Here is a 137,950-nt window from a genome sequence, read left to right as displayed (position 1 = left end):
TCCGGGAGTGTGCTAAATGCCGAAAGTTGTTACAACAAAGCATACATCTACTGGTATGAATTTGTTGCCCTGTTCCTGTGCTACAAGTCGATATCAATTTTTTATATGTGGCCCACATATTATGCCCGCAACGTCTGTCAACCTAAGGTGAGCGTGTTTACGATAACGTTAACAAAATGACACCTCCGCTAACGCTATTGGGTCTAATCGTTTTCTCCGTTTTTTCAAAAATACCGGCGAGTTTATCGGCTGGGCACAACTTTAGCGTTATTAGTTAGTTGCCCTGGCAGTTTGCTAACTTTCTGCCGCTATTTATAGGGGGTCGCATGTATAGTTTGTCCACAATTCATTAAACGGAAGTGACTTTCCAGACTGTCATAGATTTCCGGGAGTGTGCTAAATGCCGAAAGTTGTTACAACAAAGCATACATCTACTGGTATGAATTTGTTGCCCTGTTCCTGTGCTACAAGTCGATATCAATTTTTTATATGTGGCCCACATATTATGCCCGCAACGTCTGTCAACCTAAGGTGTGCGTGTTTACGATAACGTTAACAAAATGACACCTCCGCTAACGCTATTGGGTCTAATCGTTTTCTCCGTTTTTTCAAAAATACCGGCGAGTTTATCGGCTGGGCACAACTTTAGCGTTATTAGTTAGTTGCCCTGGCAGTTTGCTAACTTTCTGCCGCTATTTATAGGGGGTCGCATGTATAGTTTGTCCACAATTCATTAAACGGAAGTGACTTTCCAGACTGTCATAGATTTCCGGGAGTGTGCTAAATGCCGAAAGTTGTTACAACAAAGCATACATCTACTGGTATGAATTTGTTGCCCTGTTCCTGTGCTACAAGTCGATATCAATTTTTTATATGTGGCCCACATATTATGCCCGCAACGTCTGTCAACCTAAGGTGTGCGTGTTTACGATAACGTTAACAAAATGACACCTCCGCTAACGCTATTGGGTCTAATCGTTTTCTCCGTTTTTTCAAAAATACCGGCGAGTTTATCGGCTGGGCACAACTTTAGCGTTATTAGTTAGTTGCCCTGGCAGTTTGCTAACTTTCTGCCGCTATTTATAGGGGGTCGCATGTATAGTTTGTCCACAATTCATTAAACGGAAGTGACTTTCCAGACTGTCATAGATTTCCGGGAGTGTGCTAAATGCCGAAAGTTGTTACAACAAAGCATACATCTACTGGTATGAATTTGTTGCCCTGTTCCTGTGCTACAAGTCGATATCAATTTTTTATATGTGGCCCACATATTATGCCCGCAACGTCTGTCAACCTAAGGTGTGCGTGTTTACGATAACGTTAACAAAATGACACCTCCGCTAACGCTATTGGGTCTAATCGTTTTCTCCGTTTTTTCAAAAATACCGGCGAGTTTATCGGCTGGGCACAACTTATGCGTTATTAGTTAGTTGCCCTGGCAGTTTGCTAACTTTCTGCCGCTATTTATAGGGGGTCGCATGTATAGTTTGTCCACAATTCATTAAACGGAAGTGACTTTCCAGACTGTCATAGATTTCCGGGAGTGTGCTAAATGCCGAAAGTTGTTACAACAAAGCATACATCTACTGGTATGAATTTGTTGCCCTGTTCCTGTGCTACAAGTCGATATCAATTTTTTATATGTGGCCCACATATTATGCCCGCAACGTCTGTCAACCTAAGGTGTGCGTGTTTACGATAACGTTAACAAAATGACACCTCCGCTAACGCTATTGGGTCTAATCGTTTTCTCCGTTTTTTCAAAAATACCGGCGAGTTTATCGGCTGGGCACAACTTTAGCGTTATTAGTTAGTTGCCCTGGCAGTTTGCTAACTTTCTGCCGCTATTTATAGGGGGTCGCATGTATAGTTTGTCCACAATTCATTAAACGGAAGTGACTTTCCAGACTGTCATAGATTTCCGGGAGTGTGCTAAATGCCGAAAGTTGTTACAACAAAGCATACATCTACTGGTATGAATTTGTTGCCCTGTTCCTGTGCTACAAGTCGATATCAATTTTTTATATGTGGCCCACATATTATGCCCGCAACGTCTGTCAACCTAAGGTGTGCGTGTTTACGATAACGTTAACAAAATGACACCTCCGCTAACGCTATTGGGTCTAATCGTTTTCTCCGTTTTTTCAAAAATACCGGCGAGTTTATCGGCTGGGCACAACTTTAGCGTTATTAGTTAGTTGCCCTGGCAGTTTGCTAACTTTCTGCCGCTATTTATAGGGGGTCGCATGTATAGTTTGTCCACAATTCATTAAACGGAAGTGACTTTCCAGACTGTCATAGATTTCCGGGAGTGTGCTAAATGCCGAAAGTTGTTACAACAAAGCATACATCTACTGGTATGAATTTGTTGCCCTGTTCCTGTGCTACAAGTCGATATCAATTTTTTATATGTGGCCCAAATATTATGCCCGCAACGTCTGTCAACCTAAGGTGTGCGTGTTTACGATAACGTTAACAAAATGACACCTCCGCTAACGCTATTGGGTCTAATCGTTTTCTCCGTTTTTTCAAAAATACCGGCGAGTTTATCGGCTGGGCACAACTTTAGCGTTATTAGTTAGTTGCCCTGGCAGTTTGCTAACTTTCTGCCGCTATTTATAGGGGGTCGCATGTATAGTTTGTCCACAATTCATTAAACGGAAGTGACTTTCCAGACTGTCATAGATTTCCGGGAGTGTGCTAAATGCCGAAAGTTGTTACAACAAAGCATACATCTACTGGTATGAATTTGTTGCCCTGTTCCTGTGCTACAAGTCGATATCAATTTTTTATATGTGGCCCAAATATTATGCCCGCAACGTCTGTCAACCTAAGGTGTGCGTGTTTACGATAACGTTAACAAAATGACACCTCCGCTAACGCTATTGGGTCTAATCGTTTTCTCCGTTTTTTCAAAAATACCGGCGAGTTTATCGGCTGGGCACAACTTTAGCGTTATTAGTTAATTAGTTGCCCTGGCAGTTTGCTAACTTTCTGCCGCTATTTATAGGGGGTCGCATGTATAGTTTGTCCACAATTCATTAAACGGAAGTGACTTTCCAGACTGTCATAGATTTCCGGGAGGGTGCTAAATGCCGAAAGTTGTTACAACAAAGCATACATCTACTGGTATGAATTTGTTGCCCTGTTCCTGTGCTACAAGTCGATATCAATTTTTTATATGTGGCCCAAATATTATGCCCGCAACGTCTGTCAACCTAAGGTGTGCGTGTTTACGATAACGTTAACAAAATGACACCTCCGCTAACGCTATTGGGTCTAATCGTTTTCTCCGTTTTTTCAAAAATACCGGCGAGTTTATCGGCTGGGCACAACTTTAGCGTTATTAGTTAGTTGCCCTGGCAGTTTGCTAACTTTCTGCCGCTATTTATAGGGGGTCGCATGTATAGTTTGTCCACAATTCATTAAACGGAAGTGACTTTCCAGACTGTCATAGATTTCCGGGAGTGTGCTAAATGCCGAAAGTTGTTACAACAAAGCATACATCTACTGGTATGAATTTGTTGCCCTGTTCCTGTGCTACAAGTCGATATCAATTTTTTATATGTGGCCCAAATATTATGCCCGCAACGTCTGTCAACCTAAGGTGTGCGTGTTTACGATAACGTTAACAAAATGACACCTCCGCTAACGCTATTGGGTCTAATCGTTTTCTCCGTTTTTTCAAAAATACCGGCGAGTTTATCGGCTGGGCACAACTTTAGCGTTATTAGTTAGTTGCCCTGGCAGTTTGTTAACTTTCTGCCGCTATTTATAGGGGGTCGCATGTATAGTTTGTCCACAATTCATTAAACGGAAGTGACTTTCCAGACTGTCATAGATTTCCGGGAGTGTGCTAAATGCCGAAAGTTGTTACAACAAAGCATACATCTACTGGTATGAATTTGTTGCCCTGTTCCTGTGCTACAAGTCGATATCAATTTTTTATATGTGGCCCAAATATTATGCCCGCAACGTCTGTCAACCTAAGGTGTGCGTGTTTACGATAACGTTAACAAAATGACACCTCCGCTAACGCTATTGGGTCTAATCGTTTTCTCCGTTTTTTCAAAAATACCGGCGAGTTTATCGGCTGGGCACAACTTTAGCGTTATTAGTTAGTTGCCCTGGCAGTTTGCTAACTTTCTGCCGCTATTCATAGGGGGTCGCATGTATAGTTTGTCCACAATTCATTAAACGGAAGTGACTTTCCAGACTGCCATAGATTTCCGGGAGTGTGCTAAATGCCGAAAGTTGTTACAACAAAGCATACATCTACTGGTATGAATTTGTTGCCCTGTTCCTGTGCTACAAGTCGATATCAATTTTTTATATGTGGCCCAAATATTATGCCCGCAACGTCTGTCAACCTAAGGTGTGCGTGTTTACGATAACGTTAACAAAATGACACCTCCGCTAACGCTATTGGGTCTAATCGTTTTCTCCGTTTTTTCAAAAATACCGGCGAGTTTATCGGCTGGGCACAACTTTAGCGTTATTAGTTAGTTGCCCTGGCAGTTTGCTAACTTTCTGCCGCTATTTATAGGGGGTCGCATGTATAGTTTGTCCACAATTCATTAAACGGAAGTGACTTTCCAGACTGTCATAGATTTCCGGGAGTGTGCTAAATGCCGAAAGTTGTTACAACAAAGCATACATCTACTGGTATGAATTTGTTGCCCTGTTCCTGTGCTACAAGTCGATATCAATTTTTTATATGTGGCCCAAATATTATGCCCGCAACGTCTGTCAACCTAAGGTGTGCGTGTTTACGATAACGTTAACAAAATGACACCTCCGCTAACGCTATTGGGTCTAATCGTTTTCTCCGTTTTTTCAAAAATACCGGCGAGTTTATCGGCTGGGCACAACTTTAGCGTTATTAGTTAGTTGCCCTGGCAGTTTGCTAACTTTCTGCCGCTATTTATAGGGGGTCGCATGTATAGTTTGTCCACAATTCATTAAACGGAAGTGACTTTCCAGACTGTCATAGATTTCCGGGAGTGTGCTAAATGCCGAAAGTTGTTACAACAAAGCATACATCTACTGGTATGAATTTGTTGCCCTGTTCCTGTGCTACAAGTCGATATCAATTTTTTATATGTGGCCCAAATATTATGCCCGCAACGTCTGTCAACCTAAGGTGTGCGTGTTTACGATAACGTTAACAAAATGACACCTCCGCTAACGCTATTGGGTCTAATCGTTTTCTCCGTTTTTTCAAAAATACCGGCGAGTTTATCGGCTGGGCACAACTTTAGCGTTATTAGTTAGTTGCCCTGGCAGTTTGCTAACTTTCTGCCGCTATTTATAGGGGGTCGCATGTATAGTTTGTCCACAATTCATTAAACGGAAGTGACTTTCCAGACTGCCATAGATTTCCGGGAGTGTGCTAAATGCCGAAAGTTGTTACAACAAAGCATACATCTACTGGTATGAATTTGTTGCCCTGTTCCTGTGCTACAAGTCGATATCAATTTTTTATATGTGGCCCAAATATTATGCCCGCAACGTCTGTCAACCTAAGGTGTGCGTGTTTACGATAACGTTAACAAAATGACACCTCCGCTAACGCTATTGGGTCTAATCGTTTTCTCCGTTTTTTCAAAAATACCGGCGAGTTTATCGGCTGGGCACAACTTTAGCGTTATTAGTTAGTTGCCCTGGCAGTTTGCTAACTTTCTGCCGCTATTTATAGGGGGTCGCATGTATAGTTTGTCCACAATTCATTAAACGGAAGTGACTTTCCAGACTGTCATAGATTTCCGGGAGTGTGCTAAATGCCGAAAGTTGTTACAACAAAGCATACATCTACTGGTATGAATTTGTTGCCCTGTTCCTGTGCTACAAGTCGATATCAATTTTTTATATGTGGCCCAAATATTATGCCCGCAACGTCTGTCAACCTAAGGTGTGCGTGTTTACGATAACGTTAACAAAATGACACCTCCGCTAACGCTATTGGGTCTAATCGTTTTCTCCGTTTTTTCAAAAATACCGGCGAGTTTATCGGCTGGGCACAACTTTAGCGTTATTAGTTAGTTGCCCTGGCAGTTTGCTAACTTTCTGCCGCTATTTATAGGGGGTCGCATGTATAGTTTGTCCACAATTCATTAAACGGAAGTGACTTTCCAGACTGTCATAGATTTCCGGGAGTGTGCTAAATGCCGAAAGTTGTTACAACAAAGCATACATCTACTGGTATGAATTTGTTGCCCTGTTCCTGTGCTACAAGTCGATATCAATTTTTTATATGTGGCCCAAATATTATGCCCGCAACGTCTGTCAACCTAAGGTGTGCGTGTTTACGATAACGTTAACAAAATGACACCTCCGCTAACGCTATTGGGTCTAATCGTTTTCTCCGTTTTTTCAAAAATACCGGCGAGTTTATCGGCTGGGCACAACTTTAGCGTTATTAGTTAGTTGCCCTGGCAGTTTGCTAACTTTCTGCCGCTATTTATAGGGGGTCGCATGTATAGTTTGTCCACAATTCATTAAACGGAAGTGACTTTCCAGACTGTCATAGATTTCCGGGAGTGTGCTAAATGCCGAAAGTTGTTACAACAAAGCATACATCTACTGGTATGAATTTGTTGCCCTGTTCCTGTGCTACAAGTCGATATCAATTTTTTATATGTGGCCCAAATATTATGCCCGCAACGTCTGTCAACCTAAGGTGTGCGTGTTTACGATAACGTTAACAAAATGACACCTCCGCTAACGCTATTGGGTCTAATCGTTTTCTCCGTTTTTTCAAAAATACCGGCGAGTTTATCGGCTGGGCACAACTTTAGCGTTATTAGTTAGTTGCCCTGGCAGTTTGCTAACTTTCTGCCGCTATTTATAGGGGGTCGCATGTATAGTTTGTCCACAATTCATTAAACGGAAGTGACTTTCCAGACTGCCATAGATTTCCGGGAGTGTGCTAAATGCCGAAAGTTGTTACAACAAAGCATACATCTACTGGTATGAATTTGTTGCCCTGTTCCTGTGCTACAAGTCGATATCAATTTTTTATATGTGGCCCAAATATTATGCCCGCAACGTCTGTCAACCTAAGGTGTGCGTGTTTACGATAACGTTAACAAAATGACACCTCCGCTAACGCTATTGGGTCTAATCGTTTTCTCCGTTTTTTCAAAAATACCGGCGAGTTTATCGGCTGGGCACAACTTTAGCGTTATTAGTTAGTTGCCCTGGCAGTTTGCTAACTTTCTGCCGCTATTTATAGGGGGTCGCATGTATAGTTTGTCCACAATTCATTAAACGGAAGTGACTTTCCAGACTGCCATAGATTTCCGGGAGTGTGCTAAATGCCGAAAGTTGTTACAACAAAGCATACATCTACTGGTATGAATTTGTTGCCCTGTTCCTGTGCTACAAGTCGATATCAATTTTTTATATGTGGCCCAAATATTATGCCCGCAACGTCTGTCAACCTAAGGTGTGCGTGTTTACGATAACGTTAACAAAATGACACCTCCGCTAACGCTATTGGGTCTAATCGTTTTCTCCGTTTTTTCAAAAATACCGGCGAGTTTATCGGCTGGGCACAACTTTAGCGTTATTAGTTAGTTGCCCTGGCAGTTTGCTAACTTTCTGCCGCTATTTATAGGGGGTCGCATGTATAGTTTGTCCACAATTCATTAAACGGAAGTGACTTTCCAGACTGCCATAGATTTCCGGGAGTGTGCTAAATGCCGAAAGTTGTTACAACAAAGCATACATCTACTGGTATGAATTTGTTGCCCTGTTCCTGTGCTACAAGTCGATATCAATTTTTTATATGTGGCCCAAATATTATGCCCGCAACGTCTGTCAACCTAAGGTGTGCGTGTTTACGATAACGTTAACAAAATGACACCTCCGCTAACGCTATTGGGTCTAATCGTTTTCTCCGTTTTTTCAAAAATACCGGCGAGTTTATCGGCTGGGCACAACTTTAGCGTTATTAGTTAGTTGCCCTGGCAGTTTGCTAACTTTCTGCCGCTATTTATAGGGGGTCGCATGTATAGTTTGTCCACAATTCATTAAACGGAAGTGACTTTCCAGACTGCCATAGATTTCCGGGAGTGTGCTAAATGCCGAAAGTTGTTACAACAAAGCATACATCTACTGGTATGAATTTGTTGCCCTGTTCCTGTGCTACAAGTCGATATCAATTTTTTATATGTGGCCCAAATATTATGCCCGCAACGTCTGTCAACCTAAGGTGTGCGTGTTTACGATAACGTTAACAAAATGACACCTCCGCTAACGCTATTGGGTCTAATCGTTTTCTCCGTTTTTTCAAAAATACCGGCGAGTTTATCGGCTGGGCACAACTTTAGCGTTATTAGTTAGTTGCCCTGGCAGTTTGCTAACTTTCTGCCGCTATTTATAGGGGGTCGCATGTATAGTTTGTCCACAATTCATTAAACGGAAGTGACTTTCCAGACTGTCATAGATTTCCGGGAGTGTGCTAAATGCCGAAAGTTGTTACAACAAAGCATACATCTACTGGTATGAATTTGTTGCCCTGTTCCTGTGCTACAAGTCGATATCAATTTTTTATATGTGGCCCAAATATTATGCCCGCAACGTCTGTCAACCTAAGGTGTGCGTGTTTACGATAACGTTAACAAAATGACACCTCCGCTAACGCTATTGGGTCTAATCGTTTTCTCCGTTTTTTCAAAAATACCGGCGAGTTTATCGGCTGGGCACAACTTTAGCGTTATTAGTTAGTTGCCCTGGCAGTTTGCTAACTTTCTGCCGCTATTTATAGGGGGTCGCATGTATAGTTTGTCCACAATTCATTAAACGGAAGTGACTTTCCAGACTGTCATAGATTTCCGGGAGTGTGCTAAATGCCGAAAGTTGTTACAACAAAGCATACATCTACTGGTATGAATTTGTTGCCCTGTTCCTGTGCTACAAGTCGATATCAATTTTTTATATGTGGCCCAAATATTATGCCCGCAACGTCTGTCAACCTAAGGTGTGCGTGTTTACGATAACGTTAACAAAATGACACCTCCGCTAACGCCATTGGGTCTAATCGTTTTCTCCGTTTTTTCAAAAATACCGGCGAGTTTATCGGCTGGGCACAACTTTAGCGTTATTAGTTAGTTGCCCTGGCAGTTTGCTAACTTTCTGCCGCTATTTATAGGGGGTCGCATGTATAGTTTGTCCACAATTCATTAAACGGAAGTGACTTTCCAGACTGTCATAGATTTCCGGGAGTGTGCTAAATGCCGAAAGTTGTTACAACAAAGCATACATCTACTGGTATGAATTTGTTGCCCTGTTCCTGTGCTACAAGTCGATATCAATTTTTTATATGTGGCCCAAATATTATGCCCGCAACGTCTGTCAACCTAAGGTGTGCGTGTTTACGATAACGTTAACAAAATGACACCTCCGCTAACGCCATTGGGTCTAATCGTTTTCTCCGTTTTTTCAAAAATACCGGCGAGTTTATCGGCTGGGCACAACTTTAGCGTTATTAGTTAGTTGCCCTGGCAGTTTGCTAACTTTCTGCCGCTATTTATAGGGGGTCGCATGTATAGTTTGTCCACAATTCATTAAACGGAAGTGACTTTCCAGACTGCCATAGATTTCCGGGAGTGTGCTAAATGCCGAAAGTTGTTACAACAAAGCATACATCTACTGGTATGAATTTGTTGCCCTGTTCCTGTGCTACAAGTCGATATCAATTTTTTATATGTGGCCCAAATATTATGCCCGCAACGTCTGTCAACCTAAGGTGTGCGTGTTTACGATAACGTTAACAAAATGACACCTCCGCTAACGCTATTGGGTCTAATCGTTTTCTCCGTTTTTTCAAAAATACCGGCGAGTTTATCGGCTGGGCACAACTTTAGCGTTATTAGTTAGTTGCCCTGGCAGTTTGCTAACTTTCTGCCGCTATTTATAGGGGGTCGCATGTATAGTTTGTCCACAATTCATTAAACGGAAGTGACTTTCCAGACTGCCATAGATTTCCGGGAGTGTGCTAAATGCCGAAAGTTGTTACAACAAAGCATACATCTACTGGTATGAATTTGTTGCCCTGTTCCTGTGCTACAAGTCGATATCAATTTTTTATATGTGGCCCAAATATTATGCCCGCAACGTCTGTCAACCTAAGGTGTGCGTGTTTACGATAACGTTAACAAAATGACACCTCCGCTAACGCTATTGGGTCTAATCGTTTTCTGCGTTTTTTCAAAAATACCGGCGAGTTTATCGGCTGGGCACAACTTTAGCGTTATTAGTTAGTTGCCCTGGCAGTTTGCTAACTTTCTGCCGCTATTTATAGGGGGTCGCATGTATAGTTTGTCCACAATTCATTAAACGGAAGTGACTTTCCAGACTGTCATAGATTTCCGGGAGTGTGCTAAATGCCGAAAGTTGTTACAACAAAGCATACATCTACTGGTATGAATTTGTTGCCCTGTTCCTGTGCTACAAGTCGATATCAATTTTTTATATGTGGCCCAAATATTATGCCCGCAACGTCTGTCAACCTAAGGTGTGCGTGTTTACGATAACGTTAACAAAATGACACCTCCGCTAACGCTATTGGGTCTAATCGTTTTCTCCGTTTTTTCAAAAATACCGGCGAGTTTATCGGCTGGGCACAACTTTAGCGTTATTAGTTAGTTGCCCTGGCAGTTTGCTAACTTTCTGCCGCTATTTATAGGGGGTCGCATGTATAGTTTGTCCACAATTCATTAAACGGAAGTGACTTTCCAGACTGTCATAGATTTCCGGGAGTGTGCTAAATGCCGAAAGTTGTTACAACAAAGCATACATCTACTGGTATGAATTTGTTGCCCTGTTCCTGTGCTACAAGTCGATATCAATTTTTTATATGTGGCCCAAATATTATGCCCGCAACGTCTGTCAACCTAAGGTGTGCGTGTTTACGATAACGTTAACAAAATGACACCTCCGCTAACGCTATTGGGTCTAATCGTTTTCTCCGTTTTTTCAAAAATACCGGCGAGTTTATCGGCTGGGCACAACTTTAGCGTTATTAGTTAGTTGCCCTGGCAGTTTGCTAACTTTCTGCCGCTATTTATAGGGGGTCGCATGTATAGTTTGTCCACAATTCATTAAACGGAAGTGACTTTCCAGACTGTCATAGATTTCCGGGAGTGTGCTAAATGCCGAAAGTTGTTACAACAAAGCATACATCTACTGGTATGAATTTGTTGCCCTGTTCCTGTGCTACAAGTCGATATCAATTTTTTATATGTGGCCCAAATATTATGCCCGCAACGTCTGTCAACCTAAGGTGTGCGTGTTTACGATAACGTTAACAAAATGACACCTCCGCTAACGCTATTGGGTCTAATCGTTTTCTCCGTTTTTTCAAAAATACCGGCGAGTTTATCGGCTGGGCACAACTTTAGCGTTATTAGTTAGTTGCCCTGGCAGTTTGCTAACTTTCTGCCGCTATTTATAGGGGGTCGCATGTATAGTTTGTCCACAATTCATTAAACGGAAGTGACTTTCCAGACTGCCATAGATTTCCGGGAGTGTGCTAAATGCCGAAAGTTGTTACAACAAAGCATACATCTACTGGTATGAATTTGTTGCCCTGTTCCTGTGCTACAAGTCGATATCAATTTTTTATATGTGGCCCAAATATTATGCCCGCAACGTCTGTCAACCTAAGGTGTGCGTGTTTACGATAACGTTAACAAAATGACACCTCCGCTAACGCTATTGGGTCTAATCGTTTTCTCCGTTTTTTCAAAAATACCGGCGAGTTTATCGGCTGGGCACAACTTTAGCGTTATTAGTTAGTTGCCCTGGCAGTTTGCTAACTTTCTGCCGCTATTTATAGGGGGTCGCATGTATAGTTTGTCCACAATTCATTAAACGGAAGTGACTTTCCAGACTGTCATAGATTTCCGGGAGTGTGCTAAATGCCGAAAGTTGTTACAACAAAGCATACATCTACTGGTATGAATTTGTTGCCCTGTTCCTGTGCTACAAGTCGATATCAATTTTTTATATGTGGCCCAAATATTATGCCCGCAACGTCTGTCAACCTAAGGTGTGCGTGTTTACGATAACGTTAACAAAATGACACCTCCGCTAACGCTATTGGGTCTAATCGTTTTCTCCGTTTTTTCAAAAATACCGGCGAGTTTATCGGCTGGGCACAACTTTAGCGTTATTAGTTAGTTGCCCTGGCAGTTTGCTAACTTTCTGCCGCTATTTATAGGGGGTCGCATGTATAGTTTCTCCACAATTCATTAAACGGAAGTGACTTTCCAGACTGTCATAGATTTCCGGGAGTGTGCTAAATGCCGAAAGTTGTTACAACAAAGCATACATCTACTGGTATGAATTTGTTGCCCTGTTCCTGTGCTACAAGTCGATATCAATTTTTTATATGTGGCCCAAATATTATGCCCGCAACGTCTGTCAACCTAAGGTGTGCGTGTTTACGATAACGTTAACAAAATGACACCTCCGCTAACGCTATTGGGTCTAATCGTTTTCTCCGTTTTTTCAAAAATACCGGCGAGTTTATCGGCTGGGCACAACTTTAGCGTTATTAGTTAGTTGCCCTGGCAGTTTGCTAACTTTCTGCCGCTATTTATAGGGGTCGCATGTATAGTTTGTCCACAATTCATTAAACGGAAGTGACTTTCCAGACTGTCATAGATTTCCGGGAGTGTGCTAAATGCCGAAAGTTGTTACAACAAAGCATACATCTACTGGTATGAATTTGTTGCCCTGTTCCTGTGCTACAAGTCGATATCAATTTTTTATATGTGGCCCAAATATTATGCCCGCAACGTCTGTCAACCTAAGGTGTGCGTGTTTACGATAACGTTAACAAAATGACACCTCCGCTAACGCTATTGGGTCTAATCGTTTTCTCCGTTTTTTCAAAAATACCGGCGAGTTTATCGGCTGGGCACAACTTTAGCGTTATTAGTTAGTTGCCCTGGCAGTTTGCTAACTTTCTGCCGCTATTTATAGGGGGTCGCATGTATAGTTTGTCCACAATTCATTAAACGGAAGTGACTTTCCAGACTGTCATAGATTTCCGGGAGTGTGCTAAATGCCGAAAGTTGTTACAACAAAGCATACATCTACTGGTATGAATTTGTTGCCCTGTTCCTGTGCTACAAGTCGATATCAATTTTTTATATGTGGCCCAAATATTATGCCCGCAACGTCTGTCAACCTAAGGTGTGCGTGTTTACGATAACGTTAACAAAATGACACCTCCGCTAACGCTATTGGGTCTAATCGTTTTCTCCGTTTTTTCAAAAATACCGGCGAGTTTATCGGCTGGGCACAACTTTAGCGTTATTAGTTAGTTGCCCTGGCAGTTTGCTAACTTTCTGCCGCTATTTATAGGGGGTCGCATGTATAGTTTGTCCACAATTCATTAAACGGAAGTGACTTTCCAGACTGTCATAGATTTCCGGGAGTGTGCTAAATGCCGAAAGTTGTTACAACAAAGCATACATCTACTGGTATGAATTTGTTGCCCTGTTCCTGTGCTACAAGTCGATATCAATTTTTTATATGTGGCCCAAATATTATGCCCGCAACGTCTGTCAACCTAAGGTGTGCGTGTTTACGATAACGTTAACAAAATGACACCTCCGCTAACGCTATTGGGTCTAATCGTTTTCTCCGTTTTTTCAAAAATACCGGCGAGTTTATCGGCTGGGCACAGCTTTAGCGTTATTAGTTAGTTGCCCTGGCAGTTTGCTAACTTTCTGCCGCTATTTATAGGGGGTCGCATGTATAGTTTGTCCACAATTCATTAAACGGAAGTGACTTTCCAGACTGTCATAGATTTCCGGGAGTGTGCTAAATGCCGAAAGTTGTTACAACAAAGCATACATCTACTGGTATGAATTTGTTGCCCTGTTCCTGTGCTACAAGTCGATATCAATTTTTTATATGTGGCCCAAATATTATGCCCGCAACGTCTGTCAACCTAAGGTGTGCGTGTTTACGATAACGTTAACAAAATGACACCTCCGCTAACGCTATTGGGTCTAATCGTTTTCTCCGTTTTTTCAAAAATACCGGCGAGTTTATCGGCTGGGCACAACTTTAGCGTTATTAGTTAGTTGCCCTGGCAGTTTGCTAACTTTCTGCCGCTATTTATAGGGGGTCGCATGTATAGTTTGTCCACAATTCATTAAACGGAAGTGACTTTCCAGACTGTCATAGATTTCCGGGAGTGTGCTAAATGCCGAAAGTTGTTACAACAAAGCATACATCTACTGGTATGAATTTGTTGCCCTGTTCCTGTGCTACAAGTCGATATCAATTTTTTATATGTGGCCCAAATATTATGCCCGCAACGTCTGTCAACCTAAGGTGTGCGTGTTTACGATAACGTTAACAAAATGACACCTCCGCTAACGCTATTGGGTCTAATCGTTTTCTCCGTTTTTTCAAAAATACCGGCGAGTTTATCGGCTGGGCACAACTTTAGCGTTATTAGTTAGTTGCCCTGGCAGTTTGCTAACTTTCTGCCGCTATTTATAGGGGGTCGCATGTATAGTTTGTCCACAATTCATTAAACGGAAGTGACTTTCCAGACTGTCATAGATTTCCGGGAGTGTGCTAAATGCCGAAAGTTGTTACAACAAAGCATACATCTACTGGTATGAATTTGTTGCCCTGTTCCTGTGCTACAAGTCGATATCAATTTTTTATATGTGGCCCAAATATTATGCCCGCAACGTCTGTCAACCTAAGGTGTGCGTGTTTACGATAACGTTAACAAAATGACACCTCCGCTAACGCTATTGGGTCTAATCGTTTTCTCCGTTTTTTCAAAAATACCGGCGAGTTTATCGGCTGGGCACAACTTTAGCGTTATTAGTTAGTTGCCCTGGCAGTTTGCTAACTTTCTGCCGCTATTTATAGGGGGTCGCATGTATAGTTTGTCCACAATTCATTAAACGGAAGTGACTTTCCAGACTGTCATAGATTTCCGGGAGTGTGCTAAATGCCGAAAGTTGTTACAACAAAGCATACATCTACTGGTATGAATTTGTTGCCCTGTTCCTGTGCTACAAGTCGATATCAATTTTTTATATGTGGCCCAAATATTATGCCCGCAACGTCTGTCAACCTAAGGTGTGCGTGTTTACGATAACGTTAACAAAATGACACCTCCGCTAACGCCATTGGGTCTAATCGTTTTCTCCGTTTTTTCAAAAATACCGGCGAGTTTATCGGCTGGGCACAACTTTAGCGTTATTAGTTAGTTGCCCTGGCAGTTTGCTAACTTTCTGCCGCTATTTATAGGGGGTCGCATGTATAGTTTGTCCACAATTCATTAAACGGAAGTGACTTTCCAGACTGTCATAGATTTCCGGGAGTGTGCTAAATGCCGAAAGTTGTTACAACAAAGCATACATCTACTGGTATGAATTTGTTGCCCTGTTCCTGTGCTACAAGTCGATATCAATTTTTTATATGTGGCCCAAATATTATGCCCGCAACGTCTGTCAACCTAAGGTGTGCGTGTTTACGATAACGTTAACAAAATGACACCTCCGCTAACGCTATTGGGTCTAATCGTTTTCTCCGTTTTTTCAAAAATACCGGCGAGTTTATCGGCTGGGCACAACTTTAGCGTTATTAGTTAGTTGCCCTGGCAGTTTGCTAACTTTCTGCCGCTATTTATAGGGGGTCGCATGTATAGTTTGTCCACAATTCATTAAACGGAAGTGACTTTCCAGACTGCCATAGATTTCCGGGAGTGTGCTAAATGCCGAAAGTTGTTACAACAAAGCATACATCTACTGGTATGAATTTGTTGCCCTGTTCCTGTGCTACAAGTCGATATCAATTTTTTATATGTGGCCCAAATATTATGCCCGCAACGTCTGTCAACCTAAGGTGTGCGTGTTTACGATAACGTTAACAAAATGACACCTCCGCTAACGCCATTGGGTCTAATCGTTTTCTGCGTTTTTTCAAAAATACCGGCGAGTTTATCGGCTGGGCACAACTTTAGCGTTATTAGTTAGTTGCCCTGGCAGTTTGCTAACTTTCTGCCGCTATTTATAGGGGGTCGCATGTATAGTTTGTCCACAATTCATTAAACGGAAGTGACTTTCCAGACTGTCATAGATTTCCGGGAGTGTGCTAAATGCCGAAAGTTGTTACAACAAAGCATACATCTACTGGTATGAATTTGTTGCCCTGTTCCTGTGCTACAAGTCGATATCAATTTTTTATATGTGGCCCAAATATTATGCCCGCAACGTCTGTCAACCTAAGGTGTGCGTGTTTACGATAACGTTAACAAAATGACACCTCCGCTAACGCTATTGGGTCTAATCGTTTTCTGCGTTTTTTCAAAAATACCGGCGAGTTTATCGGCTGGGCACAACTTTAGCGTTATTAGTTAGTTGCCCTGGCAGTTTGCTAACTTTCTGCCGCTATTTATAGGGGGTCGCATGTATAGTTTGTCCACAATTCATTAAACGGAAGTGACTTTCCAGACTGTCATAGATTTCCGGGAGTGTGCTAAATGCCGAAAGTTGTTACAACAAAGCATACATCTACTGGTATGAATTTGTTGCCCTGTTCCTGTGCTACAAGTCGATATCAATTTTTTATATGTGGCCCAAATATTATGCCCGCAACGTCTGTCAACCTAAGGTGTGCGTGTTTACGATAACGTTAACAAAATGACACCTCCGCTAACGCTATTGGGTCTAATCGTTTTCTCCGTTTTTTCAAAAATACCGGCGAGTTTATCGGCTGGGCACAACTTTAGCGTTATTAGTTAGTTGCCCTGGCAGTTTGCTAACTTTCTGCCGCTATTTATAGGGGGTCGCATGTATAGTTTGTCCACAATTCATTAAACGGAAGTGACTTTCCAGACTGCCATAGATTTCCGGGAGTGTGCTAAATGCCGAAAGTTGTTACAACAAAGCATACATCTACTGGTATGAATTTGTTGCCCTGTTCCTGTGCTACAAGTCGATATCAATTTTTTATATGTGGCCCAAATATTATGCCCGCAACGTCTGTCAACCTAAGGTGTGCGTGTTTACGATAACGTTAACAAAATGACACCTCCGCTAACGCTATTGGGTCTAATCGTTTTCTCCGTTTTTTCAAAAATACCGGCGAGTTTATCGGCTGGGCACAACTTTAGCGTTATTAGTTAGTTGCCCTGGCAGTTTGCTAACTTTCTGCCGCTATTTATAGGGGGTCGCATGTATAGTTTGTCCACAATTCATTAAACGGAAGTGACTTTCCAGACTGCCATAGATTTCCGGGAGTGTGCTAAATGCCGAAAGTTGTTACAACAAAGCATACATCTACTGGTATGAATTTGTTGCCCTGTTCCTGTGCTACAAGTCGATATCAATTTTTTATATGTGGCCCAAATATTATGCCCGCAACGTCTGTCAACCTAAGGTGTGCGTGTTTACGATAACGTTAACAAAATGACACCTCCGCTAACGCTATTGGGTCTAATCGTTTTCTCCGTTTTTTCAAAAATACCGGCGAGTTTATCGGCTGGGCACAACTTTAGCGTTATTAGTTAGTTGCCCTGGCAGTTTGCTAACTTTCTGCCGCTATTTATAGGGGGTCGCATGTATAGTTTGTCCACAATTCATTAAACGGAAGTGACTTTCCAGACTGTCATAGATTTCCGAGAGGGTGCTAAATGCCGAAAGTTGTTACAACAAAGCATACATCTACTGGTATGAATTTGTTGCCCTGTTCCTGTGCTACAAGTCGATATCAATTTTTTATATGTGGCCCAAATATTATGCCCGCAACGTCTGTCAACCTAAGGTGTGCGTGTTTACGATAACGTTAACAAAATGACACCTCCGCTAACGCTATTGGGTCTAATCGTTTTCTCCGTTTTTTCAAAAATACCGGCGAGTTTATCGGCTGGGCACAACTTTAGCGTTATTAGTTAGTTGCCCTGGCAGTTTGCTAACTTTCTGCCGCTATTTATAGGGGGTCGCATGTATAGTTTGTCCACAATTCATTAAACGGAAGTGACTTTCCAGACTGTCATAGATTTCCGAGAGGGTGCTAAATGCCGAAAGTTGTTACAACAAAGCATACATCTACTGGTATGAATTTGTTGCCCTGTTCCTGTGCTACAAGTCGATATCAATTTTTTATATGTGGCCCAAATATTATGCCCGCAACGTCTGTCAACCTAAGGTGTGCGTGTTTACGATAACGTTAACAAAATGACACCTCCGCTAACGCTATTGGGTCTAATCGTTTTCTCCGTTTTTTCAAAAATACCGGCGAGTTTATCGGCTGGGCACAACTTTAGCGTTATTAGTTAGTTGCCCTGGCAGTTTGCTAACTTTCTGCCGCTATTTATAGGGGGTCGCATGTATAGTTTGTCCACAATTCATTAAACGGAAGTGACTTTCCAGACTGTCATAGATTTCCGGGAGTGTGCTAAATGCCGAAAGTTGTTACAACAAAGCATACATCTACTGGTATGAATTTGTTGCCCTGTTCCTGTGCTACAAGTCGATATCAATTTTTTATATGTGGCCCAAATATTATGCCCGCAACGTCTGTCAACCTAAGGTGTGCGTGTTTACGATAACGTTAACAAAATGACACCTCCGCTAACGCTATTGGGTCTAATCGTTTTCTCCGTTTTTTCAAAAATACCGGCGAGTTTATCGGCTGGGCACAACTTTAGCGTTATTAGTTAGTTGCCCTGGCAGTTTGCTAACTTTCTGCCGCTATTTATAGGGGGTCGCATGTATAGTTTGTCCACAATTCATTAAACGGAAGTGACTTTCCAGACTGTCATAGATTTCCGGGAGGGTGCTAAATGCCGAAAGTTGTTACAACAAAGCATACATCTACTGGTATGAATTTGTTGCCCTGTTCCTGTGCTACAAGTCGATATCAATTTTTTATATGTGGCCCAAATATTATGCCCGCAACGTCTGTCAACCTAAGGTGTGCGTGTTTACGATAACGTTAACAAAATGACACCTCCGCTAACGCTATTGGGTCTAATCGTTTTCTCCGTTTTTTCAAAAATACCGGCGAGTTTATCGGCTGGGCACAACTTTAGCGTTATTAGTTAGTTGCCCTGGCAGTTTGCTAACTTTCTGCCGCTATTTATAGGGGGTCGCATGTATAGTTTGTCCACAATTCATTAAACGGAAGTGACTTTCCAGACTGTCATAGATTTCCGGGAGGGTGCTAAATGCCGAAAGTTGTTACAACAAAGCATACATCTACTGGTATGAATTTGTTGCCCTGTTCCTGTGCTACAAGTCGATATCAATTTTTTATATGTGGCCCAAATATTATGCCCGCAACGTCTGTCAACCTAAGGTGTGCGTGTTTACGATAACGTTAACAAAATGACACCTCCGCTAACGCTATTGGGTCTAATCGTTTTCTCCGTTTTTTCAAAAAAAATACCGGCGAGTTTATCGGCTGGGCACAACTTTAGCGTTATTAGTTAGTTGCCCTGGCAGTTTGCTAACTTTCTGCCGCTATTTATAGGGGGTCGCATGTATAGTTTGTCCACAATTCATTAAACGGAAGTGACTTTCCAGACTGTCATAGATTTCCGGGAGGGTGCTAAATGCCGAAAGTTGTTACAACAAAGCATACATCTACTGGTATGAATTTGTTGCCCTGTTCCTGTGCTACAAGTCGATATCAATTTTTTATATGTGGCCCAAATATTATGCCCGCAACGTCTGTCAACCTAAGGTGTGCGTGTTTACGATAACGTTAACAAAATGACACCTCCGCTAACGCTATTGGGTCTAATCGTTTTCTCCGTTTTTTCAAAAAAAATACCGGCGAGTTTATCGGCTGGGCACAACTTTAGCGTTATTAGTTAGTTGCCCTGGCAGTTTGCTAACTTTCTGCCGCTATTTATAGGGGGTCGCATGTATAGTTTGTCCACAAGTCATTAAACGGAAGTGACTTTCCAGACTGTCATAGATTTCCGGGAGTGTGCTAAATGCCGAAAGTTGTTACAACAAAGCATACATCTACTGGTATGAATTTGTTGCCCTGTTCCTGTGCTACAAGTCGATATCAATTTTTTATATGTGGCCCAAATATTATGCCCGCAACGTCTGTCAACCTAAGGTGTGCGTGTTTACGATAACGTTAACAAAATGACACCTCCGCTAACGCTATTGGGTCTAATCGTTTTCTCCGTTTTTTCAAAAATACCGGCGAGTTTATCGGCTGGGCACAACTTTAGCGTTATTAGTTAGTTGCCCTGGCAGTTTGCTAACTTTCTGCCGCTATTTATAGGGGGTCGCATGTATAGTTTGTCCACAAGTCATTAAACGGAAGTGACTTTCCAGACTGTCATAGATTTCCGGGAGTGTGCTAAATGCCGAAAGTTGTTACAACAAAGCATACATCTACTGGTATGAATTTGTTGCCCTGTTCCTGTGCTACAAGTCGATATCAATTTTTGATATGTGGCCCAAATATTATGCCCGCAACGTCTGTCAACCTAAGGTGTGCGTGTTTACGATAACGTTAACAAAATGACACCTCCGCTAACGCTATTGGGTCTAATCGTTTTCTCCGTTTTTTCAAAAATACCGGCGAGTTTATCGGCTGGGCACAACTTTAGCGTTATTAGTTAGTTGCCCTGGCAGTTTGCTAACTTTCTGCCGCTATTTATAGGGGGTCGCATGTATAGTTTGTCCACAATTCATTAAACGGAAGTGACTTTCCAGACTGTCATAGATTTCCGGGAGTGTGCTAAATGCCGAAAGTTGTTACAACAAAGCATACATCTACTGGTATGAATTTGTTGCCCTGTTCCTGTGCTACAAGTCGATATCAATTTTTTATATGTGGCCCAAATATTATGCCCGCAACGTCTGTCAACCTAAGGTGTGCGTGTTTACGATAACGTTAACAAAATGACACCTCCGCTAACGCTATTGGGTCTAATCGTTTTCTCCGTTTTTTCAAAAATACCGGCGAGTTTCTCGGCTGAGCACAACTTTAGCGTTATTAGTTAGTTGCCCTGGCAGTTTGCTAACTTTCTGCCGCTATTTATAGGGGGTCGCATGTATAGTTTGTCCACAATTCATTAAACGGAAGTGACTTTCCAGACTGTCATAGATTTCCGGAAGTTGTCACAACAAAGCATACATCTACTGGTATGTATTTGTTGCCCTGTTCCTGTGCTACAAGTCGATATCAATTTTTTATATGTGGCCCAAATATTATGCCCGCAACGTCTGTCAACCTAAGGTGTGCGTGTTTACGATTACGTTAAGAAAATGACACCTCCGCTAACGCTATTGGGTCTAATCGTTTTCTCCGTTTTTTCAAAAATACCGGCGAGTTTCTCGGCTGAGCACAACTTTAGCGTTATTAGTTAGTTGCCCTGGCAGTTTGCTAACTTTCTGCCGCTATTTATAGGGGGTCGCATGTATAGTTTGTCCACAATTCATTAAACGGAAGTGACTTTCCAGACTGTCATAGATTTCCGGGAGTGTGCTAAATGCCGAAAGTTGTCACAACAAAGCATACATCTACTGGTATGTATTTGTTGCCCTGTTCCTGTGCTACAAGTCGATATCAATTTTTTATATGTGGCCCAAATATTATGCCCGCAACGTCTGTCAACCTAAGGTGTGCGTGTTTACGATTACGTTAAGAAAATGACACCTCCGCTAACGCTATTGGGTCTAATCGTTTTCTCCGTTTGTTCAAAAATACCGGCGAGTTTCTCGGCTGGGCACAACTTTAGCGTTATTAGTTAGTTGCCCTGGCAGTTTGCTAACTTTCTGCCGCTATTTATAGGGGGTCGCATGTATAGTTTGTCCACAATTCATTAAACGGAAGTGACTTTCCAGACTGTCATAGATTTCCGGGAGTGTGCTAAATGCCGAAAGTTGTCACAACAAAGCATACATCTACTGGTATGAATTTGTTGCCCTGTTCCTGTGCTACAAGTCGATATCAATTTTTTATATGTGGCCCAAATATTATGCCCGCAACGTCTGTCAACCTAAGGTGTGCGTGTTTACGATTACGTTAAGAAAATGACACCTCCGCTAACGCTATTGGGTCTAATCGTTTTCTCCGTTTGTTCAAAAATACCGGCGAGTTTCTCGGCTGAGCACAACTTTAGCGTTATTAGTTAGTTGCCCTGGCAGTTTGCTAACTTTCTGCCGCTATTTATAGGGGGTCGCATGTATAGTTTGTCCACAATTCATTAAACGGAAGTGACTTTCCAGACTGTCATAGATTTCCGGGAGTGTGCTAAATGCCGAAAGTTGTCACAACAAAGCATACATCTACTGGTATGTATTTGTTGCCCTGTTCCTGTGCTACAAGTCGATATCAATTTTTTATATGTGGCCCAAATATTATGCCCGCAACGTCTGTCAACCTAAGGTGTGCGTGTTTACGATTACGTTAAGAAAATGACACCTCCGCTAACGCTATTGGGTCTAATCGTTTTCTCCGTTTGTTCAAAAATACCGGCGAGTTTCTCGGCTGAGCACAACTTTAGCGTTATTAGTTAGTTGCCCTGGCAGTTTGCTAACTTTCTGCCGCTATTTATAGGGGGTCGCATGTATAGTTTGTCCACAATTCATTAAACGGAAGTGACTTTCCAGACTGTCATAGATTTCCGGGAGTGTGCTAAATGCCGAAAGTTGTCACAACAAAGCATACATCTACTGGTATGTATTTGTTGCCCTGTTCCTGTGCTACAAGTCGATATCAATTTTTTATATGTGGCCCAAATATTATGCCCGCAACGTCTGTCAACCTAAGGTGTGCGTGTTTACGATTACGTTAAGAAAATGACACCTCCGCTAACGCTATTGGGTCTAATCGTTTTCTCCGTTTGTTCAAAAATACCGGCGAGTTTCTCGGCTGAGCACAACTTTAGCGTTATTAGTTAGTTGCCCTGGCAGTTTGCTAACTTTCTGCCGCTATTTATAGGGGGTCGCATGTATAGTTTGTCCACAATTCATTAAACGGAAGTGACTTTCCAGACTGTCATAGATTTCCGGGAGTGTGCTAAATGCCGAAAGTTGTCACAACAAAGCATACATCTACTGGTATGAATTTGTTGCCCTGTTCCTGTGCTACAAGTCGATATCAATTTTTTATATGTGGCCCAAATATTATGCCCGCAACGTCTGTCAACCTAAGGTGTGCTTGTTTACGATTACGTTAAGAAAATGACACCTCCGCTAACGCTATTGGGTCTAATCGTTTTCTCCGTTTGTTCAAAAATACCGGCGAGTTTCTCGGCTGAGCACAACTTTAGCGTTATTAGTTAGTTGCCCTGGCAGTTTGCTAACTTTCTGCCGCTATTTATAGGGGGTCGCATGTATAGTTTGTCCACAATTCATTAAACGGAAGTGACTTTCCAGACTGTCATAGATTTCCGGGAGTGTGCTAAATGCCGAAAGTTGTCACAACAAAGCATACATCTACTGGTATGTATTTGTTGCCCTGTTCCTGTGCTACAAGTCGATATCAATTTTTTATATGTGGCCCAAATATTATGCCCGCAACGTCTGTCAACCTAAGGTGTGCGTGTTTACGATTACGTTAAGAAAATGACACCTCCGCTAACGCTATTGGGTCTAATCGTTTTCTCCGTTTGTTCAAAAATACCGGCGAGTTTCTCGGCTGAGCACAACTTTAGCGTTATTAGTTAGTTGCCCTGGCAGTTTGCTAACTTTCTGCCGCTATTTATAGGGGGTCGCATGTATAGTTTGTCCACAATTCATTAAACGGAAGTGACTTTCCAGACTGTCATAGATTTCCGGGAGTGTGCTAAATGCCGAAAGTTGTCACAACAAAGCATACATCTACTGGTATGTATTTGTTGCCCTGTTCCTGTGCTACAAGTCGATATCAATTTTTTATATGTGGCCCAAATATTATGCCCGCAACGTCTGTCAACCTAAGGTGTGCGTGTTTACGATTACGTTAAGAAAATGACACCTCCGCTAACGCTATTGGGTCTAATCGTTTTCTCCGTTTGTTCAAAAATACCGGCGAGTTTCTCGGCTGAGCACAACTTTAGCGTTATTAGTTAGTTGCCCTGGCAGTTTGCTAACTTTCTGCCACTATTTATAGGGGGTCGCATGTATAGTTTGTCCACAATTCATTAAACGGAAGTGACTTTCCAGACTGTCATAGATTTCCGGGAGTGTGCTAAATGCCGAAAGTTGTCACAACAAAGCATACATCTACTGGTATGTATTTGTTGCCCTGTTCCTGTGCTACAAGTCGATATCAATTTTTTATATGTGGCCCAAATATTATGCCCGCAACGTCTGTCAACCTAAGGTGTGAGTGTTTACGATTACGTTAAGAAAATGACACCTCCGCTAACGCTATTGGGTCTAATCGTTTTCTCCGTTTGTTCAAAAATACCGGCGAGTTTCTCGGCTGAGCACAACTTTAGCGTTATTAGTTAGTTGCCCTGGCAGTTTGCTAACTTTCTGCCGCTATTTATAGGGGGTCGCATGTATAGTTTGTCCACAATTCATTAAACGGAAGTGACTTTCCAGACTGTCATAGATTTCCGGGAGTGTGCTAAATGCCGAAAGTTGTCACAACAAAGCATACATCTACTGGTATGTATTTGTTGCCCTGTTCCTGTGCTACAAGTCGATATCAATTTTTTATATGTGGCCCAAATATTATGCCCGCAACGTCTGTCAACCTAAGGTGTGCGTGTTTACGATTACGTTAAGAAAATGACACCTCCGCTAACGCTATTGGGTCTAATCGTTTTCTCCGTTTGTTCAAAAATACCGGCGAGTTTCTCGGCTGAGCACAACTTTAGCGTTATTAGTTAGTTGCCCTGGCAGTTTGCTAACTTTCTGCCGCTATTTATAGGGGGTCGCATGTATAGTTTGTCCACAATTCATTAAACGGAAGTGACTTTCCAGACTGTCATAGATTTCCGGGAGTGTGCTAAATGCCGAAAGTTGTCACAACAAAGCATACATCTACTGGTATGTATTTGTTGCCCTGTTCCTGTGCTACAAGTCGATATCAATTTTTTATATGTGGCCCAAATATGATGCCCGCAACGTCTGTCAACCTAAGGTGTGCGTGTTTACGATTACGTTAAGAAAATGACACCTCCGCTAACGCTATTGGGTCTAATCGTTTTCTCCGTTTGTTCAAAAATACCGGCGAGTTTCTCGGCTGAGCACAACTTTAGCGTTATTAGTTAGTTGCCCTGGCAGTTTGCTAACTTTCTGCCGCTATTTATAGGGGGTCGCATGTATAGTTTGTCCACAATTCATTAAACGGAAGTGACTTTCCAGACTGTCATAGATTTCCGGGAGTGTGCTAAATGCCGAAAGTTGTCACAACAAAGCATACATCTACTGGTATGTATTTGTTGCCCTGTTCCTGTGCTACAAGTCGATATCAATTTTTTATATGTGGCCCAAATATGATGCCCGCAACGTCTGTCAACCTAAGGTGTGCGTGTTTACGATTACGTTAAGAAAATGACACCTCCGCTAACGCTATTGGGTCTAATCGTTTTCTCCGTTTGTTCAAAAATACCGGCGAGTTTCTCGGCTGAGCACAACTTTAGTGTTATTAGTTAGTTGCCCTGGCAGTTTGCTAACTTTCTGCCGCTATTTATAGGGGGTCGCATGTATAGTTTGTCCACAATTCATTAAACGGAAGTGACTTTCCAGACTGTCATAGATTTCCGGGAGTGTGCTAAATGCCGAAAGTTGTCACAACAAAGCATACATCTACTGGTATGTATTTGTTGCCCTGTTCCTGTGCTACAAGTCGATATCAATTTTTTATATGTGGCCCAAATATGATGCCCGCAACGTCTGTCAACCTAAGGTGTGCGTGTTTACGATTACGTTAAGAAAATGACACCTCCGCTAACGCTATTGGGTCTAATCGTTTTCTCCGTTTGTTCAAAAATACCGGCGAGTTTCTCGGCTGAGCACAACTTTAGTGTTATTAGTTAGTTGCCCTGGCAGTTTGCTAACTTTCTGCCGCTATTTATAGGGGGTCGCATGTATAGTTTGTCCACAATTCATTAAACGGAAGTGACTTTCCAGACTGTCATAGATTTCCGGGAGTGTGCTAAATGCCGAAAGTTGTCACAACAAAGCATACATCTACTGGTATGTATTTGTTGCCCTGTTCCTGTGCTACAAGTCGATATCAATTTTTTATATGTGGCCCAAATATGATGCCCGCAACGTCTGTCAACCTAAGGTGTGCGTGTTTACGATTACGTTAAGAAAATGACACCTCCGCTAACGCTATTGGGTCTAATCGTTTTCTCCGTTTGTTCAAAAATACCGGCGAGTTTCTCGGCTGAGCACAACTTTAGTGTTATTAGTTAGTTGCCCTGGCAGTTTGCTAACTTTCTGCCGCTATTTATAGGGGGTCGCATGTATAGTTTGTCCACAATTCATTAAACGGAAGTGACTTTCCAGACTGTCATAGATTTCCGGGAGTGTGCTAAATGCCGAAAGTTGTCACAACAAAGCATACATCTACTGGTATGTATTTGTTGCCCTGTTCCTGTGCTACAAGTCGATATCAATTTTTTATATGTGGCCCAAATATGATGCCCGCAACGTCTGTCAACCTAAGGTGTGCGTGTTTACGATTACGTTAAGAAAATGACACCTCCGCTAACGCTATTGGGTCTAATCGTTTTCTCCGTTTGTTCAAAAATACCGGCGAGTTTCTCGGCTGAGCACAACTTTAGTGTTATTAGTTAGTTGCCCTGGCAGTTTGCTAACTTTCTGCCGCTATTTATAGGGGGTCGCATGTATAGTTTGTCCACAATTCATTAAACGGAAGTGACTTTCCAGACTGTCATAGATTTCCGGGAGTGTGCTAAATGCCGAAAGTTGTCACAACAAAGCATACATCTACTGGTATGTATTTGTTGCCCTGTTCCTGTGCTACAAGTCGATATCAATTTTTTATATGTGGCCCAAATATGATGCCCGCAACGTCTGTCAACCTAAGGTGTGCGTGTTTACGATTACGTTAAGAAAATGACACCTCCGCTAACGCTATTGGGTCTAATCGTTTTCTCCGTTTGTTCAAAAATACCGGCGAGTTTCTCGGCTGAGCACAACTTTAGTGTTATTAGTTAGTTGCCCTGGCAGTTTGCTAACTTTCTGCCGCTATTTATAGGGGGTCGCATGTATAGTTTGTCCACAATTCATTAAACGGAAGTGACTTTCCTGACTGTCATAGATTTCCGGGAGTGTGCTAAATGCCGAAAGTTGTCACAACAAAGCATACATCTACTGGTATGTATTTGTTGCCCTGTTCCTGTGCTACAAGTCGATATCAATTTTTTATATGTGGCCCAAATATTATGCCCGCAACGTCTGTCAACCTAAGGTGTGCGTGTTTACGATTACGTTAAGAAAATGACACCTCCGCTAACGCTATTGGGTCTAATCGTTTTCTCCGTTTGTTCAAAAATACCGGCGAGTTTCTCGGCTGAGCACAACTTTAGTGTTATTAGTTAGTTGCCCTGGCAGTTTGCTAACTTTCTGCCGCTATTTATAGGGGGTCGCATGTATAGTTTGTCCACAATTCATTAAACGGAAGTGACTTTCCAGACTGTCATAGATTTCCGGGAGTGTGCTAAATGCCGAAAGTTGTCACAACAAAGCATACATCTACTGGTATGTATTTGTTGCCCTGTTCCTGTGCTACAAGTCGATATCAATTTTTTATATGTGGCCCAAATATTATGCCCGCAACGTCTGTCAACCTAAGGTGTGCGTGTTTACGATTACGTTAAGAAAATGACACCTCCGCTAACGCTATTGGGTCTAATCGTTTTCTCCGTTTGTTCAAAAATACCGGCGAGTTTCTCGGCTGAGCACAACTTTAGTGTTATTAGTTAGTTGCCCTGGCAGTTTGCTAACTTTCTGCCGCTATTTATAGGGGGTCGCATGTATAGTTTGTCCACAATTCATTAAACGGAAGTGACTTTCCAGACTGTCATAGATTTCCGGGAGTGTGCTAAATGCCGAAAGTTGTCACAACAAAGCATACATCTACTGGTATGTATTTGTTGCCCTGTTCCTGTGCTACAAGTCGATATCAATTTTTTATATGTGGCCCAAATATTATGCCCGCAACGTCTGTCAACCTAAGGTGTGCGTGTTTACGATTACGTTAAGAAAATGACACCTCCGCTAACGCTATTGGGTCTAATCGTTTTCTCCGTTTGTTCAAAAATACCGGCGAGTTTCTCGGCTGAGCACAACTTTAGTGTTATTAGTTAGTTGCCCTGGCAGTTTGCTAACTTTCTGCCGCTATTTATAGGGGGTCGCATGTATAGTTTGTCCACAATTCATTAAACGGAAGTGACTTTCCAGACTGTCATAGATTTCCGGGAGTGTGCTAAATGCCGAAAGTTGTCACAACAAAGCATACATCTACTGGTATGTATTTGTTGCCCTGTTCCTGTGCTACAAGTCGATATCAATTTTTTATATGTGGCCCAACACCTCTTATATTTTAAGTTCAAATAAAGTGGCAATCATTGCATTTCAAAGCAACACTTTATGGTGTCTTCTACTGAAAAAATCAACATACCTTGGCATATAAGAAAGAACTGGTTCCCGGAACTTCGGATGTACCAAAACAGGTACTTCAGATCTGACAAACAGACTAAATGTACCCTCTTTTTAAAATTTGGTTCAGTTTTTTTAATATTTAATTAAAAGTCCAAAAGTGTTCTACAATGATCACCAGTCCTTTAGCTTTCATTTGATGCCAAAAATACCTAAATATCCTACATATTTTGAAAGTTACACTCATGCGTAGGAACTATTTTGCGTTAAATATGTACTACTTTCTGGTATGTGCTTTCTGGCCGGGCCCGAATTAGTGGTGTTACACCATAAGCATTGACATATTTCATTTCTATTGAGATTGTTCAGCCATGCACCATCAGTCATGGTTCATTGACTGAATATTTACATAACTTACATGTTAAAGTATTCCACATTTTGCATGAAAAATGCCATACACCAGAACTCAGAATGGTAAAATCTAAAATTTATAAACTTAAAAGTGAGGTTATGACCATAGAAATTACAATGTATTGATGACAGACAACGGTACACCATAATGTATCCCTCTTTTATGGGCATATTAAAACCTTAGATTTGGAATAATTGATTAAATTATGGGTGTCTTCACAATCTCCAGCAGCAAATATTGGAGACAAGTGCACCTGTCTTTTGCAGGAACTCACAACCTCAGTGTTGACAGGCAAGTGATATAGTAATTCAACTACTATGACCACTCGGCCATGGGGCCCCTGATTTGTGTTTTTTTAACGTACTAGTTCACTTAGTAACAGTCCAAACATTTCACCTACTCAAGGAACATTATTTAGAATCTGATATGTCTTAATCTTTTAATACTCCTCAATGTCTGGTGTTTGGCAGATAAGCAGCTGAGAACAATTTAACAGTACTGGTTTGAACCAGCCAGGGGTTTGATAGGCAACATTCATTACCAAAATGACAAAAGAATAACCAAATTATAATCATTAACCAAAATAAACATTTTGAATGTCTGTCCTTATAACTTTCTGTAGTTTCTTGTGGATTTAATGTTCTCTTTTGCCATTGTTTTCATGTAGCTTTGTGTTTCTAGAAAGTTTGAAGACTTTCTACTCTTCAAAAACTCTGTAAGAGGAATTCAATAAATGTACCATCTATTTAGATTACTGCCAAAACTGGACTAAATTACCTCATGTCAAAAATCTGCAAAACTTATCCAAATGTTCATTGATAAAGGACATCGGTTGGCCTATAGTTGTTAATTTCTGTGTCATTTGGTCTCTTGTGGAGAGTTGTCTCATCGGCAATCATACTACATCTTTCTTTTTATACTATAAACTATGAGTGAATATCTTCAATATCTATACAAACTTTAAAAGCTTGAAGTAGAAATATGCTGAGGGTTGAAAATGGAATGGATTACACAGAATAGGCCCTTTTTTCCCCAAGTTCCTTGCCACTAGACGTTATTAAGCAAACAATGATTAATCAATCCTACCTTCATGTTACTAACAACACTTTTTATTAGGAATGATATGGTCTTTGTGCATTATCTGACCAAAAATAATTCATAAGCAAAAATGTTTGTTGAGCATTTAATTTATAAATAGGAAAGCTAATCGTATGTACAACTTATTGTGTAATAAAACATAAACTGCTTCATAGCACAATTATAAAACATACGCATATTGAAAACTTTCTTCCACCTCTCAGATAAAATCAAATATGCATCAAATGTAACACATAAAAGTAGATTAAGATTCTTCCATGAAAATATTGACTACAATATTACAATGTCTGGAAGACAGAAGAAAATAACACACTTAAATAATCTGCAAGATTAATATGTTACTACTCTTTTCTAATCTCTATGTTTCCAATCATAAATAGTTAAAAAAAAAATATATAGAAAACAAATTCAACTACTTGGTACTGATAATTCTTTTTCTTAAAAATTAAAAATCTGAATAATCGCATAGTCTTTGCAGAAATCATAATTATTTGTAGTGATGGCAAGTCAAGAAACTCAATTGACATGTCTTCTATTACATACATGTACCCTTTTATCAAAATATTTATAAACTAAATCATAAATAATTCTTCTACAGATAAACAATTAGGCAAGACAAAAACATAGAACACATGTGAATTTTGTTAACATTAATACATGAATGTTGATGGAAGTATTTTTATTTCTAATAATATCAAAGGCCAACTCTCAACATGATATGGGCCTGTACAAAATAAGCAGATTTTATCAAGTATTTTCCACAACTCTTGCCCATTTTCTAAGATATGGGCTGTATTTTTCAAAGTAGTGAAAAGAAACCTAGAATCACTCTTTCAGCAATACAATTGGATAATAAAAATAAGGTGTGTTATGAGTGCCAATGAGACAACTCTCCATCCAACAAAGAGCCTTGGCTCACCAAACAGCAATCTGTAAACATATTTTAGCTAAAAGTGTGCAATTAAAATTAACCTCACCAGTTATTCTCTAACACTTATGAAAATGCTTTATAAATTATAAACATTTCATAGACATACAAACAAATAATATTAGTTACAAAATCAGTGTAAATAAAACATGGGCATAATTTCTCTATAAACTAGTCAATCATAGCTTTTACTCAATAATAATTTCTTATATTCATGGTATGTACAATGAGAATTCTATCAGTTTCTATAAATATTTATATTACTGTACAACATGATATAGCTGCTCTACTTGTTTTATACTGTATAAAAATAATATATATATATATCTATTTCATTTGTATTTATATATTTAGATGAGTTACATTTAAGCAATATTAAATCAATATCCAATTCCTTGATTAAAACAGATTAAATAGGGATGAGTGCCCAGTAACGTGTTTAACCCCACCATATTCTTTATGTGTGTGTCCAAAGTCAAGCCTACAAATCAGTGAATGTTTTTGGTTCATGTCAGTTATATTTGATTTTTTTTTATAATTGCTAATTGCACTGTTACAAATAAAGCCATAATTGTTCTTGCTTATTTTGTTTTACATGTTTATAGCTGACTAAATAGTATGAGTTTTATCATTGTTGAAGGTTGTACAGTGACCTACAATTGCTTTTATTCACGATGTGGTATGATTGCAAATGGGACAACTCTCCACAAGAGACCAAATAACACAGAAATTTTACAACTATCACAATGAGCAAAACCCTTACTGCATAGTTAGCTTTAAAGGCCCCAAAGTTACAAAGGTAAAACATTATTATTATGAGCGTTATAAATTATTTGTTCTTTTTATTAGTGAGTGACAGAGTCAAATTCAATTCAACAGACTGGTGTCTATAAATTGGTCTATTATTGTACATTTCGACACTGATTTCTGAATATCAGCAGAAGGATCATTTTAAGCATCAGATTGACCCTGTTATATCTGTGACTTAATGTTTTCACTATCAAACACTATGAAATATAAGGAAAAGATGTATAATTTTGACTGATAGATCAGAAAAGCCCTCATAATTGTATGTAGTTTTCAAAGATCCTATCATTGGTATAAGATAGTTTTAAATTATCATTGTTCAATTGCATAGATATTTTTTATTGAAATCAAAACTAAAAATCTTCATTTGATCCTTCTGAGTCCCATTCACAAGTTTCTACTATTTGGTTATCAAAATCAACTTGTAGATCATATTCAAAGTCTGCATCACCAGGTTTCTTCTGGTTCTTTTCAAAGGTATCCTCCATTACAGATTTCTTCCGTGCCAGAAGTTCTGGGTCAACCTTGTTTAAGTCTTCATCAGAATCAATCTTTTGCATTTCTTCATTTCTAGCTAAACTAGCCTCTAAGCTCATTCCACAAAGTTTGTCACGAATGATACAAATAAGTCTTTCTAACTGACTTTTAGGAAGACCCTTAACAAATTGACCATGTCGTGGATGTGTTCTTAAATCACTGGCTGCTTTTGAAACATCAGAGTTTTTGGTAAAATTACGAAGAGGCATAGTTCTTCTGTGTAATTTACTAGTTTCAACCAGCAGGTAAGTGACAACAATAGCTGGAGGCTTGAATTTAACACCACATTTCTTCACTTCAATTTCTTCACCCATTGTTTACACTGAAAAAGTATAAGACATTTGATTAATATTTACATACTGGGTACATGTACTTTTAACTTCTGCTAATGAAAGCTCATAATTGTGAACCAGATGCTCCGCATGGCACAGCTTGATACGACCCCAGATGTTGAACCCTGAACAGTTGGGGCAAGTATGGACACAACATTCATGACATTCAAGCTTGGTATAGCTCTGAATTTAAAGTGTGATTAAATTGATAAAGGGGCCCAAATATCAAAAATCTAAATACATGTTTAGATTCAGCATATCAAAGAACCACGAATATTTAATTTTAGTTGAAATCAAACAAAGTTTAATTTTGTGACCCCAATTTGGACCAACTTGAAAACTGGGCCCATAATAAAAAATCTAAGTACATGTTTGGATTCAGCATATCAAAGAACCCTAAGAATTCAATTTTTGTTAAAACAAGAGTGCACACGCTGAAATGTCTCGCCTTCTATACTAATCATTGATATTATGTAAATAGTCCTAAGTATAAAGCTTTATTACAACTGTCTCATAAACTTAACATTAACCAAGATAGCTAAACAAAGACCAATGAACCATGAAAATGAGGTCAAGGTCAGATGAACCATGCCAGGCAGACATGTACTGCTAACAATGCTTCTATACAACATATATAGTTGACCTATTACTTATAGTTTAAGAAAAATAGACCAAAACACAAAAACTTAACACTGTGCAATGAACCGTGAAAATGAGGTCAGGGTCAAAAGAAACCTGCACTACTGACATAAAGATCATAAAATATTTCCATACACCAAATATAGTTGACCTATGGCATATAGTATTAGATAAAAAGACCAAAACTCAAAAACTTAACTTTGACCACTGAACCATGAAAATGAGGTCAAGGTCACATGACATCTGCCCGCTAGACATGTACACCTTACAATCAATCCATACAACAAATATAGTAGACCTATTGCATATAGTATGAAAAAAACAGACCAAAACACAAAAATTTAACTATAACCACTGAACCATGAAAATGAGGTCAAGGTCAGATGACACCTGCCAGTTGGACATGTACACCTTACAGTCCTTCCATACACCGAATATACTAGCCTTATTGCTTATAGTATCTGAGATATGGACTTGACCACCAAAACTTAACCTTGTTCACTGATCCATGAAATGAGGTCGAGGTCAAGTGAAAACTGTCTGACAGACATGAGGACCTTGCAAGGTACGCACATATCAAATATAGTTATCCTATTACTTATAATAAGAGAGAATTCAACATTACAAAAAATTTGAACTTTTTTTTCAAGTGGTCACTGAACCATGAAAATGAGGTCAAGGACATTGGACATGTGACTGACGGAAACTTCGTAACATGAGGCATCTATATACAAAGTATGAAGCATCCAGGTCTTCCACCTTCTAAAATATAAAGCTTTTAAGAAGTTAGCTAACACCGCCGCCGCCGCCGGATCACTATCCCTATGTCGAGCTTTCTGCAACAAAAGTTGCAGGCTCGACAATAAAACTATGTTTAATTTTGGAGCCTTTGTACCTTAATGTAGACCAATTTGAAAACGGGACCAAAATATAAGAATCTAAATGCACAGTTAGATTCGGCATATCAAAGAACCCCAATAATTCAATTTTTGATGAACTCAAACAAAGTTTATTTGTGCCCCTTTTTCCAAAACCCCAAAAATCAATCCCAACCTTCCTTTAGTGGTTTTAAACCTTGTGTTAAAATTTTATTGATTTCTATTCATTTATACTAAAGTTGTTATCCAGAAATCATCCGTCTTCGGACAACGCTGATGACGACATGATACCAATATACAACCAATTTTTTTTTTTTATATTTATGGTCTTATAATCAAAACTGATGTTGAGTATATGCATGTATACAGATCATCTAATGTATAAAACAGATTTCTTGCCAAAGTTTTTCTCTAATCTAATATTTCCTAAGGTCTGGTCTAAAAATTACCAGTTAATGAGTTCTTCACTGAACCGAAGACTATTTTTACCAGTCATATTGTTATTTATTACATTAAAATTCTGAATATTTACTCAACATTTGATCCAGTTGCAACAACTACATGTATACAAATCCAAATTCTACTATCATTTGCCAATGTCTGATGGATCTTTCTGAATGACTATTCTATAACAATTTCAATATCAGCACCAAAACAAGGATTCAGGAACAATTATATTCGCCACACACAACTTAATTTTAAAAATCAATGACTGAAATTGTATCTGGGATTTAGGTCATGTAAAAGTTTTACACAGATGTTTCAATGCTTTGAAACAGGAAAATCCCCAAAACACTCAGATCAAAAATTAAATTGACAAATGTGCATGCACATCTTTTGAGTCCTGTAAAAATGTGTGTTTTACAAATTTTGTCATGCCATTATTATCAACAATGATCAACCAGATTCTCCGCAGGGCACAGCTTTATACGACCACAGAGGTTGAACCCTGAACGGTTGGGGCAAGTATGGACACAACATTCAAGCTGGATTCAGCTCTAAATTTGGATTGTGATTAAATAGTAGACACAGCATAGATTTCTGACACAGAATGAATGTGGTCTAATAAACTTTAATTTGTTTTTTGCCTTTGAGAAATTCACTATGCTGTTGAATATTAATACTCTCAAAAAAATTTTCTTCTTATTTATGAAATCTGAAATGAGAAAAATTTGCTTATTTGGGCCCTTTTTGGCCCCTAATTCCTAAACTGTTGGGAATAAAACTTCCAAAATCAATCCCAACCTTCCTTTTGTGGTCATAAACCTTGTGTTTAAATTTCATAGATTTCTATTTACTTAAACTAAAGTTATAGTGCGAAAACCAAAAGTCTTCGGACAACGACGACGACGCCAACGTGATACCAATATATATACGACCAAAAATTTTCAATTTTTGCGGTCGTATAAAAAGTTGCAATAAGCATGATAATTTAAAAACTGTTGTAAGCAGAAATGGCTCTCCATGTTTTGTTATTGGAAAGCCCAAAATTCACTCAGATGAACATTTAAAATAACAGGTGCCCACTTTGTGTTCGATTGAACAGTCAAAATTATCTCTTCATTACGTCAGTTCATTTTCACAATCATAGAAATGGAAGCCATTGTAGGGATGATGCACTGCCAATTTTGCTCTTGAAAACCGATAGATATATCCACATAGCATCATTATAATCCTTATATATCAGTTGTATTTTAAAAGATAAATGTATCTTCTAGCTAATGAGCATCAGTTAATGATCTTATAAAAAAGAAGATGTGGTATAATTGCCAATGAGACAACTGTCCACAAGAGACCAAAATGATACAGACATTAACAACTATAGGCCACCGTATGACCTTCAACAATGAGCAAAGCCCATACCGCATAGTCAGCTATAAAAGGTCCAGATAAGACAATGTAAAACAATTCAAACAAGAAAACTAACAGCCTTATTTATATAAAAAAATGAACAAATAAACAAATATGTAACACATAAACAAACGACAACCACTGAATTACAGACTCCTGACTTGGGACTGGCACATACATAAATAATGTGGCGGGGTTAAACATGTTAGCAGGATCCCAACCCTCCCCCTAACCTGGGACAGTGGTATAACAGTACAACATAAGAACGAACTATAAAAATCAGTTGAAAAAGGCTTAACTCATCAGATGGACAAAAATTCAAGTGGACGTGGCCGGGTACTTATACATCCTGACAAAAAAAGACACAATGAACAGATCTGAGAGTACTCACAGTTATCTGACAGCTAGTTCAAAGCCACTAACATCTAATAAAAAAATCATGCATCTAAGACTTGTCTGCATTGATTCAACTTAAAACTATTGCCTCATCGGTTGTCAGGTGGAATTTTCGAAAATTCTTAAACATTTAAAAAAATTTAATTAAATATTTCGTGGAAGGGCAGACTAAAAATGTTCAGTGGTTGAAGATTATAAACCCTAGTTATCACACACAATTTTTTCGAAGATATGCATTTTCATCATCCAACTTAAAAGACTGTCGTCAAGTACCTTTAAGTAAAAAATAGCTATTCGAACACACCTACTCTGTTTTGTGATTCATTAGATAGGTATTTCACTTGACCCATATATTTCATCTTTTCATACGGTGATTTTTTTATGTTATAAAGGAAACCTGAAGCTTTGATAAATAAAAATGATAGAATCTGAAGCGAGATGATATATCAAATACTCTTGCTTTGTACGTTTTAAAGACAAAATATACACCTCAAACACGCCCTAACATAAAAAGGTGCACTTGATTTTCTCTTTTCCATACAATTGTTACCCATTTTTGGGAATTTTTTCTTGAGTCACATAATGGAAGGGCAGACACGAAAATTACTGAACTAATAAATTGATATGTTCTCCGTCTGTGGTAAAAAATTAAATCGGAGGTTATGCATTTTCTGCATCCAACTTGATATCTAATTGTTCTGCATTACTATGTAATACTATGTAATAGATAAATTGAAAACTTATGCAAATGGTGTTTTAAAAAAGGAGAGTGTTTGAAAGTGTATATTTATGACTTAGTATGTAATACAGTTCTTTAAATTCATGTTAAAATGGTTTTCTTGTTTAAATTTAATTCATAATTTATGTTTCTTCTAGTTTTAAACAAGACTTCATGTACATGTTTATTCATCTAAATGTGACATAACAATTAAACGACCCTCTGATATACATGATATAGTTTTTAGAATAAGAGCAGATAGATGCAGCAATTTGTTTTTCTCAGCTTAAACAAGTCTTTGAGGTAAAATCTATAGAATAACTTGTACAAAATTATATTTGAGTCTGGATACAGGCCTCAGGATAGAAAGGTACTAAGAGTTGCTTCCATCAATAGGCAATTTGACGGTCATAAATGCAGTTTTACTGGCGACGCAAAGCTTTAGCTCAGTCGATTTACCCGCTGCCTTTTAACACATCTTAAAGTCCTGTGGAGAACAGCAATTTTGTAATAAAATTCATGCTCTCCGGTTAGTGTAACACAACTGTAACCGAAGAGCATGTATCTACTCTACAAATTTATATTGTCACCACCTGGATTCGAAACCCCGATTGCCTGCTTGACAGTCAGTATTAACCCACTGAGCCAAAGAATCCATTCCCTAGCTCAGTTGATTAAGACTGGCTTTATATGTGCTACCTGTACTAAGGATGGGAAGCAACCCCGCTACACTATTCCCCCACCACAAGAGTCATCATATCTTTATATATGACTCTTACAACACAAACCCTGGCTATACTCCAGATAACCATCGTGGATTTTTTATAGTTAGGTGCCAAATGTAACCCGAGAGAATGTATCTACTCTACAAATTGATATTGTCACCAACAGGATTCGAACCCCAGTCGCCTGTGTGACAGTCAGTGCGTTAACCCACTGAGCCAAAGAATCCATTCCCTAGCTCAGTTGATTAAGACTGGCTTTATATGTTCTACCTGTACTAAGGAGGGCAAGCAACCCTGCTACACAACATTAGCTATTTCAATCTCAAATAAAGTTATGACTACAACTACTTTGATACCATGGCCGAATTGATAAATGGCTGAAACGATCATGGCCGAACTGGCCTTATCATTGTTGGCCGAAACGTCTTGTTTCCGTGCCGAACTGACTATAGCTGCGGAACCGTAGCTCTTAGGTCCTTATGCTATTTTTTTGACTATTTGCGGACCATATGTCCTTATGCTATTTTTTGATACCTAAGAGCTACGGTTCCGCAGCTAAACTGACTATAACTTGAGTCTTAGTATAAGAAAATGTCCTATCAGTTTCATGAATGATGCCAGTGTTTAATTATCATTGCATTTAAATATTCACCCAAATTGATACATAACCTAAAACATCTTTGTTTCTTAAAAATTGAAATAATTGTTGTATATTCTATATTGTTTATGACATTTTTTTCTTTACATTTTTCTGCTAGGTGTCCTCCATATTGTAAACAACGCAGGCGCAATAAAAATTATTTTTGCAAGTAAAACATAAATGATAACTAACCTGAAAACTCCTTTAGTCCCAAGCTTTTATAAAAAAAATCAATACTGTACTTAATTAATTCAAATTTGAATAAAAGATATTATTATTTTCAATATTTTTGTCTTTCCCATCGGTTATAAAAACATTTTTCCTTTGCTTTTTACTTTTCAGCGCATGCGCTCTAGTCACCCGCCGTTCCAAGATGGAAGAAAAGGGAGCGATGTGATCTAGTTGCATTTAGTTTTTCTTTTATTTCTGCTTGCTGTTGATTGCAAATCCTGATTAAGACGTATAACTTATCTTTGAAGTACGTATTTTATTACACAAGGTATTTTTAGTGGGATTTGAACAAAGGAAAGTTAAAAAATGTTGAATTTTAGATCATTTTATTGCTTTTATTTCTTTTATAAGAAAGCTATTTTACACCCAAACACAATTCAGGTCTCAGAATGGTCAATAATACTATTTTCTGTTCATGCAAAACTTTGGCTCAATGTGTCAATACAATGAAATAGTACACACAGTGACGCTTCTGAAAAGTTGATCTCAACTGTTAATCTTGCATGTAAATACTAAATAGCCAAGAGAGAGAATTTTCTGTACATTGCTTCCGACACTGCATAAGGTTTTTTGCATGAACCAATCGCATTTGGTTTTGAATGAGATTCCTTACCTGAAGAAAAAGAGCTGCTCAGCTCGCACAGCTGTCCTTATTTGTCTTAAATTAATATAAATGAAGGACATGATTAAACTTTTAAAGCCAATAAAGCATTTCATGGACCGACCTTATCAGCTGGATGAATTTATTTATTTACTTTAGCACCATCTGGTACACCTAGGACTCTTTAAAACTAGTAGATAAAACAATAATAATAGATTTAAATTCTAATACTTTTTCAATTGCTGAATTATAGTTGATCAGTGCCACACAGTGGATGAATCTATTTACTATATCTGATATAACTACTGAACTAGGTCACTCTGTTAAACTAGTAGAGAAAACATAGACTAAAATTCAAAAATACTTTTTCAATCAGTGAATTAGAGTAGTGGATCAGTGGAAATAACCAACATATTTTAACAGTGACAGCAAAGACTTTGAACAATTTTAAGTGCCTTAAGGTAGATCATCGGTATATGTTTCCCCGAGATAGAATTTTCTTGTACTTTGCCAAAATGAAGATTTGACTATGATCTTTTCAAAAATATAATAAAAAGGATGGGTTACCGTGCTATTTTTCAAGCTATGAGTTGTTGAAATTTGCCTAAATTTGCTTAGAATGGTCATGAAAAAACACATTTTTGTGCATAAAAAGAAATCTATGAGATAGAATTTTGAAATAAATTGTGAGAAGATAGGTTTTATAATATGTTTTAAGAAAATAAAAATTAAAAATGGTGTCACCAAACTAGTTTTCTTGCTACAAGTATAAATTTAAAATTTCCCAATCAGACCAGTATAAATTATTTACTAAAAGAGTTATTTCCCCTTACATGTAAATGGCTTAGTTGAAAAAAATGATTCCAAAAATGCAAATGTTTGGTATTTGTTTAAATATTTTGGATAATACAATTTTAAAATCAGCAGGTTTTCTTCATATGAAGATTGGAGCAAATAACCAGACTGATTGTGTACTGCATTGCATAGTACAAACCAAGATGGCGGTATACCATGAATCTTCCTTTAATGGTGATAACTGGAACCTGTATGAATTTATAAGTTTGTGTTAATTTGAAAAGATGCACACATCTTCATTAGATTTTAATTTTATACGAACGCAAAAAATATTTGCGTTGGTTAATGGTATGATGTCGTCTGCGTTGTCGTCTTCCGAAGACACATTTGGTGTCCGGACAATAATTTTAGTTAAAGTGAATGGATCTCTTTAATTTTTTTTAAAAAGGTTCAATACCCCAAAAGGAAGGTTGGGATTGATTTTGGGGATGATGGTTCCTACCGTTTTGGAATTAGGGGCCCAAAACAAGCATTTTTATACTTTCAGGATATCACTTGTGTATAAGCATTTCAATTGCTCTGAAATTATACCACAATGTTTAAAACCACATGTTAAAGGTTTGGATTGATGGTTCAAATCATCAAGCAATTAGGGACAAAAAAGGGGGAAAACAAGGGTTTTTCTGGTTAAAGGACAATTTAGAAAATTTTAAAGCAGTGAAGGGGAGGTAATCCAATTAAAATGTAAAGAACACTGTTATATATATGTTTGATTACTTGATTACCTCCCGTACACTGCTTAAAAATTATGTGTAAAGAAATGATGAATGTCTTGAGATGTGTAGCTGTAAATTTATTTTTAGAAGTTACTGTTTATTAATATTAATTTTAACCATGACTATGTCATTTTATATTTTAATATTTTATGATGTATTTAAATGAGTAGTTATTGTTGCCAACTCCATTAGAAATTTGGAATGAAATTATTTTTTTAATAAGGAAAGGGCGAGGTGAAAAAAAATGTGGAAGGGGTGGGTGTAAAATTTTTCTTATTTGAGATTTCAGAAATTAAAAAGAATTTTTCTACAAATATTTTTGTTTGAAGGGATTAATATTCAACAGCATAGCACTTTAACTTTAGTGGAATATTAAATGTTAACCATGCAGTGGTTATTTTCAAATTAAATTATGAAATGTTTGTTACTTAGTCATTGTTAGTCAAGATTATTGCTGCTGAGAAGTTAATCAAACTTACAACAAATTCCTGTATTAAAATGCATAATTAAAAAACGTTTAAAAAACATGTAAAAAAGATTGAAGTTTTTCTTTTCCTTGAATTTTTTTCAGGGTTAGAAGAATAGTTTTCCATTAATGATCTTGTACATACATGTTATTACATTAAATAAAAATGATATATATCTATATAGCATCATCATTCTTTGTAGGTAAAAATGTGGCCATTACTGCTTGATATGACTCGTGACGACTCAAAAAGAATACTACGGAGATTGGAATTAGAAGCATACTCTTCTTTAATATCAGCATTCAGAGCTCAAGGAGATTTGACCAAAGAAAAGAAGAAGATTTTACAAGACTTACAATACTACTTGAGGTAATAGGGTACAACAAATTTATACCGCTGTTAGGCACTATGAAAAAATTTTTGTAAGTAAATGATTGTAATTAACTATAATACATTTTATAGGTAAATGAATGGTTAACTATTGTATGTGAGTGGTTTGAAGGATATTAATATTCAATGGTTAACTATTGTATGTGAGTGGTTTGAAGGATATTAATATTCCATCATTTCAATCCCATCACATTGTATGCAATAGTATTAAAGTAGTTTTTAAGTGTCATTCTGTTTGCTTGGTACATGTATATACTTGAAACTCTTTGTACTATTCAACAACAAAAATATATATATTTTCAGTATTTCAACAGAACGACACAGAGCTGAAGTACGAAGGGCCATTAATGATGAAAAGCTTTGCACAGTAGCAGATTAGTATGTAGCTATATTATTATTAAGCTGTAATGGATATACCTATTAACACAAGGGTATAGGCATAGTGGAAAAATGATAAAACAGATTAAAGATGGAAATGTAATCTTAAAGTGATCCAGAATTTCCTTTCTGATTTAGGGTTCACGAGACTGGTTTACTAGGACAGAGAAATCTTTTTCCTGTCTGACGTTTAGCCAAAAGAGATATCTAGTGATCTTAGTGTTTTTATAAGGAAAGAAATTCAAAGGCCTAGACAATTAATTTCTTAAGAGATACTTCCATTAGGGTGTCACATGGTTTGTAAATGAGATGAGATGTGAAGTGAAAGTATTGATTTCTATAGACCTATGATATGTTATTTTAATTTTTAACTTCTTTGTGCAAACAAATTCTTTTACTTCTGGTCTATTGTTACACTAGGGAACATCATAAGATTATGATGGAACCAAAAGAAATTTTCCAATTCATTTCAAGGTGATTAAAATTGCCTTCAGTAAGTTAATGTTTGATTCATTTCCAAATTGTTTGTCAAAGATTGGGTTTTATTTGTTCTTTTTTCTCTCATCCCATACTGAAATTAATGATATCCATGTATCAGTGGCAGACCAACATAAACTAGTTCTTAAATATGATGTGAACTTTTAAGAATAAATTCAATTACAAACGAAAGTGAACCAACGCCTGGTGAGTCTGTAGTACGTTAGAGTCCATAAAGTGGATACCCGAGGGTATGCAGGGTCGTTATGATAAAAAAACATATAATGTAGAGAGTCTTATAACAACAACACTTTAGGGACTGCTGCAGAAATTTATTGATCGACATGTTTCGGTGCCTAGGGCACCGTCATCAGGATAAAAACAATACATAAAATCATGCTAAAGTACAAAATCGGGTTGTTAAAATTTAAACGTCACAATGTGACAATGGTAAGTAACGTTATTAATAGCAACTGAAAGTGAAAGTGAAAGTTCATTGTAAGTATGTAAATAAACTATAAAAAGAAATTAAAATAAAATGTTTTTGTTGTGAAAATGTTTGTTAAAATTATTCTGCCAACATGTGTTTGTCCTCTTGCATCGTGGAAAGAATAATACAATAAGTTGTCAGGTTGTGTATAGACTGTATAGATTGTGCGGTCTGAATGTTCTATTAACTTTCTTCCCCAAAATAGATGACATTTTATCAGCAATTCCATACCATTTCGACTGGCTTCCTTTGGCCAGAGGTACTGCTTCCAATCGCGTCAGGAATGCTGTAAAATGTTTCAGTCGCCGAGAGTAAAGGACAAAGTATAAATATCACTAGTCGATGTTGAATTTTAACTTATGTGTTCGTTCATCAAACTATCGGGAATGGCCAGTAATCTGTAAAAGTGGTTGTATCTCGAGGATTGTATGTTTGAATAACATATTTTCGGGAGCATCAGATTGAATTTGAAGAATACGAAATCAGGTGCATTTACATGTAATTTCAAATGAATTCTGTAAGAGAGAAATAATTTCCTATCACTGTTCTTTTCCTCCTTAAGGCTCGTTTTGGGTTAAGATGGTCCGTTATTATCTATTTCTTTTCTTGTGGTTGATGGCAGCATTCTCAGAAGATTCCTGTGGGTGCCTCAACAAAACATAACTTTGTTTTCTCTGTGCGAATGGCTAGTATGATTAGCGCTGGTTGCAACGGCGGTTACTTAAGGAATGCAGGGGTTCACGATAAAAAATAATTTTTTAACATTTTATTCTAATTTCTTTTTATAGTTTATTTACATACTTATAAGACTCTACATTTTAAGAATACATGTCAAATTGGTGGTTTGGCCTAGATTTTGCTGTACATTGAACCTGTATATGTGATAGTGTAAGAGGTCATGATCATTGTGTCATTTGAACATATATTTTTAGATGCTATTGTATCAAAGATAAATGTACTATTTATAGAATGTCTGTGTAGTGTTTCAGGGCCAAATACGATGTCAGAATGGCTGATAGAAGGCAGAAGATTGATCCCATTAATGCCCAGACTGGTTCCACAGACTGCTTTTACTGCTAAAGCTAATGAGGCTGCTAACTTACAGGCAGAAAAGAATGCTAGTATGCCTGTTCCATCATTGACAGGAAATAAAGATTGTAAGTGTTCATTATTCAAATAAATGTAGTATACATATATAGATGGAGTATGAGTGCCAATGAGACAACTCTCCATCCAAGTCATAAAAGTAAACCATTATAGGTCAAGGTACTGTCTTCAACATGGAGCCTTGGCTCACACCGTACAACAAGCTATAAAGGGCTAAAAAAAAAAAACGTATAAAACCATTCAAACGGGAAAATATACATATGCAGTGATCTGGAAGGATTTTTTCTCTATGGGCCCAGGGCACCTCAAAATTGAATTCAAGGAGCCATTTTAAAAAATAATGGGCCATGTTGTCAAATGAATGGGCCATTTGAATTGACTACAGTGGGGGAAAAGTGTATATCTCGGCAAAGAGATGGTGGTACTTACCTTTATGATTCTAAATAATATCATGGATATTGTGCCTGTGATTTTGTTATTTCAATTTCAAAGAATGTAAAATAACTTCTTCCAAACCAGACAATATTTAAGATAACCTTTATTTACAATGTTTACTGTTGTCTTGTTCATGTTCATGTTTTTTTTACATTAAATTTGGGTCTTCGTCGATACCATACTTATTCCTGAAGTTCCGTATTAGAGGACGTTTCTGGCATTTCCTCTGCACTTCTTGTATTATTATTACTTCATCACGATGACAACAATAACAGTAGAGAGTATCATTAATTGATAAAACAAAACAATAATTCGCTGAAGGCATGTTTACAAAATGTCAAAACAAGCCAAAGACCAAAAAGTGACAAGGACAGTGAGTCGCCTTTTATGGAGACAAATCTATATTCATAAAAAGGCTTTGGGGTTTTTCAATCGAAATAATAGGAAGCTGAACTAATTTAAAAGATAATAATTAGAGACAAATCTTTCTGTACTAGCCAAATTTCACAAACTTAAAGTTGTAAAAAATCATATCATGAATGATGGTTAATTACGTTTTTTGGGTAATCAGTTACACCCTATGGTTCTATTATTTCCATAAGAAAACACCCGAGACGTCCCAAAAATATATAGGTGCTCCTATCAAGGAGGAACATTACACAATTGTGTACACACACATGGCGGCACGGAACGAGTTTGGAAATCTATTTGACGATATCTAAACGTATCGAAACGAAGTGAAAAATATTGTGCGCCACGTGGACGCTTACATTAGTCACTCTATGCGCCATTTCTGGTCGATATGCGCTATAGGCGCAGGGCGCACATCCTTCCCGATCACTGATATGTTTACATATATATAAATATGTTTAACTTCAGCAATAAAAGAAAATTTAATCACTATAGATTGGCACATTTATTATTTTTTTAGTACTTATGATTTTGCTTTAATTATTTCACCAAATGTATGGATTATTTCCACCACCCACAAAGTTTTGTGGCAGCTTTATTATTTTGAGAGAATATTTATATCTGGAGGTTAATATAGTAAAGTATATCTTGTAGTCAATATACTATTGTATAGAATTGATCAAAACAAAAATTGTTTACTTTTTAAAGTGACAGTCAGCTCTTCGCCTCCATTACCAGTGAACAATAATGTTGTGACAAAAACAAACAGACCAACCAGTCCAAATTCTAATGTTGTAGTCCTGCCTAGTGGAATGTCAATTCATATCAAAGGTAACTATTAGTATTGTTACGGCCAGAAATCGCCTTTAAATTGTAGCCAACAAAAGACACAAATCAGTTATAAAAATTAACAAGATTTATTATACAAAAGTTTACAAAAGGTATTACACAAATATTACTGTTAACTTAACTGTCAAAATATGAGTCCAATCTGTTATCTTTATCTGTATCCGGAATTCTTTCGGAATCCAATTTGAATATTACGTTCACTACTAATGTCACAATCCAGTATGATGTTGTTTGTAGAATAAAAGTGTCAATCCAAATGCTGTGAATACTAATGTCTATCAATGTCTATGTCCAAGTTTAATTATGAGAGTTTAACTTTAGTGTCTGTATATATAGTGTTGTCATGGAAAATTCTGGAACACTCTATAATGGAACATTGTGGAAAATCCTGGAAAGTTACAACGGAAGTTTCTGGAATAACGTAGAAGTTTAAATTACGCATCTTTTATAAGGATCATTCTAGAAAGTTCCAATCATTCTGTGATTGTTCCAGTGATTCCTAAACTGCACAGTTATAAGATTATTTGGTAAACAACTATCAGGCCATACAACACAAATTAGGCCAACATAATTAAACATATTAATTACAATATCATAACACCTCCCCCCTTAAAAGAAGTTTTAGTGTAACAAAAACTTATCATGAATAATATGAACAAAAATACATAATATATACAAAGTGATTTAATAAGCTCTAGATAAAGCATCAGCTATTACATTATCTTTACCCTTAATATGTTTTACAATTACATCATATTCCTGTAACAATAAACTCCACCTAGTCAACCTCTGATTCTTGTTTCTCATTTTATGCATGAAGGTGAGAGGATTATGATCAGTATAAACAAGAATAGGATATACAGTGGGATTCAAATATACATCAAAATGTTGAAGTGCTGACAACATTGCAAAACACTCTTTTTCAATAGTTGAATAATTTTTCTGATGTTTATCTAATTTCTTAGAAAAATATGATATAGGTTTTTCAACATTATCATCTGTCTCTTGATATAAAACAGCTCCTATTCCTACATCGCTTGCATCAACGGCAAGTTTAAATTGTTTTTCAAAGTCTGGAGTAATCAGAACTGGACTATTAATTAAAAGTGATTTGCTATTTTCAAAAGCTTTTTGACAATTTTCACTCCAGATAAATTTAGAATCTTTTCGTAAAAGATGAGTCAATGGTTGAACAACAGTAGCAAAATTTGAACAAAATTTTCTGTAAAATCCAATCATGCCTAAATATCTCATAAGTTGTTTTCTATTTGTAGGAGGAGGAAATTTGGAAATAGCTTCCACTTTAGCCATAATAGGTTTCACTTGACCTTGGCCAACTGTATGCCCTAAATAATCAACAGTGGCCTGACAAAATTCACTTTTACCCAGATTAACAGTCAAATTTGATTGTGACAATCTATCAAAAGTATCATACAAATGTGTTAAATGCTGTTCCCAGCTATCACTACATACAATTAGATCATCAATATAAGCATAACAACAGTTTAAATCTTTTATAACATTATTGATCATTCTTTGAAATGTAGCTGGTGCACTTTTCATGCCAAACGGCATTACAGTATATTGAAATAAGCCATCTGGTGTAACAAAAGCTGATATTTCACGAGCTCTCTGTGTCAATGGAACTTGCCAATAACCTTTCAACAAATCAAATTTGCTCACAAATTTTGCTTGACCAATGTTGTCAATACAATCGTCTATCCTTGGAATAGGATAGGAATCAGATTTTGAGACTGAATTTATTTTTCTGAAATCAGTCACGAAACGAAAGGTTTTATCTGGTTTTGGCACAAGGAGACAAGGAGAGCTCCATTCACTGTTACTCGGCTCAATAATATCATTGTCAAGCATATATTTAATTTCTTTTCTCATAGCTTCAAGTTTGAGTGGATTAAGCCGGTAAGGATGTTGCTTAATTGGAGAAGCATCTCCTACATCAACATCATGACAAACAGCAGTGGTTTTGTTTGGCACATCTGGAAAAAGATTTGTAAAAGAAAATACCAAAGTTTTTATTTCTTCTCTACGATCAAAAGACAGATGTGCAAGTTTTGAGTCTAAATTTGACAAAATTTCTGAATTTTTCAATCTAACTGTCTCTTCCATAGTTTTAGAACTAAAAGGTGGTTCAATTACATCTGGTTTGCCATGATTGTTCTCAAATTTAACCATGCCTAAAGTGGCAACTGGTTTACTCTCACATTCATTACGCTCAAAATATGGTTTTAACATATTAATATGACACACTCTGTTTTGTTTACGCCGACCTGGAGTTTTTACAATATAATTCAAATCATTGATTTTACTCTCTATTGTATAAGGACCACAATATTTAGCCTGTAAAGGATGTCCAGGGACTGGCAAAAATACAAGTACCCTATCACCAGGCTCAAAAACTCTGTCCCTGGCATCTTTATCATACCATATTTTCATCTTGTTCTGTACATTTTTTAAGTTTTTCTGAGCAATTTGACAAGCAGTATACAATTTTTCTTTAAATCTAGATACATAGTCTAAAAGATTCAAGTCAGTATGTTCAGTTAGCCATTTTTCCTTAATCAATTTTAACGGTCCCCTTACAGTATGGCCAAATACCAATTCAAAGGGACTAAATCCAAGGGATTCTTGAACAGCCTCTCGAACTGCAAAAAGTAGAAAGTGAACTCCATCATCCCAGTCTCTGTCAAATTGAAGACAAAAAGTTCTAATCATGTTCTTCAATGTTTGATGAAAACGTTCTAAGGCACCTTGAGATTCTGGATGGTACGCACTTGATCTATACTGAGCAATCCCTAACTGGTACACGACTTGCTGAAATAGACCTGACATGAAATTTGATCCCTGGTCGGACTGTATAGACTTAGGAAGTCCTACTAACGTGAAAAATTTGATAAGAGCTTTGACAATAGTAGGTGTCTTGATATTTCTTAGCGGAATAGCCTCAGGAAAGCGTGTGGATGTACACATGATTGTCAATAAATACGCATTTCCAATTTTGGTCTTTGGTAAAGGTCCAACGCAGTCAATTAGAACTCTGCTGAAGGGTTCGTCAAAGGCTGGAATAGGCAGAAGTGGTGCTGGTGGTATTTTCTGGTTAGGTTTACCAACAACCTGGCATATATGACATGATTTGCAGTATTCTGCAACATCATTTCTAAGTTTAGGCCAGTAAAAATGCTGCAAGATCTTAAGACAAGTCTTCCTTATACCTAAGTGTCCAGCCAAGGGGGTGTCATGGGCAAGACCAATAATTTCTTGTCTATAAACTTTAGGCACCACCACTTGGTATAGCACTCTCCATTCCTCCTCTGGGGTAGCATCAGGAGGCCTCCACTTCCTCATTAAAATACTGTCCTGATGGTAATAGCATTCGGCCACTTTGTCTGCTTCCTCCTGTGGTTGAGCCCTCTGGCTGAGCTGAAGAACCTCAGGGTCTTTATGTTGTTCTTCGAGTAAATTATTTCGGTCTAATGAATGGCTGTTTACATCTGGCCATGGCATAATAACATTTTTGTTAACACTAGGTGGTTTTATAATAGCCTTTTCTGAGTTACCAGGATCTTCAATATCAGCTATAAAAGTATCAGAAAGGTCCATGTAATCAAACTTGTCTTCTTGCAAATTCTCATTTTGTTGTTTTCTAGCCATCGCCCTAGTAACAACACAAGCTGGATACAATTCAGCATCATCTTCAGGTGATTTAACATCCACTACCGGTTCACTGGTAACAATTGGTTCAGCAACCACTTTATTCCTAGCTAGATCATTTCCTAGCAATAAGGTAACACCCTCAACAGGGAGATTAGGACGAACACCTACAACAACTGGTCCAGTTATCAAATCTGACTTCAGATAAATACGATGGAGAGGAACATCTATACAACCTAACTCTACACCTTGTAACAAAACGGAGGCACCAACAGAAGTATTCTCGGACAAAGGCAACACACCTTCTAACAATAAAGTCTGAGAAGCTCCAGTGTCCCGTAAAATCTTAATAGGCTGAAGAGTGGTATCATCAACAATAGAAACAAACCCATCAGACATAAAGGGTTTGTATTCCTCCATGTAATCACAAAAACTGGACTTAAAAGCCTGACGCGCAGGGCATTCCAATGTACTGGTAATATAAGGTGTCGTACAAGCACTGGTCTTCGGCTTATTATCTCGTTCATTCTTCTTCTGGAGTCTAAAACAATCAGCCATCAGGTGACCAACCTTCTTACAATAAGCACAAGTCAGTGACTTCTTCTCAAAAGTATCAAATTTTGGACTAGACATATTATAACTGGACTGACTCTTATTCTGTGGAACAGGCTTACTATCAGTACGCTCAGTGCTTTGATTTTTGTAATTTCCACTGGAAGTATTAACATTTTGACTCTTGAAACTTCTTTTATGTGAAAGAGTATAATTATCTGAAATAACAGCCGCATCATGTATTGACTCAACAGTTTTGTCATCTAAATGTGTTTTTAAGTCTAAATGAACACATTGTTTGAACTCTTCTAATAACATCAATTGTCTTAGGTTATCAAAATTGTTATCTGTTTTCTTTGAAGTAAGCCATTTATCAAATAGATCTTCTTTTTCCCGAGCAAATTCCACATAGGTTTGCGAATCAAACTTTTTATAAGATCTAAATTTCTGTCTATATGCTTCTGGTACTAGCTCATAAGCTTTCAAAACTTCCTGTTTCACCGTGTCATAATCAGAACTTTTTTCTGATGGAAGTGCGGAGTATATTTCAGCGGCCTTGCCCTCCAAAACACTTTGTAGCATTGTAGTCCAATATGGCTTTGGCCAATTCAAATTATGAGCAATTTTCTCAAACTGTGGAAAATATTTATCGACTGTTTTTTTCACAAAATCTGGGAACCAAACGTATATTTTTTGCTGCATCAAAATATTCTGATTTTGACTGGACTTTAGTGTTGCTTTCTTCTTTGACCATTTCAAGTTTTAGTTTCTCCATCTCTAGTCTTTCCCTCATTTCAAGTTCTGCCTGTTTTAACTTTAATTCATCTTGTTTTAATTTAAGTTCATCTTCTTTTAATTTAAATTCATCTTCTTTTCTTATCTCAAGTTCTTTTAATTTGAGTTCATGTTCTAATTCAAGCTGTTTAAATTTAAAGGCGTCAATATTTTCGACCTTAAGTTCAAGAGCCTCTTCACCTAAAATTTCTGCGTCAACTAATTTGTCTATAACCAAATTTTTTATAATTTGTTTTCTCATAGATACTTTAAAATCTAATTTCAGATGTTTAGCAAGCAACACTAATTCCTCTTTCTTTAAATTATCAAACCCCTCCAGGTCAGGCGTTTTCAAAAATTTACCGGCATCAAATGCCATTTTGTAGAATTTTGTTGGCTCGTTATAATAAAAATTACTAAACAAATTTTGAATAATATAATTCAGTCTCCCGGACGAGCCCCCAATTTCTGTTACGGCCAGAAATCGCCTTTAAATTGTAGCCAACAAAAGACACAAATCAGTTATAAAAATTAACAAGATTTATTATACAAAAGTTTACAAAAGGTATTACACAAATATTACTGTTAACTTAACTGTCAAAATATGAGTCCAATCTGTTATCTTTATCTGTATCCGGAAATCTTTCGGAATCCAATTTGAATATTACGTTCACTACTAATGTCACAATCCAGTATGATGTTGTTTGTAGAATAAAAGTGTCAATCCAAATGCTGTGAATACTAATGTCTATCAATGTCTATGTCCAAGTTTAATTATGAGAGTTTAACTTTAGTGTCTGTATATATAGTGTTGTCATGGAAAATTCTGGAACACTCTATAATGGAACATTGTGGAAAATCCTGGAAAGTTACAACGGAAGTTTCTGGAATAACGTAGAAGTTTAAATTACGCATCTTTTATAAGGATCATTCTAGAAAGTTCCAATCATTCTGTGATTGTTCCAGTGATTCCTAAACTGCACAGTTATAAGATTATTTGGTAAACAACTATCAGGCCATACAACACAAATTAGGCCAACATAAATAAACATAATAATTACAATATCATAACAGTATGCTAGTAATGTATTAAATTGGACAAGGTCTCATGTTGTTGAGTGAATCAAAAGACAAAGGTTGAAAAATGTACACTTATACCCACACTTGTGTACAGATTCTCACACTTATACCCACACTTGTGTACAGAATCTCACACTTATACCCACACTTGTGTACAGTATCTGACACTTATACCCACACTTGTGTACAGAATCTCACACTTATACCCACAATTGTGTACAGAATCTGACATTTTCATTTTAAGGTTCCTTTGTTGTAGCTACAATGATTCACAATAAAATGCCTGAAATGTTAATTGTGTGTCAACAATGGAATGAAAGACAAATACCTGTGACATGTTGATAACTATTGAGTTTTATTCAATCCAATGTTCACCTTTTCTTATATTTTATCTTAATAAAACTCCCTAATTTATTTCTGAAATTTCAGAAAATACTAAGTTCTTTAAAATATATGACTTGTTATTCTTGTTTGTCTGACAAAAACATTGAAAGTAATCAGACACATCTCTGGTTGAGAGCAGAGTTCAATAAACATGATGTGAAGAAGTTAATCAGAAGGGTTGTTGAATTTGCAACACATTTATTGAAAAGTGAAACTAGGAAGTTTCTTTTTCCTAGGTCCTGGTAAATATTTTGTGATTGCAAATCATCTGTTATCTGTTTGAATGTACTTATTAATGATTTGACATTTATAGGGGGACTGAACACAGAAGATGAAGATGAAGGACCTGAAAGGAAAAGACGTAGAAGTCATTCCAGTGAGAGCTTGGTGTCTCCATCAGCATCCACACAGACACCAAGAGTAACATATACTACAACAACACCCAGTCCTGTTACTGGTATATCACCAATGAAAATTACTATTAGTAAAAGTCCTAGAAGTCAAATGACAACTACTGCTACTCAGTCACAAAAGGTATTCACTATTTTTACTAGCCTTTGAAATCTACAGTATCATCTCAATACTTCTCCACAAGAGTGTTTATTTTAAATTTTTTAATATATAGATATAGGAAGATGTGGTATGAGTGCCAATGAGACAATTCTCCATCCAAGTAACAATTTATAAAAGAAAACCATTATAGGTCAATATGTATGTTTTATTTAATTTTCAAAATGAATGCATTCTTTACTGGGATGTAATTTAAAATTATCAAACAAAATAGGGTAATTGATTTGATTCCTAGTAAAACAGTATGAAACTAATATGGGATTTAATTTCATTAATCCTTGTCTTTTTTTGATAGGTTATTTTAGTATCCTCTGGTCAAACATCTCCAAATGTTCTACAGAAATCTATCACAGTTCCAGTTGTAAAAACATCAACCAACTTGACAGGAAGCAATAAAGCCTCCATTATACTACCTAATTCAACAGGGACATCTACTGTTATCACCACACCAACTATGGTATCTGCTGGTTCAGGTATATATAAAAAGATGTCATCTTTGCTTTAGAAATATTATAATTACAAGAAAGTAAAAAGTGTTGCTTATTTATTTGCTAGTAATAATTATGATAATGATAGTGTGCTTATTTCATAATATTTTTTTTAAAGCAAGGTCGAATTGTGTGTAGGTTGAAATGATGGGGCATAAAATTCAACATAGTAGTATGATGCTATTTTATTGACAGGTACTTCAGTGACAAGTTCTACAATGACCTTTTTAACACCTACCGTAAGCATACCAAGACCTAGGGTGAAGACTTTCCCCAGACAGAGGTTTCCCAATGTAAGTACAATCATAAAAACAAACCTAGGGTGAAGACTTTCCCCAGACAGAGGTTTCCCAATGTAAGTACAATCATAAAAACAAACCTAGGGTGAAGACTTTCCCTAGACAGAGGTTTCCCAATGTAAGTACAATCATAAAAACAAACCTAGGGTGAAGACTTTCCCCAGACAGAGGTTTCCCAATGTAAGTACAATCATAAAAACAAACCTAGGGTGAAGACTTTCCCTAGACAGAGGTTCCCAATGTAAGTACAATCATAAAAACAGATGTGATAGGATACAAATGTAATCAACTTTAAAGTTCTTTCATTGAAATGAGAAAACCTTTCTGTATCCAATGATCTCTCAATTATTTTTGTTTCCAATTTCTTCACTAACAACAAATAGGTGTGAGCTTTGTTTGTTGATGCTTGCATTGTATAGATAGCCTTCTCTGACAGTGTCAAGCTGGAGTATTAAAAATTAAAGGGTTTACCTATATTGTCTTGTTTGTTTTCATCCACATCAACAGTTTGTTAATTTAAACTTTTTTTAAGCATTTTCTCAGTTTTCTACATAACTTGCTTATATTTATGTTTAGGACATGAAGTGCAATATTTGCTTAGGAATATGCAGTGTTCTCCCCAGGATTTTTGGATAGCGCTGTGGTAAGCGCGTGATTTTCGACAATTCTCAGTAACTTTGTCGCGGCGCGCGGTTGGTTTGTAATTGATTTGTTATGTGTTTTTCTTATATAATGCTATTGATGTTTTCTCTTGTAATGATGTCCTCATCATGCTCATGGAAGTTACCCCTTTGTTTGCTAATGTTATTGTCTGGATATAGACATGATAGAAGAAAAGTCTTTTTGTCTCCATTGTAAATACATATAATCCTCATATTATCTGTCTATAAAACCCAAGGAGAAGTCTTTCCATGGTGGGTCTATACCAGACTGCCTAGATGTGAAGATTTCTTATCACTAACAGGTGATGTTGCAGAACATGTAGGACCAACAATAAAGTCATTGTCAGCTTCTGTGAGAAAGTTTTCAATGACAAGATTGGTATTTTTTACATTTACTTTTATTAACATTTCTAGCAAAGTACAACTTTTCAATAAAAATGAGTATAGTATTTCAAAGGAAGAAATGAAATTGCCCTTTTAATAATATTCAAATCTTATCAAAGACTTGCTTAAAAAAAAGGCTAAAATATTCCAATTATGAATATGAAAGAAATCCTTTAAAAATATTTTAAAGAGATTTTTTTATTTCAAAGGTGAATTACCAATCAAATACATTATGTATGCCAACTGAAACAACTACCACCTTTAAAGGTTTTGTTTGATAATTTTATAAACATTTGAATACATGCCACCAGATAAGTTTGTCAAGATTTGACAATACTTCTTTTAGGTCTTTCCCTCCCAAATTATCTCCCTTACTGGCTGACATAACTTCCTGTTTACACCTGTGGCCACAGACCACAATTAATTCCTCTATCAGTTCTTTATAACCTTTTGCATCATTAAAAAAATTGCACCATGCACTTTTGTCCAATTTTTTGTGTGTGTAATGTATTGTCCTAGTCCAAATATATATCCAAAATTCAGAAAGATTGAAGCAATCACTTTTACAAATTTAGCCAATACACATCCATACCCCTATTGACAAGTCAAGAGATGTTCCGAAAACTGTAAATATCACCTTTTTGCACTTGACCTAATCACTCATTCCATATCAAAATCAGTTAAAATACAACCTCCAAAAATTTATTTGACCTCTCTTCTTTCATTTCCACCCAAAAAGATTTAAGGAATGAGTGAGGAAAGGAAAGAAAAAAAATTAAGGAAAAATACACTCTAATTAAAAGGAACTATATTCGTGGACAACGAAAAGCGGGGTCATTAATTGTGGTCTTGGGCCTATTAGGGGCCTAAAACTTGACCAATTCTAATAAAACTTGGCATGATTCAAGCTTAGTATATTATAAAACAGGTTACAAAGTTTCAAAGCCATATGATACCAAATAAAAAAAATGTGGCATTTTTTATATCTGAATTTTGGGTGCTGAATTGTGGCGTTGAATTAGAACAATTAAAACTATCAAATTTGAGCTTCTAAAAACCAAAAGATACCAAAACTAACACTTTTTAATGTCTCTATGTATAATTTAACATCTATTTAAAGCAACAGAAAGCATATTTCATGTATCAGACTTATGCAAAATGGCCAGAAGTTAATTTTATATGAGCCTGTGCCAAAAAATAGAGGTTTTCAATTAGGGTGAGGCCTTATATCAAATGTAATATTTTTCACTTACCACAATTTTCTGAAGTTGTTAAGTTATCAAACAAACTTTAACAGGTTATAAATGTACTTTTGATGGAAATATAAGTTTCAAATAGCATAACGCATGTGGATAAAATGGTCTTTAGCAATGTTATGCTTAAAAAAACAGATTGCCAGTTTAGGCCGTTCCCCACATTTGCATATTTAAAAGCATATAAATGATATGGGAGATGGAGATATACTTCTTTTTGCTAAAATCTGTGCTCAGATATGATAAAACATGGAGCCTGGATGTAACAAGACTGTCACTTTCAACTATATATGCAGACAGTATGGTCTGATGCAAAGTTTATTAACTTTATTGTTTAAAAACTGAATGAAATGTCAGCCTCAAAAGGCCAATATTTAAACCACTAGCTATCCAACAGAAGAAAGTAAAGGTAGTCTGTGAAACAGAAATGGTTAAGCAACCAGTAATAAGTGTTTTTGATGTAGGTTCAGTGCAATCTGTTTTGGAATACAACTTTTAAGTGCATAGAACTTCACATTTCACCTGCTGTGTATACTGACCGTTAGACTTAGACTATTAAAACAGCACATTTTGCACTCTTTTTATGTTTTTATCTACTTTTTTTTGTGTTCAGAGTTCACAAATAAGTTAAACAACTGAAATAAATACCACAAACACAAATAGATATCAGAAAAAAACTGTCAGAGAGAAATTAAGCATGCTGTTTTTGAAAAAATAGTGAAAAAAGTGAAAAAGCTACATTTTAGGCATTTAACCTGAAAAGTGACTTTTTCACAAAATTTCTATCAAATGAAAGTGAAAATCATTTCTTCTCATATAGTTTGACAAATCAATACCAATAGATCATTCAGAAAAGATGCCAAAGTAAAAATTCTAAATTTGCTGAAATGCACCTCTTAGGCCACAGACCACAATTAATTCCTCTATCAGTTCTTTATAACCTTTTGCATCATTAAAAAAATTGCACCATGCACTTTTGTCCAATTTTTTGTGTGTGTAATGTATTGTCCTAGTCCAAATATATATCCAAAATTCAGAAAGATTGAAGCAATCACTTTTACAAATTTAGCCAATACACATCCATACCCCTATTGACAAGTCAAGAGATGTTCCGAAAACTGTAAATATCACCTTTTTGCACTTGACCTAATCACTCATTCCATATCAAAATCAGTTAAAATACAACCTCCAAAAATTTATTTGACCTCTCTTCTTTCATTTCCACCCAAAAAGATTTAAGGAATGAGTGAGGAAAGGAAAGAAAAAAAATTAAGGAAAAATACACTCTAATTAAAAGGAACTATATTCGTGGACAACGAAAAGCGGGGTCATTAATTGTGGTCTTGGGCCTCTGTGTCTTTTTTTAGCATTAAATACTATTCCTTATCCAAGCCATCCTCTGTTTACATTAAATTTAAAGCAATATTTAATTAAGATATATTGATGATTGGTTGACAAATATCGATATTTTATATATATTTACACAAAATTTTCGTTTTGTTTTATTCCCTTATCCATTTGAAAAAGAGCCATGTATGGTCAAGTAATCGTAAAAATACGGGCTTATAATGAATCCCTTGATAACAGGGATGCTTCTTTCAAGCAATACAGGTTTGACAGTTTGGTTGTAAACGCAAAAAAAGTAATGATATAATCGTAGATGGTTCAAAAAATGGTCGAGACAACGTTGTCAGAGAAGGGGGTAAAACTTCCCTTATATAATTTAGAAATGAACTTTTCAGCACCCGAGACATGTATTATATGTCTCGGTTAGCACTGTCCATTCCTTTCATACGTTTCGGCATCTTTATAAAGCGAAAAAATGTAGTAGTGTTCTGTTAACCTTACGACGTTTAACTTGGCTTCACCCAAGCTGGACATCGAGAAAGTGAATTTCTCAAGTCTAGTATTAGCTTGGGGTTTGTTTTTCTAATCATATCCTCTTAATTGTTTTCAAAGGGTAAAATTCATTACTGTAGAATTGCTGATTAAACAGGTATTAGTTCGATTGGGTGATAATTAATACTTCAAAGACTAGCTCATTGAAGCCAATTTGATCGTTGTTAAAATCAGTGTTTGTTCAAAGTTCGTTAAACAAATTTGTGAATGTCGTTGGGAAACGCGGTCAATTTATTTCTTCTCATTTCATTCATATATGCCTCTATATATTCATTAAATAGATGTCAATGTTGAAATCTTTGTTTATTTTGATCTCTCAACGACGCCATTTTGTAAAATTTATTAGACTGGTCCCGCAGAGTTACTTAAATACAACGGAAATAATTCTTTCAAAAATCGTTAACCAGTCAATCACGTGATCCGAAAAGAAAAATAAGCGGGAAATTTTAAAAAATACGAAAAAAAATATAGCGACGCGGTCGAACGGGATAGCGACGCGGTCAGTGCAATAGGACAGCGGAAAATTGAAATAGCGCTGAAAATCGCGGCGCTAAAACGGCCTGGGGAGAACACTGATATGAATTAAAAGTAAACATTTGCTTACAGGTCCAGCAAGGTGTTCAGAAACCAGGTGTTGTGATACCAATGGGCCCTCAACCTGTTCAGCCAAACCCTCAAACTGTTCAGAACATACACATCAAATCTGTCAAATCACCCAATGTACAGATCAGACAGGAAGGAGGTATGTTTAGTCAAATATCCTGATATTTTATGAATTCCAACTGAAAAGGAGGAATGTAATATGTAAGAAGAGACAAACGACAGGTTATCAACAATATGCAAAGATGATAGATCATGTATATAAATCACAGGAAACAGCTAGCGACAGCTAAGTGTTTATGTGGTGTACTCTTTCAAAATTAGTTTAAGTTCCAGCAGAGACTAAACCTTTACAGTATTGAGAACAAACATTGAATCTTATTAATACAAGCCAAATAGAAAGTTGGAGAATTCTGAAAGAAAAATTATTTGCAAACAAGAAAGATTTTGAAATCAAATTTCATAATTGAAACATAACATTGCAACTCACTCATAGTTTTGCTTTAATATACTTCTTTAGGAATGAAAATTATCAGCGCTGGTGGATCGGGGAAAATATTACCAAAAATCTCTCAGACAACTTCAGCTTCTGGTACACCTGTAGTAGTTGTTAGTGCTGGTTCATCATTGTCAAGTTCATCTAATGTTACCATGGTAACCAGACCTATCACTTCAATAGGTATGATCATATAATGGATGATTTATTACAGTTTCCTGCAGTTTATAAATTGTCTGTTTGTTAAAATACCGACCAGTACGAAGATAAGGAGGATTTTATATTTTGACTTTGAAAGTTCGCACAGGCATTTTGTCGTTGTTGCATGAAAAATCCTTCAAGTTTCTTATTTTGATTGAAAATCTACAGCAATTTATAATGATATAGAAAGGCTATTCATCTTATCTTTTTAAAGTTGGTATGATGGGTAGATGCTGGGTAAGACAAAACATGATTTTGAATATATGACTGGATGAATCAGATTTTCAACTTACAATGTTGGAATGAATAGTAAAAATTTCATATGGGTTAGCTATAAAATATATTTATTTCTATACATTTTAGACTGTAGCACAAGGTTATAGTACTAAGTAATTTCTAAATAACTAGGTATCACCATTAGAATTTATTTTAAAGAGTTTTATAAGTTTTATAAGTTTTCCATAAGTCTGTAGTTTTAATCAATTTGCAATTTTTACAATGTTTTATCTTTGTAGGTCAGAGTGGAGCAAAGATTTTAAATATCACAACACAAGGTGGAAAGATAATCTCCACAGGGACAGCAAGAAACCCTAATGTTGTCACAGTCAACCCTAAAACTTTACAACTTCATGCTGTTAAAACATCAGGAAATAAACTGGGTAAGTATACCTGAAGGACTAATATTTACTTTTCCTTTGACTGGTAGATTTGTTTCCCCATTGATGATTTCTGTTAGCCTATTTGAGATACATTTTGCACTTGGTTATTAAGGTTCAAGATATTAAATGACAAAAATTCAATTTACTAGCAATTTGTTTATAGTCTGTAAATGCTTAATTATTAATTCTAGTTTTTATATGACCACAAAAAAAATGTTAGCGTCGTATAATGGTATCATGTTGTCGTTGTTATCTGAGTCGTCATCTGCAGGGCTCACACTACTTCAGAATTATAGGGAGAAGTGACTTCTCTTTTTGAAACTGATAGGGAGAAGTGGTGAGATTTGAAAGAGAAGTGCTCATTCGCACGGTGCGCTACAATGTTTGGATTTTATTATACATGTAGTATAAAGGGTCATATGTAAATAATGTTCTTTTTATATTATTCAATTCATATCTGAGTATACAATTAAAGTAATATTTCAAATTAAAAAGTTGTTTAAGTTTTACTAAGGTTCTTGTGAGAAACTACCAACTGAATATTTAAATTCTAGTGCTAAAAAAATAAAAGAAATTATAATATATCAATTACAATTTAATTCAAATCTATCTTGTGTATGAAATTCAGTGTTTCTCACTGCAAAATATAAAAGTTATCATGGTTATTAAGCTGGGCCATAATATAATTAATAGTCTCAGAGCTAAGCAACTTTGAAACAATACATAAAAAATATAGGGAATTATATACACCAATCAATAAGATGTAACCAAAAGTCTCTTAATGCGTGTGGAATATGTAATTTTTCCCTTTGGGATCAATATTCTTCTGTCAGCTGTTCCATCCATGCGTTCGCATTCGTAGTAATTATTGTAAAAGTATGAATTTCGGTCATATCTGGTCCGGTTCAGATCCGTAGTTTAGAAATCAGTCAATGGCGGACGAATGCAAGAAAAATTACAAAAAAAAACGATGTTTGACAAGTTATTTGGAAAGGAACATGACGTTTTTAATGCAATAAATGGAATAAACATTTACTGGAGGCAACTTTTATCACGTTAAAATGAAGAAACAAACTTATTTTGCCGCCGAAATTTAGGTTGATGTACGTTTTCGAGTAACAAGCACCGGAACTTGCGGAAATGAACGAAGTGATAAAAAGTTGTATTTTTATCAAATAACCTGCTACACACTGCAAAGACAATGCTTCAACCTCTTTTCTTAAGATAATGAATCGTTTATGTCTAAATTTCTTTAATTATCATTAAAAAATTGATGTTTCATCAACTTGGTAAAAATTGAAAATGTCCGATGACGGAAGCGACTGAAAACGAGTATCGTCAAGAACAGGGCGACTTGTTTTCGCTTTTGGGGGTCGGGGAAAGCGACTTCTTCGCCCAAGTCGCCTGGTAGCGTGAGCCCTGCATCTGAAGACGGATTTAGTTTCCGGACAATAACTTTAGTTTCAGTGAATGAATCTTTACAAATTTTTACCAGAAGGTTCAATACCACTATAGGAAGGTTGGGATTGATTTTGGGGGTTATGGTCCCAATAGTTTTGAAATTTGGGGCCAAAAAGGGGCCCCAAAATAAGGGGGGGGGGGGGGGTATGGATCAAAATATTTTTAGAATTAGGGGGAAAACTAGGTTTTTCTGGTCAATGGATAATTAAGACTATTTTAAAGCTGTGTAAGGGAGGTAATTTATAAATATTTATCATACAATGTTGGGTATGTTCAGATTTACCTCCCTTATACTACTTGTTAATAATGCATGCATAAAGAAATGTCAGGTTCTGGACTAATTGAAAAAGGGGGGGGGGGGTAGTAGTTTTCATTGTTTTTTTTTTTCCAAATTTCTCAAATTTCATTTTTTTGACAAGTTTGAAGAATAATTCTTTAATTGATTTGTAAGATCTTGATATTTGTTTTGTGTAAGAATCCCATATAATGTCAAAAATTTGATCACAATCCAAATTCAGAGCTGTATCAAGCTTGAATGTTTTGTCCATACTTGCCCAAACTGTTCAGGGTTCAACCTCTGCAGTTATATAAAGCTGCACCCTGCGGAGCACCTGGTTGATTTTCTTGTAATAAAGAACTTTCAACAATATTGAAATACAATTAATTTTACCATGAAAGAGGACAGCAGTTATTATTCCCCCTTAATTATAGTTGAAATATTATTTTTTATTTGAAAAAATTACTCTGAAATAGTATAGTATAGTATGTGATTGTGCTTGCTGATAGTTTTTATGTTGAATTTGATTGAGCTGATGTAAGTTTTATTTAAATTTCAGGAGGTAAACCAAATGTTATAGTGGTACAGAAAACTCAACCAAGACGATCTATCAGTACTCCAACTAGTACTGCATCCAAAACAATCAAATCATCAGCTTTTGAAAAGGTAAACATTGATGTGCTTTGATTTTAATATTGAAAACTCGTAGTGTGCATATCACCTGGGGTAAAATATCCTTGTTATATTGAAAATTCTTTAATAATGTACAAACATCACTAATAAGGTATAAAATACTATATATCTTGAATTAAGTATATAAAATATATAAAAGTAGCAAGAATAATCTGCATCCATAGAATAATAAGGTAACACATTGGTATACTAGTTCATGAAATAAGAAAAACAATAGTTAAATACTTTTTATTTTATTTAGGAATTGGTCAATTTTTTGCAAAGACAAGATTCTACGAAACATATTGTTGTATCGACACCAAGTGGTCAAAGAACAATAGAAAGAAAGGTTATTGTGACTACTCCTGGTCAGCTGGAAGCCACTAGACAGGTTTGTTATATTCTCAGAAAACATCACAAATATTGTATCTGATAAGACTAATGTTGAGCCAGTATGTATAGCTGGATTTTGATGTTCACTTTGTATATGCATGATAATGGGTTCAAATTAAATTTGTGTTCTTACTTTTGACAGGATCATTGTCCTTGAATATTTTAATGTCATACAAATTGTGTGTTGTTTTTTTATTATGGCCACGCAACGAAGTTGTAGGTGCCATATAGTTTTACCCTTGAACGAAATTCCCAAATTCTGTCATTCCGTCATTCCGCAACAAACCATTATACAGAGTTTTTTCTAAACGCCATCAGATATTGGGCTGATTTTTGGTATGTGAGTTAACCATGATGAGTTACAGATCAAGTTCAAGTTTCGTTTCACTTTGCTCATTTTTGCTAAAATTACGGGCTTTTGACTTTGATAAATTGTTGAAAATCATTCTTACATGTATATGGACTTTTTTTCTAAAGTCTTTCAAATATTGGGCTGATTTTTGGTATGTGAGTTATCCATGATGAGTTACAGATCAAGTATAGGTTTTGTTCCGCTCCCCTAATTTTTGACAAAATTAAGGATTTACAACTTTCAAAATTGTTGAAAATCACAGTTATACAGACTTTTTTCTATACGCCTCCAGATTTTGAGCTGATTTTTGATAGGTGAGACTACCATCATGTTTGTGTCCACATGTGTTATTGAAATTGCACATTTTTCAACTTTTTGAGACGGGCCATTCATGTCGCTTTGACACATCTAGTTTTTTTTATCCTTGTCCCATTACATTGTTTGAAGATTAATAAATATAAATATACCATTAAATCAAGCAGAAATGAAAATACTATTTCAATATTAGATTTTGTTTCTATAGAGAATCCGAATGGAAGCAGAAGCCAAGAATAACAACATTTTAGCAGATTTGATAAAGGCAGCAGGCATTCAGGAGGGTGAAGGTAGTGGAGATGTTACCATTAACCTGGATGAGGCTACCATGGCTGCTCTTACAGCATCAAGTCAGGGATCAGAACAGAATAGAGGTAAGTTAAAAACGCTCTTCAGTTAGTTCAGCATCTATTTCCTATTAGGAGATACTTTAATTTTTTTTGTATGTGTTAAATGAACTAAAAAAAAATTGTCACCTTTCTTTTCACTGACTTCATATGAAGTTCGCAGTGATGAGTACTTTTTTTTTTATCCAAAATGAGATATACTTTTTCAACATTTTCTTGTTAGTTTTAGATCTCAATTGGTCCACAATTAAATTAATCTTTTTGGCATATCCCCACTTTGATACTCTGAAACCCCAACTGTATAATCATAGTATGACATCTAAAATGAAAATAAGATCATGGTGAACATTTATAACAAAAAATTGTATAAATTAGTCATTATATAGATAGTTCTGATTAAACATAGATTTGCTTAGGCATTCATTTCCAAATATGATGTATTAGCTAATTATTTGTTTTTGTATTACAGTTGTAACAAGTCAAGCTCTGCCAAGTAATGAATGGTTTGAGTATGATGATGGAAACCAGGCCTACACCAGTCAGGGAATAGATAACCAAGCCTTGCAGGCCATTATTGATTCTCAGCCTTCCACCTCTCAGGATAAACCTAAGGTTACAGTACAAAGGTGAGGCCCCTTCCCCTTAGATAACCAAGCCTTACAGGCCATTATTGTTTCTCAGCCATCCACTTCTCAGGATAAACCTACGGTTACAGTACAGAGGTAAGGCCCCTTCCTCTTAGATAACCAACCCTTACAGGCCATTATTGATTCCCAGCCTTCCATTTCTCAGGATAAACTTAAGGTTACTGTACAGATGTAAGACCCCTTCCCTTATATAACCAAACCTTACAGGCCATTATTGATTCTCAATCTTCCATTCTCAGGATAAACCTAAGGTTACTGTACAGAGGTAAGGCCATCTTCCCTTTAGATAACCAAGCCATACAAGCAAGATAACACCAATGAACACTTGGGATCATTTGAAGTATTTATTTACATATTATAAACTAATTAGAAACCTTCTGTGTTCTACTTTAAACTTTTGTATATATCATAATTTGGACTTTGGAATACAGACTAGTAAATGAAACCTATATAATTACAGGGCTTCCAGTATAGACCTGAGTCAGTTAAATGTGGATCAGTTATCTCAGCAACAGTACTACACAATAGGTAAGATCATTACCATTAATAGGGTTGATTTAAATGTAAATATGACAATTTTTTATAAAATTCAATTTGAAAGTGTATAAGATCAACTATTTTTTTTCTTTGTTTTTTTCAGGGCCTCTAATAAATCATATGAAACTGGAAAAAATAAAGTCCCTGTTTAATCTTTGAAAACTTTTTATACAACTGGAACTACATGTATTGTCATTTTACGTCTTTTTAAATTGCAGTTAAAATGCATCATTTTTGGGATACGATTGCTTTCAAGCAATCTGTAGACTTATACCGGTGGCTCAGAGCAATTTCCCTCATGTCAATCGTTTTATTCTAAACATTAAGGAACATCTCAGATTCTTATGATTGTCTTGCTTTAAAAGGTAAAAACAAACAAAGGGATTGAACTTAATCAACTTTCCTATAATGTTCTTTTCATAATCTGCATGTTGGTAATTCCCTTGACTTCGATGCGTGTTTTTAACAACACGGAAAATCAGAATTTAGCAGTATTTATATTTAGTGTAGTTATAAATTTAGAAACACGTCAGAGGAAATTCCCAGTTTTGATAAAATGCGAGAGTTCTCTGAATACCAATAAATCTATTTCTGTCATATAAGAACTGAAGTGGAGTTTTTCTTATATGTTACCGTTATGAAACTGATATTTGAGATTGTACTTCCATAAAGAAATTGAGAACCATCTAGGTCGTTTAATAAGCATTTAATATATCTTCCCAGGGTTTGATTTGGAAATTATGCGCATGCGTATAGTTTTCTTGACTTTAAGGGGTTTTAGATTGAATGGTTGCTCTGGATTCCCCACTAAATTAATTTATAACTCGTGGGATCTTTTCTATGTATGACTGCTATTGAGGGTTATTGTTGTTGCATAATTTTAAATCATATGCATCATTTAGATTAAAATAAATATATTCCACATCGTAGAACACCCCTTCAGGCGAAATGGAGTCTTCCATATTATCGTTTCGAGTTGTCTCCCTTCCGGCAGTAACTTCCGTGAATTCTGAATATAAACAAGACATCGAGTATTAGATCGTTCTGTCAATAAACGTCGTATTATATTAGAAACGAATGCAATTTAAACCGATAAATGTGTACGGAAAGGAGCCATGATGACTGACCCAAAGGAAATTAAATATTTGAAGAGTTAGGAATGGGGTTCCTCCTAGAATTAACGTAGGAAAAAAGGTGATAAGATACGAATTGAAATCTACATCTACATCATACGACGATCCATCAGCACATTGATGACTATACGTCGGCGCATCGCTAACAGACACTTAATAAAATATAATAACCAATGAGTGAAATAAAATACCTTCTCTGACATCTCTCACTCTGAGTCAGTCAGTGACTGCTGTGGAAAGTAAACTTGGTATTGACAGTACAAAAATAAAACACAATAGACCTAATTACATACACTTTTATCCGGGTTTGGCTATTTTGTAACTATTTTACATGTCTGTTTGTCATTTGAATTAGTTTTGAAAATAATATTATCCAGCTACATGCATACATGTGTCAATGAAACAATGGCAATCGTATCCCTCAGAGCAATCTGCTCTTTGATTAAGAATGAGTAATGATTTATATATATTTTCAGAACAAGCTATGAGGATGTTAAATCAACCAGACAAAACAGCTGAGGGAGTATCAATTCTTAGAATGGACTCTTCTGAAGGAGAGACTCAACAGACAGAGGTCAGTGTTCTACCTACACCTTAATCATGTGTGGCAATGTCAGCTTTCTAACAAATGTAAAAGCTTCCTGTCTTTTTCTACCTGTCTCTGTTTTCAGACTGGATTTCTTGATCCCACGATGGCCTTCCCAAATGGCCAATACTGCATTCTTTTAAAAAATGTCATGTGAATTTCAAATTGGTACCAACTTCATAGCTTTTAGATTTTCTTAAAAGAATTATAAGTCAAGATTCTAATCACATTCAACAATGGCTACTTTGATACTAATGACAATACATTCAATAATAATAATTCTAGTTTTCACATGAACTATCAATTGCTACCTCCTCAATTCTTATAAATTCATTCCAGGTAACTGACAAGCAGTATACTCCCACCATAGCCTGGAGTCCATTTCATTTCTAGTCAATTTTAAAATTAGCAATGAAAAATTATGAAAATCCTGTAAGTTGGAAATAAATTTTCTCAAGAGCCTCTAGTATTCCACATTCTAAACCTGTTGATTTTTTAACATTGACTAGGATGCCACTTTTGTATACAGAATTTTATTTGCCAATGTGAGTCCAATAAGATCATTTATTATCTTATTTGTTTCAGGTGGAAACAACAGTAATTCAAGAGGAAATCCCTGGTGCAGCAATTCAAGTGTCAAATCAAAATTCTCAATCTGAATTAGAACAAATAGCACAACGTTTAAACTTACAAGGGGAGTTAGATCCCCAGACTGGAATATTCTATAACACAAACTCATCTACAGACAATTCTTCATCGTCATCGTCAGACATAACACAATCTCAGATAGTAGTGTCCGCTGGTGCCAAATCTTTTGACTTGTTAAGTAGTTCATTAGAACAAGCTCAAATTAACTTAGATTCTTATCAGTTTATGGAGGAGGATATATTAACAGAAAAGGTTACCACAGAAGCTGTGGGGCAACCTGGGACAGAAGTTGTAGGTATGTTTACTGCTTTATATACATGCATATTCATCAGTTGTCTTTGGAATGGTTTCAAATTAATGCTTCATTGGTGTTTTTAGATGAGGAGTAGAAATTATTGAGAGATAATTTCGAATTTCACTCTTTAATGAACTGATAAAAAAAAATTGGTTGGACATGAATCAGTCTTTGATAAATTATTGGATATACACCAAACATTCACAATATCTTTTATAAAGAGAACTACTCTAAAAAGATGTATGCCAACCTATGTATATCTACAACATGATTTTATACAGTCAGTATGCAGTAATAGGAATTAGAATGTTAGCAATGTAATATTCATTATATGATACAAATTCAAACTTACCAACCAAGATCATTATAACAGACTTTAATAAACAAGTTACACCTTCCTGTTTGTCTTCCTTTACATTATAACAGACTTTAATAAACAAGTTACACCTTCCTGTGTGTCTTCCTTTACATTAGTATATACTAAGACTTATTTATCAAGACTGGTTAATTTTGATATTTTATTTTTGAACAGAAGTATCCTCAACACCTTATGAAGTGTATACCTCAGGTACTGAGGAATCTGTCGGCCAGGAAACTGTTATTGTATCCAGTAGTAATGAAGGATCTCACATGGGTCCAATGATCCGGATCAAATCAGCATCATCTAGCAGTTTTATACCAATACAAGAAATCTCAAAATCATCAACCATCAATATCACCACACATACACAGGTACACTATAATGTTTATTGTTCTTACTTACTGATGTCAACCATCAATATCACCACACATACACAGGTACACTATAATGTTTATTGTTCTTACTTACTGATGTCAACCATCAATATCACCACACATACACAGGTACACTATAATGTTTATTGTTCTTACTTACTGATGTCAACCATCAATATCACCACACATGCACAGGTACACTATAATGTTTATTGTTCTTACTTACTGATGTCAACCATCAATATCGCCACACATACACAGGTACACTATAATGTTTATTGTTCTTACTTACTGATGTGTGAATTATTATTATGAACTGACATTGACAATGGCATGTGCACTCACACTCTACTGTGCTGAGAAAGGAAATTATCAGTAAGATCAAAGGAAAATTTGGTTTAAGATGGTACAGAGATAACTCCATAAAATCAGCATAACGTTTTAATGACATTGTGTTCATATGGGAATATTAAGCTTCTCAATGATCAAAATAAGTGTTTGTCAAACTGCTATATAACCAGTGTATTTTTTTCTGATTAAACGGTTGGTTCAAATTTTTTGAAATTTTTATATTTTTGTCAAAGGGTCAAAGTAAATATTTATTTTAAAATTAAACGAGCCAAATTAATTTTAGTTAAAGTGTTAGGTACCACCTTAAAGTCATGAAACCAGTGAGTGGTGAAAAATAATGTTAATCCAATTCTTGAACCAATGCATGTATATATCATAAACTTAGAACTCTGTGCACGATTTTGTCATTTTTCACTCAAATATATCGTATAATCGTCAATTTTTAGCTCACCTGGCCTAAAAGGCCATGTGAGCTTTTCTCATCACTTGGCATCCGTCGTCGTCGTCTGTCGTCGTTAACAATTTTTCAAACATCTTCTCCTCTGAAACTACTGAATAGATTTGAATGAAACTTAAAATGATTGTTCCTTAGATTATCCTGCACAAAGTGTGTGCTTCGATTTTTGATCCGTCAAAAAACATGGCCGCCGTTACTTAAAATAGAACATAGGGGTCAAATGCAGTTTTTGGCTTATATCTCAAAAACGGAAGCATTTAGAGCAAATCTGACATGGGGTAAAAATGTTTATTAGGTCAAGATCTATCAGCCCAGAAATTTTCAGATGAATCAAACAAACCATTGTTGGGTTGCTGCCACTTAATTGGTAATTTTAAGGAAATTTTGCAGTTTTTGGTCATTATCTTGAATATTATTATAGATGAAGATAAACTGTAAACAGCAAAAATGATCAGCAAAGTAAGATCTACAAATAGGTTAATATGACCAAAATTGTCAATTGACCCCTTAAGGGGTAAATGTCCTTTAATGACAATTTTTCACAATTTGTTCATCATATTTGCTAACTTTAAAAAATCTTCTCCTCTGAAACTACTGAATGGATTTGGATGAAACTTAGCATGATAGTTCCTTAGATTATCCTGCACAAAGTGTGTGCTTCGATTTTTGATCCGTCAAAAAACATGGCCGCCCTTACTTTAAATAGAACATAGGGGTCAAATGCAGTTTTTGGCTTATATCTCAAAAACGAAAGCATTTAGAGCAAATCTGACATGGGTAAAAATGTTCATTAGGTCAAGATCTATCAGTCCTCAAATTTTCAAACGAATCAAACAAACCATTGTTGGGTTGCTGCCACTTAATTGGTAATTTTAAGGAAATTTTGCAGTTTTTGGTCATTATCTTGAATATCATTATAGATAAAGATAAACTGTAAACAGCAAAAATGATCAGCAAAGTAAGATCTACAAATAGGTTAATATGACCAAAATTTGTCATCTCACCTTGACCTCATTTTCATGGTTCAGTGGTTATAGTTAAGTTTTTGTGTTTTGGTCTGTTTTTCTTCTACTATATGCAATAGGTCTACTAAAATTGGTGTATAGAATGATTGTAAGGTGTACATGTCTAGCTGACAGGTGTCATCTAACCTTGACCTCATTTTCATAATTCAGTGGTCAAAGTTAACTTTTTTAGTTTTGGTCTATTTTTTTAATACTTTATGCATTAGGTCAACTATATTTGGTGTATGAAAATATTTTATGATCTATATGTCGGTTACGCAGGTTTTACTTGAACTTGACCTCATTTTCACAGTCCATTTCTAAGTTTTAAGTGTTTGTGTTTTGGTCTCATTTTCTTTATTTATAAACAGTAAGTCATATATATTTGTAATATTGAAGAATTGTTAGCTGTACATGTTTGCCTGGCATGGTTCAATATGTTCAATAAGGCATTGTTTACCAGGTGAGCGATTCAGGCTCTTGAGAGCCTCTTGTTTTTCTCTCTGTCTGTTATGATTTAACAAATATGGCTGCTCATTAAATGCTGTGTTTTAAAGCTGAAGTTTACCGATTGTCACCTTATAGTAAATGAATAACAAAAAGCTTGGGTATTGAGCACGTTTTTTAACATGTACAATCAGATAATTGTTTATTTTAATGACAGATCCATGCGTATTGCGATGGCCGGATTTTTATGAGGAAGGTTACGCTCAGGTCACTATGCATACGGAAAATATGTCGGCGAATTTCTTCCTGGAAGCAAGCAATTAAAAACAAATAGACTTCTTGTAAATGTGGACAAATTAAAAAAATTTCCTCAGAAAAAAGTATATGTACATAATTGTATAATGAAAACTATCCATTTAGTTATAAGAAACATATGCATGATTTTTTTTTAATTTGAGGTTTCTTATGACTTTAAGAGGGATAATTGACTGAGGTAAGTTTTGGTTTAATGTACTTTACTATGAAGCTATGATCAAATCAACTAGACAATTAGTGTACAGGTTCATGTTTTATCAAAACTAAAAGTTGTATATCAAACAGTTCATTGTGAACCAACATATTATGTGATAGTTAGCCTCTGTTTCTGTATTTTAGTTTATATATACTGTTTACCAGACATTGTTTATATTTCAGCCATCAACAAGTGTTATACATGAAGCAGTTTTATCACAAGAAGAAGGTATCTACACAGCTGAAATTATTGACGATTCCAATCCAAACATCACACAAAACATAGACTCCTCTTTCATAACAACTGTTCCTTCAAGTGATGTACCAGTCACCATAGAAACCACATCAGTTGACCCTGTAGAAGTTGAAGGTGAAATTGTTGGATTGGAAGACATAGGTACGATCAGCAATACATCATCAGGTAGAAATATATGTATTCCTCTCAAATCTTGTAGAAATATATGTATTCCACTCCAATCTTGTAGACATATATGTATTCCACTTCATTTTGTAGAAATATATATATTCCAGGCTTAAATTAAAATATTGTTTGTTTGCCCTTTACCGACCGACCCTATCAATTCGTTCCGCCTGAAAATCTTTTATTTGTATTTACCAGCAAGATTTTATTTTATTTTATTTTTTCGTTCCTACCAAAAATCTTATATTTGTATTTCCCGCTCAAAACTTTTTTACCGGAATCCTCGGGTTTTATCTTTACGTATAAGGTCCAGTCCGTTTGATATCACCTGAGCGTTTGACATGAACACTTGCATTTGAAGTTTCAAAGCATTTGTTTGAAATCGATGTTGAACGCTTTCTGAAATCATGATATGAAGTACGTTACTCTGTACCTTTAAACTTAAAGAGCAGGGTTCATTTACAAAAAAGTTCGTTTGATACAAAAGTATTAACGTGTGTACAAACTAATTTGTAAACGGACGTTGTATTCTATGTAGGGATGGCCTTTTGTGATCCGCATATCAGAATGATTATGTTAACGATGCCGCTAAATTATTTATATCTGACATGAACCAAAAGTGACAAAACCCTGTAAAGTGGAGAATATCTGGCAGTAAAATCGCCAAGTTTTCCATACAGATCATTTATAAATGTGATGCAAAATACGTGACAATTGAGTTTTAAGTCTTATAGCATTTTTATTGGAAAAAAAAGCACACACGAAATTTGTAACACTCTAGGGACTTTTTCTACTAGTAATATATGTCTGCCCGGACATAATTTACCAGTACAAAGTTATCTCTTATATATATTTTTTTCAAAACTAATAGTCCCAGCGGAAAAGTTATTTGCAAAAACAAAACGGACAAAAAAATGACATTATGCAGATTTTGTATCTATAAAATAAAATATTTTAACTACCTGCCTACCCATGACAAATAATATACCGAGCCAAGTTATTTTTTTGGGGAAAAAAATAAAATATTTTACCTACCTACCTACCCTGTTTCAAAACATAGGGTCGGAAAAGGGCAAACAAACAATATTTTAATTTAGGCCCCACTCTCAATCTTTTAGAAATATAAGTATTCTTCTCCGATCTTGATTCAATAAGTAGAAATATATGTATTCCACTCCCGATCTTTTGAAAATATAAGTATTCTTCTCCGATCTTAATTCAATATGTAGAAATATATGTATTCCACTCCACTCCAATCTTTTAGAAATATTAGTATTCCAATCCAATCTTAATTCACTAGGTAGAAATATATTTATTCCATTCCCAATCTTTTAGAAATATAAGTATTCTTCTTCAATCTTAATTCACTAGGTAGAAATATATGTATTCCACTCCAATCTTGTAGAAATATATTTATTCCATTCCCAATCTTTTAGAAATATAAGTATTCTTCTCCGATCTTAATTCACTAGGTAGAAATATATGTATACCACTCAAATCTTGTAGAAATATAAGTATTCTTCTTCAATCTTAATTCAATAGGTAGAAATATATGTATTCCACTCCAGTCTTGTAGAAATAATATGTTTACTGTACTGAAAATGTTCACTTTGGCTGTTGCATACTAGTCAACATAATACTGAAAGAACACAGATCATTAAATGTACTCTTCCTATGTACTTTTTTATTTGTTAGATAGGATGATTTTTGTTAGCACAGATCAAGTACATTGGACAATAGAAACATAATTGTTATTGATATTAAACATGCATTATAGCTGAGAAAAGATTAGTTATTTCCTGTTCATTCTTTATTAGGGCTGAATGGTGGTCCACCCTATAGTGATCATTCTTCCCTGCTGAATGGTGGTCCACCCTATAGTGATCAGACTCTCCGTAAAAAAATGTGTCTGCTAGAGAACCGTTATAATTTCATACCTTATACTTGACATGTTTATTAAATTTAACTAGAGGGTGTGTCATAATGTTTGTACAACTTCCTAGATCAGAGGTCAAGGTCATTAACTTTGGTTTCAGATGACAGCCCCATGTTCTAAGATAAAGATACAATTTTTTTACCATTTTTTTAATTCACAGCAGGGCCCACAGAGATGGCTCCCATCTCAATGACACCTAGTTATTTATTTTCCCTGGTATAGATTCTAGGTAAGATGTATTGTCATACACTGAAGGGTCAATGGTCAACACAGCTACAATCTTAATTACAATGCCTGAGCAAACATCCAAACAAAGTTTGCAAGCAAGGCATATAAACTCTTGATTTGCATGCTTTATTATTAGGGCCCCGCCGACTAAGGCGGGTCGCCCTATAGTGATCAGTCTGTCCGTCCGTCCGTCTGTCCGTCCGTCCGTCCGTCCGTCCGTCCGTAACACTTTAACTTTGTGTCTGCTCTATATCTTAAAAACCGTTATGATTTCAAAGTTTATACTTGACATCCATTTTAACCAACACCAGAGGGTGTGTCATGATGTATGTAAAACTTCCTAGGTCAAAGGTCAAGGTCAAAAACTTTGGTTTCAGTTGACAACCCTGTGTCCTGTGGTGAAGATCGTGTCCGCTCTATATCTTGAGAACCGTTATGATTTCAAAGTTTAAACTTGACATCCATTTTAACCAACACCAGAGGGTGTGTCATGATGTATGTAAAACTTCCTAGGTCAAAGGTCAAGGTCAAAAACTTTCATTTCAGTTGACAACCCTGTGTCCTGTGGTGAAGATCGTGTCCGCTCTATATCTTGAGAACCGTTATGATTTCAAAGTTTATACTTGACATGTATATGAACCAACACCAGAGGGTGTGTCATAATTTATGAACGACTGCCTAGGGCAAAGTTCAAGGTCAAAAACTTTGGTTTCAGTTGACAACCCCATGTCCTATGGTAAAGATTGTGTCCGCTCTATATCTTGAGAACAGTTATCATTTCAAAGTTTATACTTGACATGTATATAAACCAACACCAAAGGGTGTGTCATAATTTATGTGCAACTTCCTAGGTCAAAGGTCAAGGTCAAAAACTTTGGTTTCAGTTGACAACCCCATGTCCTATGGTAAAGATCGTGTCCGCTCTATATCTTGAGAACCGTTATCATTTCAAAGTTTATACTTGACATGTTTATAAACCAACACCAAAGGGTGTGTCATAATTTATTTACAACTTCCTAGGTCAAAGGTCAAGGTCAAAAACTTTGATTTCAGTTGACAAACCCATGTCCTATGGTAAAGATACAATTTTTTAATGCACATTATTCACAGCGGGGCCCACAGAGATGGCGCCCATCTCAATGATATCTAGTTTTAACTGTTATACAGTTTATCTGACTACATTTATTAGAACTTATACGTGGTAATCAAATCTATGTTACTACATTTATTAGACGTTATATGTGGTAATCAAATCTATGTTACTACGTATGTGGTAAAGTTTGTCTGATTTTGTAGGTGCTAATAGTGGTGTTGATTCAGGAGACCCTAATCTTGATGCTGTACGCTTGAGTAAACGAAAACGTCGACCACCCAGTGCATTAGAGGATAGTCCTACTTCACAATCCATTGGTTGGGCAAAATCTTGTTTGTGGTAAGTATATGTTCTGTAGATATGTACAAGCAAACTTTTATTAAGATTAAGATGGCCGCCGAGCTGAAAACACTGTAAAAAGTCAGCTCCCAGTTTTTTGCAGTTTTTGTCGAGCCTGCAACTTTTGTTGCAGAAAGCTCGACATAGGGATAGTGATCCGGCGGCGGCGGCTACGGCGGCGGCGGCGGTGTTAGCTCACTTCTTAAAAGCTTTATATTTTAGAAGGTGGAAGACCTGGATGCTTCATACTTTGTATATAGATGCTTCATGTTACGAAGTTTCCATCAGTCACATGTCCAATGTCCTTGACCTCATTTTCATGGTTCAGTGACCACTTGAAAAAAAAAGTTCAAATTTTTTGTAATGTTGAATTCTCTCTTATTATAAGTAATAGGATAACTATATTTGGTATGTGCGTACCTTGCAAGGTCCTCATGTCTGTCAGACAGTTTTCACTTGACCTCGACCTCATTTCATGGATCAGTGATCAAGGTTAAGTTTTGGTGGTCAAGTCCATATCTCAGATACTATAAGCAATAGGGCTAGTATATTCGATGTATGGAAGGACTGTAAGGTGTACATGTCCAACTGGCAGGTGTCATCTGACCTTGACCTCATTTTCATGGTTCAGTGGTTATAGTTAAATTTTTGTCGAGCCTGCAACTTTTGTTGCAGAAAGCTCGACATAGGGATAGTGATCCGGCGGCGGCTACGGCGGCGGCGGTGTTAGCTCACTTCTTAAAAGCTTTATATTTCAGAAGGTGGAAGACCTGGATGCTCCATACTTTGTATATAGATGCTTCATGTTACAAAGTTTCCGTCAGTCACATGTCCAATGTCCTTGACCTCATTTTCATGGTTCAGTGACCACTTGAAAAAAAAGTTCAATTTTTTTGTAATGTTGAATTCTCTCTTATTATAAGTAATAGGATAACTATATTTGGTATGTGCGTACCTTGCAAGGTCCTCATATCTGTCAGACAGTTTTCACTTGACCTCGACCTCATTTCATGGATCAATGATCAAGGTTAAGTTTTGGTGGTCAAGTCCATATCTCAGATACTATAAGCAATAGGGCTAGTATATTCGGTGTATGGAAGGACTGTAAGGTGTACATGTCCAACTGGCAGGTGTCATCTGACCTTGACCTCATTTTCATGGTTCAGTGGTTATAGTTAAGTTTTTGTGTTTTGGTCTGTTTTTCTCATTCTATATGCAATAGGTCTATATTTGTTGTATGGAATGATGGTAAGGTGTACATGTCTAGCGGGCAGATGTCATGTGACCTTGACCTCATTTTCATGGTTCAGTGGTCAAAGTTAAGTTTTTGAGTTTTGGTCTTTTTATCTAATACTGTATGCCATAGGTCAACTATATTTGGTGTATGGAAATATTTTATGATCTTTATGTCAGTCGCGCAGGTTTTATTTGACGGTGACCTCATTTTCACAGTTCATTGCACAGTGTTAAGTTTTTGCGTTTGGTCTATTTTTCTTAAACTATAAGTAATGGGTCAACTATATATGTTGTATAGAAGCATTGTTAGCTGTACATGTCTGCCTGGCATGGTTCATCTGACCTTGACCTCATTTTCAAGGTTCATTGGTCTTTGTTTAGTTATCTTGGTTAATGTTAGTTTATGAGACAGTTGTAATAAAACTAAGCTTTATACTTAGGACTATCAACATAATATCAATGATTAGTATAGAAGGCGAGACATTTCAGCGTGTGCACTCTTGTTTGTGTTTTATATGAATTGTTGCATGATGAAAAGTGGATAGTCTGATAGATAACATTTTGCTGAATCATTGGATGCCAACTTATGAGAAAAATTTGGTGGAACTTTTGTGATATTTACAGAAAACCATTTTTTTTTGGATTCAAGTGTTCACCTATTATTGATTATATTTACTTGATAACAAAGGATTTAATTCAACATGCCTTGAGGCAACAGCCTTACAAGTAACAAATCTGTGAATAAAAGTGGAAAATGTGGAAACACTGTTCAGACTTTACTAGCTGCCAAATTAGATAAAGTTGACAAAGAAAAAACTGAAAAACCTAATAAACAACCAAAAAGGACTCACTCTGAAGTGTCAAATGTATCAAATACAAGTGTTGATCTGACTGGTATAAATAGTATACAAAGGGACATAGAAGAAATTAAACAAAACCTGGAGGGTGGATTAAAAAAGATAGACCTTGAAAATGCAACAAAAGACCTTGTTAAGTCAAGTGATCTGGAAGTCATTGTAACTACAATAGTGAAGAATTTATTTAAAGAATTTACTTCATCCATAGACAAAAATTGATAAAAAAGTATCAGAAGTAATAGAGGAAATGCAAGAGAAAATAGATGCATTATCAATAGAAAATGAGAACTTGAGGGAGAAAGCGGAGGTAGCTATGAAAAGCCTATCTGCAACAAAGAAAGAACTACACCAAAATGAACGACTGACAAGAGAAGCTATTACCAGCAGCAACTACAATGAACAATATTCTCGCAAAAACAACATAAGAGTCATAAACTTTCCATGGCGAGAGCGACAAGATCTGCGTGCGGACTTTATTAGTAAAGTGAAAAGGGACATGAATGTTGAACTTGAGGAAAGAGATGTTGTCGCCATCCATAGAATTCCAACTGACAAATTAGGACCAAAACCTCTTATTGTGAGACTATTTAGTAGTGATGTCAAAAGAAGAGTGATGCGAGAAAAGAAGAATTTACAAGACCATGTAAGATTCTATGATGACATTTCCAAAAGGAACATTGAACTGATGAAAAGACTAAATGAGACTGAATGGTTCAGCGACGTATGGTACTTCAACTGTGGTGTATATGGAAGGACATCTGATGGTCTACAGCTGAAGTTCAATATATTTGATGACATTTTTCTTAGATTGAGACAAAGGAAATAAGTAGTTAACTTAGTACTTGACTCTCATTGTTACATGTACATTATGTCTTGATGAACTTTGATTTATTTTTTAAACATGTTAAAAGTGCTATTCTTATTTTCATGGGACAAATCTTAATACTATAAAAGTTGTCTCCACTTTGTAAAATAGTTGACTATGTCATAACTGATAAATCATATACATGATATACAGGATATATAAAATTGAAAGAACAATTATACTGCAAAAAACTAGAATTTTTTTTTTTGACATTAATTCAATAAAAAATGTCTGCCATTTTGATGCTAAATTCTTGTTTTTATCTCTTTCTTTTTCTTTCCAGTCCTTTATTCTTTTTATTAATTATTGCATTTCTGCAATATCATTCCATTACATTTTGTTTTGGTTTAGTTTATGGTGAGTTATCCTGTTTATCATTTTTATGCATCTTTATGTTGGTGAAATGTTTTTCTTTAGTATTTTTACACACATTGAGAATAATCAGATATTACTGTTAGATTTTTTTAAGGTCATATTATGTGCTAGTGTATTTACTGACATCATATCATATGTGCCCTGAAGGTATTAACTGTTAATTGTCAAGGTTTAGGAGATAGTGTTAAAAGAAGAGATGTTTTTAACTATTTAAGAACAAAGAATTACAATATTTACTGTTTACAAGATACTCATTTCTTATGTGAAAATGAAAATAATATAAGAGCTATGTGGGGATATGATAGTTATTTTTCATCTTATAGCTCAAATTCAAGAGGTGTAGCAGTTATGTTTAATAACAACTTTGAGTTTAAGGTCCTAAAAGAAAAAAAAGATGTTGGTGGTAATTATTTAGTATTAGACTTAGTTGTTGATACTTTACATTTTACATTTGTAACTATTTATGGACCAAATATAGATACTCCTATATTTTATGATCAAATTATGTCAATTATAGATGATTTTGGTAATGATAGCTATATGATATGTGGTGATTTTAATCTTGTTCTCAACCCTGATATAGACTATTATAATTATTTACATGTAAATAACCCAAATGCTCGGGAGAAAGTTTTAGAAATCATTCAGGAAAGGTGTCTCATTGACCCTTTCCGTGAACTTTACCCAGATTTGAAGCGTTTCACATGGAGAAAAAGAACCCCCTTTAAACAAGCAAGGCTAGATTTTTTTCTTTTATCTGAAGATTTACTATGCTGTTTGAAAAATTGTAATATCGAGCCTAGCTATCGCTCTGATCATTCTATGGTTGTATTAAATCTAGAATTTAATCCTTTTGATCGAGGTAGAGGATTGTGGAAATTTAATAATTCATTATTGTATGATCCAGAATATATAAAGATTGTTAAAGAAAAAATAGTAGAAGTTAAAAAACAATATGTAATTTATGATATAGATAGAATTGAAGACATGAATAATGAAGATCTCCATTTTAATATTAATAGTCACTTATTTCTTGAGACAATGTTGATGGAAATTAGAGGTAAAACTATATCTTATTCAAGTTATAAGAAAAAGGTAAAAGAAAAACAAGAGAAAGATCTTAGAAATGAAATTCTTATTTTGGAAGAAAAGGTAGATGAAGGTTCAATACAGATTTTGGAAAGTAAAAAATGTGAATTAGAAAATATAAGAAAAGAAAAAATTAAAGGGAAGATAATTCGATCAAGAATACAATGGGTAGAAGAGGGTGAAAAACCTACTAGCTATTTTTGTGGGCTAGAATCAAAAAATTTTACAAATAAGATAATACCAAAAGTAGAAAAAGAAAATGGAGATGTAATTTCAAAACAAAAAGATATTTTAAAAGAAGTAAAATCTTTTTATGAAAATTTGTACAAGAATAAAGACAAGTCAAAGGGAGATAAATTCAGTAAACTTAAAGAAGGATTGAAAGATATAAAATTAAAAAAACTAACTGATGATGAGAAAAAAAATCTTGAAGGTGAAATAATAATTGAGGAAGCTGGTTTGATATTGAAAAATATGAAAAATAATAAAACACCAGGATCTGATGGTTTCTCTACAGAGTTCTTTAAATTTTTTTGGAAAGATTTGAAAAATTTTGTTGTAAACTCCTTAAACTACAGTACTGAGATTGGTGAACTATCTGTTACGCAAAAACAAGGAATCATTACATGCCTGCCGAAGGGAAATAAGCCTAGACATTTCTTAAAAAATTGGCGACCTATATCTTTATTAAATACAGTATATAAAATTGGCTCTGGAGTTATAGCAAAACGCTTTAAAACAGTTTTAAGATAAACTGATAGATTTCGATCAAACTGGATTTATTAGTGGGATATATATTGGAGAAAATCTTCGTTTAATTTATGATATTATGCAATTTACTGAGGAAAAAGATATTCCAGGACTTTTGCTGCTCATAGATTTCGAAAAGGCATTTGATTCGATTTCTTGGGAATTTTTAACCAGTGTCTTGAAGTTGTTCAATTTTGGAGAATCAATAATTAATTGGGTTAAAGTTTTTTATAACAATATCAAATCAGCTGTAAACCAGGGAGGACATCTATCAGAATTTTTTTCTATAGAACGAGGCTGTAGACAAGGTGATCCCTTGTCGCCTTATATTTTTATTCTCTGTGCTGAGATATTAGCATTAAAAATACGAAATAATGATAAGATAAATGGTATTACAATTACGCAAGTTGAGCACAAACTTTCACAATTTGCTGATGACACATCTCTTATTTTAGATGGTAAAGAAGAATCTTTGAATGAAGCATTAAATGAATTAGATTGGTTTGGAAATATGTCTGGTTTAAATATTAATTTTTCTAAAACACAAGTTATTTGGATAGGAAATAAAAAGTATAGTAATGAGGTATTATGCCAAAATAGAAACCTTACAAGGGGAGAAACATGTTTTAAGGTACTAGGTATAAGCTTTGATGTTAATCTTGATAGAATTGTAAAAATTAATTATGATGAAAAAATTGTACAAATTAAATGTGTAATAAGACAATGGTCAAAACGAAATCTTACTGTTATTGGTAGAATTACTGTAGTAAAGACATTGATATTGCCTATTTTAAATCATTTGTTTATATCCTTACCAAATCCAAGTGATGATATTTTAAAAAATGTTATTCAACTTATGTACAATTTTATATGGAGTTCACCAATTGATAGAATTAAGAGAGATGTTTTACAAAATGATATTGAAGATGGTGGACTCAAAATGATAAATCTTAGTGCATTTATTTTAGCACTGAATTGTACATGGATAAGGAGATTATTTAAAACAGACAACAAATGGCAGAATGTTTTTTTGTCAAATGTTCATGTAGAACTTGAAAAATTTTATGGTTGTGGAAGTGTTTATATCCAAAAATTACAGCAACATATCAAAAATAAATTTTGGCAAGATGTTCTGAAAGCATGGCAACTTCTTAGAGAAAAAGATGAATATGACAGTTGGGAATGCTTTCTTGCTAGTCCAATCTGGCTTAACAATAATATAAAGGTAGCAAATAAACCTATTTTTTATAAAGATTGGTTTGAAAATGGTATAAGATTTATAAATGATATTGTAAATGAAGATGGGACCTTTTTCTCTCATCAAAAGATAGAAGAAATGTATCAGATAAATGTGAATTTCATGAGATATAATAGTATTATATCTGCTATACATCAAGCATCAAAATCATTTGTGGGAAAAAACCACAAATTAGAACTACCTTTAATTCCATCTGCTATTAAAAGACTTGTTAAAAGTTCAAAAGGATCTAAAGATATGTATATTGTTTTGAATAAAAATGGAAGTGTTCCCACTAGTCAGTTAAGATGGACTGAAATTTTTGGCTTTGATCAAAATCATTGGAAAAAATTTTATAAACTGCCATTTGTTGTCACAAATAATACTAAGTTACAGTGGCTACAGTTTAGATTCAATCATCGAATCTTAGCTACAAACAAATTTCTTCATAAAATTAAGATTTATGATAATCCAAATTGTACATTTTGTAATAGAGAAATTGAAACATTAGAACATTTATTTTGGGAATGTGAACATACACAATTATTATTAGAACAGATTGAAAATTGGTTTCTAACCAATGGAATTAGTGTACTTTTTACAAAAGAAGTTTTTCTGTTTGGTAACACTGCAAAAATATCAAAAGGCAATGCAGAAAATACTCTTTTTCTTACCATAAAGCAATATATTTATAATTCCAGATGTTTTAAAAAAAAACTGACAATAAACTCAGTAAAAGAAAAGATAAAATATGTGTATGCAATGGACAAAAATATTGCTATGAAAAACAAATGTGAACATCAGTTTCTCAGAGAATGGAATGCTTTTGATATATTACTTAGCATGCTTAGTTAAGTACAAAAATGTATATACATGTTATAAATGAAAATGCTGTATTTACTATACTAAAATAGAATTCAATTTCTAGATGAATTATATTGAAAACTCACCACACTATTCTCTCTCACTCTCTTTCTCTTTCTATCTCTCTCTCCGGTGTTCAAACTGCTTTACTCTTTATTTTATATTTGTATATTTAAAAAAAAAAAAAAGAATTGCTTCCTAATAGAAAGATGTATTGATTAGATAATATCTATAGATTTATATATTATATATTGCTATTATATTTGTGTATATTATGTTGTAAATTGGAAGTTATAAATAATAAAAATTAAAAAAAAACTTTTATTATTACATTGGTTTCAAAGAATTACCCTGATTTCTCAGTAAAATAAAAACTGATCATTTCACATGGAAAAATAAACTCCGTTAATTTCACTTCTCTGAATTCATACAACAATTGTTGTTGTCAAGACGTTGTCAATGACGTATCAAAGCAAATTATAAATGAGTGGAAAAAGATACAGTTCCTTACATTTTCTACTTTCATTCAATTTAAAAGTCCTTTGTCAATCTAATAAAAAGAATAACTAATCAAAGAATTTAAATTTCGAAAAATATTCAACTTGTGGCTGATCGATCCAGATAAATAACTTGTGTGCTACGCTTATTTGTAAAGTACTGTGTTGTTAGGTCACTCATTGAATATTTTTCTATATTTGAATTCTTTGATTAGTTATTTAATACAAGAATTAAATAGCCACTGCAGAGGTGTTTTTTATGAGTTTAATACTGCAACAAACAGCCTTCCACTGTTGTCTGCTCTATGGTCGGGTTGTTGTCGCTTTGACATATTCCCCATTTCCTTTCTCAATTTTATGTATACAGTGAAACCTGGGTAAACCGAACCCTGATAAAACCGAATTTCAGTTTAAACCGAACAATTTTCAAAGTCCCACAAAATTTACCTATCAATTAACGTTAATCTAACCTGAAAACACCGAATTCCGAACGATTTTTGAAGGCTCGATAGTAAATATGTATTTAAAAATAACCTGTCAAAATCGATCGATGGCAATCAAAACAAAAAAGTGTTTTTAATTATTTGCATGATTTCATTAAACAAACACAGGATGACAGAGTATCCCCGAGGGTATTTGAGGTTAAATTAACTGGTGAGTTGTTATGACAAACTAATTAGCATGTTTGTGTCCATGTATTCAGTGATCAAATGATTTATGTTGTAAAGAAACGTTAAACTGGTCAGCTGCCCCCATCGCCGAAAATGTCAAGAAAGGAACTTTCTCTTAGATCAATTCAATGCATGTTACTCAAATAATTATCGTGATTGCCATTCTGTAGCTAAACTGTTTAATTAAGTAATAGTTTTAAAGCCTTTCACTGGATTAGGAAGTCATGCAACACGACAAGGTCAATGGCTTTCGATTGCCGGATTCCCTTCAGAGGCCCTATATATTTGATTCGGATGCTCCTGAAGACTTCCGTAAGCTATTTAACAACGATAAAGTCCGAGAATAAACTGGACACAACTGGACCCCTGCTGTTGTTTCACTCTTATCGTGTTGCGAAATATCAGTCAGCGGGTGGCAAGTTTAGTCCGAGAACTCGTGTGTACAATGACGATCTCGACTCAACTACGGAATCGTCATTTGACAGTGACTTGGAATATGAATTGGTCAGTGAATTAATGGATTAGAAAATAATTATAAAAAGCAAAATTGCTCCACGTCGGACATCATTGAACGATTTATACATTGTAGTTTCACAGCGACGAGCGTGATTGACGGAGTGGCGTTTGATTTATAAACAAAAATGTAGCAATAGGTCTATCTTTATATACTTATATTTTTACGTTTACATCTATATCATCACGAAAATAAATAGTCGTCTGTTGTGTCACCTATTATCCCTTGTCAGTAAGTGCCAAAATTATTTTTGTGTCGACTTCCGTTTACCTCTACAATCCGAATACCTGTGAAAACTGAACAAAACGCAAATTCCCGTGGGTGTTCGGTTTGGGCAGGTTTCACTGTATATATATATATATGGTTCCTTACTCAGAATCATTAACAAGTTGATATATTTGTACAGGTTAATACAGAGAGTATCTAAGTACAGAGGATTGAGTAGAGACAAAGGAGAAATGAATGCTGCATCTTGGTTCCTAAAACCAGGTATTATTAATGATTTTTTGGATACACATTTCAGTTAAAAAGCACTTCTTCAGCTTTCACTGTGCCTCATAAAAAAGTTCAAAAATGAAAACATCCTCTTTATTTATATAAGTCCAAACAATATGCCAGTTATCGTGGTTATACTGATAATTCTTTTTTCCCAGAATTTGACAGTAGTATGCCAAAGTCCAGTTGTGGCTACCATTTAAAGTTTTAAATATCTACACAATATCACAAGAAACTATAGAATACTCAAAAACAAAAATGTTATTATTTTTATGCCCCCCATGCAGAGGGGGGACTATGTTTTACCCTTGTCAGTATGTACGTACATCCCAAAGCTGGTTTCCGTTCTCTAACTTTGGTTTGCCTCAACCAAATGTTATGAAACTTATACATAGATATAGGAAGATGTGGTATGAGACAACTCTCCATCCAAGTCACAATTTATAAAAGTAAACCATTATAGGTCAAGATACAGTCTTCAACACAGAGCTTTGGCTCACACCAAACAGCAAGCTATAAAAAGGGCCCCTAAAAATTACTAGTGTAAAACCATTCAATTGGGAAAACCAACAGTCTATATAAAAAACAAGAAACGAGAAACAACACTGATGAACCACGTAAACAAACGACAACTACTGAACATCAGATTCCTGACTTATGACAGGTTCAAACAATTGCAACAGGATGAAACGTTTTAATGGTACCAAACCTTCTCCCTTATCTGAAACAATAGTGTAACATCACAACATAAAAAGACATAAAGCTTATAACCACAAAACACAGATCAAGTTTAAAAATGGGTGGCGTCAGTTTTACTGTTTTTGAGTTATGCCCCTTTATAAACATAGTTTCCCTTCTCTAACTGTAGTTTGCATCAACAAAATGTTATGAAACTTATTAATAAGATGTTTGTTTCATTTTAGTTGATCCTAATGATGCTCCTGATTATTACAACATTATAAAGAGTCCAATGGACTTTGGAACAATCAAAAGAAAATTAGAGGTATGAACACTTATAGAAGTATAGGTGATTAATTAGAGGTATGAACACTTATAGAAGTATAGGTGATTAATTAGAGGTATGAACACTTATAGAAGTATAGGTGATTAATTAGAGGTATGAACACTTATAGAAGTATAGGTGATTAATTAGAGGTATGAACACTTATAGAAGTATAGTTGATTAATTAGAGGTATGAACACTTATAGAAGTATAGTTGATTAATTAGAGGTATGAACACTTATAGAAGTATAGGTGATTAATTAGAGGTATGAACACTTATAGAAGTATAGGTGATTTATTAGAGGTATGAACACTTATAGAAGTATAGGTGATTAATTAGAGGTATGAACCCTTATAGAAGTATAGGTGATTAATTAGAGGTATGAACACTTATAGAAGTATAGTTGATTAATTAGAGGTATGAACACTTATAGAAGTATAGTTGATTAATTAGAGGTATGAACACTTATAGAAGTATAGTTGATTACTTATTGGTATGTTGAAAACTTGTAACTTAAAATGTTTCCACATTTTCGATCAAAAGACATAAAGAAATCTATTGCATTACACAGAATTATTGAACCCATTCTACACTGTCAATAACATTATTACACTGACAAGAGGCAAATAACATTATTATGAGCCATCTATAGTATTTGATTCTTAAAATCAGTTACTTGTATTTATTCATTATTGTTTTTACAAAAAAGCCACTAGTAAATAATTATAAAGGAAGAAATATTCATTATTTGACCCTTGTAATTTTGTTGGGGCTGTAACATCAATTACTTGAAATACTTACAATAAACTAATTTTCTTCTACAGATGGGAAGTTGCAATGATTATGAGGATTTCCATTCTGACATGCTGTTAGTAAGAGACAATTGTAGAACATATAATCCCCCAGGCAGTGTTGTCAGGAGGGACTGTGATGAAGTCTTTGCATTCTATATGTCGGAATATGAAAAATTATTAGAAAAATGGCAGAAGGTAAATGTTGCTTCATTTCTCTTAAATGAATTTTGAAATTAATATTTAGATAAATGTAATCATATATACACAGTTAAGGACAGAACACATGTTTGGTTAGATAATGTTTAGAATGCTTTCAGCCAAATATTAGAATCTTCATTTTTATACGACCGCAAAATTTGAAAAAATTTTCGTCGTATATTGCTATCACGTTGGCGTCGTCGTCGTCGTCCGAATACTTTTAGTTTTCGAACTCTAACTTTAGTAAAAGTGAATGGAAATCTATGAAATTTTAACACAAGGTTTATGACCACAAAAGAACGGTTGGGATTGATTTTGGGAGTTTTGGTCTCAACAGTTTAGGAATTAGGGGCCAAAAAAGGGCCCAAATAAGCATTATTCTTGGTTTTCGCACAATAACATTAGTTTAAGTAAATAGAAATCAATGAAATTTAAACACAATGTTAATGACTACAAAAGGAAGGTTGGTATTGATTTTGGGAGTTTAGGTCCCAACAGTTTAGGAATTAGGGGCCAAAAAGGGACCCAAATAAGCATTTTTCTTGGTTTTCGCACCATTACGTTAGTATAAGTAAATAGAAATCTATGAAATTTAAACACAAGGTTTATGACCATAAAAGAAAAGTTAGGTTTGATTTTGGGAGTTTTGGTCCCAACATAATAAGGGGCCCAAAGGGTCCAAAATTAAACTTTTGTTTGATTTCATCAAAATTGAATAATTGGGGTTCTTTGATATGCTGAATCTAACTGTCATGACTGTGTATGTAGATTCTTAACTTTTGGTCCCGTTTTCAAATTGGTCTACATTAAGGTCCAAAGGGTCCAAAATTAAACTTAGTTTGATTTTGACAAAAAATGAATCAGTTAGGTTCTTTGATATGCTGAATCTAAAAATGTACTTAGATTCTTGATTATTGGCCCAGTTTTCAAGTTGGTCCAAATCGGGGTCCAAAATTAAACTTTGTTTGATTTCATCAAAAATTGAATAAATGGGGTTCTTTGATATACCAAATCTAACTGTGTATGTAGATTCTTCATTTTTGGTCCTGTTTTCAAATTGGTCTACACTAAAGTCCAAAGGGTCCAAAATTAAACTTAGTCTGATTTTAACAAAAATTGAAATCTTGAAGTTCTTTGATATGCTGAATCCAAAAATGTACTTAGATTTTTTATTATGGGCCCAGTTTTCAAGTTGGTCCAAATCAGGATCTAAAATTATTATATTAAGTATTGTGCAATAGCAAGTCTTTTCAATTGCACAGTATTGCACAATGGCAAGAAATATCTAATTGCACAATATTGTGAAATAGCAAATTTTTTTTTAATTAGAGTTATCTTTCTTTGTCCAGAATAGTAAGCAAGAAATATCTAATTGCAAAATATTGTGCAATAGCAAGATTTTTTTTTAATTGGAGTTATCTTTCTTTGTCCAGAATCAACTTAAATCTTTGTTATATACAATATACAATGTATATTCACTTTTTACTACCAACTGATAAATTAAAATAATCTTTACCATTCAGTGATAGATAACAAGCAGTTTTTTTTACATCTTAATATTTTATGATGTATTTAAATGAGTAGTTATTGTTGCAAACTCCATTAGAAATTTTAATTGAGATTAGTTTTGGAATAAGGGAAAGGGGGATGTGATTAAAAAAATTGGGTTCAATTTTTCTCATTTGAAATTTCATAAATAAAAAAGAAAATTTCTTGAAACATTTTTATGAGGATTAATATTCAACAGCATAGTGAATTGCTCTAAGAGAAAACAAAAATTTTAAGTTCATTAGAACACATTCATTCTGTGTCAGAAACCTATGATGTGTCAACTATTTAATCACAATCCAAATTTAGAGCTGAATCCAGCTTGAATGTTGTGTCCATACTTGCCCCAACCGTTCAGGGTTCAACCTCTGCGGTCGTATAAAGCTACGCCCTGCGGAGCATCTGGTTCACTTATGTGTAAAAATCTTGTTTCAAAAGTAATTTTCTCTACAAGATTAGTGATTGGCCTGAGAACAGTTATTTCGTAGTGCATTTCTTTTAGAAAATAAATTCAAATTTTTAAAAATCGCACTTGCTCTATCTCAAAAGGATTTTCACAGCGTTTGTATAGTACTATAGGACAAATAATATCAAATTTATAGAAAACCAATTTTTTATACGACCACAAAAAAAAATTTGCGTCGTATAATGGTATCATGTCGTCGTCTTTGTCTGAAGACGCATTTAGTTTCCGGACAATAACTTTAGATTTAGTGAATGGATCTCTATAAATATTAACCAGACGGTTCAATACTACTAAAGGAAGGTTGGGATTGATTGTGGGGGTTATGGTCCCAATAGTTTAGGAATAAGGGGCCCAAAATAAGCATTTTTGTAGTTTTCAAACAATAACTTGTGTTTAAGTGGGTGCATCATTCTGAAATTATACCACAAGTTTCCATACTATTAAGGGATGGGTAGAAATGACTTTGGGGGGTTATTGCTTAAAATGTTTTGGAATTAGGGGCAAAAAAAGGGGCATACAAGGTTTTTCTGGCCAGTGGACAATTAAGACAATTTAAAAGCAGTGTAAGGGAGGTAATTAAAAAGCAGTTAACATACAAGGTGTATGTTCGAATTTATCTCCCTCACACTGCTTGTAAATAATGTTTAAAGAAAAGTCAGGTTTTGGATTATTGCAAAAAAAAAGGGGGTAGTAGTTTTCAATTTTTTCCCCCCGTTTCTCAAATTCCCAATTTTTAAAATCTTTAATTGCACAATATTGCATATAATAGATTTGTAAGATCTTGACATTTGTTTTGTGTCAGAAACTCATATTATGTCAAGAATTTGATCACAATTCAAATTCAGAGCTGTATCAATCTTGAATGTTGTGTCCATACTTGCCCAAACTGTTGAGGGTTCGACCTCTGCGGTCGTATAAAGCTGCGCCCTGTGGAGCACCTGGTTACCTTGTTCAACTGGGCCAAATCCCTCCTTTACATAAAGATTCAACACCCCAATTTAATTATACCGCTAACATGTAATTTTACCCACTTACTTAATATATTTCATGCATAAAATATAAATGAATAAATTTAGAAAGTGTATGAAAAAAATTGCAGGTTATACTTGGACCAATTATTTTAATTTGATGATATTTTTAAAGATTTTTAACCGGATTTTTGTGACAAAAATGTCGGTTATTGATTTGGGGATGTACGGCGGGCGGGCGGGCGGGCTGTCGGGCAGGCGGGCGGGCGGGCGGGCGGCAATCAAATGTTGTCCGTGCATTAACTCATGAACCGTTCAACCAAAGCTTTTAAAATTTTAATATGTTATTCCTGACAACTATATGAAGGTCAAGTTCAATAATGGCGATTTTGACTTTTACCGTTCAGGAGTTATGGTTCTTGAAAGATTGAAAAATGGAGTTGTCCGTGCATTTACGCATGAACTGTTCTACGAAAGCTTCCCAAATTTTAATATGTTGTTACTAATGAAAGAATGGAGGTCAAGTTCAATAATGATGAATTTGACTTTTACCGTTCAGGAGTTATGGTTCTTGAAAGATTGAAAAATGGAGTTTCCAGTCGTGTCCGTGCATTTATGCATTAACTGTTCTACCAAAGCTTCCGAAATTTTAATATGCTGTTACTGATGACAAAATGGAGGTCAAGTTCAATAATGACGATTTTGACTTTTACCGTTCAGGAGTTATGGTTCTTGAAAGATTGAAAAATGGTTTTTCCCGTCGTGTCCGTGCATTTTCTCATGAACCATTCAACCAAAGCTTTTGAAATTTTAATATGTTGTTACTGATGACAAAATAGAGGTCAAGTTCAATAATGACGATTTTGACTTTTACCGTTCAGGAGTTATGGTTCTTGAAAGATCGTAAAATGGCGTTTCCATTCAGGTTGTTGCATTTACTCATGAACCATTCAATCTAAGCTTTTCAAATTTTAATATGTTGATACTGATGACAAAATGGAGGTCAAATTTGATATTGACGATTTTCACTTTCACCATTCATCAGTAATGGTTCTTGTGATATTGCCAGGACACAAATAAATGTTAATAAATCCGGTTTGCTGTCGTTGTGACAGCCTCTTGTTAGTACTCTATTATTGTGTCATTTCAAACAATTACAGAATGTCTTCATTTTTTTAATCGAACTTTGTAGGTACAGTTTCCATCACCAGCTTCCAAAAAGTTGAAATTTGAAAGTAGGAGTCCTGTGAAGTGAACCAGTTAACAACATGAACTTTTTACTAGTAACACATGTGTTAATTGGATCAATTGTTTACCAAGTTACTGTACCCTAACAGTGAAGTATATACTGTACCCTAACAGTAAAGTACATGTCAAGCATGTTCAGTGTTATACCAACCAAACAGTAAAGTCAATAGACAAGTCATATGGTTCAATTAGTTGAGAGAGAATGAATGAAAGATAGAAACTTCTATGTTGACACTTTAATTCCTAGGATGTTTCTCTATTTGTGCCAATTTTAAATACAGTACAGTGAAAAGCATGGTTGATTAGAGTCCTTATGTGTGATCTGTGTAGTGAGATCATATTGGTCCTTTAGCAGGACCTGTGTAGTGTGTTCAGATTTGTACTTCAGCAAGACCTTGTTAATGAGTTGAGATTAGTCATTCAGCAAAACCTGTGTAGTGTGTTCAGATGACCTGTGTAATGTGTTCCATAACATAACTGTCTTGTTTTATTTACATGACTCATCAAGATTTCAAATCATTATTCAAAATGCATCTTGTAATTTAACATTATAAATTATTCATATTGAATTTTATTGAGTCTATTCATAACTTTTTTCTGATCGTGTGCAGTCAATGTGCCAAAAATATTATATTCATATGCAGTGAAAAGAAATTTTGTTATGTCAAGTTGTTTTGTTGAATGTTAAGATATAATCATGGTTATAAAGGACAAAAGTAATCTAATAAATGATTTAGGAAGCATCAAATGGTATACAGTTGTATAGTGTATTTTTTCATTGTTCTTTTTTGTAACAATACTATGATTTAGTTATTTAAAAATGCAATGGATCCTCCTTTTAAATGGTATAATATTCCTCCACCATGGAAGGAAATTACCAATTTGCTGTATTCTAATGTAATATTATTAAACCTTCTGTACTTCATTGATAAGATATATATTTTGGTCAGTTATGGTGAAATATTGTGGTCGATATCCAATAGTCAAGTCCTCTAGTACAGTTGATTGATTTTCATAGCTCAAGTATAATCTTCAGTGTTATTATATTACTCTTTAGAGTAATTACATTTCCATTGTTTTGAGTTTTTACCATGTTTCTGTCACATGTATAAAAGTACATAAACAGCAAGCATCACTGCCATGTTAAAGATAAAACATAGTGGTAAAAATCAGTCCACACAAAACTGACATGGATAAAAGTAATGAAAGTCATTAGCATTTAAATATCCTACATCTTTTTAATGTTGATGATAGAACATCTGCTTTTTATACTTGATACAAGAAAAATGATGTTGCAAACATTTTTATTTTAAATTAATGAAATATTGTGAAGGATGTTATAAAGATACTAGTATTTATCATTAAATCATATTTTTAACAAGTGCTTGTAAATACTAAGTTTTAATGAAGGGCATGGTGCAAGTCATTTGGTCTCCGACCATAAACTATTATAAACTGTACATTATTGTTGACATGTATGATCATTGTTAAGTATAATAAAAGCAATCTTTAGTCTAGTTTGTTTCTTATTTACTCATCAGAAGTAGTGACTATTTCATAATTCTCTTTTTTCAAATAAGAATGCTATGTATAGTTGAAGGAAGATTTATATACATCATAACACGCATGTCTCGAATGTCGGGTTCCATCAACGGTTGGTCTAGTACATAGGAAGATTTATATACATCATAACATGCATGTCTTGAATGTCGGTTCCATCAACGGTTGGTCTAGTACATAGGAAGATTTATATACATCATAACATGCATGTCTTGAATGTCGGTTCCATCAACGGTTGGTCTAGTACATAGGAAGATTTATATACATCATAACATGTGTGTCTTGAATGTCGATTCCATCAACGGTTGGTCTAGTACATAGGAAGATTTATATACATCATAACATGTGTGTCTTGAATGTCGGTTCCATCAACGGTTGGTCTAGTACATAGGAAGATTTATATACATCATAACATGTGTGTCTTGAATGTCGGGTTCCATCAACGGTTGGTCTAATACATAGGAAGATTTATATACATCATAACATGTGGGTCTTGAATGTCGGTACCATCAACGGTTGGTCGGTTCCATCAACGGTTGGTCTAGTACATAGGAAGATTTATATACATCATAACATGCATGTCTTGAATGTCGGTTCCATCAACGGTTGGTCTAGTACATAGGAAGATTTATATACATCATAACATGCATGTCTTGAATGTCGGTTCCATCAACGGTTGGTCTAGTACATAGGAAGATTTATATACATCATAACATGTGTGTCTTGAATGTCGATTCCATCAACGGTTGGTCTAGTACATAGGAAGATTTATATACATCATAACATGTGTGTCTTGAATGTCGGTTCCATCAACGGTTGGTCTAGTACATAGGAAGATTTATATACATCATAACATGTGTGTCTTGAATGTCGGGTTCCATCAACGGTTGGTCTAATACATAGGAAGATTTATATACATCATAACATGTGGGTCTTGAATGTCGGTACCATCAACGGTTGGTCTAGTACATAGGAAGATTTATATACATCATAACATGCATGTCTTGAATGTCGGGTTCTATCAACGGTTGGTCTAGTACATAGGAAGATTTATATACATCATAACATGTGTGTCTTGAATGTCGGTTCCATCAACGGTTGGTCTAGTACATAGGAAGATTTATATACATCATAACATGTGTGTCTTGAATGTCGGTTCCATCAACGGTTGGTCTAGTAAATAGGAAGATTTATATACATCATAACATGTGTGTCTTGAATGTCAGTTCCATCAACGGTTGGTCTAGTACATAGGGAGATTTATATACATCATAACATGTGTGTCTTGAATGTCGATTCCATCAACGGTTGGTCTAGTACATAGGAAGATTTATATACATCATAACATGTGTGTCTTGAATGTCGGTTCCATCAACGGTTGGTCTAGTACATAAGAAGATTTATATATATCATAACATGCATGTCTTGAATGTCGGTTCCATCAACGGTTGGTCTAGTACATAGGAAGATTTGTATACATCATAACATGTGTGTCTTGAATGTCGGGTTCCATCAACGGTTGGTCTAGTACATAGGAAGATTTATATACATCATAACATGTGTGTCTTGAATGTCGGTTCCATCAACGGTTGGTCTAGTACATAGGAAGATTTATATACATCATAACATGCATGTCTTGAATATCGGTTCCATCAACGGTTGGTCTAGTACATAGGAAGATTTATATACATCATAACATGCATGTCTTGAATGTCGGGTTCTATCAACGGTTGGTCTAGTACATAGGAAGATTTATATACATCATAACATGTGTGTCTTGAATGTCGGTTCCATCAACGGTTGGTCTAGTACATAGGAATATTTATATACATCATAACATGCATGTCTTGAATGTCGGGTTCTATCAACGGTTGGTCTAGTACATAGGAAGATTTATATACATCATAACATGTGTGTCTTGAATGTCGGTTCCATCAACGGTTGGTCTAGTACATAGGAAGATTTATATACATCATAACATGCGTGTCTTGAATGTCGGGTTCTATCAACGGTTGGTCTAGTACATAGGAAGATTTATATACATCATAACATGTGTGTCTTGAATGTCGGTTCCATCAACGGTTGGTCTAGTACATAGGAAGATTTATATACATCATAACATGTGTGTCTTGAATGTCGGTTCCATCAACGGTTGGTCTAGTACCAGACATGGGGTAATTGAAATATGTAATTGTAATTGACTGTAATTAATTACAATTTATCATGTAATTGAATGTAATGTGTAATTGAGCATTTTTTCAATTACATGTAATTGAATGTAATTAATTACATAGCCAAAATTGCCTGTAATTGACAATTACTTTTCAATTACAAGTCAATTACATTTGAAATTTTGGATCAAAAGATTAAATCTTGTGTTTTCTCAAAAAATTATTAAAAGCAATAATCTTAACAAATGTTGTAAGCTGACAAAGAAAAGCCTTCACAGTATACTTTCTGTATTAACACAACCATGGTAGATTCTTCATTTTGTATTGAATGATAAAAAAAATGTAGACACATGCCATAATTTTAAAAGAAACCACTAGGAAGTCACTGTCTTGACCTTAATTAGTAGATTTAGATAGATATTTTAAGACATTGATTTAACATAATTAACTTTATTCAAGGACTTAAATAACCAATAAATATAACCTCTGGCTATTTGTTTTATTACAAACTATATAATGACTGTTTTTATAACAGTTATGTTAAACAGATATAAGGCTAATTAGAGAGAGATAAATATACCCCTAGGGCCTATAGGTACATGTTTAAATTCTTGAAGGGATAATGCATATGACAAAATATCACTTGCAAAATTTGTTCACTATATATATGAATGTTGAAAGAAAACATTTTATCAGATTTAAAAATGAGCTCCAAGAGTGTACTGGAACATTTTACTGTTCCTGATGACTTCCAAAATGGAAATACTTTCAAAGGAAAATGTATGCATTGTGGCACCCTCATTAGTGGAAGTTATAAAGTTACATCCAACTTTGTTACACATATGAAGGTAATACTATATAAGAATTTTAAAAATTAATAAATTCATAATGCTTCTTTTTCATTTCTAATCAGATTTCATTTATCTTATATCCTCTAATAGCTTACATTTAAATTTGGAAAATATTTTGTTTATTAAATTAATTAGTTGTGATTAAAACTAAAGTTTATTTTTGTTTTAAGAAGTCAGATTTCTAAATCACTTATTTAAGATAAATAATTTGAATAAGCTGGGATAAAAATGAAAATCATTTCAAAAAATAAAAAATAGTGCTCTTTTTTTGTATCATTTACAATCAAATAAATTTAAATAAATGTAAAATTTCAATAGGTAAATTAAAACAATTTAATATTTTCAAGATATTAAATAAGGCCTTTTGTAATTTTCAGAGAAAACACAGAGATTTGTACATTCTGCATTCTGAGAATAAAGAAATTCAACCAACATTGACACAATGCATAAAAAAAAGTGTAAAATATTCACCGTCTGATCCAAAACAGTTAGAAATGACAAATGCTCTTATAATGTTCATAGCTGGGGATCTTTTACCACTCTCTATTGTCGAAAGTGAAGAATTTAAAAACTTGATGGAAAAAGCTGACACTAAGTATCAAGTGCCTAGCAGAAAGCATTTATCTTCGAAACTTCTACATGAAAAATCGGTTGAAATAAAAAATAACCTTGTAAATACTCTTAAAAGAGCTGAAAGTGTATGAGAGAAAACTGCTTTCTGAATTATGTACTATACTTGAACCTTTTGACAAAGCTACAGTCCTTGTCCAAGGTGAAAAAACTGTAACTGCTAGCTTGCCAATTCCTGTAACACTTGGATTAAAACACCAGTTAAAACTTATATCAGTTGACTATAATTGTAAAATGATAAAATCATTGAAATCTTCTGTTGAAGAAAGATTGTTTCAGTTTGTAGAGGATGAAGCATATATTCTTGCTAGCTTTTTAGACCCAAGATTTAAGACCAGATGGTGTGAAACTGAACAGATTGATCAGTGTTTAGCTGTTGTTAAGGACAAACTTAGTCAAGTCCCTACATCATCTGAGCCCCCTTGTGATCAAAATTCTCCCCCATGTAAGCGAGCAAAAAATGATGATCTTTTCAGTTTCATGCCAGCCCCATCAGTGGAAAGAAAAAGAAACCCTTCAGGGATTTCTGTAAGTTCAGAAATGGATGATTACTTGTCAGATAATTGTATTGATATGTCAAAAGACCCTCTTTTGTATTGGCATAGTAACTGTCAACGTTTACCACGTCTAGCTAAGTTAGCAGTGCAATATTTAGCTATTCCAGCCACATCTGCACCAGTTGAACGCTTATTTAGCACTGCTGGAAAAACATTTAGGCCGGAAAGGTGCAGACTGGCTGATGGAACATTTGAAAAGCTGATGATGGTCAAATGTAATGGGAAAATGCTTAAATAAGTTATATGACACAATACAAAAATGTATATACTAGTTGAACACTGTCTAATTGTTATAACTATAGAGCAATGTATAATACTTATGTACATATCATAGAATAAATGCATGTTTTCAATGTTTTATCTTAAATTTCCTTTCAAATGTAATTGAAGTAATTAATTACATTTGCCAAGTAATTGGAATGTAATTAATTACATTGGTAAAAAGTCAAATGTAATATGTAATTTAATTGAAGATTTTGTAATTGTAATTGAATGTAATTAATTACTTTCAAATGTAATTGACCCCATGTCTGTCTAGTACATAGGAAGATTTATATACATCATAACATGTGTGTCTTGAATGTCGGTTCCATCAACGGTTGGTCTAGTAAATAGGAAGATTTATATACATCATAACATGTGTGTCTTGAATGTCGATTCCATCAACGGTTGGTCTAGTACATAGGAAGATTTATATACATCATAACATGTGTGTCTTGAATGTCGATTCCATTAACGGTTGGTCTAGTACATAGGAAGATTTATATACATCATAACATGTGTGTCTTGAATGTCGGGTTCCATCAACGGTTGGTCTGGTACATAGGAAGATTTATATACATCATAACATGTGGGTCTTGAATGTCGGTTCCATCAACGGTTGGTCTAGTACATAGGAAGATTTATATACATCATAACATGCATGTCTTGAATGTCGGGTTCTATCAACGGTTGGTCTAGTACATAGGAAGATTTATATACATCATAACATGTGTGTCTTGAATGTCGGTTCCATCAACGGTTGGTCTAGTACATAGGAAGATTTATATACATCATAACATGTGTGTCTTGAATGTCGATTCCATCAACGGTTGGTCTAGTACATAGGAAGATTTATATACATCATAACATGTGTGTCTTGAATGTCGATTCCATCAACGGTTGGTCTAGTACATAGGAAGATTTATATACATCATAACATGTGTGTCTTGAATGTCGGGTTCCATCAACGGTTGGTCTGGTACATAGGAAGATTTATATACATCATAACATGTGGGTCTTGAATGTCGGTTCCATCAACGGTTGGTCTAGTACATAGGAAGATTTATATACATCATAACATGCATGTCTTGAATGTCGGTTCCATCAACGGTTGGTCTAGTAAATAGGAAGATTTATATACATCATAACATGTGTGTCTTGAATGTCGATTCCATCAACGGTTGGTCTAGTACATAGGAAGATTTATATACATCATAACATGTGTGTCTTGAATGTCGATTCCATTAACGGTTGGTCTGGTACATAGGAAGATTTATATACATCATAACATGTGGGTCTTGAATGTCGGTTCCATCAACGGTTGGTCTAGTACATAGGAAGATTTATATACATCATAACATGCATGTCTTGAATGTCGGTTCCATCAACGGTTGGTCTAGTACATAGGAAGATTTATTTTCATACCTGATTAACAGCTTTTTTTCCTGAATTTACATTTAATTTGCCACTGCACAAAACATTCATCTGTCATAAATGGGCATTGCTTTAAAGTTTTTATATGACCACACAAATTTTTGGGATCATATAATGGTATGATGTCATCGTCTGCGTTGTCCGAAGACACATTGGTTTCCAGACAATAACTTTAGTTTAGGTGAATAGATCTATAAGAAATTTTTTCAGAAGGTTCAATACCACAAAAGGAAGGTTGTGATCGATTTTGGGGATGATGGTCCCAACCGTTTAGGAATTAGGGGCCCAAAACAAGCATTTTTTTAGTTTAAGGATAATAACTTAAATACTGTAATGATTTATATACATCATAACATGTGTGTCTTGAATGTCGGTTCCATCAACGGTTGGTCTAGTAAATAGGAAGATTTATATACATCATAACATGCATGTCTTGAATGTCGGGTTCTATCAACGGTTGGTCTAGTACATAGGAAGATTTATATACATCATAACATGTGTGTCTTGAATGTCGGTTCCATCAACGGTTGGTCTAGTACATAGGAAGATTTATTTTCATACCTGATTAACAGCTTTTTTTCCTGAATTTACATTTAATTTGCCACTGCACAAAACATTCATCTGTCATAAATGGGCATTGCTTTAAAGTTTTTATATGACCACACAAATTTTTGGGATCATATAATGGTATGATGTCATCGTCTGCGTTGTCCGAAGACACATTGGTTTCCAGACAATAACTTTAGTTTAGGTGAATAGATCTATAAGAAATTTTTTCAGAAGGTTCAATACCACAAAAGGAAGGTTGTGATCGATTTTGGGGATGATGGTCCCAACCGTTTAGGAATTAGGGGCCCAAAACAAGCATTTTTTTAGTTTAAGGATAATAACTTGTGTATAAGTATTTCAATTACTCTGAAATTGTACCACAATGTTTAAAACCACAAATAGAAGGTTTGGATTCATTTATGGGGTTATGGGTTTAAAGGAATTAAGGGCCAAAAACAAGCATTTTTCTAGTTTCAAGACAATAACATGTGTGTAATTGTATGGATCTGTCTAAAATTATACCACAATGTTCTATATAACAAAGGGGAGGCTGGGATCAAGTTTTGGATTAATTGCCCAAAATATGTAGGAATTGAGGGCCAAAAAGAAGGATGTTTCTAGTTTGCAAACAATAACTTGTGTTTAAGTTTATGGATCTCTCTCACTGGGGTAAGCAGCCGTCCGTTACCGACCGCCCAATATGGCAGATGGCAGTATTTGTAAGATTTTATATTTCTAAAATACTTTTGATTAAAAGCATTGTCGATAGAGAAAATTGGTTATTGTCTGTGTGATATATAAAACAACACGAAAATCAAGTGTTCTGGAGATAAAATAACGATATAATGGTTTTATAGGACTTTTAAAAAAACGAGAAGCCGTACGTAACTTTTAAGAATGAAAATAGAACAGCTGTTCATAACGGATTTTACGGCTGTGCGTAACTAATTTTATTCAAAATTTTATTTAAAATTTTATCAATTTGTCAATTTGTCAAATGTATAACCATAACACTGGTCATTGATATAATGTAATTCTGTGACAAAATTGCTGAAAATAAACAAGATTTATACATGAGTATTAATGAGCTTAATGGCCGCCATGGCTAAAAATAGAACATAGGGGTAAAATGCAGTTTTTGGCTTATAACTCAAAAACCAAAGCATTTAGAGCAAATCTGACATGAGGTAAAATAATCTATTAGGTCAAGATTTATCTGCCCTGAAATTTTCAGAAGAATCGGACAACCTGTTGATGGGTTGCTGCCCCTGAATTGGCGTCCGTCGTCATTAACTTTTACAAAAATCTTCTCCTCTGAAACTACTGGGCCAAATTTAACGAAGCTTGGCCACAATCATCATTGGGGTATCTAGTTTAAACTAGAGGCTCTCAAGAGCCTGTGTCGCTCACCTTGGTCTATGTGCATATTAAACAATGGACACAGATAAATTCATGACATAATTGTGTTTTGGTGATGGTGATGTGTTTGTAGATCTTATTTTAATGAACATACTTGTTGCTACAATTATCTCTGTCTATAATGAACTTGACCTAGTAATTACAGTGGAAAATATTTTCTAAAAATTTACAAAAATTTATGAAAAATGATAACTAGAGGCTCTAAAGAGCCTGTGTCGCTCACCTTGGTCTATGTGAATATTAAATAAAGGAAGCAGATGGATTCATGACAAAATTGTGTTTTGGTGATCGTGATGTGTTTGTACATCTTACTTTACTAAACAGTCTTACTGCTTACAATTATCTCTATCTATAATGAACTTGGCCCAGTAATTTCAGTGGAAAATATTAATAAAAATTTACAAATTTTATGAAAATTGTTAAAAATTGACTATAAAGGACAATAACTCCTAAGGGGGTCAATTGACCATTCCGGTCATATAGACATATTTGTAAATCCTACTTTGCTGAACATTATTGCTGTTTACAGTTTATCTCTATCTATAATAATATTCAAGATATTTAAGATAATAACCAAAACAGCAAAATTTCCTTAAAATTACCGATTCAGGGGCAGCAACCCAACAACAGGTTGTCTGATTCATCTGCAAATTTCAGGGCAGATAGATCTTGACCTGATAAACAATTTTAACCATGTCAGATTTGCTCTAAATGCTTTGGTTTCTGAGTTATAATCCAAAAACTGCATTTTACCCCTATGTTCTATTTTTAGCTGTGGCGGCCATCTTCATCTGATGGCCGGGTCACCGGACACATATTTTAAACTACATACCCCAAAGATGATTGTGGCCAAGTTTGGATTAATTTGGCCCAGTAGTTTCAGAGGAGAAGATTTTTGTAAATGATAAACAAGATTTACGAAAAATGGTTAAAAATTGACAATAAAGGGCAATAACTCCTAAAGGGTCAACTGCCCATTTTGGTCACATTGACTTATTTGTAAATCTTACTTTGCTGAACATTATTGCTGTTTACAGTTTATCTTTATCTATAATAATATTCAAGATAATAACCAAAAACAGCAAAATTTCCTTAAAAATACCAATTCAGGGGCAGTAACCCAACAACGAGTTGTCCGATTCAACTGGAAATTTCAGGGCAGATAGATCTTGACCTGATAAACAATTTTAACCATGTCAGATTTGCTCTCAATGCTTTGGTTTTTGAGTTATAAGCCAAAAACTGCATTTTACACCTATGTTCTATTTTCAGTCATGGCGGCCATCTTGATTTGATAGCCAGGTCACCGGACACATTTTTTAAACTAGATACCCCAAAGATGATTGTGGCCAAGTTTGGATTAATTTGGCCCAGTAGTTTCAGAGGAGAAGATTTTTGTAATAGATAATTAAGATTTACGAAAAATGGTTTAAAATTGACTATAAAGTGCAATAACTCCTAAAGGGGTCAACTGCCCATTTTGGTCACATTGACTTATTTGTAAATCTTACTTTGCTGAACATTATTGCTGTTTACAGTTTATCTCTATCTATAATAATATTCAAGATAATAACCAAAAACATCAAAATTTCCTTAAAATTACCAATTCAGGGGCAGCAACCCAACAACGGGTTGTCTGATTCATCTGAAAATTTCAGGGCAGATAGATCTTGACCTGATAAACAATTTTAACCATGTCAGATTTGCTCTCAATGCTTTGGTTTTTGAGTTATAAGCCAAAAACTGCATTTTACACCTATGTTCTATTTTCAGTCATGGCGGCCATCTTGATTTGATAGCCAGGTCACCGGACACATTTTTTAAACTAGATACCCCAAAGATGATTGTGGCCAAGTTTGGATTAATTTGGCCCAGTAGTTTCAGAGGAGAAGATTTTTGTAATAGATAATTAAGATTTACGAAAAATGGTTTAAAATTGACTATAAAGTGCAATAACTCCTAAAGGGGTCAACTGCCCATTTTGGTCACATTGACTTATTTGTAAATCTTACTTTGCTGAACATTATTGCTGTTTACAGTTTATCTCTATCTATAATAATATTCAAGATAATAACCAAAAACATCAAAATTTCCTTAAAATTACCAATTCAGGGGCAGCAACCCAACAACGGGTTGTCTGATTCATCTGAAAATTTCAGGGCAGATAGATCTTGACCTGATAAACAATTTTACTCCTGTCAGATTTGCTCTAAATGCTTTGGTTTTTGAGTTATAAGCCAAAAACTGCATTTTACCCCTATGTTCTATTTTTAGCCATGGCGGCCATCTTGGTTTCAACAAAAATGCAACTAGATATATGCCTCATTGTTTTTGAGTACTTTCTCATCAATGAGGGTCTTAATGGGGTACCTCCATGACGAACAACTGTAAAAATTCTTGCCAAATGACGTTTATGGTAATTTTTGGTGCATGATGATAAAATGTACACTTTCTTTTAGACAATAAAAACATTAACTGATTTTGACAATTCACTTAATTTTTTTTCTCCAAAAATGCCGGTATGACGAATAGGAGGTTGTTTTTCAATTGTTCCATGAATTGATAGTATTTGATTTTGTCAGTTTAATAAACTTGCCTTGTACTTCAGTTTGTCATTGGCATTCGAAATTTCCAACCCTGTAACATGGTTGACAACCTTGCAGGATATACTTCATGTATAATTTGTTTTTTCTAGTCCTGAATAATCTATATGCAGGAGATATTTGCCATTGTTTGTTAAGCAAGCAAAAGTGGTTTGAACTTTGCTCATTGTTGAAGGATTATATGGTAACCTATAACCATTAATTTCTGGATTATTTGGTCTCTTGTGGAAAAAATCATACCACATCTTCTTTTTTTTTCTTATGAAAATCAATCATAGTGTCAAACTAGATACAAGCAAGTTCTGTAATAAGTTGATAAGTAAAATCATCAAAACAAGGAAAAGTTAAAATGTATTTATTCAGTAATACATCTGAGAAGTCCTTTGGAATGATATGATATATATATATATATATGTATATAATATACATTATAAGCAAATATTTACACATAAATTTGTTAATATACAAACATAACCATACATATATAATGGATGCAAATCAAGATATAGTGGTCTGTCTATGGGCTGTTTCAAAATATATAGGGTAGGGTATGGCAGGCACTCAAATCAAATAAATATTGGGGGTTTCATTTGCCTTAGAAATTTTATTTCACAGTTGATAAGGCCTTAAAAGAGCCTTTCATGCCCCAAGGTTTTAATCTTGGAACAGCCCTAAACATTTAGGATGTGGAATATGTTATTGTCTCTTCAAAATAGTTGTTTATTTAAAGGTACTTCCATACACCTGTCTTCCGAAATATAATAAAAGAGATGATCTACAGCAAGGGAGAGATCAAACTATCAAAGCCATGTTGAATATTTAAATAACATCTCACTGGATGGCACGCATACATTTGCTTGAAGATAGATTTTTTTTTAGACATTTGAATGCAACAAAATAGAATCAGAAATTTATCAATGAAATAAAGGCATTGTAATGTCTGAAAGTTATTGTATTCCAGAAGAGATATGTGATCATGGCAATCAGTCGTTAACATTACCTATCCCAAGTATAGTATCCCTGCAATGCTTTGTTATTAAAATCATGGTAGCAAAAATGACCTCAATGTCAACACTTGGTCAGCTACCATTTTTTAATTTCAAACACAATATGTTGTCACTGACCATTATTCTATCTATTTCCAATATCTTTAAATAGAAAAATTGCAGCACTATCTGACAGTGAAAATAGCATTGCTTTAAAAGGCCATATCAAATTGATTGTTGTCCCACAGATTTTCTTTCAAATATAAATTTCAACTCATGAAAGTTTTAGTAATAGATATTTTCCCATAAAAACAATAAATTAATAGCTATTACAACATTTGAATTATAATTAACTCAATTGAAAACCCAGGAAAAAAACATCTTTTATATTCATTTCATTAAATTCATGAATGTATTAACCTATCTTAATCTTTCAGAAATACAATATCAAAATGTGTGTAACTTTAACATTTTCAGCATCCAATAAAATGGCCATTTCATACACAGATTTAAAAAACAAAAACATAAGAAATTAGTTATCAATCTTAATGAAAATGTACAAATTTGTTATAAATTACAAAATGTATATATGTACACTTTATCCTGAACAATTCTGATTGTCGATCATTGATGAAACTCATAAGATTTTTGGCCCCTTTTGTTTAATATTTTCAGTCAAAATCTGAAACTTTTGTTGAGCAAAAGTTAAAGCATTTCTAGTCTTACTTTTTTTTATTCAGAAATATGAAATTATCACCCAACTTTAACATTTTAATTTGTCTAAACTATCATTGGATACCAGCTTTCTTTTAAAAGATCTAACAATGTAGTAAAAATTGTAAGGTTGATTTTTTTTGTTGTAATTAAGATAAAATGACAGAACAACTGAAAATAAACTAGTAAATGCTACAACTTAGAGTTCAAGCTACTTCAATAAGTTGACCACATTAAATCTTATTTATAAAAGGGAACTTCAAATTAAATTTCATCCTTAGTTTAAAAAAATAATAAGCAGGGAATGAGCAGACTTTATGTCAGCCATTCAAGTTACTGTAAGTCAAAGTATTTTGACCATGACCTTGGTATGCTATAACATATTCACAAAAGAATATAAAATTTAGCATGGCAAACTACACTCATTCTATATAATACATTCTTTCGTCACTGACATATTCAAATTATAACACGTTGAAAACATACACTAACTGACTTTCAAACTAGAAAAAAGGTGGAAAAAATATCTTTCATCATTATATATTATTAGTCGATGAACATCAGTAATATTACAGTAGAGTTGTTCAAGTCTATTTATAGAATTGCACAATTATGTCTAAATTTGTTAAATAAATACATATGGGTCACTTTTAAATATTGGTCAATTATAGCCATTTAACATAATATATGATAATACATTAACAAAGATAAATAAAGTAACATGAAATTATACAACTAAGTCTGCACTGTTATCCTCTCAATGCTTACCCAGTCAATAATAATCAAATTTAGTACAACTTAATAATTGGCTAAAACTGGGAGGAAAACAGTGACTTCCTGATTTTTATAAATGATTCTTATTTATATAAAAGACAGTCTATAGAGGATCACAGGAACAAATCTTTCCTCATTATCTTTATATAAATCTTCCATTTCCATGGCAACACAGTTTAATTAAGAATATATATGTTTAAAATTAATCCTAAAGTTGACCAAAATGATTATACCATTTTTTAAGTCAATATACTATATTCAACAATGAAATATGTGACTAAATTAGAAATAGGTTCCATTTTTTTCTCCAAATTTATTCAACTAACATTAATGTTTTGAATAGGATATTAGTTCTACCTAAAAATCCAACACACTGTGTTTTCTTCTGCATTAGTAGTCACTGATGCTATATTTCTTAACCTGCAATTATGTGATATCAAAGAATAATTAGTTTTGAAGCTGTCTGTATTCAAATCTTTTGAATACTAACATCTATACTTTAACAAGAAAGGTTTACAGAATGTCCATAGGCTCCAACAATTAGGAATTCCTTTACATTGATGCAGTGATATAATCTTCCTTTCTGTCAGATATACATTTTGACCCATTTATAATGATGTTGTACAAGGATTGACAATGTTATGAAGGAGAGCACCATCACTTCTTGCCATGTCAAGTAATGTAAGCACTTTCTATAAAATGTTTGTTTATCACAGTAAAATCAGTCTATGGACCATCGTGTATGTAACCTTATTGGTAATGCTAACTGGTGTAACCTAGGCAACTACAACTGCTAGGAAGGCCTAAAATAAACAAAGTAAACATTATATAACATGTAACAATTAATCTCTATAGATTCTCATTCATATAGATAGGTGTTTATACTTGATGTCATGTAAGAAGAGAACAAAATAATTTTCAACTTGTTAAGGTGTACCTAAAAATAAACACATTGTCTCCACAGGTTGATTCCAGAAATTACCACAGTTGTGTATAGATATCAATAGAAAATTCTGAAATTGTCAAAACTGTGCCTATTTTTTTCTCACAATATTTTCTTTCAATAGCTGGGTCAATAGACTGAATGCATCAGGTGTTGTTGATATAGATAATTATATAAGCCTATCTAGTAATCTACTTACAACAAGAAATACAAATTTGGCTTAATAAAAGCTTCACTTGAAGTAAAAATCTTTGCTGGATCAACAGTAAATATCAGCATACCATTACACAATTACAATATATGTAGTTAAATCCTCCTAATCTTACCTTTTAATTTTATCTACAGCTCGTCTAACATCAACTCCTCCCTGTGATACTGAGGCTAAACGACTTACAACACTCGTTAAAAATTCATCAACAATACCCGGACATGATCTTTCAACCAATTCAAAAGCATTTTTGAGTTCATCTACAGTTTCTGTTCGTTGAACAGGTCTACCGTTGCGTCGGTAATCTTCATAGTATTCTGATTTTAACTGCAATGGCATCAAGATTACTTTTAAAATGACATCAACATAATCAAATTTAATCTTCATAAGACCATTCATTAAATGTGTTCCAGAAAAATTGGTGACATTATCCAATCAAAATGAATGTTACAAACAATGATGCATTAGAATGTGTGTCTGCTTAACAAAAATCCTACAGAAGCTGTTTTATGCATCAAAAATGATTTCATCCTGTTGCATCAAATGTAAATCAATTGGTATATAGTGGTATCCAGATATTTTCTGCTGAAACACGTTTTTAATTTATACTTTTTTTAATACTTTGTCTAATTCATACGTTTTTTTGCATTGTGCAATATATTGATTACTATCAGTCTCCTAGTCATGGTTAACCTTCAGTGCTAATCCTAAAAGACTTCTAGTAAGTAATGTCAATGTAAATTGACTCTTTTTCACATACATACAACTTTAAACCTTTCATAATTAGGAAAAAATAAAATCATTTTTCTACCCCAACTACCCATTGTAGACAGGGTAGTTTTTTTGTTGTTTTTGATAAAGAGTTTTTCCCAAAATGCAGTTCTGATAACAAACTGATATAGCCATAAAACAGATTAAGAAGTATACCAAAAGACTTACTGAAGAAAGTAAAGGTACTACTGTGTTAGAAAGACTGGAAGACTGTCGCGGTATATCAATCATAGATGTTGGTCGCCCTGGACCTGGGGGCTGGGGAGCTGGCTGGCGACTTTGCTACAATGTACAAAAACATATCTTTAATTTTACTTTGTCTTCCATTTAAACATTGAATTCCCCTGAAGCTGAAACAATTGTCAAAACTGACAAAACATGCTGCTGAAAGAATGTTATAATTCATTTGTAGAAATACATGTACAACATCAAATACAACATAATTATTTCATTCCTTACAATATTAATGCATCATCATTTTCTCTGATCTGAAATGTTGTCAAAAGTTATACTGTTTATAATTGTATAAATAAACCAATTGTTCAAGACGTTTCAGCCATTGGCCTTCTTCAGTTGTTTATATTTATTCAACAAGTTTTGAAGCTAAAAACTTATACTTTGAAAAGTTATACTTTGAAAAGCTATCAAAAATCCTAATTACTGTAAATTCAGAAATGATTGCGAGCATTTGTTATTGCGATTTTGTCATTTTAGACTAAAATGTGATTTTTATTCTTGCAATATTGAGAGAAATCCTGTTTAATTCATATAAAAAAATTTAAAATGAGAGTTTAAATTATTGCAGTTATAACTCTGTCGCATTTTTTCACAATAATAAAAACATCCCAATAATTTTTGAATGTGCAGTACCATTATCAAATGTTTTAAACACAAAATTCACCTGAAATAATTAAGTGGCATAGTTTTGTTTATAACTTGTAGCAAATTCTTTAAAAAAAAAACCAGTATAACATAACATGACAACATCAACAAGTTTTGAAGCTAATGGGAAATAGAGAAAAATACATAAAATAAAACATTAACAAAATAAATCTTCAATATCAGATGTAAGTATCATGCTAGTATTCATGCACAGATCCCATTATTTAGAAATAATCTACACTAAATCTAAAGATATAACAGTTATTATGTTTTTATGTATTTTCTTCAGTACTATATAAATCACACATATTTCACAATCATACTATTGGTAAGTAACATTTAATACAAGTAAAACTTGGGAATCCTTAATACTAACCCTTTTGAATAACTTTCAAATAGTTAAAACAAAAACATTTTCTTAATTAAATTTCTGTATGAGTTACATTTTTTTTTTTTTTTGCTAAACACATTTCGGTATTTCTACTAAATAGTCAGATGAATTTAAACTGAAACAAAAATATTTTTTCTTCATAAACCATGGCCTTACCTTCAAAATCTTAAGATTATACATAATTAGATGACATTAATAAAGACAACTACATAAACAAGCAACATTTGTTAAATAAAACAGGAACTTGCCTCAATAATTGCACTGAAAAGGTAGCCCTTTTCACAAAAAATCTTAAGTGTAAAATCAATCTTACGATAAAAATATTAAGTTGACTTTAGATTTACGATAAATTTTACACTTGAGATTTTAGTGAAAAGGGCTACTGGAGTTCATGTAGAACACATGATGTTCTATTCATAAACAGTGAACAACACCTGGTATAAAGTGAGAAACGCTGTTTTGATAACATATAATCATGCTTACAACAAAATCCATCTTCATTTTGAAGATATATAAATAAATGAAAAATGTGTCCATTTAAAAATACGGCAAATTCTGCAATTTTTCTATTTATAAAGGAACATAACTCAAAAACAACACCTAAATTCTTAATATCTTGATCTGTTTTTGGTGGTGATAAACATTGTGTAGAACTTTCAAAACATTTGGTAATTATATTAAACTAAAGTTAGAGTGCAGAAGCTGCAATTTTGCCAATTTCTCCATTTATTAAGGGACAGTAAAGTGACTCCACCCAAATTCAAACTTAATCACTTTTTGTTGAATAAGTTTTATAACATTTGGATGAGGCAAACTAAACTTTTGACTGTGGAAACAGCATATTAAGCATTTTAAAGGGACACAATTGGAGAACTGTGAAAATGACACCACCCAAATTCAAAATTGATCTAAGTTTGGTGGTAATCAGTATGGTTTGTTAGATTCATAACTTATTGTTGAAACAAACTCAAGTTAAAGAACGCAAACTTATTTTCTGACATAGAGATATAGGTCCAAACGGAACAGGGTAAAACTTTTCATATTTCACTTTTCTCATAAAATGTTCAAAATAAAATACTAAATAAATACATAGTAATAAAAATTAAGTGGTCATGGACTATTTAAACACATCTTTTATATGACCCAGGAACACTTACAGAAGCTTTTTATGGATTGGCAAATACTTATTTTTAAAAATAATCTAGGTGATAGCTGAATCATTTATTGATTATACTGTAATCAAATATAACAAACAAAATAATTGTGACAGTTCACAGCTTCTAACCAGCATTAATCCCAGTAGACAAGTTTTCCTGTCAAAGTATTTTAGGTGTTTATAAAGCAGACTTCTAACCAGCATTAATCCCAGTAGACAAGTCTTACTGTCAAAGTATTTTAGGTGTTTATAAAGCATTAATCCCAGTAGACAAGTCTTCCTGTCAAAGTATTTTAGGCGTTTATAAAGCAGACTTCTAAACAGCAATAAATCCCAGTAGACAAGTCTTCCTGTCAAAGTATTTTAGGTGTAGACTATTAAGTCTTCTTGTCAAAGTATTTTAGGTGTAGAATATTAAGTCTTCCTGTCAAAGTATTTTAGGTGTAGACTATTAAGTCTTCCTGTCAAAGTATTTTAGGTGTAGACTATTAAGTCTTCCTGTCCAAGTATTTTAGGTGTAGACTATTAAGTCTTCCTGTCCAAGTATTTTAGGTGTAGACTATTAAGTCTTCCTGTCAAAGTATTTTAGGTGTTTATAAAGCAGATTACAACCATAGTACACGATTAGTTAAGTTCCTGTTTATAAAGCAGATCACAGCTACCATGGTAAAATTAGTTTAGTCCCTGTCTTGGTAGTTTATATGCTTATACAACATTTCATTTGACCAAATATAAGCCCAGACTTTAAAAATAAAATCCCCCCCTCCCCTCATAATTGCTGTACTTATTGTTGTATTCACAGACTAAACATGCAAAACAATGATTACATCTACCATAAAATACATCCCAGACTTAAGTGAGCAAGCTATTATGTACTAAACATGCACCCTTTACTAGATGAACTTTTTTTTTAGCTCTGATGCAAAAATTTCAAGCTTCAAGAAAAGGTTTGTTAAGATTTGAATTTGTATTGCTACACCTACAAATAGGATGAAACTAGCAAAGTTTTTACATGATTTTTTTCAGGAGTCAAAAACCTTGAAAGAGCTCTAAAAACTTTGATAACTTTCATTTCTAGTTCATCTAACCAAGGTGTTAGTTATATTATATCATATAAAATATACATTCTTTTAGAAATGTGTAAGAGAATAGAATAGATTGTTATATCAAGAGGCGAAACAAAGGAAGGACTCACATGTCTAAATTGTACAATATCAGGGCCCCTGTTTACCCCATATGGTTTTGGCGGTATATTTGCAGGTATATCATACTGAGATTTAGGACGTGATGATGGCTAAATAAAGATAGAAATGTGACATAACTAAAATGTATATACAGACGTGACATATATATCTACTTTTATCTTGTGTTCGTAAGAAACGACTAAGGACCTTTGTATACATAATCTAAATATCCCCATTAAGTCAAGACCAAGGATATTCTGGAAACATTCTTTTGAAGTAAACATTATTCTAAATGAACCTATTAAATTGATTTTTTCAAAGAATTTCATGAAATATATTTTAAATTAACTTTAAAATCCATGCATAACTGGTATTTATTCTTACTACAGTTTACAGTTGTGTTGTACAACATGATATTTTTTTCTTCAAACTTTAACCCTTTACACATTTCAAATTATTAGTAAACCACTAATTTAAATCTTCACACAGTTAATATAATTGTCTTTGAATAAATTCACATAATTAATAACCAAATCTGTTAATAAATCATTATTTTAATGAAGTTTCACACAATTAATAGTCAAATCCACTTCATATCAGGGTTAATTCCTTAACCTTTCACACAATGGAATATTGGATGTAAGACAAGAGACTTACTCGATTGACATGATTAGATGGGTTTGCGGCAGGATACGCAGGGTAATATGAAGATGGAGGTTGTGCATCGTCAGAGTGACTACGTTGGTGAATGGGTGCGCCCTGTAAATACCAAGCAAACACATAATATTCTACTGTCAAGCAACAACAGCAAGCAACTAAAGAGAAAAATAATCATTACACATACATACTATCTTTTAGAAATAATCATTACACATACATAATATCTTTTAGAAATAATCATAACAATAGGCATACATACTTTGATACGGAAAAAATCATTACAAATAGGCATATAAAATATGATTTAGAAATAATCATTACACATAGGCATATAATATGATTTAGAAAATAATCAACAAACATACAGTCAGACATGTACATATAACTTTGATTTAGAACAGAAAACACCTAAAAAGAAACCGGTCAAGTTCCCTAATTATATATAGTACCTAACACTACAGGGAGATAACTCTGTAAAGTCAGCTAAACGTTTTGATTACGTTGTGTTGTAAATGGAATATTAAGCTTCTCAATGATCAAAATTGGTGTTTGTCAAACTGCTATATAACCAGTGTAATTTTTCTGAACAAAACGGTTCATTACCGTTGGTTCAAAATTTTTGAAATTTTTATATTTTTGTTTAAGGGTCAAAGTAAATACTTTGTCAAAATTTTATGAAAATTAAACGAGCCAAATTAATTTTAGTGAAAGTGTTGGGTACCACCTTAAAATGAAATAAATCCATTGACTGTAAAGTATATATAGATTTATCTTACAAATAAAATAACTTTCATTACTTTGACGAACTCGACGAACTCAAAGTAGGAAAGAAAATACAATTAAAGAACCTTAGTGAGCACGCTCACATACCCCACTTCCCCACATTGTCATTGGAGAAATTAAATAAGTATAAGAAAAAATATTGAATAATAATTTCCTGTCAATATACATAGTATGTCCTTATTATCTACAAAATTTCATGAAATTCTGTTGTGTGTTTTCAGAGGAGTTGAGATGACAAACTGTTGCAGAAGTACATTGAAGCAAATAAGTTCAAAGGGGCATAACTCCTAGAAAATCAAAGCACCAAAGGGTGCTATAGGCAGTTAATCAAAAACCCAAAGGCAAACTTGGCAAAGTTCAGATGAATAGTGTAAAGAATTAGTCAATTATATTTATCTCAGGCATTGTTCTCAGCTATTTCTAAAGTATCAAATAATGCTTGTACAGTAATGTTTATGTTATGCAATCCTACCACTTTCAAAAGTTATTTCCAATTTATATTTATAAAGATTCAATGTTTGAGATTATACACCATACACTGTCCTATGTTAGGGGAGAGTTTTGTGCCAGTTAAGATGTTTAAGCCGCCACATTCTGTATGCACCTGTCCATAGTGAGGACCCACTAATGCAGGGCTTTCCCATGAAATTGAAGTAGAAGGCCCAATTAAAATTATAGGCGGCTGTAACATGCGTTCAGCGAAGCCAGACGCCCACCAAGCTTACAGCTTGGTGCCTTACGGCAGGGGGTCTGGGGCCCCTCAAGGCCCCCAGAAGCTCTGGCATAAGTAGAGCATGAAATCCTGCATTCTCGCAAACTCCTGGCACCTAATTTCATCTTTCAACTGACCATTTTTTATGTATGAAATTTAAGAAAGAAATAAAAATCTCAAAGAAATTTCATTTTTTTTATGTTATAGTTTTTTATTTTTATTACCTTATGCTTAAAATTCATTTACTTTTAAAGGAGTTTATTTATATAATAATCCGGTTTGTTATAAATCTTGATCGATTTATTTTGCATAACTACGTGCATTTGTAAACAAATGACCCCCTCTTCTCGGCTAAAGACTGTTACGCGTATTTAAATCATACAATTATTTCTCAAGCATTGACAGAAAATTGATGTATCCTCTGATTTTCTTTTTTTTGTAAACTGTTCAATAAGTCTGATACATAAATTATTTGGAAATGTTATTTATTTGAGGTCGAGTCGACAATATTCTACTTTCGTTTTTTACCTTAATTCTCTGAACACCACGTGGGCTTTCAAAAATGAACTTCAAAAGATACTGTTTTCCAGATTCTGAACAATATGATCTACTACACTTTCTTTAATTTGACTGATATTATTCCATAACATAAGATTGTCATCCTATCTGATTGTCTTCACGTTTTAAAAGCCAAAAAAAAAAAAAAGCCAACGAGTTAATGCCCATCGGAACGTCTCTATTGTTATCGTTTAATGACCACCGGAACGTCTCTCTTGTTATCTTTGAAAAAGAAACGATGCATTCTGACTTTAAATATACAACCAATCAGTGACCTGAATTCATGTGAACTATATTTAGCCCACGGTAAACACTGACATTTCACCCTTGTTTATCATGACCGCGACTTTGCGACAATGCGTCTCTCGGCTGCCTGTAAACATTTGAAAAAGATATTTTTTATCTTTTTGAATTTATATTTTTGTCAGTGAAGTAGCCGGCACTTGAAGCCACCGAAAGCCCTGATCATCAGAATCCTCTCAATTTAAAAGGTACGTAAATTTCGTCTTCTATGTAATTTGAAATTGCCGCCGACTTATTAATAGACTACTAACGTATGTAATACGTATCGACGACAAACAATATTCCTACGACTTTTGCCATTTGGGAAATGAAAACGACTCATCTTTATAGATTTTCGGCGACCAAATATTTCATACAATTGTTCTTTGGCATCTAAGCCAACAGCACAGGGGATAATAAACTATAGAAGGATTTCTATCGAGCACTACTTCCTATGTGCAACTTCAAAACTTTTGGGAAAATCGACGACCATTTAACGTTTTTATGATAATATTTTTTATATTCCAGAATAAAAAGTATGACAAAAGTGTCCAATTAGTTATAAATAACATGATAGCCAGCCAGATAATAAAAGTGGCACATATTTCAGCATTTATTGGGTAGAACATAAATCTAGGGTGCTCGCATAAAGCAGCTTAACTGCTTAAAAATTGAACCATAATTTCCTGTTGATATGCACAACTACATAGTATGTCCTTATTATCTGAAAAGGTTTCGTGAAATTCTGTTGTGTGGTTTGAGAGGAGTTGCGATGACAAACTGTTGCAGTAATACATTAAAGTAAATAAGTTCAAAGGGGCGTAACTCCTAGAAAAAAAATTGAATCGCAATTTTCCGTCGATATGCACAACTACATAGTATGTCCTTATTATCTGAAAAGGTTTCGTGAAATTCTGTTGTGTGGTTTGAGAGGAGTTGCGATGACAAGAAACAGGACTGACGGACGGACGGACGGGTCAAAAACATTATACCCTCCGCAACTTTGTTGCGTGGGGTATAATTACACACAATGATGATATAGGTTTCCTTGTATTATTTTGTGTATAATACTATAACCTTAAATATTTTTATATTTTGGCAGATTTTTTAAAGTTAGATAAGGATACTAAATAAAATAAGTTTAATTTCTCCATATTCATTTTAACTGGTTGTCAAGTTTAATAAATTTTGATGTACAAAAAGTTGATTAAAAGTGTCTATCACAAAAAAAAAACAGAAAAAATATCATAAACCAATGGACGTGCCTAATACAAAACAATGACAAGATTGTTGATTACAGTGATACAGAAGTCCCTTGGACAGTATTATATATAAGACTTTATTACAGTGATACAGATGTCCCTTGGACAGAATTATATATAAGACTTTAAGTGATATGTTATTTATAGATAATTACATAAATGTTCCATAACTCTGAAAGACAAACCCCAAAACTTTAAAATGATCACAAGATGTTTTCCCCTCTCCTAACGTGAATATACAAATATTATCAAGGTTATAAAACTTTAGTCAGTATTGTAAAAGAAGGATTCACTACATTGGAACAAAATGAGATGATTTCACAAATTCATACCAACCATCTGTTTTGTATAGGCAAGGCAAGGTAAAAAACCCAAAACAAGTTGAAACCAAGTTATTTTGCGTGAAATAAATGAAATAATAAATTTTAATTTTGAACTGAATTTAATTGATACCAAGTGACCTCAATTACTTACAACATTTAAAAAAGACATGCTTAAAACTGAAGAAATGGTTGGCACACAATGATATGTTCAATCACATTTGTGAACATGAAAACAATGCCTTCTATCATGCTGAAAATACAACTATCAAAATCAATGGTGTCATACGTTTAGTAAGAACTTGAGATTCAGAATATGAAAGAGAGGTTAAAGTGAAGCTATAGTTTATATAAAAATGCAAAATTTTAGTACTATATATAGAAACACCACCAAAGCCTTGAAAGAATTGACTTACATCTTTACGGTCACTTAAAACTGGAGCTGATTCTGTACGTCCCATTAATGGTCCTTGTGAACTTAAATGTCCAATTATTTGTCCCTGAGGAGGAGGACCTCTCTGTCAGAGACATTTACAAAATGTCAATCATTTTATACATATGTTATATGTTTTTCTTCAAATGATTCTTTTACAAAATATATTTCAAAATCACAGTAATTCTCAAATTAACTTCACTTTTTTCATTTATTTTAACAGACCACTAACAGGGTTAGTTTCTTCTCTATTTCACAGTATTGTCTTCTCCCTTACTCATGTTGGCATCAGCGTGCCCTTATCCTATAATGTTTACCCTGATCCTATCAGGAATAGTTCTCTTAAGGTTTTATTATTAAATCTTGTTAATCCTGATAAGCTTAATTTCAGCAGCGATTTGTTATATGTAAATTTCTTGTAAGCCCAGATTCTTTATCATTCAAATCAGGTGAAAAACTACCTACACCATTATTTCTAATCTAATATATCAAGCAAAGTGAGAGATTTAGAAATTTTTACCAAATTTCCCAAAAGCAAAGAAATTAAAGGTGTCTTTTACTAATTGAAACTAAACATATTACAAAATAAAAAGGGTTAGAAGGTTATTAAAACATCAATCTTCCTCCCCGTAATCAACAGGGTTAAAGGTCAAAAGGTTAGCTTGTGAAGATTATAGGTTAACTTACAGCTGGGTGATTATATGGTTGACTATCCGGTATTCTCTCCTGTTTTCTAGGACCAATATTGTAATTCTGTAACACAAAGAATCATGCAGTCTCGAGTCACATGCAATGTACAGATTAATCAGATTTCTTTCAGGGGGTCAAAATGTTTGATCGCTGTATTTTTGTATCAAAAGAAGATGCAATGTTTGCACTTTTGGTTTTTATGACACAAGTGTATTTCTTTTTCTTTTTTGGACAGATAGCATTTATTTTTAGGATATAAAACACTTTAATGCATGGTTATTGAAAAATTTAGAAGTGAATATTTGACCTGAAAAAATTATTAAAAAAGGTTCTGTTTATTTGCATGAATATCTAATATGCAATTTAAGGAGATATTATATGTCCCTATGTAAGGCAATATATTGGCCATAAGTGAAGTAAATAAACAGCAATAAAGATTATCAATCTAACAACAATTTCTGAAATAAACATTTAATACAACAAACAAGCATATCATGTACAGAAAGCTATACCTGAAAAAGCCATTTTTCATTTAGAAAACATGAAAAAATATAAAAATAAGAAGATATGGTATAATTGTTAATGAGACAACTCTCCACCAACCACATAACATAGAAGTGAACAACTATGAAGAAAGAATGTTATTTGCTACCAAATTACTCACTGGAGGTCGTTTGAGATAAGAGATGAGCAATACTATATAAATGGTTAGTTTTACTAGCCCAGGGGTCGAAAGTAACTGTCCGGTACCAGTAGAATGTGCGTCGGACCAGTAGATTTTGTCAGTTGGTGGTCCGGCGGACCAGTAGAAATTTGTCGATAAAAATCACTGATTGCATCAAATTTCAAATTGGATTCTGTACGTGCTCATGAGCAATCAGAACAGCACAAAAAATCTACGGCAATAAATGACAGGAATCAAAGGTAGGGAAAATTCCTGTCTAATTTATGTAAACGAAAGCATCAAAATAAAATTAAACATCTATCATTTATATTAGTGTTTGTCAAAGGAATGTCATTTTTGCAGGACCAGTAGATTTGGAGCCGGACCAGTAGAGTTTTCAGACTGGCCAGTACACAAAAGAGCTTAAATTTGACTCCTGCTAGCAGCCATTTAATTCAGAAGAAACTTCTGGTTTTTTTTTAATTTATCTTTTATGTGTTTGTATCTTATTAGTTTACTTAACTAAATGGTAGCCTGATCATATCAAATTATTTGGGTTTTTATTAAGCTTATCATACTTTATACAAAATAAACCAAAATATTCTTCTGATGACTTCTGCTGAAAAAAATGCTCAACATATTAATCTAACTTGCTACCCTATGACTAAGCTTTCAGCATTGAAATACACAAGAACTAATATTCATTGGTTTGTTGGAGAATCAAGTGTGATTTGATGTGTTTAATGTCCGAGAACCATTAGCATAGATTAAAAGTAGTTCATGCAAAACCTCCAGTTTTAAAGTAAACAAAATGTGAGATACAAATAATAAGTTTCAAATTTTTATGAAAATGCAAGAAAAAAAAGCTTTCAAATATTTATGTGAAACATTTGCTGTACACATGACAGAAATAGTTATAAAATTCCTCCAAATTTAGTGAAATACATCAAATACAGTGACACCAACACCAGGAATACTATATCTAGCTCAAACTTTATACTAGGGATAATCTTATCCTACACACTATATTCTAATAGACAATGTTAATATCTATGTTACTGTAATTGAGAGTACATGACAAACTAAACACTGCAACATTAAAGCTATGAATTTTGATATCTCAACTACAGTAAATGGAAAGCAAGGTGTAAGTAAATATCTGACCAACACGCCACACTACACTCCACACCACAGGACTTACATTTGTATCATCATGCATGTTGGGGGGAGCCGGAGGGGCAGGGCGTTTCTGTTGATTCTGTAAAATTCAATATAATTTTGCTACCGCTCAAATGGTTCACAAATTAAATTAACTTTTCTAAACAGGAGTATGTCTCATTATAATATTTTTTGCTGTTCAAAGTATTGTTTATTGTTCAGTCAAAATAAACTTTTATTTGTAATCTGAATTTTAGAAAAAATATTGTAACAGTTTGAGTAAAAATGTTATGACTGTTTGATCCTGCTACATTTTTTTTTGTTTTCATTTAGAACATATCCAACTCATTCAGATTGCAATAAAACAAAACAAATTTTATTTCTAAAGCAATAACATATATATATATTTATAATTAAAGACGCAAAATCAATAAGGCCTTAAAAAATCAAAATCAGGCTCATATGTTGAGTAAAATTCTGACACACATTTGATGTACATGTATAATTGCTTAGCAACTGATTATCCGCCAGTTGAAAAATAAGGAGATATGGTATGATTCCCAATGAGAACTATCCACCAAAACTCAAATGAAGTGGATGTACTTTCAATATATTTGTTATTAGAACAGACATGCAACATTGAACATAAAAAGCAGTTAATGTTTACAACCAGTTATAACCAGTTCCATGCATCCATCACCATCTTAAAGCTTCACATATTGTTACAAGACAAAATACTAAAATCTTTAAATTCAGTCAAAGAAAATTAAATAAGCAACAAAAAAAACCAAAAAGTATCAGAAATAACATAAATCTTTCAAATTGTTTAGAATTATGTTTTATTGGGTCAATTCCTAATAAAAAGCATTAGTTTTTAGGAAGACAATGTTACACAAAACATGTTTTAATAAAGATTTATTATGCATAAAAACCTCTACAACATCAACATTATTGTTAATGACAACACATAACATATACCAATTTTCTCTGTTTATAACCAAGGGTGCTCTTGTTATATTTCAATCTTATAAATTCATCTTATATTAAATCCATGTCTTTAAATTACATTCATTTATTTCCTTTAAACAACAATAAATTTCCATTGCATGCATGGTTTTTAGATCAAATTTCAGCAGCTAAAATTCAAATATTTCTTGCCATACTCTATCACAATTGAGTTATTGGTACTTCAAATTGTAGTATGTATTTCAACCCCATAAAATGGACTGCTTATATGCCTCAAGATTTTCTATATGCCTCCAAGCAATTGTTTTCTTGTGACATGTTGTTTGAACTCTTGTATTTACCTGATCCGGCATCTTATCTCCGTTCTGTAACTGTTTCTTTAAATCTTGATCTGCTTGTCTGATCGTCATTATCCAGTCTGTATCCACATTGGCTTCATCTTCTTCATCTCTATTCAATAACAAAAACACATTCATTTTTTTTCCCCTGAATGTTGAATCTTTAAGAAATTAATCATATTTTCTACTCCACATTATAAACCACTAATTAAATAAACAAAATAAACAAAATCCCTTACCAAAGAATAATGTCATTTCAGTAAAAAAAATCTTCTTGAAGAAAAAAGAAAAAAAAAAAAAAAATTGGAAAAAAAAATCCCCATAGCTTTTGACCCCATTCACTTGACCAGATGCTCCGCAGGGCGCAGCTTTATATGACCGCGGAGTTTGAACCCTGAACAGTTGGGGCAAGTATGGACACAACATTCAAGCTTGATACAGCTCTGAATTTGGATTGTGATTAAATAGTTGACACAACATAGGTTTCTGACACAGAATGAATGTCGTCTAAGAACTTAAACTTAAAAACTTTAAAATTTTAAATTGGACATTTACCTATTATGGTCCAATATCCAAAAATAAATACATGGTTAGATTCAGCATATATCAAAGAACCCCATACATTAAATTTTTGTTGAAATCAAACAAAGTTTAATTTTGGACCCCGATTTGAACCAACTTGAAAATTGGGCCTATAATCAAAAATCTAAATACATGTTTAGATTCAGCATATCAAAGAACCCCAAGAATTCAATTTGTGTTAAAATTAAACTTAGTTTAATTTTGGACCCTTTGGACTTTAATGTAGACCAATTTGATAACGGGACCAAAAATGAATAATCTACATACACAGTTAGATTTGGCATATCAAAGAACCCCAATTATTCAATTTTTGATGAAATCAAACAAAGTTTAATTTTGGACCCCGATTTGGACCAACTTGAAAACTGGGCCAATAATCAAAAAATTAAAGTACATGTTTAGTCTCAGCATATCAAAGAACCCCAAGAATTCAATTTTTCTTAAAAGCAAACTAAGTTTAATTTTGGACCCTTTGGACCTTAATGTACACCAATTTGAAAATGGGACCAAAAATTAAGAATCAACATACACAGTTAGATTTGGCATATCAAAGAACCCCAATTATTCAATTTTTGATGAAATCAAACAAAGTTTAATTTTGAACCCTTTGGGCCCCTAATTCCTAATTCCATGTACATGATGCAAAAACCAAGAAAAATGCTTATTTGGGCCCCTTTTTGGCCCGTAATTCCAAAACTGTTGGGACCAAAACTCCCAAAATCAATCCCAACCTTCCTGTTATGGTCATAAACCTTGTGTTTAAATTTCATAGATTTCTATTTACTTTTACTAAAGTTAGAGTGCGAAAACCAAATGTCTTCTGACGAGGACGACAACTACGGTGCCAAAGCGATACCAATATATGACCAAAACATTTTCAATTTTTCAATTTTTCAGTTGTATAAAAACAGTATAACATAACATGACAACATCAACAAGTAATTGTCCCGAATGTATCTTCAGATAATGAAAATACTGACAACAAACGACTTTATAGCACCATATGACACAGAAAATTTTAAAATGAAGCTGTTTCTAAGTACTATTTAATAATAATTTTAACATACGGTTCACTTTCATCGCTGTCAGAATCACCATTGTTTTTTGGCTCAGACTTCCATCGTTTGTAACGGTCTATTAAATCTTGAAGATATGTTGTCCTTCTCGCTCTTAGTATAAATTTATGTTTTAATAAATCTTTGGCACTTGGTCGCTATTAAATAAAAGCTCATGTTAATGAAACTGGAATTGTGAAATAACTTTCAGTAACATTAGACTATTTTTAGCTGTTTCCTTGTTTAATGTGTCATTTTGCAATTGCTGTGATAATTCAGTTATAAGTCAGGAGTAAAACCTATTTTGTCCTTTTTAACCATGTGGATATCATACCCTGGAAGCTTATATTTAGTTGGTTTGCTATATTTCTTGTATCATTTTCATTAATAATGTAATTTGTTTTTTAAAGGTTTCATATTTTTTAGTTTTAGTTCTTGTTGTGTAGCTCTTTTTACACTCCATTCTGAGACAAATTTAAGCTGACATATCTTGCTTCCTTGTAGACATGTTCCTTTTCTTATTGTTAATTATAAGAATATGCCAAGATGTTTAGTTTACTTCAACATTTGTGGCTAGAGCATGTGGCTTAACCTTTTCTTTTAGGTTTTGAAAAATAAAACAATTCTTATAAAATATAAATATGCAGAATCAATTATATAAGTTAAATGATAAATGAAATAATTCTTATGTACTTACATTTGCAGGCTCTTTATTTAAACAAAGCTCTACAAATTCTCGGAAAAACTTTGAGTAGTTCCCCGTGAGTTGAGGAGGAGGATTTTTTGGAATGAGAAATAATACCCGCATTGGATGAAGTTCTGAGTTTGGAGGTTCTCCCTTCGCTAATTCTATAGCAGTTATACCTAAACTCCATATATCAGCCTGAAATTAAAATCTCTCAATATAATTATATAGCAGCTACACCTAAAACTCCATATATCAGCCTGAAATTAAAATCTCTCAATATAATTATATAGAAATTAAAAACTCTCAATATAATTTGGACATTATCAAATATTTTAATTTTTTAACAAATAATATCATGTTCATATTTCAGATATCTGATTGTGTGGGTATTATTATATATGTGTATATGTTTTTACAAAGCCTGAATTTCAGTTGTCCAATATGTCAACATGAACAGACTTATGATTACTGTAATCATATTACTAGACTGATTTAAAAATAATGAGATGTGGTGCTACTGTACTACCATTGACAATGAGCAAAACATATACTGTGCATTCAGCTGTAAAGAAACAAAACATAAATGACTAAACTGAATAAATTTGTAGAAGCTCCTTGTTTGGGACATATTCATTCGAAAGTGATAGGGTTAAATATCTTCACCAATGACAATCGGATTTTGTCTAATGCTTAGTCCGTTGCTGTGTGTGTTACATTTTAATGTTGTGTCATTGTTCTCTTATATTTAATGCGTTTCCCTCAGTTTTAGTTTGTTACCCCTATTTAGTTTTTTGTCCATAGATTTATGAGTTTTGAACAGCGGTATACTACTGTTGCCTTTATCTATCGCTCTATCTATCTGGGACATTGGTTTAACAGCACACCATCAGAACAAATTGTAAAACTCACTTGGTACAAAGATCAACAAACAACTAACATGACTAACTGATTGACAAAATACAGAGGTATACTACCCTCCTTTTGTTCACCTAACCTAATAATGACTTCACGGTTCATTAACCAAAGATTACCTTTACCTATATATTCGATGCAATCAGCTGAAATTATGTTATGCCAAAAATTTACCAGATAGGGAAATGGTTTGATAAATGTTTTATGTTGTAATAAATGTTACCTTTGTATCATAAGCTGACTGTTTGATAACTTCTGGTGCCATCCAGAATGGTGTCCCAACAAATGTGTTTCTTTTATTGGTTGTATTAGTTAGTTGACCAGCAACTCCAAAATCTGCTAATTTTACATCACCATTTTCTGACAGTAATACATTGGCAGCTGTGTGAAAATAAAATAAATGAAGAGTCTGTTTGTGGGTCAAATTTACCATGTTTACAAACAGATTTCACTCACAACACTATAGTGAGGCAAGGTTGGCAAAAAAGTGGTCAATACTAGTATTGACCATGCCAGCGGTAAATACCAGGAAATACTGGCATTTACTGGCAAATACTGGTCGATTGATATTTTGGGTGGACAATACTATTTAAACCACTCTCTACCTGGTCAATTACTGTTAGCAATGAAATAATGAAAGTGTTAAAGTCAATCTAAATGTTTTCATTCCTATTTCTATTGTAAATTCTTTATAAACAGTGATTAACATATACAATTACTTTTTAGTACAAAAGCTAACCAGATGCTCCGCAGGGCGCAGCTTTATACGACCGCTGAGGTTGAACCCTGAACGGTTGGGGCAAGTATGGACACAACATTCAAGCTGGATTCAGCTCTAAATTTGGATTGTGATTAAATAGTTGACACAGCATAGGTTTCTGACACAGAATGAATGTGGTCTAATGAACTTAAAATATTTTTTTTGCCTTTGAGCAATTCACTATGCTGTTGAATATTAATCCTCTCAAAAAAATGTTTGAAGAAATTTTCTTTTTATTTAAGAAATCTGAAATGAGAAAAATTTAACCCCCCACCCCCATTTGTTTTCACATCCCCCTTTCCCTTTTTCCAAAACTGATCTCAATTCAAATTTCTAATGGAGTTTGCAACAATAACTACTCATTTAAATACATCATAAAATATTAAGATGTAAAATAAAGTGCTTGTTATCACTGAATGGTAAAGATTGTTTTAATTTATCAGTTGGTAGAAAAAGTGAATATACATTGTATATTGTATAAAACAATGATTTAAGTTGATTCAACTACTATTCTGGACAAAGAAAGATAACTCCAATTGAAATATTAATTATATATCTGTATTGTATAAAACAAAGATTTAAGTTGATTTAACTACTATTCTGGACAAAGAAAGATAACTCTAATTGAAATTGCAATTAGATATTTCTTGCTATTGTGCAATACTGAGTAATTGGAAATATTTGCTATTGCACAATACTGTGCAATTGAAGATTTCTTGCTATTGGTGAATACTGTGCAATTGAAAATTTCTTGCTATTGCACAAAACTTAATATAATAATTTTGGATCCTGATTTGAACCAACTTGAAAACTGGGCCCATAATCAATAATCTAAGTACATGTTTAGATTCAGCATATCAAACCAGATGCTCCGCAGGGCGTAGCTTTATACGACCGCAGAGGTTGAACCCTGAACGGTTAGGGCAAGTATGGACACAACATTCAAGCTGGATTCAGCTCTAAATTTGGATTGTGATTAAATAGTTGACACAGCATAGGTTTCTGACACAGAATGAATGTGTTCTAATGAACTTAAAATTTTTGTTTCTCTTAGAGCAATTCACTATGCTGTTGAATATTAATCCTCTCAAAAAAATGTTTGAAGAAATTTTCTTTTTTATTTATGAAATTTCAAATGAGAAAAATTGAACCCAATTTTTTTAATCACATCCCCCTTTCCCTTATTCCAAAACTAATCTCAATTAAAATTTCTAATGGAGTTTGCAACAATAACTACTCATTTAAATACATCATAAAATATTAAGATGTAAAAAAACTGCTTGTTATCACTGAATGGTAAAGATTATTTTAATTTATCAGTTGGTAGTAAAAAGTGAATATACATTGTATATTGTATATAACAAAGATTTTAAGTTGATTCTGGACAAAGAAAGATAACTCCAATTAAAAAAAAATCTTGCTATTGCACAATATTTTGCAATTAGATATTTCTTGCTTACTATTCTGGACAAAGAAAGATAACTCTAATTAAAAAAAATTTTGATATTTCACAATATTGTGCAATTAGATATTTCTTGCCATTGCGCAATACTGTGCAATTGAAAAGACTTGCTATTGCACAATACTAAATATAATAATTTTAGATCCTGATTTGGACCAACTTGAAAACTGGGCCCATAATAAAAAATCTAAGTACATTTTTGGATTCAGCATATCAAAGAACTTCAAGATTTCAATTTTTGTTAAAATCAGACTAAGTTTAATTTTGGACCCTTTGGACTTTAGTGTAGACCAACTTGAAAACAGGACCAAAAATGAAGAATCTACATACACAGTTAGATTTGGTATATCAAAGAACCCCATTTATTCAATTTTTGATGAAATCAAACAAAGTTTAATTTTGGACCCGATTTGGACCAACTTGAAAACTGGGCCAATAATCAAGAATCTAAGTACATTTTTAGATTCAGCATATCAAAGAACCTAACTGATTCATTTTTTGTCAAAATCAAACTAAGTTTAATTTTGGACCCTTTGGACCTTAATGTAGACCAATTTGAAAACGGGACCAAAAGTTAAGAATCTACATACACAGTCATGACAGTTAGATTCAGCATATCAAAGAACCCCAATTATTCAATTTTGATGAAATCAAACAAAAATTTAATTTTGGACCCTTTGGGCCCCTTATTATGTTGGGACCAAAACTCCCAAAATCAAACCCAACCTTTCTTTTATGGTCATAAACCTTGTGTTTAAATTTCATAGATTTCTATTTACTTATACTAACGTTATGGTGCGAAAACCAAGAAAAATGCTTATTTGGGTCCCTTTTTGGCCCCTAATTCCTAAACTGTTGGGACCTAAACTCCCAAAATCAATACCAACCTTCCTTTTGTAGTCATTAACATTGTGTTTAAATTTCATTGATTTCTATTTACTTAAACTAATGTTATTGTGCGAAAACCAAGAATAATGCTTATTTGGGCCCTTTTTTGGCCCCTAATTCCTAAACTGTTGAGACCAAAACTCCCAAAATCAATCCCAACCGTTCTTTTGTGGTCATAAACCTTGTGTCAAAATTTCATAGATTTCTATTGACTTAAACTAAAGTTATAGTGCGAAAACCAAGAAAATGCTTATTTGGGCCCTTTTTGGCCCCTAATTCCTAAAATGTTGGGACCAAAACTCCCAAAATCAATACCAACCTTCCTTTTGTGGTCATAAACCTTGTGTTAAAATTTCATAGATTTCCATTCACTTTTACTAAAGTTAGAGTGCGAAAACTAAAAGTATTCGGACGCCGGACAACGACGACGACGACGACGCCGACGCCAACGTGATAGCAATATACGACGAAAATTTTTTCAAAATTTGCGGTCGTATAAAAAGCCCAAGAATTCAATTTTTGTTAAAATTAAACTTAGTTTAATTTTGGACCCTTTGGACTTTAATGTAGACCAATTTGATAATGGGACCAAAAATGAATAATCTACATACACAGTTAGATTTGGCATATCAAAGAACCCCAATTATTCAATTTTTGATGAAATCAAACAAAGTTTAATTTTGGACCCCGATTTGGACCAACTTGAAAACTGGGCCAACAATAAAAAATCTGAGTACATTTTTAGATTCAGCATATCAAAGAACCCCAAGGATTCAATTTTTGTTAAAAGCAAACTAAGTTTAATTTTGGACCCTTTGGACCTTAATGTAGACCAATTTGAAAACGGGACAAAAAATTAAGAATCTACATACACAGTTAGATTCGGCATATCAAAGAACCCCAATTATTCAATTTTTGATGAAATCAAACAAAGTTCAATTTTGGACCCTTTGGGCCCCTTATTCCTAAACTGTTGGGACCAAAACTCCCAAAATCAAACCCAACCTTCCCTTTATGTTCACAAACCATGTGTTTAAATTTCATAGATTTCTATTTACTTATACTAAAGTTATTGTGCGAAAACCAAGAATAATGCTTATTTGGGCCCTTTTTTGGCCCCTAATTCCTAAACTGTAGGAACCAAAACTCCCAAAATCAATCCTAACCTTCCTTTTGTGGTCATAAACCTTGTGTCAAAATTTCATAGATTTCTATTGACTTAAACTAAAGTTATAGTGCGAAAACCAAGAAAATGCTTATTTGGGCACTTTTTGGGCCCTAATTCCTAAAATGTTGGGACCAAAACTCCCAAAATCAATCCCAACCTTCCTTTTGTGGTCATAAACTTTGTGTTAAAATTTCATTGATTTCTATTCACTTTTACTAAAGTTAGAGTGCGAAAACTAAAAGTATTCGGACGAAGACGACGACGCAAGATGAAGCAGGACGACGACGCAGGACGATGACGCCAAAGTGATAGCAATATACGACGAAAAATTAAAATTTTTGCGGTCGTATAAAAACTGTTTAGTCCCTGCTAAGGGAACTCTTCAGGTGACTTTTGCACTGACTATAGCATTATGCACTGGTTTTGTTATTGTATTCTAATATTGTATAAAAGTTCCAAATATGAGGCCCCTCATGGGGGGGTCCTAGTAATCACATAATCACCATTTTTTTGCCAATATAATCACATAATCATTAAATATTTGCTTATCTTTAGTAATCAAATAATCATAAACTAAAAATACAGTCCTAGGTAATCAAATAATCATGAAATATTTGGCTTAATAATCAAATAATCATTAAAAAAACGGCCAAGTAATCACATAATCAAAAACCCCATGAGGGCCCTCAAATATGGTCTGTAGGTTTCAGTTTGGAGTTTAAAGTCAAGGTGGCTCAGAAGCCATAAGCATGCTAAGAGTAAGTTTAAGGTCATTTATACCTTTCATTTACTGTAGGAAAAGATGATTTTTGATTCACAGTTGAATAAACAGGAAACATTTTATTGTTTAAGAGCATCTACAAATATCCCTTTTATTACTTTCAACCTATGTTTGATAAAGGGACATAACTAAGTATGATGTTAATGACACCATCCAAATTTGATCTTGAACTGTGTTTTGTAGAAATAAGCATTGTATGTAAATCAAAAGGAAGCTCATGTCAATAAGTATAAACAATTCAATAAGTTTCATGCAAATTTGTTTGAGCATTTTTGAGTTATTGTCTTACATATTGGCAACAGGATTGACAACCGTATACCATAATATGTCACATAAATCTGTGTATAAAAATCACATGTAAGAGCTTCTTCATCCTCATTGTACGGCTTCAATATCACAACTATAAGTTCATTGATTGGCTAAAAAGTCCCCTCATTATAGGACCACTCCCATGGTTTAGAAATTGTCTTATTGGGACCAACCAAACATTCTGATATAAGTTTGCAAGCTTATTATAGTGTGGAATTGTTTTGGACATCAATTCAAACAAAAATGTTATTTCAAGACATGCTCAGCACCAGACAGAAGCATTCTTTGATTGCAAATGTATGTCCATTATCCAACTAACACAGTACTTTTGAATAGGGAAGATTAAATCCTGTCCCGCTGTTTCTAATTATGACTTGTGTTTTGCATTTGACTATAGATTTTTTGTTGTTGTTGCAACCCTTGCTTCACAGTTTTTATTTGTTGTTTCAACCCTTGCTTCACAGTTTTTATTTGTTTCAACCCTTGCTTCACAGTTTTTATTTGTTGTTTCAACCCTTGCTTCACAGTTTTTAATTGTTGTTGCAATCCTTGCTTCACAGTTTTTTTTTTTTTGTTGTTGCAACCCTTGCTTCACAGTTTTTATTTGTTGTTTCAACCCTTCAGTTTTTATTTGTTGTTGCAACCCTTGCTTCACAGTTTTTTTGTTGTTGTTGCAACCCTTGCTTGGCAGTTTTTATTTGTTATTTACAATATACCTTTTATGTCTCTATGTAATTTTCTCTCAGAATGTAAATAATCTAATCCTTTAAGAATTTCCCTTATTATAATGGCAATGTCAGTTTCAGAAAATGGTCCTGCCTTCATTAAATCTAATGCTGAACCACCACCTAAATATTCCATTATAATCCATAACTTTGAACCCTGTAAAAACAAAACATAAGTACAGTCATCATGGTCATAATAGTAGTGAACATTAAAAAAATATGTCTAATCACAAAATTGCCTTTATCAACGCTAAAATTGATCATCAATTATATAATCCATACCTTTGAACACTGCAAAAAATAAACATAGGTATTACTTGATTTATTTCACTTGACTGGGCGGAGTTTAACCGATTCGCTCATAATAAACCAGTCCATCTATAGAAAGGTGTTTGAGGATAAACTCATCAATGAAGTGTCCAGTCATTCTTTTGTAAATTCCTTTGATGACACAAATAGGTGATTAAAAATCAGTAATAATCATAACGGCAATCATCCTTATCACACACATCTTCTGTCCTTGTGCAAAATTAAAACGTACGCTCCGCCCGATCAGTTAAAATACCATTGGTAAAAGAGTCATGATAGAAGTGCACATTTACAAAATATTTTTTATCACAAATTTGCCTTGATCAACAATAAAATTGATCATCCATTAAAATCCATATTAAGAATGATAAAGATTCATAATAAAAAATTTCCATCCAAGAAATAAATTTTATACATTAATTTCATTTAAACTTTGGTGGATGATGTCTCATTGGCAATCATACCATCTCCTTATCTTTATATTAACTGTAAAACAAATATATATGAGTTAATACAAGTGAAATATTGTTGTACTTAATGCATCCAGACACTAAAACAAAGTGTCTGTAGTTCACTATCTCAAATATGAACTCAAATGTCAATGAAGAGTTAAGAGTTGAATGAATGTAAGAGCCTACGTTTAATAAGCAACTTATTTAACATAGGCTCATCATACTTGCTATATAGATCTGTGTGGTCTATGATAGGATATAAAGGATCTATATAGCATACAGCCCTTGCACAGTGGGAATAACATGATTGTGAGTAACTTTACATCTAACTTTAGAAGTTACTGTAAGTTATAAACTATAGACCAGAGGGACTGCTTATATTCTTCTCATTGGTGGGAAACAGTAAGTTATAAACTATAGACCAGAAGGACTGCTTATATTCTTCTCATTGGTGGGAAACAGTAAGTTATAAACTATAGACCAGAGGGACTGCTTATATTCTTCTCATTGGTGGGAAACAGTAAGTTATAAACTATAGATCAGAGGGACTGCTTATATTCTTCTCATTGGTGGGAAACAGTAAGTTATAACTATAGACCAGAGGGACTGCTTATATTCTTCTCATTGGTGGGAAACAGTAAGTTATAAACTATAGACCAGAGGGACTGCTTATATTCTTCTCATTGGTGGGAAACAGTAAGTTATAAACTATAGACCAGAAGGACTGCTTATATTCTTCTCATTGGTGGGAAACAGTAAGTTATAAACTATAGACCAGAGGGACTGCTTATATTCTTCTCATTGGTGGGAAACAGTAAGTTATAAACTATAGACCAGAGGGACTGCTTATATTCTTCTCATTGGTGGGAAACAGTAAGTTATAAACTATAGACCAGAGGGACTGCTTATATTCTTCTCATTGGTGGGAAACAGTAAGTTATAAACTATAGATCAGAGGAACTGCTTATATTCTTCTCATTGGTGGGAAACAGTAAGTTATAAACTATAGATCAGAGGGACTGCTTATATTCTTCTCATTGGTGGGAAACAGTAAGTTATAAACTATAGACCAGAGGAACTGCTTATATTCTTCTCATTGGTGGGAAACAGTAAGTTATAAACTATAGACCAGAAGGACTGCTTATATTCTTCTCATTGGTGGGAAACAGTAAGTTATAAACTATAGACCAGAGGAACTGCTTATATTCTTCTCATTGGTGGGAAACAGTAAGTTATAAACTATAGACCAGAGGAACTGCTTATATTCTTCTCATTGGTGGGAAACAGTAAGTTATAAACTATAGACCAGAAGGACTGCTTATATTCTTCTCATTGGTGGGAAACAGTAAGTTATAAACTATAGATCAGAGGGACTGCTTATATTCTTCTCATTGGTGGGAAACAGTAAGTTATAAACTATAGATCAGAGGGACTGCTTATATTCTTCTCATTGGTGGGAAACAGTAAGTTATAAACTATAGACCAGAGGAACTGCTTATATTCTTCTCATTGGTGGGAAACAGTAAGTTATAAACTATAGACCAGAAGGACTGCTTATATTCTTCTCATTGGTGGGAAACAGTAAGTTATAAACTATAGACCAGAGGAACTGCTTATATTCTTCTCATTGGTGGGAAACAGTAAGTTATAAACTATAGACCAGAGGAACTGCTTATATTCTTCTCATTGGTGGGAAACAGTAAGTTATAAACTATAGACCAGAAGGACTGCTTATATTCTTCTCATTGGTGGGAAACAGTAAGTTATAAACTATAGACCAGAGGGACTGCTTATATTCTTCTCATTGGCGGGAAACAGTAAGTTATAAACTATAGACCAGAAGGACTGCTTATATTCTTCTCATTGGTGGGAAACAGTAAGTTATAAACTATAGATCAGAGGAACTGCTTATATTCTTCTCATTGGTGGGAAACAGTAAGTTATAAACTATAGACCAGAGGGACTGCTTATATTCTTCTCATTGGTGGGAAACAGTAAGTTATAAACTATAGACCAGAGGGACTGCTTATATTCTTCTCATTGGTGGGAAACAGTAAGTTATAAACTACAGACCAGAGGGACTGCTTATATTCTTCTCATTGGTGGGAAACAGACCTGTCGTGCTCCCTACCATCATAGGAGGCGTATAACAAAATCAACAACCAAAGTTTAAGAACTGTTCTGAAAAGTCGCAACTGATGTATTTTTCTATGAGATAATTGTCTGGAATTTTATATTAAAGATATTGCAGTAACATACAAACATTGCTTACCTTCAAATATGAACCATAATATTTAGTGACAAAGGGACTGTCACACTGTGAAAGGACCATAATTTCTTGTTGTATATCTTCAATTTCATCTTCGGCTTCCTCTAAGTCTATGATTTTAATAGCAACTACTTGCTGACTTTCATTGTCTATTCCTTTAAACACTTCACCAAAAGATCCCTTCCCAATCTTCTCCATTTTTGAAAATCGAATTTCCGGATCAACGTACATCTTCGTTGCTCTCTCAACAGGAGGCTCTTCTCTAGAGCGAGATCTCTGCTGTAAAAGATCATTTTGATATTTACACAAAAATCTAAAAAAATATGAATGTATTCATATACAATAAAACAAGACATATATTTGACCTGTAGGTAACTACTTATTTATAATCAAATTGTGTATCAGTAATCACATGAAAATGCTTACTGATAATTTGTTAGTGAGCGACAGGGCCAAAGTAAAAATCATCAATTTGAAATTGACCTCCATTTTTCATCAGTAAGAAGTTCTAACAAATCAAAATTTTAAAAGCAACTTTGGTCAAGTGGCTCATAATTTATTGAAAGGAAACAACTTACATTATCATTTCTCTTTGGTTCAAGGAACATAACTCCTTAACACTAAAAAGTGATAAATTGTCAGTATTCAATTTGAGCTCCACTTTGTTGTTAGTGTGAACATATCAAAATTTAAAAAGCATTGATTGAGGGTAACAATTTATTGCAGGGAAACTGACGGCAGTGGTTTGCCCACCCGCCTGCTCTATTTCACCAATTATAACTGAATTATTCAGATCCTTTGGAGAACCTAGTCAAAAATTATGCTGCAACATTAAGCATCCCTTAGTAAGATACTCACTACTTTATGTATTTATAACAAGGACAATTCAACAATTAAGGACTAAAAGAGCATCAAAACCAAAGGTGCTCCTTGTCACATTCGTGTTGAACTTAATACTGAACATAGATCTAGACATGCTATGTTTTTAAAATAAGTAATAATTTTTCTCAGTTGAAACTGTTTCAAAGATCAGAGGAAAGGGCTAATAATTTTTCAGTGTGAATGAAACCTAAACAATATAAATGAATATAAACCAGAAAAAATACCATAAAGACTTTTATGGATATATTGATTTTTTTCACCTATATATGACTAAACTAATTTGAGGTTACAGAATTTACATGCTCTATACACATGATACAGCAAATAATTCAATATTAAAAATAGTGCAAACAAATTAAAAATATGATATCTTCTTCACTGAAACTTTATCTCCATAAATGCTTAATGTTTACAATTGCCACCTAAATTAAATGTACATAAACAATAGGACTTATCTGTCAATTTTACTTCCTTCTCCCTAAATATTCTTCATTATGTCATAAAATTCTTAAGATTACATCAAATTTCATTTGAGAATTGAAACTTTTGTCTACATTTACATGTTCATGTTTCAACCTTAAAAAATGAATAAAATTTAATTTACCTAGGCTATATCAAATAAACAAATTGCTCTGAGGCGATCATATTCTTTAAATATTGATTGTCTAGTTTTGTTGTTGTTTTTATTTAAAGGCCAAAAGTTTATCTTTAACCATATTTTATCTTAAATCTTCATGATTGACACATATATGTATTCAATACAATGAAATGAAGTAGAAATATGACCAATACACAAAATTGCTCATCGATTTCATGACAAGTTTAAGAAAACGCCCATGATCTCTTTTACTATGTAACAACAAAAAGGACTTCCTCATTGCAATGTAAATATAAAACATAAGTTCTCTTCTCATTGCAATATAAATATAAAACATAAGTTCTCGCCTCATTGCAATGTAAATACAAAACATAAGTTCTCGCCTCATTGCAATGTATATACAAAACATAAGTTCTTGCCTCATTGCAATGTAAATACAAAACATAAGTTCTTGCCTCATTGCAATGTAAATACAAAACATAAGTTCTCTCCTCATTGCAATGTAAATACAAAACATAAGTTCTCTCCTCATTGCAATGTATATACAAAACATAAGTTCTCTCCTCATTGCAATGTAAATACAAAACATAAGTTCTCTCCTCATTGCAATGTAAATACAAAACATAAGTTCTTGCCTCATTGCAATGTAAATACAAAACATAAGTTCTTGCCTCATTGCAATGTAAATACAAAACATAAGTTCTCTCCTCATTGCAATGTAAATACAAAACATAAGTTCTCTCCTCATTGCAATGTAAATACAAAACATAAGTTCTCTCCTCATTGCAATGTAAATATAAAACGTAAGTTCTCTTTCATGTCTGTGATACCTATACCTAAAGTACTGAAAATATAGTTGAAACAAGAATGTGTCCCAAGTACACGGATGCCCCATCCGCACCATCATTTTCTATGTCCAATGGACCGTGAATTACATTACTGGGTAATTTCCATACCAAGTATAAACATTTCTATTTGGATTGTAAAAAATTTGACACATTGTAAGTTTTTGATACAGAATAAATCAAAGAACTTGAAATTGGTTATAATTTTATAAAAAAATTTTGCTTTTATGCAATACTTAACCTGTTTCAGACTAAATATATTTTTTTTCTAATACAATTAGGCTGAATCAGCAAAATAAACTGTGACCCCCAATTTTTCTTTCGAAAATTATAAATTTGGGTCTTAAAATATTTTTTTTAAATAAATGCAAATCTTAATCTTATATGGAGAAAGTGAACATATATTTTTTGAGAATTGGAAAAAAATAATTATGATCAAAATATTGTGCAATATTGTGCAATCACCTTCATAATCCTAATAATGTATGCTGTGTATACATGTGTTCATCTTGTATTGTTTAAACATCTAATGTTTTCTTCTTGTCGTTTTAGTGTAAATTTTATCAGTTTTATTGCTTGGTTTTCTGTTTAATATTATTTTTCATGAGAGAGTGTCCAAAAACATTAGAACCTAAATTTTACTTAAAATTGCAATATTTAGACCTGTCATTATCAGGTAATTTTTTCTTGTTTTATTTATTATAATTCTAATTAGTATTTTCTACTTTAAAAGAAGTCATGGTAATATTGTTTAGGTCTATGCAGAAATAACATAAATAAATAGGGATTGATATGGGACACAGATGATGCCCCCACTTGCATATCAAATAAATTTATAAAGGAACATAACTGAGGAACGGTAAAAGTGATGCTTCACAATTTTTTTATCTGAGTTTTTTGGTAATAAATATCGAGCTTAAATTTTATATCATTTAGATAAGGCAATTTTAGGTTAGAGAATGGACATGAAAAAATCAGCAATTTTTCCATTTCATGTATGTTAACTCAAGAACATTAAAAGTGACATCACCAAAATTTAGAACTTGATCTATATATATATACATGTATGTAATATTTGACACACCATAGGTTTCTGACACAGAATAAATGTGGTCAGCTTAAGTTGAACATTTACCTAGTATGTTCCCCTGATGTGCAACTTTGTCTGAGGAGCCAAGGGTTAAAGTTGTAAAAGGGACAATAAACTTACTTATCCATGAATATTCAGTCAGTGTTTTAATATACCGAAAGAGACAACACTGACAACAGACAATAAATGTTGGGGCTATTTCTACTTTTGTAATATAAAAAGCAGAAACCAAACCATCCTGTTTAACATTTACTTCATGTTTATTTTTTAATTGAATGCTCACTTTAACTTTAGAGATGAAATCTTTCAGTATATTTCAAGCACTTGTCAGAACTTATATTATCAATATCTCTAGACATTTCTTTAATTCTTATTCTCAATCTGTTTACTATCAATCGCATTTTCTAATTTGGTCACCCTTGAATTAGCAGTCTGCACCAAAAACTTTTTCAACTACTAGTCCGAAGACCACTATTCCAACATTTTTCTTATTGCAAAATCTTACTAGTCCATATAAAACTTTACTAGTCTGGGGCATACCAGTGTGGGGCATCAGACTAGTGGTTAACCATGCAGACTGAATTAGTGATGTAGGGGTAAAGCACTGGTTTGGGGGTGAGGTATTTGTGTATTTTTAATCCGCAAGTGACTCATTGATTTTACATGTATATGAAATGAAAATCATGGTCTGCTGTTTCAAAAAATATATTTTTGTAACATGTTAAAGGTTCATCCCAAGGTGTCGACAAATATTGGCATGTTACACATTGTTAACTCCAAGTACAGACCTAGATATACAAAAGTAACCAGATGCTCTGCAGCTTTATACAACCACAGAGGTCGAACCCTAAAGTTACTATCCAGAAACCAGCTGTCTTCAGACGATGCTGACGACAACGACGCATACCACAATAACGTGATACCAATATACGATCAATTTTTTCAATTTTTGCGGCCGTATAAAATATGTATTAATGTTACAGAAAAAAAACATTTTGGATTTTGATATTCATTTTATTCAGTCTGCAGAAGATACCAAACTGAACTTCATGTGATAGGGCCCTCTGAGTAACAAATCACCTATTGCCAATGTCAATCAAAACCTGCAATACAGAATATATATACACCTTTAATATCGCTATGTGTCCGCCATTACTGGACATCACACAGGTTCCCATAAAATGTTGACGTCATAATGCAAAATAACTGATGCCACAATGGAAAAGACAAAAGTGATAGTTGTTTGACGTCAATAGTTCAAGCGTTACAGATTCTCGGGACAGCAGGGAATATCGATAAGGTATATTATTCTAATAATAGTCACAATACTCAACTTATTCTAAAATCAGTGATCGAGTGGAACCACCTTAAAATTAATGTAGTGCACGGGCTGAGATTTGCAAGCTTTAAAACTACCCTCGCTCAGTCAATAATACAACCGTGCTCTCTTGACCGTTGTATTAAAGCCAGTATTGGTGTCCACAATGTATTCATACAGATATATGGCATAATATGCTTTTAAAACAGCAAACAAAGCACATTAAAATCTCAACTATAGAATGTTTTATTTTATTAAACATAAAATACCTTTAACTTTATATAAATACAGCCATACCTTTAACATAGTATTCGGAGTAAATTCCTTTTATAATTCATGATTACAGAGGGGGACATAATCCTTGAACATTACGGTCATTAGTCCAAAAAGAAACCATCATTGGACTAGATTGCATGTATGAGCTATTAAAGAAGGGGTATACAACTTTTTCGGAGAAAAATATATATTATTCATAATTCACAATTTACTCTTGTTTAACTGTAGATGGGGGTTGTCAAGTCGTATAAATGATCTTACCTGCGCCATCATTTTTACACAAGTGTCAAATATCTCACAACGAAAACAACTGAAGGCCTATGCGGGAAAATGGAGTACGGGCAGATTTTATGCCTTTCTAAAATGTTCAGTTTAAATGTTTCGATTTTTTCTGATATCATTAGAGAATGTTATTTATTGTATTATGTCAGATAAATGCAAATTTCGCTCCATCAGGCGATCTATTCCTGTTTCGGCCATGTTGTTTCCGCCATCTTACTTCACATGTAATATGGGCGTGGCTATCATTCCAGTTTTTAAAGGTAGCAAAATAGTTCTACAAATCGGACTGATTTGGTACGATATCTATGTATCAATAATCTTATTTTATCATTTTCCTTTCATACAAGTAGTTTGTTGTTGTCAAAAAAGCTACTAATTTATCTATCTAGGCAAATCTTTGTATTTCATATCAATCCGCAATACAATTTAACCTGATTGACCCCTTCAGGTGTAAACCTGCTCCTTGTCATTCAACCATGCTTATAACTTGATGATAATATTTTTTTTTTGGGGGGGGGGGGCGATTTATTGGTTTCTACGATACTTGCAAATAAACATCAGTATTAAGTAACTTAGTTAAACTTTCCTTTTTCGTCTTATTTTTCGACTAAAATTCTCAATAAATTGATTGAATGTTTA

General features: G+C 34.3%; 3 protein-coding genes across 20 annotated transcripts; 1 reads left to right on the top strand and 2 right to left on the bottom strand.

Annotated features, from left to right (window-relative positions):
* Window positions 1-30,173: 30,173 nt before the first annotated feature.
* LOC143067044 (centrosomal protein of 19 kDa-like) lies at window positions 30,174-38,841 on the bottom strand. 3 transcript variants are annotated; one of them, XM_076240027.1, is made up of 2 exons: window positions 38,746-38,841; window positions 30,174-32,696 (listed from the first exon to the last, which is right to left on the bottom strand). In XM_076240027.1, exon 2 carries the CDS (start codon window positions 32,686-32,688, stop codon window positions 32,191-32,193), a length of 498 nt encoding a protein of 165 aa, XP_076096142.1. In that variant the 5' UTR covers window positions 32,689-32,696; window positions 38,746-38,841; the 3' UTR covers window positions 30,174-32,190. The 3 variants fall into 3 exon arrangements, with proteins under 3 accessions (XP_076096142.1, XP_076096140.1, XP_076096141.1); XM_076240025.1 differs by lacking the exon at window positions 38,746-38,841 and adding an exon at window positions 38,583-38,714; XM_076240026.1 differs by lacking the exon at window positions 38,746-38,841 and adding an exon at window positions 38,659-38,694.
* A 55-nt stretch (window positions 38,842-38,896) lies between these two features.
* Window positions 38,897-92,307, top strand: LOC143067043 (uncharacterized). Of its 2 annotated transcripts, none has more exons than XM_076240024.1 (25): window positions 38,897-39,031; window positions 41,626-41,792; window positions 42,117-42,191; window positions 44,140-44,315; window positions 45,820-45,942; window positions 52,733-52,953; window positions 53,285-53,462; window positions 53,673-53,770; window positions 58,581-58,716; window positions 59,095-59,253; window positions 59,787-59,930; window positions 62,228-62,334; window positions 62,603-62,731; window positions 63,609-63,774; window positions 64,217-64,373; window positions 64,855-64,922; window positions 66,541-66,638; window positions 67,236-67,593; window positions 68,126-68,325; window positions 71,281-71,494; window positions 74,979-75,114; window positions 84,476-84,558; window positions 85,488-85,567; window positions 86,393-86,557; window positions 90,735-92,307. In XM_076240024.1, exons 2-25 carry the CDS (start codon window positions 41,632-41,634, stop codon window positions 90,795-90,797), a joined length of 3,495 nt encoding a protein of 1,164 aa, XP_076096139.1. In that variant the 5' UTR covers window positions 38,897-39,031; window positions 41,626-41,631; the 3' UTR covers window positions 90,798-92,307. The 2 variants fall into 2 exon arrangements, with proteins under 2 accessions (XP_076096139.1, XP_076096138.1); XM_076240023.1 differs by having other exon boundaries at window positions 71,281-71,518.
* A 10,857-nt stretch (window positions 92,308-103,164) lies between these two features.
* LOC143067041 (serine/threonine-protein kinase 26-like) lies at window positions 103,165-137,711 on the bottom strand. Of its 15 annotated transcripts, none has more exons than XM_076240007.1 (15): window positions 137,291-137,711; window positions 132,024-132,299; window positions 128,982-129,147; window positions 123,121-123,278; window positions 121,995-122,180; window positions 121,310-121,455; window positions 119,664-119,772; window positions 118,400-118,456; window positions 116,532-116,597; window positions 115,828-115,929; window positions 111,492-111,593; window positions 110,846-110,944; window positions 107,390-107,503; window positions 106,569-106,777; window positions 103,165-106,102 (listed from the first exon to the last, which is right to left on the bottom strand). In XM_076240007.1, the coding sequence occupies exons 1-15, from the start codon at window positions 137,300-137,302 to the stop codon at window positions 106,093-106,095; spliced, it is 1,812 nt and encodes a 603-aa protein (XP_076096122.1). In that variant the 5' UTR covers window positions 137,303-137,711; the 3' UTR covers window positions 103,165-106,092. The 15 variants fall into 15 exon arrangements, with proteins under 15 accessions (XP_076096122.1, XP_076096123.1, XP_076096126.1 ...); XM_076240008.1 differs by having other exon boundaries at window positions 132,024-132,296; window positions 137,291-137,541; XM_076240011.1 differs by lacking the exon at window positions 110,846-110,944.
* Between the last annotated feature and the right edge of the window lie 239 nt (window positions 137,712-137,950).

Source organism: Mytilus galloprovincialis, chromosome 3 (assembly GCF_965363235.1).
Source record: "Mytilus galloprovincialis chromosome 3, xbMytGall1.hap1.1, whole genome shotgun sequence".
Taxonomy (NCBI): Eukaryota; Metazoa; Mollusca; class Bivalvia; order Mytilida; family Mytilidae; genus Mytilus; species Mytilus galloprovincialis.
This window is presented reverse-complemented; position numbering and strand designations above follow the sequence as displayed.

Coding starts and splice junctions, on each gene's coding strand:
- LOC143067044 (XM_076240027.1), bottom strand. CDS start 32,688: ATGGGTGAAGAAATTGAAGTGAAGAAATGTGGTGTTAAATTCAAGCCT.
- LOC143067043 (XM_076240023.1), top strand. CDS start 41,632: ATGTGGCCATTACTGCTTGATATGACTCGTGACGACTCAAAAAGAATA. Junction 41,793..42,116: donor GACTTACAATACTACTTGAG/GTAATAGGGTAC, acceptor ATATATTTTCAG/TATTTCAACAGAACGACACA. Junction 63,775..64,216: donor GGGATCAGAACAGAATAGAG/GTAAGTTAAAAA, acceptor TTTGTATTACAG/TTGTAACAAGTCAAGCTCTG.
- LOC143067041 (XM_076240007.1), bottom strand. Junction 123,279..128,981: donor ATTACATAGAGACATAAAAG/GTATATTGTAAA, acceptor ATTTTCACACAG/CTGCCAATGTATTACTGTCA. Junction 111,594..115,827: donor TTTTAAGTGACCGTAAAGAT/GTAAGTCAATTC, acceptor TGGTATTTACAG/GGCGCACCCATTCACCAACG.